The sequence below is a fragment of the Lampetra planeri genome, chromosome 10, assembly GCF_965212315.1.
Source record: "Lampetra planeri chromosome 10, kcLamPlan1.2.h2, whole genome shotgun sequence".
NCBI classification, from domain to species: Eukaryota; Metazoa; Chordata; class Hyperoartia; order Petromyzontiformes; family Petromyzontidae; genus Lampetra; species Lampetra planeri.
Window position 1 is genome coordinate 9,876,129 of NC_136116.1, and position 116,123 is coordinate 9,992,251.

At 49.7% G+C, this 116,123-nt stretch overlaps 5 protein-coding genes and 1 long non-coding RNA gene across 9 annotated transcripts; 1 reads left to right on the forward strand and 5 right to left on the reverse strand.

The window, feature by feature from the left end:
• Positions 1 to 6,595: 6,595 nt before the first annotated feature.
• LOC144720995 (cyclin-dependent kinase 5 activator 1-like) lies at positions 6,596 to 14,481 on the reverse strand. The gene is made up of 2 exons (XM_078598254.1): positions 13,672 to 14,481; positions 6,596 to 7,837 (listed from the first exon to the last, which is right to left on the reverse strand). The coding sequence occupies exons 1-2, from the start codon at positions 13,972 to 13,974 to the stop codon at positions 7,214 to 7,216; spliced, it is 927 nt and encodes a 308-aa protein (XP_078454380.1). The 5' UTR covers positions 13,975 to 14,481; the 3' UTR covers positions 6,596 to 7,213.
• Positions 14,482 to 19,861: 5,380 nt separating this feature from the next.
• PSMD11 (proteasome 26S subunit, non-ATPase 11) lies at positions 19,862 to 31,130 on the reverse strand. Of its 2 annotated transcripts, none has more exons than XM_078598255.1 (14): positions 31,022 to 31,130; positions 28,923 to 29,024; positions 28,040 to 28,164; positions 27,385 to 27,456; positions 27,019 to 27,076; positions 26,419 to 26,613; positions 25,488 to 25,632; positions 25,002 to 25,062; positions 24,820 to 24,882; positions 23,777 to 23,902; positions 23,085 to 23,120; positions 22,687 to 22,738; positions 22,284 to 22,426; positions 19,862 to 21,288 (listed from the first exon to the last, which is right to left on the reverse strand). In XM_078598255.1, exons 1-13 carry the CDS (start codon positions 31,107 to 31,109, stop codon positions 22,284 to 22,286), a joined length of 1,266 nt encoding a protein of 421 aa, XP_078454381.1. In that variant the 5' UTR covers positions 31,110 to 31,130; the 3' UTR covers positions 19,862 to 21,288. The 2 variants fall into 2 exon arrangements, with proteins under 2 accessions (XP_078454381.1, XP_078454382.1); XM_078598256.1 differs by lacking the exon at positions 31,022 to 31,130 and adding an exon at positions 30,676 to 30,842.
• A 1,100-nt stretch (positions 31,131 to 32,230) lies between these two features.
• On the forward strand, positions 32,231 to 37,578 carry C10H1orf35 (chromosome 10 C1orf35 homolog). Of its 3 annotated transcripts, XM_078598257.1 has the most exons (9): positions 33,482 to 33,581; positions 33,720 to 33,877; positions 35,686 to 35,839; positions 36,087 to 36,132; positions 36,250 to 36,332; positions 36,421 to 36,484; positions 36,578 to 36,633; positions 36,735 to 36,860; positions 37,051 to 37,578. In XM_078598257.1, the coding sequence occupies exons 2-9, from the start codon at positions 33,784 to 33,786 to the stop codon at positions 37,463 to 37,465; spliced, it is 1,038 nt and encodes a 345-aa protein (XP_078454383.1). In that variant the 5' UTR covers positions 33,482 to 33,581; positions 33,720 to 33,783; the 3' UTR covers positions 37,466 to 37,578. The 3 variants fall into 3 exon arrangements, with proteins under 3 accessions (XP_078454385.1, XP_078454383.1, XP_078454384.1); XM_078598259.1 differs by lacking the exons at positions 33,482 to 33,581; positions 35,686 to 35,839 and adding an exon at positions 32,231 to 32,284; XM_078598258.1 differs by lacking the exon at positions 33,482 to 33,581.
• A 75-nt stretch (positions 37,579 to 37,653) lies between these two features.
• LOC144720998 (ADP-ribosylation factor 3-like) lies at positions 37,654 to 42,596 on the reverse strand. The gene is made up of 5 exons (XM_078598260.1): positions 42,329 to 42,596; positions 40,228 to 40,394; positions 39,739 to 39,849; positions 39,427 to 39,551; positions 37,654 to 38,836 (listed from the first exon to the last, which is right to left on the reverse strand). The coding sequence occupies exons 1-5, from the start codon at positions 42,568 to 42,570 to the stop codon at positions 38,675 to 38,677; spliced, it is 807 nt and encodes a 268-aa protein (XP_078454386.1). The 5' UTR covers positions 42,571 to 42,596; the 3' UTR covers positions 37,654 to 38,674.
• A 3,096-nt stretch (positions 42,597 to 45,692) lies between these two features.
• LOC144720999 (uncharacterized) lies at positions 45,693 to 55,509 on the reverse strand. Its single transcript, XR_013585829.1, has 2 exons — positions 55,174 to 55,509; positions 45,693 to 51,334 (listed from the first exon to the last, which is right to left on the reverse strand). It is a non-coding gene; the product is annotated as an uncharacterized LOC144720999 (long non-coding RNA).
• Positions 55,510 to 59,125: 3,616 nt separating this feature from the next.
• Positions 59,126 to 99,038, reverse strand: LOC144721000 (uncharacterized). The gene is made up of 12 exons (XM_078598262.1): positions 94,003 to 99,038; positions 70,233 to 93,587; positions 69,507 to 69,643; positions 68,174 to 68,278; positions 67,576 to 67,668; positions 66,378 to 66,549; positions 65,301 to 65,402; positions 64,470 to 64,574; positions 63,545 to 63,579; positions 62,967 to 63,092; positions 61,567 to 61,615; positions 59,126 to 61,262 (listed from the first exon to the last, which is right to left on the reverse strand). The coding sequence occupies exons 1-12, from the start codon at positions 98,999 to 99,001 to the stop codon at positions 60,952 to 60,954; spliced, it is 29,589 nt and encodes a 9,862-aa protein (XP_078454388.1). The 5' UTR covers positions 99,002 to 99,038; the 3' UTR covers positions 59,126 to 60,951.
• Positions 99,039 to 116,123: the final 17,085 nt, after the last annotated feature.

Below are 116,123 nucleotides of genomic sequence, written 5' to 3' on the forward strand. Positions count from 1 at the left end.
TAAACCAAAACCAACAGCCACCATTCGCCACTAAGTTACGGTGACGTCACAACAGCGCCTGTGCCAGGCCAGGTGCACCTTGAGGCCACGTGAAGTGTCGAAGGCTCGCTAACAGGTCACGGGACAGACCCACGTGCCATGGGTCGGCTAACTGAGATGACTGGTAGATGCACCAGCTATACCCCCTACTGTGCCAACTTGCAGCATTTTAGCTGCCCGGTGCTCCGCTCATTGTTGTGAGCGTCGCTCCTCTTGCCGTCAGTTGTTGTTGGAGGGCGACTGCCTCCAACTGCCCAGTGACGTCCTTCACGAGCCTCCTCCATCATAAGCAGGCACACACACGAACACACACACGCGCGCGCGAATCACCCATACACAAGTGGAGCAAGGTCAGACGGATTTGTCGCGGTGGGACAACAGCGTCGCGAACAACCCTGGGTTGTTGTTGTTGTCGTTGTTGTTACCAACACGCGGAAGAGCTGACCAATCGCAGCCCCCCGCCCTGGAGGCTCATCGCGTCGCGTTGGCACCGAGCAACACAGAAACGCGACCTTCCAAGGTCGTCGCTCTTTCGTGTTGTGCTCCCGTCCACGTGCGATGGACATAGCACGAGGCATCGGGGTGGGGGGGGGTGTTGATTTCCACCCCTTGCTAAAGGCTCAGTCACCCCCTCTTCGTCTAATACGGGATGGGCACGACAAAACGTGAGGTTCGGTGCAATGAAGAGACGGGCGTCGCAGTCTTGTCTCCTGTCAGTCGCGTGAGCAAAGCAATTGCAGTCCTGCGCCTCTGCCTTTTGTGACCATTTACGGAGACGAGAGCAATTGCCCAAAGAACGATCGACAACTCGGATAGAATCATCGTCACCAGTCCTGTTTGTGGCGGTACGCCTGTCTCTACCGTTTGTTTGACTTTGACTCTGCCGTGCCTCCCTCCCCTGAGTTTGTGTATCCCCCCCCACCACCCCCCTTAAACGGGGTCACGCTACGGGACTGGCCGGCACAAGGCAAGCGCGTGGCGGCGAGCTGTGCGTGGACACAGCCTCGTGTTCACGACCCCCCATCGAGCGGCTCCGCTCAACAGATGGCGCGCGGGATTAGCAGCGACGCCGCCTCTCGCGACCCTGGAGCCCGCGGGGCCGACCGCACTCGGCTCCGACTGTCACGAGGGGAGCCACCGCGCCGGGATCAACGCGTGGGGTTGGTTCTCGACGACGCGGCCCACCGCACCTCCACGCTCGACGCGAACGCGCGTGGCGCCGTGTTCCTGCTCGCCCGCCACTCGACACGTTCGCCAACGAGGTCCGATGCAACCCGGTTTACATTGACGGTGGCAATCGCGTTATTGCGGCCGCCCTGTTTCACATTGATGCGTTTGAGATTTGACACCGTTCACCGAATTAGAAATTACGCGCAAAATGCTCAGTTGGGATTATACACAGCAACAATCACTCCGCCCCCCCCACCTCCCACCTTGCCCGATCATACTTGGCACACTAATACCAGTTTTGCAGGCCAGGTGGTGAGACACCTCTGTTCCCACAGGGCCAGCTGCCCCAGGGGGTGCCACTTCAAATGTTTGAGATGGGCTGCCCCAGCATCGAGGGCACGATACATCAAAGTAAATGATTCTCACGATCATTAAGATCGTCGTGTTGTGTTTTTTATCGCATGCGCGTGTATGTTAATTATTATTTACACGCACTAATAAATAAAGTGATGGTCAGTATGCTGCTGCTGATTGACACGACTGCGCGATCGAGACGTGACCGCATGTATAAACGCACAAGCTAAGTACCGTGTTAAATAATAAAGTGACGAGATGCTGATGATGTCTGTTATCGCTACAAACATTAGTCGATTTAACAGGATAACGTTGGGAGCAGTGGCCATTCTTCAGAGTGATTGGGTGGCCTTGAGAGTATTTAATGACGAACGTAGTGAGTGTTCTATTCATTTGTTTTTCTGAGCCCCACTGCCAAAACGAGTTCCTTTGTTTAACATTTCCAAATGTTGTTTTTTGTTGTTGTAATAACTACGTTTGCTATTTTTTTAATCCCTTTCCTTCCTAACAAAAGTCGGACGTAATATTCGAATTCATTCTTATTATCGACAAAACGGGCGTGGTTTGAGCATAGCTGCTGAAACGTGTTCACGTTCTCAAAACAGCTATCGATTTCTTGGCGGTGCAATTCTCTCTATTCCGCATCGTGTTGTGTTGCTTCAACTTTGAACCGTTAAGTCTACACCGTACCGGTTGCCACTCTGCTGACCCACATATCCTGGCAGCTCAGTTTGAGTGGTGGCGCAGCGGTTGTGGCCCCTCACTGCACAAAGAACTCGCCCAACCCGATTTCGATTCCAGGCCACGGCTAACCATCGTCAGTGACGAGTGATATCTGAACCGGTGCCTAGCTCCAACCCACATTTCACGAACACTCACCAACCCAGCATGGTCAAACAGGCCCCCGTGACTGGCACACAACGTGGGCAGCAGAGATATCTTCGCCCAGCAGTGGATTAACACAGGAGGGGCGGGGTGTAAATAAAAGAGTGTCTTGTCCATCGACGATTCATCACCCGGACACCAAAGTGACCTCCAGCAAACAGCTCAACAACCACCACCACCAACAACAACAAATTAGATACAACAACACAGGCGCCTTCTCATCAGAGCAGGCAGTTGTCGACGGGATGTGTCGTCCATCCATACAATCGAGTAAGTCGCCCTTGGATCAAGTCCTTCGTCCGAAGTATTCGCCGCTTCACATCGAGATTCGTACATATTTCAGGTTCCCCCCCCCGCCCTCTCTCATGTGTATCTTGAGCGCGGAGAGGAAGCGATGGGATCGGCTCGCCTGCCAGATGGATTGTTCCATCGCAGGGCCGTGAGAGATGGCGACCGAGTGCTTGGAGAGGGCCGTCGTCCGGCAGTGGATTGATCGTGACAGATGACGATAGAGTCGTTAATAGGCTCGCAGCCACGTGTGGGCCATCATCGGGCATTGGTTGAGTTGATGGAAATTAGGTCGATGGGGGGCTGGGGGGGTACGGCGGCGGGGGGGGGGGTGGAGGAGGTTGAGGGGAGGGGCTGGGGGGAGCACACATTTTCTTTCCCTCTCCCCCACGTCCTCCACCCCCCACCCCCCTCCAGACATACACCCCCAGACCCCACTTCCCTCCCGTGAGAATGATAGGAAGTGAATTTACAAAGTGACTTGACCGAGTTTCCTTTGCTGCCGTTTCACGATCCTCAAACTCGCAATGCTGCGTTTCATTTCCCTCGGCGTTCGTCCTTTGGGGTTCCGCATCTCGCGAAATCATAACTTGTCGGCGCTCCCGTACCCTCTAGCCAGCCGAAGCCTTGCTGACGTCAAGTTATTTCAGTCGTTCGCACTCGCGCAGCCAACGCGCACTGCGTGAGATACCCGGGCTCGAGGGAGTCGGTGCATGGGCATTTGATCCGCAGAGGGGACATCAGCTGGACAGTTATTGTCGCATTGTTCTGTATGACCTCACCGAGGGGCAGCCGTGGGGTCAGAGTGGGCGGGACAGTGTGGAGAGGGAGGGGGTGTGTCATTGTATAATGCGTGACCGTGTGTATTGTATGTATGGGGCTGTGTGTGTGCGTGTGAGACTGTGTGTATTGTGTACGGGACTGTGTCCGCGTGTGTGTGCGTGTGTATGGGGCTGTGTGCGCGCGTGTGTGTGTGACCGTGTGTATTGTGTGTATGGGGCTGTGTGTGTGTGACCGTGTGTATTGTGTGTATGGGGCTGTGTGTGTGTGACCGTGTATATTGTGTGTATGGGGCTGTGTGTGTGTGACCGTGTATATTGTGTGTATGGGGCTGTGTGTGTGTGCGTGTGTATTGTGTGTATGGGGCTGTGTGTGTGTGACCGTGTATATTGTGTGTATGGGGCTGTGTGTGTGTGACCGTGTATATTGTGTGTATGGGGCTGTGTGTGTGTGACCGTGTATATTGTGTGTATGGGGCTGTGTGTGTGTGACCGTGTATATTGTGTGTATGGGGCTGTGTGTGTGTGCGTGTGTATTGTGTGTATGGGGCTGTGTGTGTGTGACCGTGTATATTGTGTGTATGGGGCTGTGAGTGTGTGACCGTGTATATTGTGTGTATGGGGCTGTGAGTGTGTGACCGTGTGTATTGTGTGTATGGGGCTGTGTGTGTGTGCGTGTGTATTGTGTGTATGGGGCTGTGTGTGTGTGACCGTGTATATTGTGTGTATGGGGCTGTGTGTGTGTGCGTGTATATTGTGTGTATGGGGCTGTGAGTGTGTGACCGTGTGTATTGTGTGTATGGGGCTGTGTGTGTGTGCGTGTGTATTGTGTGTATGGGGCTGTGTGTGTGTGCGTGTATATTGTGTGTATGGGGCTGTGAGTGTGTGACCGTGTGTATTGTGTGTATGGGGCTGTGTGTGTGTGCGTGTGTATTGTGTGTATGGGGCTGTGTGTGTGTGCGTGTATATTGTGTGTATGGGGCTGTGAGTGTGTGACCGTGTATATTGTGTGTATGGGGCTGTGTGTGTGTGCGTGTATATTGTGTATATGGGGCTGTGTGTGTGTGACCGTGTGTATTGTGTGTATGGGGCTGTGTGTGTGTGACCGTGTATATTGTGTGTATGGGGCTGTGTGTGTGTGACCGTGTATATTGTGTGTATGGGGCTGTGTGTGTGTGCGTGTATATTGTGTGTATGGGGCTGTGAGTGTGTGACCGTGTATATTGTGTGTATGGGGCTGTGTGTGTGTGCGTGTATATTGTGTATATGGGGCTGTGTGTGTGTGACCGTGTATATTGTGTGTATGGGGCTGTGTGTGTGTGACCGTGTGTATTGTGTGTATGGGGCTGTGTGTGTGTGACCGTGTATATTGTGTGTATGGGGCTGTGTGTGTGTGACCGTGTATATTGTGTGTATGGGGCTGTGTGTGTGTGACCGTGTGTATTGTGTGTATGGGGCTGTGTGTGTGCGTGTGTATTGTGTGTATGGGGCTGTGTGTGTGTGACCGTGTATATTGTGTGTATGGGGCTGTGTGTGTGTGACCGTGTATATTGTGTGTATGGGGCTGTGTGTGTGCGTGTGTATTGTGTGTATGGGGCTGTGTGTGTGTGACCGTGTATATTGTGTGTATGGGGCTGTGTGTGTGTGCGTGTGTATTGTGTGTATGGTGCTGTGTGTGTGTGCGTGTATATTGTGTGTATGGGGCTGTGTGTGTGTGACCGTGTATATTGTGTGTATGGGGCTGTGTGTGTGTGCGTGTATATTGTGTGTATGGGGCTGTGTGTGTGTGCGTGTGTATTGTGTGTATGGGGCTGTGTGTGTGTGCGTGTGTATTGTGTGTATGGTGCTGTGTGTGTGTGCGTGTGTATTGTGTGTATGGGGCTGTGTGTGTGTGACCGTGTATATTGTGTGTATGGGGCTGTGTGTGTGTGCGTGTGTATTGTGTGTATGGTGCTGTGTGTGTGTGCGTGTATATTGTGTGTATGGGGCTGTGTGTGTGTGACCGTGTATATTGTGTGTATGGGGCTGTGTGTGTGTGCGTGTATATTGTGTGTATGGGGCTGTGTGTGTGTGCGTGTGTATTGTGTGTATGGGGCTGTGTGTGTGTGCGTGTATATTGTGTGTATGGGGCTGTGTGTGTGTGCGTGTGTATTGTGTGTATGGGGCTGTGTGTGTGTGCGTGTGTATTGTGTGTATGGGGCTGTGTGTGTGTGCGTGTATATTGTGTGTATGGGGCTGTGTGTGTGTGCGTGTGTATTGTGTGTATGGGGCTGTGTGTGTGTGACCGTGTATATTGTGTGTATGGGGCTGTGTGTGTGTGCGTGTATATTGTGTGTATGGGGCTGTGTGTGTGTGCGTGTGTATTGTGTGTATGGGGCTGTGTGTGTGTGCGTGTGTATTGTGTGTATGGGGCTGTGTGTGTGTGACCGTGTATATTGTGTGTATGGGGCTGTGTGTGTGTGCGTGTGTATTGTGTGTATGGGGCTGTGTGTGTGTGACCGTGTATATTGTGTGTATGGGGCTGTGTGTGTGTGCGTGTATATTGTGTGTATGGTGCTGTGTGTGTGTGCGTGTGTATTGTGTGTATGGGGCTGTGTGTGTGTGACCGTGTATATTGTGTGTATGGGGCTGTGTGTGTGTGACTGTGTATATTGTGTGTATGGGGCTGTGTGTGTGTGCGTGTGTATTGTGTGTATGGGGCTGTGTGTGTGTGACCGTGTATATTGTGTGTATGGGGCTGTGTGTGTGTGCGTGTATATTGTGTGTATGGGGCTGTGTGTGTGTGCGTGTGTATTGTGTGTATGGGGCTGTGTGTGTGTGCGTGTGTATTGTGTGTATGGGGCTGTGTGTGTGTGACCGTGTATATTGTGTGTATGGGGCTGTGTGTGTGTGCGTGTGTATTGTGTGTATGGGGCTGTGTGTGTGTGACCGTGTATATTGTGTGTATGGGGCTGTGTGTGTGTGACCGTGTATATTGTGTGTATGGGGCTGTGTGTGTGTGACCGTGTATATTGTGTGTATGGGGCTGTGTGTGTGTGCGTGTGTATTGTGTGTATGGGGCTGTGTGTGTGTGCGTGTGTATTGTGTGTATGGGGCTGTGTGTGTGTGAGTGGAACAGTGTTTATGTCTTTGGGGCTTTGACTACTGTTTGTGTGTTTATGAGTAAGGGTCTGTATTGAGCAGTGTGTACGTATATTGAGAGATGATGTGCGTGTGCACGTAAAGGACTGTACGTATGGAAATTATGAGTGTGCGGTGGGGGGGTGAGTGTGTGGCGGGGTGTATATATGGTAAAATGTGTGTGTGTTGAACAATGTATGTGGCTGTATGTGTGTTTGTTTCAGCAGTGTGTGTGGACGTGTTTGTAACGGTGTGTTAATGAATATGGTACACCTGTGTATGTATGTGTATGCATATTTACAATAGAAACGGGACTGTGAGCGTGGGGCTCTGCGAGTGAGTGACATCTACAGCACGGCGACTCATAGCTCCTTCAATCCCATCTCCTATCGGGACGCGACCTCCTAAATCCACTCACTTTCCTCGACTCGCATCACCACTTAAGCGACAATCTACGCCCGTAACGCACCTCAACCCCCTCCCCCCCGAATCAAGTATGAATCTCTTGTATCCATCATCGCCGTATTTTTCATCTTCTTCTTCAAATCCTCGCACACAGTAGGACACAGCGAGCGCGGCTACCGGTCGAGCGTGAACGTCCACCGAGGCTGCAGGTCGCGAGCTCCCTCCTCCTTGAGCTCGGCGAACACCTGCGTGAAGTAGTGCGGGTCGGCGTTGATGCGCAGCATGTGCGCGCTCATGAGGTCGATGATGCGCAGGCATCGCTCCCAGAAGGCGTCCCGGCTGCTCTCCACGAGGAACGGCTTGAGCGGGTACGAGATCTCGTTGCCCATGTAGGAGTAGGACAGGTAGAGGCAGGTGAGCAGCGCCGCTCGCAGCTCGTGCTCGCTGCCCGTGTGCGCGCTCACCGCCTCGCGGCACAGCAGGTAGACGAAGACCACGTTGACGGGCGTCACGAACGCCTGGTCCTGCCAGCCCTGCAGCAGCAGGGACCGGTCGACGGCGCGCAGCCACAGGCCCGGCTCCGACGGGGACAGGTGGCGCAGGCGGGAGCAGCGGCGGCACAGGAACTCGCCCAGGCACTTGAGCAGCTCCGAGGTGGAGGCCTGAACGACGACGCGGCGCGGTGGGCTCCGCAGCAGCGAGGTGCCCGACCCCGGCTTCTTGGACGATACCTGCTGCAGCTGTTGCTGCTGCTGGTACGAGGGAGGTGGGGCCGCCTTCCCGCCACCCGGTAACACCTGTGTGTGTGTGTGTGAGTGTGAGCGCGCGCACACACACGCACGCCACCACCACCACGACGACAAGCGGGTCAGAGAGAAGTACGAAGTGCAGGGGACAGATGTGCAGTCACGACGTGCTTGGGGGTGTTATTGACCCTGCAGGCGAGAAGTTTTCAATGCAACCTCTCCTCCTTCCAACCCTGCCAAATTCCCCCCCCCCCCCCCCACTTTGTATACCGGCACCTGTGCCCCTGGGGCAGTTGGCACCGTCTGCCCAGACAATCGCTGCCCCGGTGGGCAGAGTTTGGCGAGCGGTGGAACGGCGGCGCGATGAATCCCGCGCAATTATATTCAACTCCCGAACGTGGCCAACACGAGTGGCGCGTAAGCATCTGAACAGATCCCGGCCCACCTTCGTCACAAACACGGACTGACCAATGTGTTGGAGTATGGTTACACACCCCCCCTCCCCTCCCCCGCCGCTCCACCGCGCCATGACCTGCACGGCGTGGGGATGCCTTCATCCAGCAGTAGAATCACAATACACCGCGAATGTTGCTGGAGATGGAATTGCCTAGAGGTGGCGTGAGATGAAGCAGAGGGAGTAGTCGTGAAGATCACGTGACTCCCCCCCCGCCGCCGCCGCCCCCGTAATTTGGCTGATGAATAAAGATTCGACGAATCATCACGATTCAGGCTCGCGATTCAATTGAAGAACCGATTGAACCATTTGTGTTGCGGCGAATGTAGCGGCCTCTGGCGGCTGCAGGGGGCCAAACTAATCATTTTAATCTTGATTTGAAGCTTTCGTGACTGCATGAATCCATACTCTTTGGTACTTTCGGTAAAGCCACGTAGGTAGAAAAATAAAAAAATCATATTTCACGACGTTTTGATCGCAACGCAATCATTTTAACCTACACCGTCTACTACTCGAAACCCCTCGATTCGTCCACACGCGCGATTCGATTGATGTGTTGCGAATCTCGAACAAAGAGAGATATTTTGCGCGGTCGGTGCTTCGTGGTAACGTGAGGTTCTGTGTCTGTGTGGCTTCAAGGAACGGGCGATCGGATTCGACTCGAACACGAGTCGACTTGGATTCGCGTCAAAGTGGTGGAGAGGCGTTCTGCCTCCCCTTTCACAGCCCCTTGTTGGCTCGTGGGGGAAATTCCACATTCCTCTGACGGAGTGAGTCCATGTATTGACGAGAGCTGGTGAAAAATTGCGTATTGGCTCAATTGGGCTTAACCGAAATAAACTGACTGACGTCCTACAAATTAGTCCTCGTTTTGTTTATCGACCTTAGCAGGGAGGGGGTGATATGCGGAGTCGATTTGAAACTTGGGATTTGAACGAGGGTGGGAAACCCACCAATTGCAATGATAACGGTGGCGGTCATTTATGCGTGCGTCTGAATGATTGTGGTAACTGAGCGATGATGTGAGTGAAACCAGTCAACATGCGCACCATGATGTTTGGGGTTCTAAAGTCGCTATTTTGGTCCTCGGATGTTTTCTACTTAACATTGATATTGTTCCAAATGTTAAGATTTCTAGCCCTTACAGCACGTTACGATGTACACCCAACGACTCATGTGTTGGATAATGGTATTGCAACGCAGACCAGCACCTACACATAATCCTCAGCCATGCTCAATCCACCGCTGGATGAAAGCCTCCCTAACGAATGCATCGTCGTTTCTCACGTTCGTGCCATGCCACGAATCCACGCCGTTCGTGATTGATTTAATCACATTAGGATAATGGAATATTCATATTATAATTGGGTTTGTTTCCGTTCCACACCACGAGACGTTCCCGGCGCATACACACAGCTCGAGTCAGCCTGCGTCCCTGGCATGGCACTGTCGATAGGCTGGTTTCACCATGCAGCACGACTTTTGTCCCTGGGTAGTCAGTGTTCTTTTCTAATTGCTGATGCCTCAGAAGTAGACAACATGGATATTATTCCCCACAAACTTTGCTTTTGTGACCAGGACTTTACGTGAAGGAATGACACAAATGCACACCACGTTTTCTCATTGAAAATAGGTCAATTTCAAAATGTCACTGTCCTGGTCACAAAAGCAAAGTTTGTAGAGAATAATAGCCATTTTCTGTACTTTTGAGGCATAAGCAATTAGAAAAGAACACTTCCTACTCATATTTTTTTTTATTACACAGTGTTCTGAGCGATAACGACCCGGTCGCATCGACATAACCACAGATCGAGTGTGCATTCGCAAGTTAAGCCCTGACAATCCGACGCGTCACGTGCATTTCGTATAATGAATACTCGTGAAAAAATACAACCCTTTACCAAGCCCCCGGCTGGTCGATGTCTCCCCCATAGTGGCGTTGGTCATTCAGGGTTGTTTGACCATACTTCACCACGCTGGTCAGTGCGGGGTTGGTGAACGGGCAAGGCTCCCAGAAGCACCGATTTCAGACTCGCCGCTGATGCTAAACCCGTGCTTGCGGGCAAAATCGAACTCGGGTCGCACTATTAATAGCGCAGTGCGGTAACCGTTGCACCTCCGCTCCACCACGACCACGCATTCCGTGCACTCGTGCGTACTGATACGAGTAACTGTACATATATGTACACGGATAAGACGATCTCGGCGCTATGCGCTATGCCGGTCAGCGCAATCTGCAGGGAATCTATCAGTCGATAGGAATTGTTCGCCCGTCTCGTGGTGGCAGTTAGCGCCCGTTGACTCGCGGTATTGATCGGGCGGAATTTTCCGCCACTCGTCGAGCCAGATTAAGGCACAATGGCGAGACGCAGTCGGGGGGCGGAGTGGTGGTGGGGGGGTGATGAGAATGGAGGGAGACACGGTATTGGGTAGGCTCGTGGTTCTGCATTGGATTCTCTCAGTGGTTCCATGTTTTGACAAAACAGTGGTTGTGTATTGGATGGGTCATTGGGCCTGTGTCGCGTCACACGAGAGATCTAGATTCATCCAACGGTTATGCATCGTGTGAATTAAGCATTCTGTTACTGATACATTTTTCTGTGTATGATGAATGCATTATTCTGCATTTTATGTATCAAGGCTCTCCATTGGATGAACCAGTTGTTCTGTATTGAATGGGTCGAGACTCTATAATGTAAGGGTCCTGTATTAGATCATCCAATGGTTCTACATTGGTTAGGTCGCTGTCGCTGGTATTGACCTAAGCTGTAACCCGAATTCCCTATCATCAACTATAATCGACAATTGTAAAATATTTTTTTAAATAAAAACTCTCCGCGACTGTGGTCATCCAGAACAGACCGTACAGCATATAACGACGCAATCTCCCGGTCCACAAATACGAAGGAGACGTCGCAGCGATTCACTCCGCTGCTCCTGACTCGGCTATGCAGCTCGACCACCTGAATGTGAAAATGTAGTTGTTGCTCTGCATCGACATCAGCCATACGAAAGAAGATCGACAATTTCCTACTAATCATTTTTTAAAACCACGAATCACCAAGCGTACACATCCACAGCAACGGCAGACAGAGCGAGCTTGAGCGATAGCAGGCGACGCGACTTTGCACCGCGTAAGATTGTGTCGTGACCGGCGGTGAGACTGAATCGCGCGTGATACGGCACGAATACACATCCTATAGCCTGGCTGCTGAATGTGCAGTCGGTATGAGGAGAGGGAGAGCGAGAGCAGTGACGCAGTGGGATAATCACCAAATCTGGCCACCTGAGTTCGATTCCCGGCCACGGCTTATATCAGAAGCGAGTAATATCTGAACCGAATCTGGCTCCAACCCACCACTTCTCTTCACCGACAACCCACACTGCCCAGCATGGTGAAGTATGTTCAAACGAACCCCACGACCGACGCAGCGTGGGGAGACCTTCACCCAACAAAGGATTGACAAAGGGTGGTATCGTGCATTATTAATGTTAACCGCGTATCGCTCGGAGCTCTCTTTAAAAGGGGGGGAAGGGGGTTGTTCAGGTGGTAAGTGGGGGGGGGCAATGCATTGGCTCGCATTTATTGGAATTGAAACTGTAAACTTATTTAAATTTAAATTCTAGATTTGAAGCTTTCGTGACTGCAAGGATTCATACTCTTAGTTTTTTCGGTAAAGTCACGTAGGTAAAAATTTAAATTCAAATTAATAAAAATAAAATAATAAAATTCACAATAATTATTTTATTTTTATTATTTTTTATTTCATTTTTTACTTACGTGACTTTACCGAAAAAACGAAGAGTATAATTTAAATTTTACCAGGTAAGGCCCACTGAGCTGTGTAGCTCTTTTTTCAGAAGCGACCTGGCCTCAAATCATAGCTGGACGAAGGGGCTCATCGTGTGGACATTTACAGCAACCAAAAACTCTAAAAGGCGTGATGTTGATTCGAAACGGGGAGGGAAAAACCGGAGAACCTGGAAAAAAATCCATCCGACCTCCCGTAGAACAGGCGAGGTAGTTAACATTTCGCCACCGCGGAGCCCAATATACATGCCGTGCGGGTAGAGCCCTAATCTGTGCTTAAATACTTAAATCCATGATCTGTCTCTAGTACAGATCTGCATCATACAGACGACGATCGTGACTGGGCAATGCAAATTCGAATTCTCTAGGACTAGAGAGCTGAGCGACTGGGGTGAATTCTGATGGTGTTCTAGAAGGGCTACAAACCCGAATGACTGGTGTAAATTGTGATGATGCTGTAGAAGGGCGAGAGAGCCGACATTGAGCACAGGTAATAAAGTCAAGCCTGTGCCTCTACTGCAACTAGAAACATGCACCCGAAAGTCCACATTTTAGATTTATAGGCCTCCCAAGAATTAGGACCTCGGAAATGTATTGATTTCTCTTAACCTGATCTGGACCTTTCTTAAATAGACTCAAGCTTAAAATAAATAAATACACATCGGTCTTGACAATGGTTTGCGAGTAAAACAATGACACATTCACGAATGGTGGTGCGAGGGGTGGTGATTGCGGTCGGGGTGGAGGTCGAGTGGTTTGATGGAACGTGGTTGTTGCGTGGTTCTTGCGGAGTATTGGATTTGTGGTTGAGGGGTTTGGCGGGGGGTATTGGATGATTTGTGGGGTGGTTTTGGGGTGGCTTGATTTGGGGGTGGGGAGCGGTGGGGCAATGGCGAGCCCGCTGCGCTACAAACCTATCGACCCGAGCTCGATTCCCACTCACGAACGATATCAGTAGTGGGTATTTGAACCGGTACTGTGCCTCCCCTAGGTCAACTCAGCCTCAAATTAGTACCTGATGCGGTGCGTAAAGATCGCTACGAGGGAGACAAAGGGGGGAGGGGATAAATGTGGCAAGTCGTGGTGCTGGCCACGCACCCCCTCGTGTGCTGTGCCAGGCTTCATAGGTGCTCGCGAACAGAACTTGCGCCAAAAAGTATGTTAGGACTGTCCTGGAGATCGTTGTCTTTTAGTGGTTTAGTGGTTGAGGATTCCAGGTGTTGGGTGGGTGGGTGGTAGCAGGTTGAGTGGTTGAGAATGTCAGTTGATGGGTGGGTGGGTGGGTGTTAGCAGCTTGAGTGGTTGAGGATGTCAGTTGTTGGGTGGGTGGGTGGGAGCAGGTTGAGTGGTTGAGGATGTCAGTTGTTGGGTGGGTGGGTGGTAGCAGCTTGAGTGGTTGAGGATGTCAGTTGGTGGGTGGGTGTTAGCAGCTTGAGTGGTTGAGGATGTCAGTTGTTGGGTGGGTGGGTGGGAGCAGGTTGAGTGGTTGAGGATGTCAGTTGATGGGTGGAAGCAGCCTGAGTGGTTAAGGATGTCAGTTGTTGGGTGGGTGGGTGGTAGCAGCTTGAGTGGCTGAGGGCTGTCCAGTTGTTTCGAGTAACCCATCTGCGTGCGTCTCACCGGTGCGGGAGGCTGGCAGTAGGCGCTGAGGTTGGCGCACGAGAGCGACTTGCGGAGGACGCCGCCGCAGTTCCCCTGCGCCAGGGCAGGGCTCGCCTTCTTCGCGCTCTTCTTGCGCGTGGAGGCGGCCACGAGGCGCTTCCACGTGAGCGCAGAGATGAGCATCGAGTGGCGCTTGAGGCCCTTCTCCTTGGCGTTCTTGCTGTTCTGCACCGCCGTGTAGCGCGCTAGCGACGCGGGGCCATCGTCCGCCACGGAGCGGACCTTGCGCGAGGACGGGGACAGGGACAGGACGGTGCCCATGGCTCCGGCCGGCTCACGTGGGCAGCAGAAGTGCTGCCCGGGCGTCGTCGGATGAAGAGTGGGGCGCAGCGCGGAGGCGAAACGAATTAATGAATAATATAAGTGATAATTTGTGCGATTGTTACCAAAAATAAAAGCATGGATTTGAATGAAATACAGTCCGCACGGACGCGCGCTCTGAATGCTGCGAACGACGAACTGTCAAGCGGGTGAGACGGGAGCGTGAAACGAATGTCTCGCGGAGAGCAGGGGTCTCGCAGCGCGATATGGGGTGAGTCTGAAAGGCATGGAGAGGGGGGTGGGGGTGTGGAGGGAGACGGACGGTACGAAGAGGCGACGTGGCGATACCGTTAAGAGCGAGGCAGAGACGTCGAGAGCGAGAGATCGGACCGCGCGAGACGGAGGTGGCGTGCGGCGTGCGCCGTGCGTGAGTGGCGCGCGCGGCGCGGCACCGCTCACAAGGGATGCGCGCCTTCCCACTCCCTCTCTCCGTGGCCCTCGCTCGCACTCTCTCCCCTCTCTGAGCCGTCTCCTCCGTCTCCCGCTGCAACTCTCGGCCCTTCCCCCCCACCCCCCCCCTTTTCGCCGGCAACGCGATTCTATTGGCGGATTCCCACGTCTCTTCCATCCCTCCCCAACCGGCACCGCCACGCTCCCTCATACCCGCCCACCCATCACGTGTCGCCCGTATTACAATTGATGCGGTTGTTTTCGCGACTTCCAGCGAAATTTTTTTTTGGGTAGAAATAGAACATTTATTTAATTATTTGTATTTCACGCTTTTCCTCTTTATATTTCTGCCTTCTCTTTTACGTAATCGACCGGGGCAATGTGTGACTCGGATACGTATATGGATGTTAGCTGGAGGTTGGATTGAATTTCTACACTGAAAGAAACGATGTACATTTTTTCAGAAAACGTATGATATTATTTAACCAAATAAATCCATTCATTTCATGTATCTGTAAGCATAAACACATATACACATGGGTATGTGTAGATAATGCATATGACCAATGGATATCGTGTATGCCCCTATGCATTTGTATGCATGCGTCCATACATACAAATGCATAGGGGCATACACAGATGGATAGGTGTGCAGATAATACGTGTGACCTCAAGAAGTAGTAGGCCATGCTTAGAGACCACAGCCGTGGATCACACATATGTTATCTACACATATTCATGCGTGTGCACGCACGCATGCACGAACGCGTACGCCGATAAGCACGTGGGCGCGTGTAGGCAGTGCGTATGACGCTCGTGCGACGCGGCGGTGTTGGCGGCGAGAGGGAGACGCGGGCGAAGTGGAAGGTCCCGGTGGCTGTTGTGTTGCGGCTCGCCCATTGAGGAGGCGAGGCACGTGCGCACAGATAAACAAGTACATAAATAAATAAACAACGGCCCTTTTCAACTTATGGAGATTATAGTGACCTCACCAGCGGTTCGCCTGGCAGAAGGATTCCCATTATTGTAATGCAATTTGGCGCATAGCGAGGGATGGGGGGGTTGAGGGTGGAACGTGCTTGGAATGTGCGGGCTACCAAAGAATGCGCTTTTAAAGAATGATGCTGATTAGCATGATGATGATGATGGTTGTGCTGCTGATGGTATAGTGGACGAGGAGAGTGTGAGTGCGTGGGTAAGTGAGTGTGAGTGAGATGGCCGACACCATTGTGAGTGGGAGAGTGGAGGCATTGCGTCGGTGAATGGGCGTGTGAGTGAGGCCAGTGAGTGAGGAGAGTGTGAGTGAGTGAGTCAGGACAGTGACTGAGCGACGAGAGAGCGATTAAGTGTGTGAGCGTGTGTCATTGGTTGAGTGAATGAGGCCAGTGTGTGTGCGGATCGGTGTGTGTGTGTGAGCGAGTGAGTGGAAGGGTGTGTGGGTGAATGAGTGTGTCGGTGATGTCACTGGTTGATGTCAGGAGCTGAATGAGCCAATTGTGCATCTGTCTGTCGTGGTCCAATTTTGAGATCGGGACACTTTGACTTCATGGCAAAGCAGGGATTAATACGTATGGATAATTACATAGAGACATGTGAACATAATGCGGTACAGTTGTGGTGAGCGCACTGCACTACGAATCCGGCGACCCGAGTTCAATTGCCAGCATCGGTAACAAATATCTGAATTGGTCCGAGGGCCTCTCCTAGGTGGTGTTCACCACCCACGACCTCGTGTGCCGTAGCAGCCTTCAAAGGTGCTCGCTAACATCACTTGCCTCAGCAATCTGTTAAAGGGTACATGGAGTGGGGGGGGGGGAGAGGAATCGTTGTATTTGTGTTAATCTTATAGTTTGACTTCCTGTGATGCAAGTTGATGTTAAATTTTTATTTAAAGCTTTCGTGACTGCAGGGATTCATATTCTTGGTTCTTTCGGTAAAGTCAAGAATAAGTTGATGTTAGTTACTGACCTGCCGTCCCGTCATGCAGTTGTGCAACCTCAAAATAATGCATAAACACATCTAAATCAGTTTTTTTCGCTGAGCCTGGCGACCCTGAGTTCGACTCTTGACCACAGCCTACATCATTGCGGAGTGATGTCTGATGTGATGTTCGACATCTTCACCAAGCCACAATGACAGACCAACGTGACGTATGAAGAAACAGCTCCCTTGTTGACCGAAACGGCACATGAATGCCTTCATCCAGCGGTGGAGTGATAAAAGGCCAATTATTATATTTAATAATGGTTTGAGCTGGCAATTCCACGTTGCTCAAATCAACTTTCTCCAGTTTTAATTTGTTTTCAAGCTCCCACCCACAGCGCGATCTCCAACTACAAGCCGGTCAATCTCTCTGCCCTCTCTCTCCACTCTGAATAAGGACCATTGCCAGACACGTCTATTTCAGAACAAATCTATGACCCGTTGTGGAGCACTGTTGGTAAATCATGCATAAACAGACCTCCGTTCTGCGTCTGAGCGTATACAATAATCATCTTCGTTTTAGTCATCGACCTATTATTATAATTGGCTTGCAGACAAAATCGCAGGGAAATTTTAATGACATCGGTGGCAAGTGAGGTTTATTTTCGATGTAACAAGTAGCCCGCGTGTCCTTGGGACGTCACAATCCGTCCTTCCCTCTCTCTCGCCAGCCAGGCAGCGAACAAAACTTTTTTTTCAAATGTAGTACATGTGCACTCCTACATGTAAACACACACACAGGAAAAATCATACAAATATTTTAAAGGTCACACACGGAAGTCTACTAGAGCGGCAAACTCATATCCTTTGGGTTGACAGCCAGCAGTGAGCGTTTGTGAAGAATATAAAGGACATCCTAGTGGAGAGATGTAAAGTGGTTAGCCGCTGGGCGATGTATGTTGAACTTCTTTCGCGCCGTACGTAGCCAACCGTACTATGAACCCGGCGACCCGAGTTCGATTCACGCTCACGGCCAACATCGGTGACGAATATCTGAGCCTATAGTGGACCTCCCCTATGTCGACTCAGCCTTAAATGAGTGCGACGTCTAAAAATCAGTACTGGCGAGACAAAACGCGACCGGGCGTTGTGCCGGCCACGCAACTCCCGCGTGTGTTGTGCTGGCCTTAATAGGTGCTCACTAACAGCAATTGCCGCAACGGCCTGTTAAAGGCTACGTGGAGGAGGTGGTGGTGGGGGGGATCTTTTGTCTTGTTTCGACTTCCTGACCGCAACGACAGGTCGCGGCGGGGTTCTCCACGAGACAGACGCCGACTTGTCGAACTCACGCCCCCTGCTGCCTCCGCCGAATCGCCCTCGCGCGCTGTTGCACGCGGGCAGGGAGGAGGAGCGGCAACTTCAAAGCGCGTGCGGGCCTCGTGAACAGAGACACTTCTCAATTAGCACAAGCGGCCAGTGTTCCTGCGGGGGCTGGGCACGCGGATGATTCAAAAGGGTGATTGTTTTTTAAATATCACTTCAAAGCATGCACGCAGAGATTTGGGAAACACACTGGAGTGTCCGTTGCAGCGCACCCACGGGACGGATGGGAAAATCGATTACCAGAGGTGATGCACAGATTCGTGCGGGTGATTTATCGGCATCAGCCATGACCAATGCACTGCTAGATGAAGGCCTCCCCTCGAAGCTGTTCCCTCTCGCATAGTCCTGTGCTGTAATACTCCAAACGAGCACGTTCACACGAACTCGGGCGCGTTAAAGATCCCTTGGCCGTCACTCCGGCGTCAATATTCGTGACAATAGGCCATGCAAACGATATTCGAGTGTTACTCTAACGTGGTGCCGCAAACACCAAACGAGACCGATAAAAAATTAACCCGTAAAAACAAAGTTTTTCACTATAAATCCTTTAGATGCGTGGCATCGGTTTTATTTTATTATTCATTTCTGTTTTTGAGTAAGTTTCATTTTTATCACATTGGTATTTTAAATTAAATATGCAAAAAAAATTTCCTAAAAAGTGGAAAATTTTTGAAAAAAAATTTCACGAAAATAAATTGTCACGGACAACGAGTCTGTGTGCAAAATGTCAGCTCGATTGGATCACAGGAAGTGTGTTAAAAAACGACCGAAAGATTTGCACGGTCGTAAGCGCGCACGCAAGTGAACTTAATATAAAGGATTTAAATTAAAAAAACAATAGACGACACGATGAAAGAAAATGCGGATGTGAATCACAAATGATAAAACGATTGAAAGAGGTGGGGAGGTATAGTTGTACACCGGATGAAAGTTGAGGCACTCCCGCTTGAGATTTTAAATTTTTTTTTTTGGGGGGGGGGGGGGGGAGGTATCTTCAAATGGATTCCAGCTATCGAAGCAAAAAGCCAACACGAGATTATGGGACACCGTCACGGTAGATATTGGAGGGTGCATGCCGATAGTGCGCGGCAGCTGCGGGATCTGAGCGAGGGTAGAACGCGTTGGCAAAGAGGCGTGGTGGCTGGCATCAACAGCTTTGGCCACGATAACGTCTCAATATTGTCAACTGGGTGAACGCGGGCCGGATTTGCCCTGCGCAGACCATTTGGCTTGGCCCGTTGAGAAGAGAAGTACAAGTCGGTGACATTACGTAAAGTTACCCGCCATCAAACGCGAGTGTCGACCGGAAGAATATGGCTGGTGACCTCTGGACTACCGCAAGGTTATCATCGGCAACATTAGTTAGAAATTTCCCAACTGCTGCAGGTAGTCTTAATTTGGCACCGAACCTATTGAGGGATGGGTGCGATGTCAGGGTGTATGTACAACCCTGTCAATCCACTGCTGGATGAAGGCCTCCCCATGCTGTCAGTCATGGTGGTTGTTTGACCATACTACAACCACGATGGTCTATGCGGGTTGAAGAGGGGGGCCCAGGACCGGCTAGCTGCCACTCGTCTCAAAACTCAGACCAGGGTCGTGTGCTACCTGAAGCCTCATGGTAAGAGATCACATGCATCGATTCGTGCAAGCCCTGCAATGTATGCATACTATACTTCCACGTATCTCCGATTAGCACGGTTGGTGCGAAACAAGTTCAATATACATGCTCACGGTTTCCTGTTACTTTCACAAATTGAACACGATGTATAAAGGAGCCAAAAACGAAACTCCGATGGGACAAAAGCTAAAACCTTTTTCAAATCGCACCCTAAATGTATGCCAATTGAATTCCCAAGGGTGTTGTCTACCGAATTAAGTTTCATAACGTGTGTGCATCTTGGCCAGTGCTTGGTGTGGTTTAGAATGGGCCCTGCCTGATGAAAGGAATTAAATGGGGCCTCCTGCCCAACTTCCGCCCTCTCTGGAAACACAGCAACAGGACCCATCCGGCCCATTGGCCCCGGTACAGCTGCACTGATTGTACTCTCGAAAGCTAACATAGCTCATCTTGACACCGTGAGAATTTAAGACTGCGTCTCACCCAGACGTCAAACACATGTCGACACTCTTGGAAAACGTCGGATTTTATTGAGGAATAGACCAGAGGTTATCCTCTCGGCACGCCCTCCCCAGCCGGCGCGACGAGTCGCTCTGTGCAGACGAGGTCATTGAAGGGGTTAGGGGTGCGGTGGTGGGGGAGGGCGGGTTTTGGACGAGATACGGCTTGGAGGCTTCCCTCGTTATAACCACAGGTCCACCGCGCTTCAAACAATAACGTAAACCAGAAGAAATCGACATGACTGCAGACGCGCATCATTGGCCTTAAAAATAACAGCAGGGCAGGTCTTCCCATGCAATCAAGTGTCCTTTATTTCATCAGGTGAAATCCCGTTGGAGATTTGTTTTCTCGCTTCAAAAATATCAGATAAACCTTGGCAATTTTTTTTTCCTATCAATAATCTTTTAAATTTTAAATTTGGATTCTAAGTCTGGCACACCACGACTTGGATTTGCAAAAACAGATCCTGTGATATCCACATTCACTTTCTGCACAGTTGGTGATTTTTTTCATTTCCCTGCAGAAATATCAGCTGAAAATGCACTGCTGCTTTACTTTTGCTGCGCTACCAATGCTGCATTACTCAGTGCAGCACAACAAAAGCTACCAGACACGTGCCAACCAAGTTGTTATAAAAGCAATGCAAGTTCTGAACGAACTTCAATAGACAGAGCCAACCTACTGAAAAGATGACCGTAATAAAAAAAATTGGGACTTAACACAAAAAAAATAGTGCACACAGTTGCCAACCAGAAGTAGTGCCACAAGTAACATAGGTACCCAAATGTGCCTTGAATGACATTCGTTAACACTCGTACTCATGTGCGACAAATCCCACTGCAGCACTTGTGACACTGCTCCTGAAAACATGTGTTTCCTTGCAGCTTTGTCCGTAGATATTTAGCCGTCAATCGCACTATCGTCGGTTGTACAAAAATCAGACAGAGCTTACTTATTGTACTGAAGTATTACGTGGTATTTGAAGTGGACCCCGTACAAACGTGAGCCCCTACTCTTGGATTGTGAAGCCCAGAGCGCCTCCTGAGTGCCTCCCGCAGCACAAACCCACGAACTCCACGGAACACCTTCGTGTGGGGGCCACTCGTGTGTTTCACCAGCGACCGAGGTTTGTGGCCGACGCCTGTGGCGAATCCTTTATAAAACTGTTGCGTGCATAAAACACAAAACCGGGTTGAACGCTCTTTTACAGAGGGGACTAGAGCACTAGTGGTCGCACAAAGTACACTCAGCAACCGCACGTGCAGCGTCCCTCTCTTCAACTCACTCCCACTGGGCAGGGACTGAGGGGTTGGCCTTGGTGTGAGTGGTGAAGGTGGGGGGGGGGGGGAGATGGGGGAGTGGAGGGGAAGAAGGTGGAGAAGAATTTGGGGATGTTTGGGGGGCAGGGGGGGAAAGGGGTCGAATAACAGTTGATTCTGTGGGGGAACACAGGTAAAATAGGAAACAATTAGACAAGTAAACTAAACTATCTCGTGCAGAATGATTAACATGGGTCTTATTTACTACATACGAGTAATCTCACATTTTGGTCCATTAAGCCAAACTTCTGTAAACAGCATGCTGCAAGAAAACAAATGGTCTGGAAGTCTCACTGGCTGATGGACCAAAATCTGATTTTCTTTTAACACGATGAAAAAGATAATTATTCAGTATATTTTACCCACAATAAACAATGCCAGCACAAACATTTAATAAATGTGAATAGATTGTTGTAAGTGTTATAATATAAAGTGTTTTGTGTGGGCGTTGAGGTGGATCATCGTAAATTCTAAATCCCAAGGGATAATCAGCCACCTGAGAGTAAAGGCCATTATGCAATGGGGCAATCTTGGCTCGAACTTGTCACGAGGAACACATTTACTGTGGGCAGGTACGACAACTTGGTACAGCATTGGCCTATAGTGACAGGTATTCAGTATAGCCTATGAAAGCAGAGTTTGTCGAAAATAATTACGTGAATATTGGTCTGCAGAGAACAAAACCTTCGTTAGTCATGTTGACCTCTGATTTAAAGTTTATATCCCAGTTGCTCACTTAGGGGGAGCATCCGTTAAATTTGTCCAAATTGGGCATTGACAACTGAGGTGGCCTTGAAAAAACCTGAAAACCAACAAAGCGATTATGTTTCAATAACCCACACCAACTCCATTGGAACACTTAACAACCCACTTTTGGCTTCACGATAAACGTAATAATTAATTACCTAATGTGAACAAAATTCATAATTGGTAGGCAATGAGTATGTGTGGGTAATGCATTTTTACCTGGACACCTCTCAATTTTTACAAAAGAAATACGCAGTAACCGTTCCTAGCAACGTCTGCCACAAACACGCCCGAGTGCATAGAGGCCCCTTCAAAGTAAAACCTTTGCCAGAGCCATCGCCCTGTGTAGTCTGCAGCATACGCACCTATGTGAGCTTCTTTGCCTTGTTGTATAGCGCATCCACCACCTTGCTCATGCTCTGTATTGTCTCCAGCGCCGACTCGTACGTCTTGTCCACGGGCGGCTCCTCCCACACGATCAGGACGCCCTCGCCCTGGTCAAGGATGCCTGGACATGCGCACGCATGCATGGATGTTAATGAGAAGCTCCAAGACACACATCCGCTCCGTATGTGTGCTGAACTTCTTTCACACCGTACGTAGCCAACCATGCTAATCGGAGGTGCAGGAAAATTCAAGCATATGCATCAGTGGGAAGAACGGAACTGCAATGGTAGTGAGAGTTAAGAAGCGTTGTGTACAGGTGCACATTGAGGCGTTGATTGCCTTTGCTCATCACCGAATTTGCATTGTGCTGAAATAACCTACCGTAGAACTTCTTGTCCAAAATCATTTGTGAAAGCTTCTTTTCCACCAAGTTCTAAAAATAATGCAATAACTGTTAAGAAACATACGAGATGAAATAAAAACATTCCCTAAAATTTTAATGAGGTAAACAAGCACAAATCACCCCTCCCTTCACAATCCAGTCAATTGTTATGATTTTGCATCAGGACAGATTCAAGAATGAATGAAAATGTTAACATTGTGAATGCAGGACCTATATAGTGACTGTAGGATTATACAAACCAATCACAAAGAGGAATTATAAATTATTTGTCTTCCAAGACCATTATGATGCATGTATAATGCATGATAATAACGGATGAATATATGCACAATTTACTTAATCCTGCGATTTAATAAAAACACAAGTAGGTACTTACTTTCTTTAGCTTGATGAGTGTTGCCACATGGTCAATCTAAAAGTAAACATATAGCAACGTGTTAAAGCTGAAGAAATGGATGGCAATTGAGACTTATATGGATTTTTTTTATTTTAATAAAAGTGCCGCATGAAGTTTAAATACTTTTTCAGGAGGCTCTTACATTGGAATGTTTGACTAATTCCATTTTAAGCAGCGTTTTTCATATGTCCTGGAAAAAGTCCATGCATTGCACGGAATATGACTCAAAAGCTCCTCAACGGTATGTATTGAGAACTTTTGGAACACCGTACGTAGCCAACCGTGCTAATCGGAGGTGCGGGGGAAGGACAACAAACTTCCTGGCCACCTCGCCACCCAAGCCTACAACACCTTGTATTCTCAAATAACCAGAATCAACCCTGTAAATATCAAAGATCCAACGACATTGGGCACATTTAGGTTGTCACAATGAGAACATGAGCAGAGAGAGATGGTAGCGGGAGGACGGCGCAGGATGGTTATTAATTTGTTTTACTGCCATCTATTGGCTACTTTGCAGCCCAGCAGGTCTGGGAGTTTTGCACATCTCTACAGGAGCCACCAAGCTAAGCTCCTGAAACACGATCACAGGTATATGATATCATTACCACCACGCTCGGCTCTCAGACTTCCTTTGTTACAGTAGCGGGAGAAAATCTGAGAGCTCGTACCTGTACCCTCGAGAAGGGTTCAATGACGCGGATGAGGTTCTTCTCAAGGAGGTTCTGATAGAGCTTCTCCAGATGCGTCGCGATGATGGGGTCGTTCTGCAACTCCTCCTTGTACTCGCACAGTGCCTGGACAGAATGCGGCAAAGGAAACCCGCATCACTGCCCGCCTGACCATACCTCCACCAAGGAGGTATAAGCGAGTATATCGACTGATGTGCAGGTGCTGAGTGGTTTTTCGCACTGCAGGAGCATGAAGGAGGGTGAAGGCATGGCGAAGCCTTCATCCATAAGCGAACTGGTCGATGATGATGAGCTTAAGTCAAGCAATGTGACATCTCATGTAGCAACACTGGCTTTGCAACAACAGTGGGATCAAGCAGAAGGAAGCATGGCAAGGTACAATAATACATGCATATCCCATTGTTAATCAACTGCTGGATGAAGGCCTCCGCAAGCCATGTCGGTCAACGGCTGCCCGGCTGGCATGAGGCTCTTCATCTCAGGGTCGTAGGTTCCAGCCCCATGCTGGACACAGCTTTTACCCTGCCTGCTCGTCTAGTCATTAGGATTTGGTGCTCTCAGTAGTAAGGTATGGTGGCATCAATAGAATCAACATCGTGGATTGGCCTCGACTGCCTTTAGGTAACGGATACATTAATTCACAAGAGACTTGCATACAGGTATTTAAAATACGACAGAACTCTTTATACTAATACCCCAGTTTGCATTTTGGGGCTTTCCGAAATAGGTTGGATTTTTTATTCAAGAGAAATTAGAATTTAAAGCTACGGTCATGTGACCAATTGTAAAACTTGAGTCATGTCACTGTGATTTTACTCTTCATCATCACCATCAGCGATGATCTATCCACTGCAGGTTGAAGGTCACACTGAAGCCTCAAAACTGTGCTGGAACACCTGGGACATACAGCCTGTGTAGGTTTTGAAATAGATAAGAGCTGTTGTTTTGTGGATTGTATATTTTTATAAGCAAATATCAAGAACACGTGCAAGGAAATGAATGACACCTAGTGGGGATCTCACCTTGTTGAAATCTGACAGGGAGCGGTCTTTGCTTGCTTGCGCTATACTTTTCATGGCGTCTGTCTGCAAAACAGCAAACAGAGAAGACACGTGTCAGCAAGAGGCTATAGCTACATTAAAATTGTCTTTTTTTGCCAACGGTCAGTATTTGGGGCTGTTAAACAGCTCAAAATAAGTCTCACCTTCCTGCCGGCGTAGCGGAGGGCAAGCTTTCCACTCACTATGTTCTGAACATCTTCAGGCCTGTGACACATTCAAGAAAGGCAGCAATTATCCAATATCAAATCACCCCGAATGTGCAAAAACTCAAATATCAGAAGCCGAGTAGGATTGAACATGGTTAATAATACAGTAGGATTGTGAACCGCTTTAGGAATACAAAGTGCTGAAGGCTTTATGAACCCCTCAAACATTTTGGGCTTTCATCCCACAAAACAGAATCCCATTAATGAAATTGCCAAAACATTTCAATACAGTACCCTCCTGAAAGTTATTCTGGTTAAAATTTTGTTTTTAATGTTTGCATTTCTACTGCAAATGCCTTCTCTAAATGGCCAAGCTGCACAGTCACATTCCTAGACCTGATCACTGCAATCAGCATGGAAACCCCCTAAATCTGCAAGGGCGCACGTCAAAAAAATATCCAGCAGATGGGTGGAAATACTTACGTGTTGAGCATGATCTTGCACAGCAGCATGTATTTGAGGGCAGTGATGGCCCTTGGGCTGTCGATGGAGTCGTATCCCTCGAAGGCTTCGTAGAAGTAGGAGTAGGCCGTCTTCCAATCCTTCTCCTCAGCCGCATGGATTATTCCTTAGGGTACAAAAATTACAATGCTGACAATCTGCTCATGTAAAGTGATCGGTGCCCACGTGTCAATTACTCTCACCTCAGACTAGCGCGGTTGGCCACGTGCAAAATAAGTTAAACATACATGCACTCAATGCAGAATTGTGAATACGCACCATCCATTCTGATCCAGGAACAGATCATACGGCTATGGCAGAGTTATGAAGGACTAACACAAGCTTGCATTATTAAAACAAAAATAGCATTATAACGCATAATATCCAGAGGCGTAATGATGCATCAATTCATTAATATCGATTATTATCCTCATAATACTTGCATTGAATTGTGTTAATTATTTATATATGTACTCTATGCAAGTCGTTTACATGTCCCCTCCTGCCAGAGGTAATGCAATGCACCAAACACGAGTCAGAATTCATCGATTTGTGGGCCTACTAATCTCAACTCCACATGACATGCTGACTCTTTTAGCCAATAGCATTGCAGTTTGGGAATTGACAATATGCTCATTTATCCAGGAAAGTCTTACCGAGCCTTAAGAATCTTTTTCAGGATAGTCCTGTCAAGTTTTTTCAGAAGGGGTGATGTCACTTTGTGCAATCCCAACTGAGTAATTTTCAGGTAACTTTTCAGCATTTGGGAATTTTGCCAACACCAGTTACAGATTCTTCTTACTGAGGCACAGGGTATTGCCACTGCGCCACCCTGCTGCCAAAATATACAAATTAACTTGCACAATTCTCACACTAATGGCATGGCCACAGCACGGCATGCACACACACACACCTGACTGCATGTCAAGAGCCGCCTGCATCTTGGGGGGGCAGTAGATGCCGTTGGCCGTGGTGCGTGCGGACGTGAGGGCGGCACGCGCCCGCGGGAGGTTGCTGAGTGCGTGGTAGGTCTTGCTCTCCATGAGTTGCACCTCCACCAGCAGCGCCTTGTCATCCAACTTCTTCAGCTCCCGCAGCAGCTGGGAGCCTGCAGTAGCAGCAGGGGGAGAAGCAGCACAATCAACAGCAGTACATGTAGTGGAATAAACAGCAGAAGCAGCAGAAGCAAAATCAGCAGATGGAACAGAATCAGAAACAGGATTAATATCAGAAAGAATAGCGGGAGCAACATCAGAAAAAGCACCAAGACAAAATATATTAGAAGTACAGTATTGCCAATTAGCAAAACAGCAGCTGGAGCAACAGAAATTGGCAAAGGGATGGTGTTAAACAGCAAGAGCATATGGAAGACACTGAAAGCGTAATGGGGGAAACACTGAGGACCACCAATGAAAATAAGAATGAACGCAGGAAAACTATTGGGGAGAATGAGGTTGATAAGTTGAATCAAAGTACGATGAGGTGAAAGCAAGAGGCAGGCTTGACAACTCACCGAGCTGCAGGGCTTCTGGGTACCGCTTGGTGTCAAAATAAAGCGCCACGAGCCGAGCCTGTGGTGACACGCCACAATCAGAGTGAAACATGAGTGCTCCAGTGAAGCCTACAATTACATCAACTTCAGCGTGACAACACGTTGTTCCTTCCCCTCTGCTGGAGCACTCATGTACCTTTGGAAAGGGCCTTTGCCCGATTACAAATTGTATTATCTTTTCTTAGCTTTAATAAAAAAACATTTAGTCTTTGTTCACCTTACGTTCCAATTATTAATACGCGTTTCAGCAAAAGTCTGCTTAATGCCAACATCGCTCCCATGCAGTGAATACAACACATTTGTCATGACAATATTTTATTTCTATACCTCAAGTGCCTGCCTCAGAAATGTCCTCTTCTCTGCTTTGGCCCATTCAATGCACTCCAAGCACAGGTCAACCTAGGAAGCAGACAAACTCGGCATTACCGATACATCGCAAATGTGCAACAAATACACAATCCAAGGTCATCGCATGGTAAATCATATGAAACGTATTATTGGACAAGGGAATTCAATAAATCACGAATAGAACTTAAATAATACTATAACCTAAGTCAGTATGATTTAAGAAAAACAATTGTTGTGAATGGGGTATAACTCGCATAAGAGTTTTTACCATATTAAACGTTTATATATTTTTTTATTGTGATACAGCTGCCATCTTGCAGAACATCGGAGGAAATTTTTCACCACACGAGAACAAGGGTCATTCCCCATCTACTACTCGATATATACCAAAATAGCTCCGATATAAGTTACACAATTATTGTCTCTTTACTTATAAAGGACGTGGTACAACGAAAGAAAATGGATAGTAGTTGTGACTGGAGTAAATAAAAAATGAAAATATGAGCAGCGGACCCCATTGAATAACCTGACTTTGGGCTTAGCATTATTTAAGATGCATTCCGAGCTTTGTCACTCTTGGGGGTGAACAGGAGACGGCAAGCGTGTGGTTACATGGGAAGAGAGTGTGACGCACCTCCTGTCCCGTGGCCGCCTCCATGTCCAGGAACATGTCGAGCAGCGAGCGCACCAGGCGCGCCGCCTTCGCCTTGCTCACAGAGTTCAGGAACGGCCGCACAAACTTGAGAAGCCCTCCCAGCTCTGAGGCACAGGACGTGCAAGGACAGAGCGGAGCGTGAAATCAGCGGAGGAGTTCCATACATTTCAGTTCAGTACATGTTCTAACCACAACCACACTGCTACGTCTACTTTAAGAATGCAAAACCTATTCTTGTACATCTCCATTGTAGAAGCGGCTTCTTGTATCAATGGGATGTTATTTGGCTTCCAATTATAATTTTAGAACACAAACATTGTCACTATTTGTGTTACTAGATTTCCTGTGGCTATAACAAACTGGGCACCAGAATTCAGCATTTTAACATCAATGTTGAACTCCTAAAGATAACTTAATCTGTGGGCCCCATGTAATAACAATGAATCATAAGAATCCTAAAAGTGCCTTTGACCATGTGTTTATGAACTGTGTATATGTGGTAACTGCTCAAATGCGCACTAAAGTACACGTTTAGGATATACATTTTCATCAATAGACATGAAGGTGTAATCACATCTCCCTGATGTTGCGACATGAGCTGTGACGTAACAATATTTTGTGTGGCAAGACTTTCCAATAAATGCAACTTATAAAAGTACGAATTGGCATATGGGCGATGTCATCAGCACTCAAAGACTTTTGCAGAGATAAGACTTGTTCAATGTCAATGTAACAGCAAATGTCCTGCACATGCATATTAGTAAGAGTGTGCATAGCAATAAAAGGCAAAAAAACGAGTTATGCATGATTAGACGTAAGTTGTTAGGAGTAGAATAGTGTGGTTGGAGAGGGTTATTTATACCGGCGGCCTGGCCAGTCTTGGCCAAAAGCCCCCCCAGCTCCAGGATGCTCTGCTCCTTCACCCGAATGGCTTCTTCATCCTCGTCTTCCACATCTCGTTTGACTGCAGAGATGACGTTAATCAAACGTTACTTCAAGTCGCACTTTATTTTAGAAAATAAATATCCTATATTTTTGCACAGGAATTGGTAAAATTTCGATTTTGCAAAAGAATGTGCACGAGTTCACATCCAGAAGAGCATCAAGATGACCATCAACATATTTTCAATAACAATAAAAGATACCTTCTCCAAAATACAATATTATTTTCATATCAACATGGGGATATGGAGCTGCGTTGAGGATGACTGGTAAAATTTGGCTACAGCAAAATAGCGTCCTCTAGATTTCAAAGTCAGAACAACATTCAGTTGAACACTTAAAAATCATTAAAATGAAAAAATATAACGCATATACAGACAATATTATAATACAAATATACGCTTTACAATTACATTGCAACACAATTAAAGAAACGAACACACATTTTCCATAAAAAATAAACACATTACAGTATTTGCAATGACCATAACAGCAAAATCACCGACTTTAGTAATAAATAAACGCTTCATAAAAATAACACTAATAACGCTCATCATGAATGAACCATGGAGAGACTTTTTAAAGTTCATTCCTAATTAACTGCCAGCTCTTTTATCTTGGGTTCTCATTCATTAACTGCGTCTCTCAATGTCCCATTCGTCGTTCCAAAACAGCCGTGCACCAACCATCAGAATTGTAGCTGAAAAGGACTACGCTTTGAAAACTGTTATTGCTAAAGTTGTTTTAATCATCATTATACTCACCTAAAATAACAGTCACATGCGTGAACCAGCCTACGAACAACTTTTTTTCACCACAGCATCAAACATTGTTTTGTGAATCTCAGCCCATTCCGAATCTGTATGGATGAAAAATAGATGCGATAATCCACATGCTTATGTGTAATGTCTTCGTAATGCTATACCACCCGTCTGGTATACAAGGTAAAAACTGTAATGGAATTCGTGCAAACGAGGCTGGTGAGAGGACAACAAGCATGACTCATTGAAGTTAAAAGGCCGGCATTGTGGGTACATTTTTTGGCATCCGTTTCCTTTCCAATTGGCATTGTACACCTGTGAGCTTGTGTAAATTACAAGTCGGTTCAGAAAGGCAAACGTGTGCAGTCAAAGTAATAATATAGTTTCTCTCTGAACCAGTTTAATTTTACTTAAGATCATAGTCCTCACCTACAATTCTAATGGGTTGTTGGCACGGTTGCTGTGGAACAGGAACGGCGGGTGGGTGAAACCGTAGTTTATGACGATGATAGTAAAACGTGTCCGAATGAGAAGACGAGATTTATAAGAGTTGCCGCCACAAAGAAGCATAACAGGGAGAATATGAACACTTAAACAAGGCTACCGCATTAAACACTAACAGCACGGATACCACTCATGCCAGTATTACAGATACAGTAATATTAACATTAATATTAAAAACTCCCAAACTGACACAACCAATAAATTAAACATTACTAATAACAGCCATTATACTATATTGACAATAGAACTACCAACTACAAAGCAACAATACTTATCAATGAAAAGAACATTCCCAAATATAGGTTTTACAACACTACTAATTATGAATCATGTTTAAAACAATAACCCTACCAACCACACCACTAATTATAACACTATTCACGCGGACACTTCTCTACTAACACTTACCCACTGAAACAATTCCACCAACAGAAGCCATTTACACCTAGGGCACGAACACCTCCAGACACAGCTGCGCTACTACTGCTAACACAACAACCACTACTACTAGCGTGTATAAATGCTAACAATCGCTACAAATGACTGCGAGAAACCCCGTGAAGTCGACCACAACACTCCTCTTGAGGCGCATGTGCCGCGCGGCCTGGCTTCTAGGCGAGGCGTGACTCAGCCGAATTGAACACCGGCCCCGCGCCGCGCGCCTTGGTCTCCCTCGTCCCCGTTTCGTGTGGCCGTCTCTCCTTTTTATGGTCCCTTCCTGTCCCCGTCACCGCTCCGTCACACCCGCGCTCACCGAGCTGGTGGAGGATGTCTATGGAGGTTTTCTGATCGCAGTGCAGGAGCGACTGCGCGCGATTCAACTCCACCGCGGCGGCCGCCATCTTCAAACTCGCGTCAGTAAGCCCCGCCCCTCTCCAACTGACCCCGCCCCCTCCCCGCGACCCCAGCCCCGCCCCTCTCCAACTGACCCCGCCCCCTCCCCGCGACCCCAGCCCCGCCCCAACTGACCCCGCCCCCTCCCCGCGACCCCAGCCCCGCCCCTCTCCAACTGACTCCGCCCCCTCCCCGCGACCCCAGCCCCGCCCCTCTCCAACTGACTCCGCCCCCGACGACCCCCGCCCCTCTCCAACTGACCCCGCCCCCTCCCCGCGACCCCAGCCCCGCCCCTCTCCAACTGACCCCGCCCCCTCCCCGCGACCCCAGCCCCGCCCCTCTCCAACTGACTCCGCCCCCGACGACCCCAGCCCCGCCCCTCTCCAACTGACCCCGCCCCCTCCCCGCGACCCCAGCCCCGCTCCTCTCCAAGTGACCCCGCCCCCTCCCCGCGACCCCAGCCCCGCCCCTCTCCAACTGACTCCGCCCCCCACGACCCCAGCCCCGCCCCTCTCCAACTGACCCCGCCCCCTCCCCGCGACCCCAGCCCCGCCCCTCTCCAAGTGACCCCGCCCCCTCCCCGCGACCCCAGCCCCGCCCCTCTCCAACTGACTCCGCCCCCCACGACCCCAGCCCCGCCCCTCTCCAACTGACCCCGCCCCCTCCCCGCGACCCCAGCCCCGCCCCTCTCCAACTGAGGGTGGGGAGGGGCTGAGTGGGGAGGGTGGGGAGGGTGGGGCTGGGTGGGGCTGGAATGTGTTTAAGTAATACGTACATCTTACAATTTCTCATAGAGGAAACACATGCTAATTAACTGATTACTAATCGATCATATAATTACAATACCCCCTCCTCCGCCTATGATGTCTGCACCTGATGGGTTCAGTGATGACGTCGTCCTGCTGCTCTATTTAAGACTGGAAGCAGGTGGATTGATTGCTTCACTATTCTGGCAAATCACCCGATGATGCTGGATGGAAGGAGGGGGTATTGTAATTATATGATAGATTAGTAATCAGTTAATTGGCATGCGTTTCCTCTATTAGGAATTGTACTTGCAAGATGTATTACTTAATAACACGCTTCCGGGCCACACTAAGCCTGTAGCTGGTCAGAGTAGTTCAAATTATTTGTATTTCTCTTAATGTTGTGGATTTACTCTCCAACACACCGGTGGGCTGAGGTAGGAAACTAATTGGCGCGTTGTCTACGTGACAAACCTTACTGGCTGTGTCGGGTGGTGGAGAGTTACGACACAGTTATACTGGTAGGAACCTCCTGGTTACATCAGCCCACAGGGGATTATTGTGTCCGTCCGTCCGTCGTGAATCCAAAAATGGGAGGGGTGGGGCTGGGTGGAGAGGGGAGGAAGGGTGGGGAGGGGCTGGGTGTGGAGGGGAGGGTGGAAATGGGAGGGTGGGGAGGGTGGGGCTGGGTGGGGAGGGTGGGGCTGAGTGGGGAGGGTGGGGGGGTGGGGAGGGGCTGGGTGGGGAGGGTGGGGCTGGGTGGGGAGTGGAAGGGGTGGGGCTGGGTGGGGAGGGGCTGGTCACCCCGTGGTGCCCTTATAAAACTCAACGTTGAGTTTTTTAAAACCCCCCACCCTCCCCACCCAGCTCCACCTCTTCCACCCCCACCCAGCCCCACCCTCCCAAACCCTCCCCACCCTCCCTCCCCTCCCCAACCCCCCCTCCCCACCCAGCCCCTCCCCACCCTCCCTCCCCTCTCCACCCAGCCCGACCCCTCCCATTTTTGGATTCACGACGGACGGACGGACGGACACAATAATCCCCTGTGGGCTGATGGAACCAGGTGGTTCCTACCAGTAAAACAGCAAAACTCGAGACTCGACGCGCAATGCTTATGGACCGTATCTGTTCTGAGGCAGCTACTAACGGATGTTTTAATCGTTTGTTAAACTGGCCACCGACACGTCATCGTTGTTTAAACTGTAAAGTAATATATTTACGTGGTTAATTGCTATTTACAATTTATAGTTTTTTATACTCTTAGGTTTTTTCGGTAAAGTCAGGTAGGTAAAAATAAATGATAAAAATTATAGAAATAATAATAGAAATTACATTATTAATATTCTTTTATTTCTATTATGTTTCTATTATTTTTAATAAAAATAATAGAAACATAATAGATTTTTTTAAATTATAATTTTATTTACATTATTATTTCTATTATTTTTATTATTTATTTTTACCTACGTGACTTTACCGAAAAAACCTACGAGTATGAATCCTTGCAGTCACGAAAGCTTCAAATCTAGAATTTATAGTTTTGTCCACGCCCACGATCTGACGACTGACCCGGCATTAAACGTTCTGCCTACCCATTGGTTCTTCGTAAATCACGTGGTTAGCGCAGCAGACCAATGGGGACGCGAGAGGGCATCTTGTAGCGCGACCTTTGCCCTCTGTACAGAAGGACGGGGTCTTCACCCAAAACGTCGGCTGTTCTATTTCCGTATCATTGTACGTCCAAGGCAGTGGTTGTGTTGATATTTATATGTATACAATCGTGTACATCACTGCTGGTGTAAGGACATAACAGTGTTTGCAGTGGCCTTGAAGCCGCCGCCTTTGCTGTTGTTGTTCGGTGGTGGTGCCAAGGGCCGAGGCCGCCGGTGTCTCAGCGCCGCTTCGTTGCTGTCGACGATTCGTCGCCAGGAGCGAGATGCACCACCCGACACGGGCAGGCGTGCGGGGCGGCCAGGACCAGTTCAACTGGGACGACGTGAAGACGGACAAGTACAGGGAGAACTACCTGGGTGAGACGCGGTGGCGGCCTGGCCTGGCCTGGCCACAGCCTGAAGCAGGCCGCGCTCTTTATGCACTTTTCGTCAGAGCCACGCGGCCCACTCAGAGTGAATCATTCCGGCGGCTTTGGAATAGATTGTAGACCGGCTCGGGCATCAGTGTCTCATCAGCAGAGTCGGGGTTTGCTTGGCCAGTGCCGGTGAACTGTCAGATCGTTACATATACAAGCGCTCGCTGATAGATGCGAGTTTATTTGCTACACGGATTATCCTGTTGCCCGGATATTTCACAAGGGAGAAACGAGCACAGCAACAAAGACCAAACATCAATATTTTACATCGCTCCCAGAATGTCGTGCCGCTAATTGATATGGGTTTTAGTTCCACGCAAAACGATGTAATACATAACACGAAATAAGCAGCGTCGTTGTGGGGAAAGTAACCAAATAAGCTAATGAAACGACATTTGAAAAACGTGGTTTGCTTATTTTATCTTCTTGGTTCTTTCGGTAAAGTAACGTAGACAGGAAATAATAAAAATAAAACATAAAATAAAATTCTCACGACGTTTCGGCCACAACGCAAGCTGACGCTGTCATTCCGACAGCCCTGTTCTTCACCTGAGGACGGCTGCTTGCGTTGTGGCCGAAACGTCGTGAGAATTTTATTTTATGTTTTTTTTCTTATTTCCCTTCTACCTGACTTTACCGAAAGAACCAAGAAGATGAATCCCTGCAGTCACGAAAGCTTTCAATCGAAATTTGCTTATTTTACTTATACCGTACAGGCATTCTTCACAACGACGCTAATGGTAATTCTATGTTGTTGATACAGCACTCATAAAAAAGCGCTCAATAATAAAATTGTGTTAACTAAAATAGGCTACGCATCGTTCCCATATTTGCCGCGTCACGTAAAACTATAAAAGCCTAGTAGTTAAGCATTGGTTTAGCAAAGCTGATTGCTGATGAGATACTGAAGGTCGAAACCGGTCCAGCGTTTCCTTTGTGTTAAACCAATGCTGCTGACAAACGTCACGATAGCAGGTGGAAAGATACTTTTAACGTGGAGACGCATGGGAAGTCGTATTTTCTGGAGCTATGGCATCGGGAAAACTCTCCATGGAGCTCACATACCATACGGATTGTGCTTTTTTTGCACGGCCCGAAACGTTTTAACACTAGTTTGTTTGCATTTAAATGTGTTCAAAATTGCCGTCACTGTCTTCAGGACCCTCCAAGGAGTTTCCCGTTTGTCCTCCGGTCAACTATATTCCACGACCCTTCAATTGTCCTCCGCTCCAGCAACCAAGGCCGTCTGTCCAAACTCAAAACCCTCAATCAACATTCGCTGAAGTAGTGGATGCTCCTCTGTTGTCAGCCCCATTGTGTGATATTCCCATTACCTGACCATCTTCCCTGCACACCCTTCCCCTGTTCAAGTTCAGGCTCAATACCTTTTTTGTCTGTTGTGTCATAATCTGGAGTCTTAACTGCCTCTGGCCTGTAACTTTTTGCCTCTCCGTTTAAAGAAATCCTCAACACTCCACTCTTCGTTAAACTCTAGGATGTGCATGTTTCACACATTTTGCAGTCTTGAGGAAGTCATCCAAGTAGCATTGTAATACTTTAAAAAGTGGCCCTTCATGCACCATTAGTTAAATAGCAACATTGATGTTTAATAAAGTGGACTTTCAACTCCAAATTAGTGGTTTTTTAGCCTTAGGTTACTTTTACTGTACCTTTGATTGGGACCTTTGTAGCACGTTACTACACCAATACAAATAATCATTTGGTTACTGTGATGTCGCGTTGGTGCAGGAAATTCACTGATGGCACCCGTGGGCCGTTGGCAGAAGGGCAAGGACCTATCATGGTTCGCAAAGGATAAAGATGGGACCAATCGGGCGCTGTCTCGGCAAGAAGAGCTGGCGGCTGTGAAGCAAGCTGAAGAGGAGGCACTTATGACTGCACTGTGAGACAAACCGCCCAGTGGCATTATATTAAGTCACGCAAAGTGTTTAACTTAGAGTGCAGTTTAAGTTGGGAACCATAACAAGTTCAGAACTGTATAGTCTTATTGAAAACATGAGCTGGGTTTGCCAATCATTTTTTAAGCAAATGGTGAACAGTTTGAGCACATGCCATCATTTACTGTGCAGATATGGTTCCTGATAATAAAAGCTACGACTTGACATTCTCATGTTTTGAAAACGTTCCAGAGGATACAAGAATGTGAAGAAACAGCCCACTGGACTGACACGTGAGGTGAGTGTGACGATTAGGTTTTTAACATGTACATGCATCCTAAAATAGGCATACGACTAGGCAAGAGTACATTTATACATGCTCATAATTTCAGTGTTCAATGTATTATCTTGTCAGGAATTTGCGGACATCTGCAAGCGAGGGACATTGGAAAGGGATGAAAAGGACATCGAGCGAGTTTCTGGTTTCGGCTCTTCACGGTGAGGATTATCTTGATAACAGAATTTAAGAATAATTGGTGCATTTTAAGATTATTTTTAATGTGGCTTTGTCCTTATGTTTTTGCAGCCCTTCCCATATGCTGTCAAAGGAAGACAAAGAGGCTCAAAAGCAAGGATTGGCTGTCTTCACGGTGGGACTTATTGCTTGTATTTTGGGTTTGTCAGATTGAGCTTTCAAGGATAATTGGCCAACACACTCCATTAATCTTTTTATAATTTTGCAGCATCATCAGGCTGACAAGAAAGTGACTACCGAGAACACAGACAAAGAACAAAAGAGGTACCATAAAAACACCATCTGAAGATGTTTACGTTAATTATGAAATTGCAGATTGTAAAATTAACAAGTTATATTTAAATGCAAATTGTTTTCAATTGCAGGAATAAGAAAAAGAAATCTAAGAAAGAAAAACGTAAGAAAGAAAAGAAAAAAAAGCACTCCAAAAATACAAATATCAGTGGCTGCTCGTCCTCTGACTCAGAAGATGGAAAACGGTTCTCCAGCACGTAAGTCTAGCCCAGATTTTCACATCGATATTTTCACAGATTTTTTGGTAAGCACAGGCCCAAAGTGTCAGGTTGGTCACCTGCAGTATTGTGACTGAACACTATGGATTAGAAGATAGCATTGGTGGTAGTGACATTGGTGTTAATGGCATTTCTGAAACCATTACAGTAACTTTATATTTGTCCGCAGTAAACAGAGCCAATCTCCACGTCCATCGGAACTGGACACAAAGTCAAGATACGATGGCAGAAAGGAGCACGAGAGAATCCCTGGGCCTCGGCACAGGAGCAACTCGGATTGCTCCATGGAGAGAGATGGGCCTGGTGGCAGCCACAAGCGCCCACGCCGCACATCGCCACCGCCGAGGCAGCAGAGAGGCGTTTCCATCAGAGACCAACACACATCAAGGCACAGACACGACTCTGACAGCTCGCAGGAGGGCAGGGAGAGGAGGGATTGCAGGCGCACCCGAGACTCATCACCACACAAGTCCAGACATGGACGCCCCTCCCACAGCCCTGGGGGCCCCAGCTTGCATGGCAGACGCTCACCCCCATCCACACGCCCATCACAGCAACGTCGACGCAGACACGACTCGGACTGAATATTCAAAAATCTGCTGTCCACTGAATACTGCAGATTTTTGTTCACTGCTTTGTATTTTTATGTAATGAATGAAAACGTGTGATGTCTGTCAATAAACCAGTTACTTTATAATGGTGTTGATTTGAGTTTAAACATATTTACATGCTCATCATTTAACTGTTTACAGCACTGTCAAACACCAACATGTATTTTTGTCCTTTACTTTATTACAATAGTTTTGATTTCTCCATCATATAAAACAAAGACCCAACTACCACAAAAACACATAGCAAAGCAATCAACGTCTGAATGTTTCCAACTACTAATATAACCTAGTCTATTTAAAAGGGCCAGACCATCTTTACAGGATATATAAATTCAACAACTTGCAATTTACTGCAATAACTCAAGGAATGGTAATGGTAACAAAACCCAAAGACAAAAAAATTCATCCCATACATTTGCACATAATGCAATGGATGTGAAACAACAACTTGCATTTGCTTCCAAACATATAACCCAGATGGCCTGCACTACGTTGGGGGAGGCCCTAATTTACCAGTGGATTGAAACACTTGACAAAAGCAGCGCATTTGGAAATCAATGCCATTCTAGATGAACAGTTTTAAATGCAAACTTGCCCTTCACAGGTTTTGCAGTCAGGCAAATAAATGTGTGATCTTGAATGTTTGGAATATAATTGTTTTAAAGCCAGGTTTATGCACGACAAATGGCTGTGGTTATATCCACTGCACTTGCTCTCATCTCATTGTCAATTGAAGCCAAACTTGAGCCCACCCCAGCACACCGACCTGATAACCTGCTCAACAGTAGTTTGCACTTCAGCCCTATGTTTTTTGTATTGAAAAAGGCATAAATAAATATGGAAATCAAAAACACACCTTACAGCTTTACCTGCAATCACAAACCCCCCCCCCAGTGTTTCTATGATCCTCCATGAGCATCTGGATTCACAATGCAGCCAAATTGAGTAAGCATAGATTGGAAGGTTAAAAGCAACATTTGCAGTAACTTCTGTTTTTATGCACCTAATTGTAAGGAACACCTCTGCTCTGCACCACCACCATTACACACACAAGCAAAAGTTCCATGCCTCGCTGGGATTGGGAATTGGGGAGTTTAAGGTGGATGGGGTGAGAGGACAGTGAAGGAGGGATGGGGGTGGCTCTCAGGACTGATGCTGGTTGCCAGGCAACAGCTGCGTGCATCACTTCCGGTTCTTGAGCTGGTTGGACAGCCAGTCAAGGCCCTCGTAGAGGCCATCACCACTGGTGGCGCACGTCGCCTGGATGTACCAGTTCCTGTGGCGCAGCGAGTGCAGGCCCAGCTTGTCTGTGATCTCGGCTGCATTCATCGCGTTGGGCAGATCCTGTCGAGGGAGGAAATGAGCGTTTATGTGGATGCTTATGACCAGGGCTTGATTTTCCATGGAATATTTTCTGGGTTACTGGTAGGCATGTTGTGACTCGGGAGCCACAGCCATAGTGGAACGTATACACGGGATGTGTACTGGGCGTATCATTATTTCTGGGTCACCGACGCAGACCGATCGAGCTGAAATTAATAGCTGCCAATTACCACATCACCCAGCATACATCTCATCCCCATTATATTTTGAAAACTAAGTAAATTTGAGCCTGGATAGTGCTTGGATAGGTGACCATGCATTAAAACAGCTGTTGTACGCTGTTGCGAGGATACATTGTTAGCAGAGGGGAGTGCAGTAAGGAATAATTAACGATGCTACAACATCTATGTTCCCCGTCTTCACCAACCCTCACTGACCAGCATGTGCAGTAGTCAAATAACCCAGATGGCCTGCACTGCATAGGGAAGGCCCTCATTTACCAGTGAATGGACAAGATTCCAACTTTCCACAAAAATAAGCGTTTCAGTGAGGGAGCACATGTTAGCGACTGGCAGCAAAACTATATGACACAAAATAAATATTCAAGTTACCTGTTTGTTCGCGAACACCAGTAAAACAGCATCTCGGAGTTCATCTTCAGCAAGCATTCTCATCAGCTCCTCCCTTGCCTCGTTCACACGTTCCCGATCATTACTGTCCACCACAAATATCAGCCCTGCAGAAACAGTTGTTTACGTCAACCTCTCAGCACTGCGACATGAAACCACTTTGCTTTATCTCAAGTAAATGGACACTCGACTTACGAATAGCATCTCAAACTCAGCCAATTATTCTTTCAGTGGCAACATCACTGACAACTTTAATGTTTATGTATCCTTCAAAAAAATGCAATAAACACATACCTTGCGTGTTCTGGAAGTAGTGGCGCCAAAGTGGACGAATTTTGTCTTGACCACCCACGTCCCACACCGTGAAGCTGATGTTTTTGTATTCCACAGTCTCCACGTTAAACCCTAAACACAGAAAACTGCTCATTAGATGGGTGGAGCATGTACTGTATAGCTCGGCACCTGTCATAGTCACCTGGCACCAACCACAAATCGACAATGGGATCAGCACTATAGTTGAACGTTTATGGCGGGTGTCAACAATGAGCTGGTTATTCATCTGTGGCGAGGGCAACCTGTGGATTGCCCATTGTTAGCCACTCCTACAAAGGTACATAGCCAGAATTAAAACTTTGATGAAGTATTGCTGCAATGACCCCCAAACCACCATATTCTCTCTACAATATAATATTTCACTCATCTGCCTCTAGCCCTGAACACTGCCTAGCAGGAACCATGCCAAGACAATAAAAACAATGATAAATTAACTTCGTGGTGTGGTACCTATAGTGGGGATGGTCGTGACGATTTCTCCCAACTTAAGCTTGTACAGGATTGTAGTCTTTCCAGCTGCATCAAGTCCCACCATCAAGATGCGCATTTCCTTCTTGCCCAGCAAGTCTTTAAACACACTAAAAAGGCTCCCCATGGCTGCAGAGATGAAGGCACAACTGTAAAATTCCAAACAAAAAACAGTGTTATCTCCATGTCCTGTTGCGTCACAGAAAATACAATTACAGTACAATTGATGTTTTATAACTGACATTAATAGCAATGTACAGGGTAAATGTTCACTTGAGATATATAAGTGGCTCATTTCATAAAACTTAATTCCACTGAGTTTGCAATTTAAAGACAACGAAAAAACGTAAACTTTTATACGACCAGTCACACATGTGCCCACTTTACAATGTGCATGTATATCCTGTCCTTGTATACAGTTGGAAGATTTCTGAATACGTATCTGTTTTTATATAACTACTGATGACAAAATAACTGCATTGGCAGTGGTACACAGGTACGAATAAAACTCGTCATATTCATTAAAAGCTGTCTTATGCCAGAACTGACGCTTTAGGCAACGTCCCTTCACACAGGGAACCGAGATGTGCTACAGCTGAGTTATAAAGTTCTTTACACTGTGCCTTAATAAAAAGTTAAACTTGAAGTAGACAAATGAAGTTAAAAACGGTCAAAAACGGTTCATATCAACTTAGCATTTTCGGTTTTATTCAGGGAACCAATGTAAATGTTGATTTACAAATTATACAATATTCATATTTCAAGAATCTGGTCTGCAGCGTAACTCTCCGAAACGTCGGCCTATTTGATATTGCTCTGTTAGCAGGCGGTAATAATGATGAATCGGAAGATTTTTGCTTTATTTACTTTAATTAAACCATCCAGTACTGTACAGCACAGTACGCGTTTGGCGACATTTACTTCCTGGATTGGGAGATTCCACGTCGCAGTCAAACTCAAGTTAGTCGACGAGGCAAAATATAAACGGAACTTGATTTAAGAAAAAAGGGGCAAAACAGATTACACAGCTTTATGATGCCAATATAAGTAAAACATGTAAGAACCAGTGGCTATAAACAAATATGGGGAAAAAACAGTTGCCACATTAAGTGGTTCCGGCAAATGAGACAGGGTATATCCACTGTATAGTATTAATAATGTAGCCCTTTGCCAATACACTGCTGAATTAAGAGCTTCTCAAACCGCGTCTTTCATAGAGATTGTTTGGCCAAAAGTCACCACACTGGTGAGTGTCGGATGGTGAAGAGGGCCTGGGGCTCAGGACTGCAGTTCAAATATCACCCGGCACTGATGTTAGCCATGCCGATTCATAAACGCAGGGCGCTAACCACACTGTTGCACCCAACTCTGAACTACGGATTAAATAGCCAATGTCATCAACTAACCACGGATATCGTTTTTAATCAGAGCAGCCCAAATCAATCAGATTACAAGTTATTGTTGTCCTTCCACGGCAGCGTCGAATTAGCACGGTTGGCTACGTACGGTGCTAAAGAAGTTCAACATACATACAGTTTACTCAGGATGACTCAGAACATTACCACTCATCCTCCCGAGGTCGCTGAAAACAATTAGGTGCCACTATGGAGATTGTTGCCTGTCATGGGAATGTTTAATTTCCACCACGGTCTCCGCGATACCAGCGGAAATGAGCGCCGCCTCCAACACTAACAACCCTGATACTAACCACGTAATTACTATGTTTAATCAGAGTAAAACTACTAGTGAGGGGGGGGGGGTGATCCCTAGCCCACTGAACTATGAACACGTCGAGCTGCGTTCGACTCCCACCACCCACGACCAACACGAGTAGCGAGTGACATCTGAACCGGCCCTTGAACCCCCCCCCCTCCTCTCGCCGCCCTCTTCACACATCCGCACTGGTGAAGTATGGTCAACAACCTCCATTACCGACATGGCCTGGGGTGGGCGACTTCCCCCAGCAGTTGACTGGCAAGCAGCCGCACATTATTAATGTGATTATAATTATCATTCCCATTGCAGTCGTCTCGCAACGAGACTGCCGCACTAGGCCGGAGGCTTCGCCCCCCCCCTTCCTTACCGACTTCCAATGACAACGAATCGCTCCCTTTGGTCCCCTCCTCGAGTCGCACCAGACCGAGTGTCGCGCTGACTGGAGCGCGGCGGGTTATTCTCGAAGCGCCCGTAATTCGCTCGCCGACAGCGCAGGGAGGAGGAGGAGGATGAGAAGAAGTCGAGAGGAAAAAAAACTTCACCGCTCGCCGTCAAATACGTCGCGTTTAAAGGCCGGCTCCTCCACGTCGCCGCGCCGCGCATGCGCATTGGCGGGGGGCGGCGCGGGCGATTGCGCAATGCGCTCGCGTCACCGCGGCCACGCCAAGCCCCGCCCCATCCCGCCCGTCGCGAGCGTCCCATTGGTGGGATCGGTCGGACGTCATCACGAGCCCCCGTCCACGCCACCGCCCCCACGGGCCTCTCTTCCCCCCCTCCCCCCCCCAACAACCCGCCCCGCGCGCTGCTGGAGACGAACGCGTGGCGGGAGTGACGTCACGTGCCCCGGGGGCCTAGTTCCCGCCCCTACTCGCAAGCGCGCGCTCTGATTGGTTTACTCTCCGCGTCGCCGCCTCCAGCTCGTCGCACGCGCGCGCGCGCGCGCTCTGATTGGTCGTTGTAACGTCACACGCCACGCGGGCCGCGCTCGCGCGTGCTGGTTGCGCGTCGGCGAGAAACGCGTGGAGGTGGTGACGTCACCAGCCACCGCCTCGCACTTTCGCCTCGCGCGCGCATGCGCAGTCGGGTTGTGAGGGAGCCGGCGGGCGGGGTTTGACCCCCCCCCGCTCACGGCCGACACCCGTGGGGGCCATCCACCTCGTGCGCACGCATGGAGGGGGAAGGGGGGTTAACACAAATGCGTAGCATGCGTATGGGGGGGGGGGCTCTACTGACAATGTGTGGTGTGTACGCATAGGAAACGGTGGGGGGGGGGGTCAAGCCTCGATAATAATTTGTCTATATTGGGCTTCAAATGAGTTTGATATTCCGGCGGTGGACTACCTGTTTGCTTAAACACCTTAATATATTTATTAATCTTTGATCGTTTCTGCGTGGATTAAGTATCGGCCGTTCTATAGGATTCGCGGGGGGTGGGGTCAAGCGTACGTACCCAGGTAGGGGGGGGGGTCAAAAGTCCGCGTGCGTAGAGGGAGGGGAGGAGGAGGAGGGGTCAAGCTTTGACAGATTTTTGCGTACCTACTCAATGGATGGCCCCTTGACGATTATCCCAACCGGCCCCTGGGCCTCCCGCAGGTCGACTCAGCCTCAAATGAGTACCTGCTGCGGTGTTGTAGTAAAACATCGCAGCGGTGGGAGACAAAGGCGGTCGGGAGTGGAGTTGGCCACCCCCAAACCCCCCTCGCGGTGCATTTGGCATCCGCAAAGCGATTTCAGCCCCCACACTCCGAGTGGCTCGTGCAGCCAGCTATGGCTGCAGGGTTTTGGTGGTGCATGTTGTTTATGCCGTTTATTGTGAAGGTTCCGTCACAGTTCCTATGATCACTGTTTCATTGGTTTCATGGCTTTATTTTGGTGATTTCGAGAGGTGTATTGGTTTGGCCGTGTTTGTTTGTTGTGGTGCAGAGTTGGACTGATGGCCTTGGTCTGGGTTGTCTTGTGGTTATTGTTGGTTGTTTGGCTTGCATCCCACTGGGATTTTTGCACACAGCGTTGGTGTTCTAAAATTAAGATTGGTGTGCGGTGTTTTTTTTCTGCAGTGTTTTGCTGTATTTTCTTGGATTTTCTGTTTGCACTCAGTTACATATTCACTTTAAGATGTTTTTTGTACATGTTTTTTGTTTGTTGCGGTTGCACCCGATTCAAGAGCCGAATGGCTCACAGGGCTATACCTAATACATGAACTTGAAGGCGGCGGGGTTGGGATTGCATAATCGCGGTACAATCGCCACGTGGGGACCGCCAGCGTGGTCCGCACTGTCGCCCCGAGGCACGCGGTGCGATCGACCCAACAAGGCCGTGGGTGCCGCTGGGATGGTGAGATAAATACTTTTATTCTTCATTCGGAGAGACGTCTACGAGAGAGACGGTGATCTATTTCATCGATTACGCTCACGCTCGTCAAGATGGCAATCCTCTGCTGGATGAAGGCTTGCTTACCCATAGAGAGTCGGTGATAGTGGTTTGACCAGACTTTACGGTGGGCAGTGCAGGTTGGTGAAGTGGTTCAGATATTGCTTCGCCCTTCATATCTGTGGACGGGAATCAAACCGATGGACGGTTTCCGGCACAAGATGCCAACTACTGCGCCCACTGCTCCATGGAATATTTTAAATGAACATACATTGACAGCCCGTCCTTTTAAACGCTTCTGTATTAAAGCACTAAAACGTTCATTAAGAACCTGCACATTTCAGGGCAATGCATATCTCAATGGTTTTTCATGCTGTAATTCACTGGGCGAATAGCAGGCTCATTACCCTTGTTAACATGGATCTTTGGGCCAATGTTGGTACAATGGTTTCAAACAAATGCCAACGTTGGCCCAAAGTGTAATCTTTACTGGGTAATACGTTAACGTCCCCCTAATTAAAGGTCTATTAAATAAAGACGTCAACAAAACGGCTCACGTCTTCTTTCGCATGCCGGGAAAAGCTTATAATGGGATTGGCGATCCACTGAGTCGTCCACTGAGTCGTTTCCTGAGATCCTAAGTGGACAAATGAAGCGCCTTAGGCAACAGATCTCGGTGGGCAGGTTGATGCGATGCGCTCCATGGTCTGGGACTCATGGCCACAAATCGCGCTTTGGGGTCACATCCCTCGACTTTCACTCGTGAAGCAGAGGGTCGCTTCATCGCGGATCCGGTTGGGTGATGTTCACTGCCTTCGAGTGAGGTTGAGGCCAGGGACCTCTGCCGTTGGGTCAGTGATAACTTGTAGGTTCTATACGTGGCATGCGTCCTAGGATTCTGTACATCTGGATAATGGGCTGTGCCAGCTGCATGGATATTGGCTGCTGTTTCCTCGCATCTTGTAAACTACACGGTGCACGCCTAAGCTGTGCATGCCGGGCTGCTCGACGTACGTTTGAAGCTTGGTTTAAAACAAGAAACACTTTTAAAGTGACGCCACTCCAGTGATTGACAAGTCTGACCATGATTTTAAAGCAACGTTTCGGGCAATATGCCTTCCTAGTTGCACATAAAGAAGGGCAATGACCCGAAACAATCGTGTATATTTTTCCTCCCATTCACGGCCAGTGTCACCACTTTTTATTATTATTTTAAAGTCTAGTTTTTTAGCGAACACTTTATACCAGCGTACACGTGAGACCGCCCGGAGCACACAGTCTAGGCGTGGACAGTACATCGGTTGTACATGTAACAATAGTGATTTAGTTCCGTAGTCATGTTCAAACGAGAAGTCACGTGATTTTCAGTGTCATTTTAACATTTTATTTTTTGTCAACGTGAACAATGGATATTATGCTATATAATGCGTTGTACATTTATAATTCATTCAGTGCACCGATACAGTCCTTTATATAAATCGCCAGAAAAACGTATTTAGAATGTCAGCATATTTACACAATCGCAGTAGCCAGCGCATTGCACTCTTAATCTTTACCAACCCGCACTGACCAGTGTGGTGAAGTATGGTCAAACAACCCCCATGACCGACAGGGCATGGGATGCCTTCGTCCAACAGTGGTTTGGCTCGAACAAACGCTTTATAGCGCCTGGAGATTTTTTTTAAAGCGGCTATATAAGTTGCCATGATTTTTTTTATATGATTTGTAATACCGAATCTCCTAGTGTTTCTTTTAAATCATAAATCGATTGTTGTCCCCTCTTTACCCGCTGGATTGTATCGTTCAGTTGTATTGGAAGCATTTGCCCTGGTGTAACGATGGATACAATATTCGTAAATAATCATTTTTCCAAGCATGTGAGTTTAAATAATCGATTTAAATGTATTAATCTATATATCATATTCTTGGTTCTTTCGGTAAAGTCACGTAGAAGGAAAAAATATTATATTTTTATTTTATTATTTCCCTTCTACGTGACTTTACCGAAAGAACCAAGAATATGAATCCCTGCAGTCACGAAAGCTTTGAATCGAAATCTATAGATCGTGACATTCCTACAAACCACCCTTTCTGAACGTATCCCAACACATGTACGTGTCCACTCAATTACACTGCATTTACAATTATGTTCACAATTTTAGGGGAGCGGTGATTAGCATGCTGCACTATAAACTCGACAACCTCGGCTCGACTCCAAGCTACAGCGAACGACAGTGCTGAGTGATTATATGAACCATTGGAGCCCCACCACCCCCCCCCCCCTTAACCAACCCACGCTAACAACGCGGTGAAATATGGCCAAACAACCACAATGACCGACGTGGCGTGCGCTCATCCAGCAGTGGATTGACAAATGAGTGACATTTAACCACCGTGAACCACGGTCTATCCACTGCTAAACGAAGACCTCCGGGATCACGTCCAAAAATATCCTTATCGTACCCAGAACCACAACCGTACTGGCTGAGCAACGCTTCTCCGTAGCTGCACCAGCCAAATGGAACTCTCTCCCACTGCACATTCGCTGCATCTAAGCATCTTACACCTTCTAGAAGCAGCTCTGACCTCTCAGCTGTTCAGTCTGGCTTATGTTGGTCTTTGAGCTTTGGCTCAGCTCCTCTGAGTTCTCGATCGAACAACGCGCCCAATTTCGTGAAATATGCACGCGCTATAAACTGTGTTCATGAATATTAAACACACTACATTATTGTTATTATTATGTCATGCCAAACACTCTTTAATTGTATTGGCCAAACATCCCCGTGCAGTCCCTTCCTGGAACAAAAAGAGTATGGACCATCAGGCTTTCCTGGTTGAACAAAGCTAGGTGGAACCGTCACAGCACGATAGCTGTATCAAGTGAGAGAAATTCCAAGAACACAGTATTTGTATATATACTGGTTGAGGGTGGAAGGAGCCAAGGTAGGCCCTGAATATTATTTTTGTGAGGTTCGGTGCGGCTGGAACACGCTGTTAGGAACGCTGTTAGGAATGGGCCTTTATTAATTTTAATTTTTTACCTACGTGACTTTACCGAAAACACCTAAGAATATGAATCCTTGCAGTCACGAAAGCTTCAAATCGAGAATAAACAAAGCTAGTGTTAGTTAATTGAGCTGTTAAATGCAACCAGACCCCACTGGTCTTACAGCTATCCTGGAGATTTCCTCACTGCGCTTTGCACTGCCGACCCAGCTTCCTCCGCTTGCCGCTGCGCAGGGGCTTGGTTTTGGCAAACTTCTTCTCAATCTCTGCCCTGCATCCGTGGGCATCTGTCTTCGCGCCCGCTGCCTCGTCCCCACTCACCGACCCTGAACAGTCCGAAGAGAAGGAGCTGTCCTGGTCCTCCTGGCTCCATGTAGAAGAATCCTCAGGAGGAGCTGCGCACGGGACCTCCGCAGAGGATGGCTCTAGCTGCAGAGGCTCGTCGGGCTGACCTTGGTGGACATCTCCTGGCATCACCTTGCGCTTAGGAGGAGGATGAGGAGGAAGAGGAGGTGGCTCACTTTTAGCTGGTCTAGCATTGGCATATTGAGGCTCATTATTTGTCATTGCTGTTGCTGCTGCTGCTTCTTCTACTGCTACTTCCGTTTCTAATGCTGCTTCTGCTGACTCTGAATACACATCAGCAGCTGCTGAAGAAGTTTCATGACTGCTGACTTCTTCTCCCGACCTTGCCACGACGATGACGGTATCTGTCGAGCAGTCGGAACTGCTGCATGAAGCGACACAGTCTTCTTGCGGCGAGCTGGACCGTGCAGACTCTGACTGCTCCTCGAATTTTGAACCTGAGGACCCTCCTCCTTCTGCTCTTATACCTCCTGCTTCGCTATTCCCCCCTCCTCCATCATCATTCGTCTCAGCTGAGACGACGTGCAGCTCATGGTCATGCGTGGAGGAGATCTGCTCCACAGCAGCCGAGGTGTCCTCACAAGTTTGGATCAAGTCTGCATGCTCACTCGTGGGAGGATTTCCACTCACGCCATTACTTTTCTCGAGGTGTTTTCCGCAGATGTCAGAGTCTGGAACATCGAATCTTGGGGCCGCACCCGCTGACGTTTCTCCAGCTGGCGCGTTGTCCTCTCGAGATTGCGTCACCTCATTCACTCCGACCTCTGCAACTCCTTGACCCTCACCCTCGCCAGCTTTGGCGTGGCTGCTTTGAGAGCTGGTTGAGGCTCCAGCCAACATCTCTCTCCTGAGCACATTGAGAGTCTCCTCTGAGATGGAGATCCCCAGGATGCGTGATGTCCGCTCTGAAAGTGACTCTTTCAGAGAGCTCCTCTCAACCCGAAGTTCACTCAGGCTTGGACACTTCTCCAGCTCATTCTTCTCTTTCACCTTCATCTCTTTATCCTCCTTTACTCTTCCCTGGATCTCCCCAACCACTGCTTGCCACGGCAAGCCATTTGGAGGTTGACACACGGAGCTGATGGACATGCCTGGACGTCGTGCTGTATCTTGAAGTATTTCAACGTGATCTCTAGCTGTGTGATTTACGATTGGCATTCGGAACTCTGTGGAATCAGAATAAGGCACGGGCTGCTGGTGACGTTCCACGCAACCGCCGGAATTTTCCGCCGGCAAGTCGTACACGTAATCCTTCGAAGAAACATATGTGGCTGTGATTGCCTTATCACTGGCATCGATTATTGCAATATCGGGGTATGAGCTTGGCTGCGCAAACTCACGTCGGCTGCTGTGGTTCACTCTTTCAAAGGTGTCCGTCCATCGTGCGGGTGAATTTCCACCCCAGGGTGTAGATGCTTCGATTGGTGTTCGTCTGGCTGACTCTGACTGTTGCTGCTGCCGCTGCTGCTGTGCCAGAGGATGGGTGAAGCCCCCACGTCCTGGCTGGCGCAAAAAATCCTCCTGCTGCTGTCTCATGCCGGTGTCGTCGAGCTCACTGATTGCTTCTAGGTGGTGCCATTCTGTTGGTCTTAGCAAGTGCCTTCCGAACCCGTCCTCGTGTCGTGTGGAGCTGGGCCCAAACTCTGCTTGGGGTTTCTGCATGGCGACATTTGACCTGTACTCGCCGACCATTGCTGCATTTGTATTCTCCTCGCCGAGGCCGGGTAAGTAGTGGTCCCGATCGTACATTGTCCTGGAAAGTCCTTCTCTCGCCGAGTCACGTATCTCTCCTGTACGCCGCCAGTTACCTCCCTGATGATGCCCGTAAACTTCAGCGGATGAATGGTCATTGTCGTGGAAACCTTCTTGTCGCGAGTGATTGCCTCCATAGCGTTCATTTGAAATTGCACTGCTGCTTTCAGAGTACAAACCACCACTATGTTCGCGGGCCCAGTGGACATTAACGTGCGTAAAATCATGAGAGGATAACGCTTCTCGCGGGCGGTAATCATGTCCCGACCTGTCTTCTCTGCTGCAATGAATCTTCCTCCCATCGCTCTCGGACCAAGAACGTGCAGACCGCTTCTCCTGGTGGGACTCCTCTATCGGCGCCATTTCGTGGACTGCTCGGCCCGTGTCACTCATCGTCTTCTGTCCTCCTCCTCTGGCTCGCAGCGTCCTCTGCAGCTCACACACCAGAGGATACGAGGTGCTCCCCGAACGCGAGTCGAACTCCGCAGCGTTGTCGTCGAGGAGGGCCTTGATGAGGGGCGCGTCATCGCTCCGCTTGCCGTCGTGGAGAGACGTCGCGACGTTTGCCCGAGAAATCAAACAGAAAATCGCCTCGCCGCTGCGGCTGCTGCGGTGGACAATGGCCCGGGCAGGGCAAACGCCGGGGGGTGCACCGCATGGCTGATACTCCTCCACTTGCCCATGGTGTTGCTCGGGGGTCTGCTGCGAGTTGGGATAAATGGGAGGAATCTTGTAATGAGGGAGGCGGTTGGATTCAGCGCGGGCGGAGCGGGACTCGAGAGTTGTTTCTTGTAGCTCGCGTCCCTCGCGGAGTTCGTGCGACGTGGAGCTTGCAGGTTCATTGTCCGAACGGATCTGACCCCTGTTCTTCAGCTGCTGGAACGTTTCGTACGATGGGGGTTTCGCGTCCCTGATCGCCTCCAGGTCGTGCGTCGGATGCAGTTGTCCTTTCGCTTCTGCACGTCTCCCATCACCGTACACTTGGGTTGAATCGTAGGCAGGACCGTAGGCCTCTGTCCAGCGTGGCTGATGGTAGTTGGTCGGTTCTGTCGCTGCGTGTCTGCTGCTCTTCTCCCTGTTGTTCGCTCCTCGTGCACTCACCCGAGCGGTCTGATCACCAGTTGCGTTGTACAGATCTTCAGGCGCAAGGCCCCGGGTGTAGGAGCTGTAATACAGATCTTCGCCCGGGTAAACAACATCCATCTGTCTGGGTGACGTGGCTTCGACTGTTGTATACTTGTGCGGGTATTCCTGAATCGGCTCCACCCGATGTTTTACCTCCGCCTTCCACCTTTCAGTCCCGCGATCCTCCACATACCTCCTACCTTCAGACCTACTTCTGCCACCGTCGCCACGCGCTTTACACGTTTCCTTTTCTCTCCTACGGACTTTCTCACTGTCGTGTCTCCTGCCTTCTCGCTGATCGGCCGCGACGCTCTTGGAGATCTCGCGCACGTCAGCGCCTCTTGTCTGCCTGCCGCCGGGCTCCTTTGATCTCCTGTGCGGTTTCGCCGACCTCGTGTCCAGCACGAGTTGCTCCATCACGCGACCCTCGTTCCACCCCGGATCAAAGCCCAAGTTCCTGTGGCCACCGTGACCTGTGACCGACCTCGGCTGGTGACCGTCCCCCCGAGAGGAGACGGAGGCGTGAGTTTCTCTCCGCTTCTCCGTTGCCCGCGGTCGAGTGGCGAAGCCCTGTTGTTCAGATCTCCTGTTGGTGGCGGCTGCAGGCAGCGTCTGGTAGTACGAGCCGTCGTGTCCGTGCTTGCTGGCCATCGTGAACCGACCTTTCTCCTCGTCCGGGATCGGTAGGTCGTCCCGCGGGTGGCGTCGCCTGTTGGTCATTTTATTGTTTCCCCCGCGGTGACTTCGCGTTTGCCTGCGTTTGAAGGCGGTGAGTGTTTGTCAGCGAAAATGTGTTCAACATGGGCACAGACACGCGCGCAAAATGCGTATCAGGCTTGCCGTAAATTAATTTAAACATCTTATTCGTGGTCTGTTATCCCACACACACACCACAAAGATATACACCACCGAATTCTACCAGGCGTCAACACGCACACGCGACAAATAATACACCTCACAAAGACCAACCACATTTAGTCCGGTGGACTATTGGGACAAGCGCTGATAGTGAGCACACATCAAAGCTGGCACGGCATACGAGAGGGCGGTTTTGCCAGCAGCGTGCCTGACCGTCCTTGTGTCCCCAGTGCTGACGTTTACTCACCCTTCCATGCACTCATTTAAGGACGAGTTCACCCAAGGGCGAGCTCTGCACAAGCTCGAATGCCACTTGCCACTGATGTTGGCCATGGTCGGGTATTAAACTCAGGCGCCGTCGTGTAGTGATTCGCGCGCTGCGCTACGAACCCGGCGACCATAGTTCGATTCACGCTCACGGCCAACATCAGTGATAAACATCTGGACCGGTCCTGGGGCTCCCCTAGGTCGATTCAGCCTCAAATGAGTACCTGGTGCAGTGTATAAAACATCGCCACTAGGGAGACAAAGGCGGCCGGACGTGATGCTGGCCACCCACTGGCCCATGTGTTTTCATAGGTGCTCGCTTACAGCACTTGCCCCAAACATCTGTTCAGGCTATACGCGGAATCTTTGTCATTTTAAACGATCATCTCTCCTGTCAATGGTGGCTACATCCCAGCTCTAATAAATAAACACATCAGCTCTACTGGGATGGGAGAAACAATCTCGTCGCAGAGTGTGTGGGAAACTTCATCGTCGATTTTGTAACAAAAAAAGACCGCTTGATTTATTTTATGGAGAAGCCATCAAAACAAATCTTATCCGCAGCCTTTATTTTAATACATGTGACGCGCTGCTCTGTAAGAATTGTTTTTATTATGGATTCTTTATCTCATGACATGACCTCCGACAGCACCAGAAGAATGAACTGGATTGGAAAGACACCGAGCAAAAAATTTCATTTAAAAAACCCAACAGCTGTCAATTGAACATATGGAAACGTGCGTGCACCACCGCCAAGCCAAACGGGCGTGCGGGATGAACCCGTGCTGACCTGAACACACGACTGACTCTGCCAGCCATGATGTGTGATGATAATGTGACGGCGATGTGATCATCATAATGTGCGCCACCAAAGTTTACGGGCGCAGGCATTTTCCTTTAATCTTGCGCAAATCCCCCAACGGGGCTCGCGTCTGAACCCGCCTGTCAGTTTGGTTTCATCGCGCCTCTGAGTGAGCCACAATGGGACGCCTCACTCGCTATAACCCACTCACGGTAGCCCACGCCGCGTCACCACTCGCTAATTCACACCCGCGATCCATTCAGTGGCCTCGCCGCCACGGGAGATCAGCCGGGGCGCGCCGTGGCGAGTGGCGTTTGACCGTGAACAAGAATGGATCTCGTCTGAGCGAGCGAGCGAGCGACCAGGTCGCATTCTGTTGTCGCGCGCGGCGGTGGTTATGCACGCATATGATTCGGAGCTTTTGAGCAAAGGGTTTGTGGATCAAGCGCAGATTTGGAAAACTTCCATCTTTGTGCGTTAGAGGCAAATGTTTCCAAATCGTGCATAGATTTGTAAAATTGCTTTGCAGGCAGAGGTCGGTGGATCACGTATATATCTGTGACACCCCCAAGTTCACGCTTCTTCACATTATATGTCATTAAGAAGTGTTCATATACCTAAGAATGTTGGATAGGATGCAAAGTTTGATTCATGGCCTGTCGATTAAATCTATCTGTGCGGAAAGTTGAGTGTTATCTCCCCTCGTATGGGTGGTGGATTTTCTCAGGCTACTGCGGTTTCATCCCACATGAAGCCATCATTATTAAATTGACGCCCCCCGAAAAAGCCCAATTGTAGCAGGATCCTCCTGAAAATAAACCTCGAGACTCAGTGAGGCTTCGCATTATTAATATTATTGTTGCCACTTTCTCTGAATCATAACATTCCAAAAACACGTGGGGGGGGGGGGCACGCAAGTTAATTAAATCAACTCCCACGTCATTCTCTTCCCGTTCCTCGCTTGGTGTTTTCAATAACGCTCCTCAAGACTTCGTAGATATATCATACGCTGGATTGTGAAAATATACGCGTTTAACTTTGTTTTTTCTTTCTCAATTCATGGTCTGTGGATTGAATAAAAAAACACACGGTATGAATGAACAAACACAGTCATGTGCAATGTGATATCTAGAAAACGCATCCACGCTGTATAACACGGCGAGCACTGTTTAGAGATTAACTCTATTTTATTATTTTCGGTAAAGTCACGTAGATAAAAAATGAAATTAAAATTAATAAAACATAAAATAATGAAAATCACGACGTTTCGGAGGCAACACGAGTCTCCGTCATCAGGTGGGACCGTCACAGCCAGATTTGCTGCATCACTCCGAAACGTGATTTTCATTATTTTATTTTTTATTAATTTTAATTTAATTTTTTACCTACGTGACTTTACCGAAAGAACTAAGAGTATGAATCCTTGCAGTCACGAAAGCGTCAAATCTAGAATCTATTTTATTAGTTCTGAGTCCCCTTTTCACTGCAACCCATTTGATGACCGCGCTAAAATATTACCCCTCTCGTAAGCAGTTGCCGAGTTATGCCAAAACTGTATTTTGGCAATAGCATACATTAACTTAAAGGGTGTTTATAAATAAATCACGGACTGATTACGACCTTTATAAAATACTACTATAGCGTGCGCCATCATAAATAATCGATTAAAAGATCCCCCCGTATAGCCTTCCAGAGGCGGTTGATGAGACAAGTACTGTTAGCGATCACCGCTTGCCTGGCGTGGTTGTGTGTGTGTGTGCCACCCTTAATAACAGCGCGTGCGTATGCAACGTAACGGTGTTTTGAATGTATTAGCTACACGGGCAATGTCTACTTCATGTATCTGTCTCTCCACACAAACAAAAAAATAAAACTATTACTTACACAACCCATCGGCCCGACAGCCTTCCAGGAGCAAATACTTTCAACAGCATTGATTCAATTCTGGACAATACAATTCTGGATCGGTTTTGACATCAGCAGATTGAGGCTGACTTGAATCAATGCGAGATACCTTCCAGATGCTAAAGGCAATGGACCCTATCTCTAGGATATGGGCAATATCGTTCTCGACAAAAATTAGAGAGTTATACGTCACTCAAAATAATCATTCGCGTCGTTGTGGAGAATATACGTAACAAAGTCATCGCGAAGGCATTGGTGCATCCACCCCCCACGGACTCGCTCACCGACTCACCCAACTCACGCGCGCGTCCCCTCGGCTCACTCGGTCGCCCTCCGACTGCTGAGGGCAACCCACGGGCAGTTTTATCCGAACCGAAGCGCTGATGCACGCACTTCTAGCTCTGGGTGTCGCTCTTCTATTATTATTATTAATTATTTTTTTTACAAAAAACGAACGACACCCGCAGCAGCAGCTGTAGCAGCAGCAGCGAGCACCGTTGAGGAAGGCACCGCTGCGACGTTTTTCATGAACACTTTCGAGCAACTTCGAATAAGGTGTCACTTCCAGAAACGTTATTCCATTAGATAGCCGACGAAACAAACCAGTGGACATTTGCCTCACGTTATGTGTGTGTACGTCTGTGATTCTGTTTATGTGACTGGCGCACTGCGCTACAATTTCGGATCTGATGATTATATTTTTGTGCATGACAATATGATGATGGAATATCGGGACGCTCTATATATGATGAAATGATTACCTGCAGACAGCGTTGGTAGACGGTCACATGCCACGCACCACGAGCACGCACGGACGCTGCTTTTTAAACGCAGCGTTGTTATTGCTGCAGGGGATATTCATTAGACGTGACGAGGTGGTTGGGGAGGGTGAGGAGGTTGAGCGCGTCATGAACACTGCCGGTTCAATAGGATTCAGGGGCAATTTTAATGAGTGATGATGCCCAAACACGCCTGTCGCTTGCTCGAAGTCACTTCGCCTCCTTCACGGTTCCCTCCCACGCCGACGCAGCGAGCTCCCAGCGAGTTGGCGAGCGCACATCGCGGCCTGGGGCACACGATAGACGGGGCACATGCGCGGGCCCCTGTCGAGGTAGAGAGAGAAAGACAAGATGACCAACGCAGGCGCGGAGAGAGAGACACAACGGAGACCATCACAGAGACGGAGGCAGACGCAGAGACATTGAGACCAGGAGACAGAGCGAGAGACACAAATTGACATAAAACAGAGACACGCAGGGGAACGTGCACACGCAGATACATGAGACGAGAAGACACGAAGATAAAGATCCCCCATATAGCCTTGAACAGACTTGGGGCAAGTGCTGTTCTGCATTAAAGCCGAGGACACACGGGGATTAAGGAGACACACACAGACGCTAAGGAGACACGGGGACAGCCACAGAGACACCGTTAGGCAGAGACACACACGCACAGATATCGTGACACGTACGAAGCGAGACGTACCGAGAGACATGGAGACAGACGCAGACACGGAGGGAAACAAACTCGGAGACGGAGACGACGAGACACGATCGTAGAATTCGACGGATCTGCCGCACATTGCGTTGGTGGAAGCAGCCTTGCAAAATTCCACTATCCTATTGCAAAACTGTTAACGTCTCTCACCGTGGTACTCAATTGTAGCGAAAGTGACATCCCTCTGAAAATGAGTGAAGAACACTGCTCCACCCCATTCAGACCTCTGGGTGGGCAGGTGCCCATTGTTAAAACTGCCGAGCAACGAGATCGAACCGGTGACCACATCTTGACCGCAAGCTCTGTACGCTCACCATTACATTTCACCCACGGCATCATCACTATAGCAGTTCAGTTTCTAGAAATATATGCAGTATAAGCATGCCTCCTTGCTCACTATTTTATCTAAAACAATTGGGTTTGGTTGAAGTGTATGTTATGCGGTCAGCAAAACGCTTGGCGTTTACGATGATTTACATTTGTGTGGGTGGTGGATGTGCAGTCGTCTGTGTGGGTGGATATGGGACCGTCAATCCACTACTGCACGAAGGTTACCCTCACGCCGTGACACTCTAAGGTAGTTTGACCATACTTCTCCCCGTTGGTAAGTGAGGGTTGCTGCTGCTGCTGCTGCTGCTGCTTCTGTATTATGGCTTTGTTGTCCTTCCACACCTCCGACTAGCACGGTTGGCTACGTACGGTGCGAAAGAAGTTCAACATACATACACAACTGTCACTCAGGATCCCGGAATCATTCTCTGCGATATTGGCGTTTTTTGTTTCCTTCTTGCTGTGCTGTCGCATCACGGAAGCTGGTTAAACGGGACCATCGGTGCACAGTAACAAAGCGGTGTTGTTATTCAATTAAAATAAACACTTCATTTTAACAAAAACTCAACACGTGTGTTAATAACACTGCTTTAAAGGAACATATAAACCATATATAATCGGCGATGTTTCGGGCAGTGCTTTGAAGATCTATCGCTCGAAAAGTCGCCTATTAAAGAAATATTTTTTTAAGAGCCTTTTTGTTGTTGTATTTGTGCGTGTGCACCACTACCAACGCAAATTCTGTATCACCGAATAATTAGTTTTATTTAAAACGAGCACTGCCCGCGCACTTAAGCGGGATATACGGCCGGGTTGGAGGGCGGGGTGGGGGAGAGGCACGTGATGTCGGCACGCGCCAACACGATGCTCGTGACGTCTTAAGGCGTGCGTGCGCGGTGACGTCACCACCGCATGAGCCAGCAAAAGCCAAAACTTTATTTTTTATAGGACTGGATACGATTGAATACTTGTACAAGGCTGTGGGTGCTGTTGTATGGGCCCAAGTGCTGGGGCACAAGACAGAGGGGGGACCAAGCTATGGCAGTCACAGAGATGAGGATGTTGCGGTGGATGTTGGGTTTAACAAGGAAGGGACAGGGGGTGAGAAATGAAGAAGTGAGAGGAAGATTCAAGGTGGTAGAAATCACAGAGAAGATGAGAGAGAAAGGGCTGGTGTGGTGCGGTCATGCGGAGAGACAACAGGAAAATGATGTGGGTCAGATGGTGCAAGTGATGCAAGTGGAATGAAAGAGATCAAGAGGAAGGCAGCAGAAGAGGTGGAGGGAGTGATGTGGTGCGATGGGACACGGTGGCCCGAGGAGCGGAAAGAGAGATGGCGCAGGACAGGGCAGCGTGGAGAAGGTTGGCAAGGACAGCGGACCCCCCCTCCCCCGTGAGCAGGACAAACGCGTGGAAGAAGAAGATACATGAAGAATACTTGTTGATCGTCATCGCTGAGCAATCAGAACGCTCCGCGGTGTCGGTTTGTCATCACGAGCAGGTCACGATTGGCCGGATTTTGAATGTCGAGCCAATCGCTACACCAATCAGCGTGAAGGGCTCGGGCACGTGGGCCGAGTGGCAATAAGGACACTTGTGTGAGTCAAGTGATCAATGCAACGTTTTGATTTGCGCAATGTCTTAAGTGGAGGAGGGAAAAAAAGAATAATTCGGTGGTTGTTGATATGAAGTGTGCTGATCGCGCAGCTGCTCACGTGGAGTGAGAAACTAATATGTTCAACTTGGCAGTCACTTGTGTTAAGTGGGAAATTATAATTGATTGATTCGACGCATTCCGAATACGCCCTCGTGGACTCTTCAGCTTGTCGTGCCCTCGTCTGGAAATCTTGTGTGAGTGCCGCTATTGTTGAAGGGCCATAGCGATGACCCATCTGTAACATGGCAGGTCTGTTCTCCTGTCGTCGTCAAAGTACATGGGAAGCTCCTGCAGAGCGGTTACTTTCAGTCGATCACGCTGACTTTAGCCACCTCGAATCGGCGTTGGGATTGGCCTCAGTCCATTATGACATAGTGACCGGCCCGGTGATGTGATGAGATGTTAACTACCTCTCCTGGTATACAGGAGGTCGTGTGTTCGACACCGACCCTGATGCCTGCTGCTGTGTTTGGAATTTGCATGTCTCTTTCTTCCTGTGGTCGCATGAGTTTTTCTCCGGGTCTTCCGGTTTTCCCCTTCACATTTAGAATCAACGTGCGTTTCGAGCAGGGGTGGGGAACCTTTTTTCTGCCAAGGGACATTTGGATATTTATAACATCATTCGCGGGCCATACTAAATTATCAACTTAAAAATTAGCCTGTTATATTTGGTCAAACATTTGATTAACTCACTCCTAATGTGATGGCTGGAACTGCTTCTCTTTGGTGAGGCATGTGATGTTAGCTGGTATTGATGATGTTGCTACTCGCAAACTGCTTTTCCAGGTTTGCTCCTAGATTTATTGAATTTCGAGTCCCGCCTGCGGTTGCCTTGGCAGGGTCAGACCAAATTATTTTGCTGGCCATACACGGCCTGCGGGCCGGACGTTGCCCACCGCTGGTTTAGAGTAGTTGGCTGCAATACATTTCCACGTGATAAGCCACTTTGTTGAGCTATTATTTGTGTCCAGGTCGCTTCTGAAAAAGAGCTATATAGCTCAATGGGCCTTACCTGGTAAAATAAAATAAAAAATTGTTTCGTTTGTGTTTTACTCTACACTGTTGTCAAAGAACCTTCATAACCCACTCGGCGTGCGGTGGTTCTCATCCAGCAATAAATTGACGAGGGCTGTACATTCGCACGAAGTGTTTGTGTTTGCTATAACCACTTGGAAATACAAATTGGGTTTTCGACACCAAGGAAAAAAAGTAAAACCAAACGTCAAAGCTTGCATAAGATACAATTTATTATTAATCAACCTTGTCTACAAAGGAGACATTTCAAATGTTCACCACATTGTCATGAAAACAATCATTTCCAAGCCATGAACTATAAGTACACGTGTATATTATTATATTGTGGACAGTCGGACGTGATTTGTACAGGCGTGACTTCATTTGCTGCAATACATCCTAATTCAATTTCAATGAGGCATGTATAACAGACGCCCTCAGTCATTGCGCACACATGTTAACTCGGATCCAGTAAAAGTTACATTGACACCAGCTGCAGCCTCGCTACTCTTTCGTATGACTCAATGCCAGTAAGATGGATGTCGTGTTAGGTCTCGGCAGTGGTGAATATATGGTTGGGTGAGGTGGGGGGAGGGGGGTCTTAGGGGGACCATTCACTCAAATAAACAAGTGTCCCCCGCTCTGCCACGTGCCAGATGCTGCCAACTATTCAGAGGCAGCTTCTTGTGGTGGCTGGAAAGGCGCTCAAGTTCAACATACATCTGTACACTTTTTTATTTTATCAGGTAAGGCCCACTGAGCTGTATAGCTTTTTTTAAGAAGCGCCCTGGTCATCGCAAACGATAGCCCAACGCAGTGGCTTATCATCACGTGGAAATGTATTAGCAGCCAAATATTCCATTAACGTGACACACTTTCCATTGCTTATTTCGGCCAGATGCCATAAGCAGTTGCACAGACGACATCCCACGATCTAAGGTGTGCTCTTACAATCTCATTCCACTCATAGAGTTTTACATTGAGGACATGGCTATAAATGCCCCCCCCCCCACTCCTATATTAGTTGGTGCCTACCCTTATCGCGCCCTATTTACTGTGTCCTAGAATCTCCACTCGATGTAAGGTTCAAATTGTTTACTGGCAGCAGTTACACAACAAAAGTTACGTTTGGCGCAGTGTCAGTAGAATCTCCTTACTGAAGCCATCTTTGTAACAATTCGCAAGAATCATAAACAAACGAAAATAAGAGAACTAATAAGTACTACGCGACCAATCATGCCGCCTCTTTGTCGAGTCGATTTGCTTGTTGGTTTTTTAGGCACACGTTCCCGAAAAACACGGACGCAGATCACTGCCGGACCTCAAAACGCTTGCAGCACCTGGAGGAATGAATTCCATCGTGTACACACCGTGCCATACACCTCGTAATGGTGCAAATTATTTACCCAAGAAAGCCTCACCGAGTCACCCGCATCTTCTTTGGAGTCCTGCATTGTGCCACCCATGACATTGTGATACCTACAGCATTGTGATACCTACATCATTGTGATACCTACAGCATTGTGATGCCTGTAACATTCAATGACATGCTGGGAGGTGGCCAGGTGGCACAGAGTTCAGGGCAACCCGGCTGCCTACTCTGAGATCCTGGGTTTGAATCCGGATTTCAGCTCGCCGGGGAAGTTCTCAAATGTGATGAGATAACGATCGCAGCACGGTCACCAGTAACTGCCAAAATCCCAGCAGTGGACTGACAAAGTAGCTTTTCGATATCCCTTTCCAAAGGACCATTCTCTGATACGGGGCGATGGACTGTTTTACGAGCGTTCCAATTGGACCCCCTTCATCTCACGCCATGATACCGATAGAACGGTTCACTCGCTCAAAATCAAATTTGCGCCGCTGCCTTCCTAAACATTCCCTGACATTGAATTCCTTACATTCATTTTTGCAATCAAATCATTCCACGCAGGCGCAGCTTGTCCACCACGCGCTGAGATCCGGAAGGTTTGTAACAAAATGCGCATCTGCGTGTTCTCCATGCTTTTCGGGAGGAGGTGTGTGTGGGGTGTGGGGGGTTTTACAGCAACGCGATCGAGTGCACTGGGCTTTCGGGCCCGCACTGCGAGGACATGCAGGCGCAGCGCGTCACCGCCTCGTACGCGTGCAGCACCCGCGAGCCGTCGGGACACAGCAGCGTGGCCGTCAGCGTCACCGTCTCGAGGGCCGAGCAGCAGCTGCACTCCTTCTGGTAGGCGTTGGACGCCGCGCTGTACACGGACTGCGACGAGCACTGCCCGTCACACTGGGTCATGTTCACGGGAGTCTCCGACACGCAGCCGTTCGCTTCCAGGAACTGCGGTGCCGAGCTGACGCTGCAGCCGACCGCTTCTGCAGGGTGCACAAAGGGGTGACGGGGTCGGGGTGAGGTCAGGGTTGGGTCGGGGGAGAAACGGGCTTTTGCAAAGGCAAGCCGTTGCGTGGTTTGCGCGTAACCGCTTAAGTGCATGTGTGCGGGGCTTTGTGAAGACGGTGCCTGCCCATGACCGTTTCATGTGTTGCTCGTTAATGATGTTAGCCATGGCTCAGAATCAAAGTCAGGTTTTGCTGGTCTCATGGTACATTGCATCAACCACCGCTCCACACTTGCTAATGTGCGCTTCAGGTTCAATGACTGACGGCTGCCATCACTTACTGTAGTCGCAGTACTTGCAGCAGCCGTCAGCGGTCGTCTTCACTGCATTCTGCACACGACAACAGCACGACACGAGACGGATGAGAAGACGGGTTTCAAGTAACGAGTAACGCTTCACATCCAACATCATATCCCAACGTTATCTTCCTCGTCTGGCACGAAGGAGGTCGTGAGTTCGATCGCGACCCTGACAATGCCTGCATATTTGGAGTTCGCGTGTTCTCTCTCTCTCTCCCGTGATCGCGTGGATTTTACTCCGGTTTCTCCAGTTTTACCTTCCGCATTTAGCATCATGCAATTAGATGACTGTATTTGGCTGCTGTTAATGATACATTCCCACGTGTGTTGATTATATAAGTCACTTCGGTGAGCTATCACGTGTTGCCAGGTCACCTCTGAAAAAAGCAAATAGCTCAGTGGGATTTTCCTGATTTTAAAAAAGGAAATAGTAACTAGTATGAAGCTGATGTGAATAGCCATGCTATAATCGTTCCTGCCACCTGAAAAATGTGTTCAGGCATAATATCAGCATATTCAGACTGGTGACTGGAGCAGGATGCTGCCACTATTCGCTACGTTCTATTTGTATATTTAATGTATGCACACTTGAACAGAGCTTGAGAGGTATTTCGGGGGAATCTCATGGGGTCGCGCCACTTAAATATATTTCCCCTTGACATGTAGAGTTTTACAAGAACACAACGATCATTTCACATCGCGTACGGTTACATTATCCCCGGGATCACGCATGCAGAGTTTGCTCGGAGATTGTTCAAAGGTGTGTAGAGTATTTTCCTTTAAAGACACAAGGACAAACAGATATACAGCCAGACAAACAGACATCGAGGAAAATACATGAACATGGACAGACGGTCCAATGGACAGATGGACAAATAGACAGATGGAGAGTCTGAAAGTCCAACATGGAAAGACACAAAGACAAGCTGAAAGACGGATGACTGAACAGACAGACAAATGGACAAAAGGGGAGACCGATTCAGAGACAGAAAGGCAAACAAACGGACAGTTTGACACAAAAAGACATTGACAAAGATCCCCCCTATAGCCTTAACAGACTGTTGGGACAAGTGCTGTTAGTGAGCACCTATGAAGTCCGGCACAGCATACGAGGGGGGGGGGGTGGGTGGCCAGCACCACGCCCGACCATCTTTGTCTCCCCAGTGGCGATGTTAAGTACACACCGCACTAGGTACTCACTTGAGGTTGAGTCGACCTAGGGGAGGCCCAGGACCGGTTCAGATAACCGAATCGAACTCGAGTTCATAGCACAGCACGCTAACCTCTACACTGCCGCTCCCCAATGTTTGACACACACACACAGAGAGAGAGAGAGAGACAAGCAGATGGACAAAGAGACGCACAGGCAGATGAGCACTCACCAGTGGGCAGCCTGGGTCCACTTCGGGGCACTGTGTGGCCGTGCAGAACTCGTAGACACTCACGCCGTCACAGCGACACTCACACACGACGCACACGTCCTGGTTGGGCGACCACTTCTCTCCGACCTGCAAACCACCCGAGGGATCACGGAGCGATGCAAGGACGAAGCACACACACACAAACACACACAAACACACACACACACACGTGTGTTATACAGAGTCCAAAAATTGTGTTCGTTAAGCGGTGGATATAGTGTACGGCTAGATGTGTTCATTTTGGACGGAATGGGCCACCCTCGTAAGAGATGCAATGAATTGTCGTGATTAGGGGTCGTGATTTGTGGAATAATCGAAGTGTGTTTTGGTCACATTGTGGTGAATGGTAGCCGTCCAGTGCTGGATAATGAGAAGAATGGGAATGCGTATCGCTGAATGAATGAAGGGCAAGATCGGACAGGATGGAGGGAACCTGAGCCAGGAACTTGCTGTCATGATGGAAAACTCGAGAAGAAGGCAGTTTGGTACAATTGTTGTTACTGTGATTGAGTAAAATAGAATTCAATGCGTGCACCCACCTGATAGGTCAGTCCAGCGCTCACGCAAGCTGGGGCTGTAACGAGCACAGGGAGTAAATGTTAGCGTGGTTGGGTCAGTGAAAAACACAACGTGTGGTCTTCTTAAGGGTATCATAATAATAACTCGCAAGAACCCCCATTACCAACCCCTTCCACTGCTCAAGAATCGATTCCATTTCGTCTCATTTTTACCATTGACTTTGCATTATTTCACATATTACTCTTTCTCGTTTGTACAATTTTGTTCACCGCATTAGTATAATTGTGCCATGGGCAAATCGTCATTCTATATATATTTTATCGAAAAACAGATTATTGCAAAAGTGATTCGATGCACATATCAGGATCCTGAAGGCTTGCTGCTAATCTTCGTGCCGCTGCACCCCAAGCTCCATGTAATGTTGTAGGCGGGTTGAGAATTGCAGTGGCTGAACTTATCAGTCGAGTTCGTGGGCCGTGTGGCATCGCTATCGAGTGTACAGGCGGTGCAATTGCATCGGGACCCGTGGGCTGGATGGGCCCAGGCATCAGGCTATAATACACCACGGTAGCGAGATGTTAACTACCTCGCCTGGTATAGAGAAGGTCCTGGGTTTGATCCCGACCCTGACGCCTGTATATTTGCAGTTTGCATGTTCTCCCCGTGGTCACGTGGATTTCCCTCCGGGTCGCCCGGGTTTTCCCTCCACATTCAAAAACATGCGTTTAAAGTATTTGGCCGACATAAATGTCCACGTGATAAGCCACTCCGTTGAGCTATCATTACGTGCCGACAGGTCACTTCTGACAAAATATAAAAAATATATTAAATAGTTTAGTTTATAAATAGGGGGGGTGGGATAATGCATTGCGCCAGGGGGCCCCCACGTCAACCACGCTCCGCCACGGCTGCCGGGTGAATGCGGGTGAAGGACGCTGCTCTTACACTCGCACTTGTAGACAGCGCAGCACTCCGTGTCGTTGTTGACGCGCACGCGACGCTGGTTCAGCGCGCACACGGCGGGCAGGGGGCACTTGTTGGGATTGCAGCCTGCGGATGCGAGCGCGCACCAACAAAAAGAACAACAGATAGCCACCGCAAAGCGTCAACGGCTTGGTGGGGCAACACAGCAGAAACGAGTGAACTCACGCTGAGCCGAGCTTCGCACGGTACGAGCAGGCATTGCAATCGCTTCATTGCGTGCAAGGCTTACCGGACTGTTTGGGATGCTTTATTGAGGTACACGGCGAGCTGCTATAGCTGCTCCATCCATAGCCATGTCCACTCAATCAAAGTCCATACAGCGAAAGGCGGTGCTCTTTTTGACGCTGTTTCTATCTACTGCTAATCGACCCTGCCAAATGCTTTACCAACCCATCCCACTACTAAGATAGGCATGGCCTTGTTGCGCATTCGGCCAGAAAATGTCAAACCGGGTCAAAATCACTCGTTTTTTTTTATCTCTCATTCTTCAGAACACACCAGGGCAGCCTCAAAGAAAGCGGAACTGCCCCAGTCAAACCCTAAGATAAGTGGTAGCATTAATTACGCGTCTGTGCGTGCGTCTGTGTGTGCGTGTGTGTCTTCTCAGTCAGTCGACCCGTGGCACCTGGGTCTGCCCCGTGACCTCCTGCCAGCGGGCGTTCGACACTTCACGTGGCCTCAAGGTGCACATGGCCTGGCACAAGCGTCGTGGTAACGTCACCGCCACTAAGTGGCGAATGGAAGTTGTTGTTGTTGCGTGTGTGTGTGTGCGCGTGTCCATGTGTCACTCACGGCAGGCGAATTCCTCGCAGCAGGCGCCAGGGTTGGTCACGACGAGGTCTTCGTAGTCGTTGCACGCGGGTCTCACCTCAGAGCAGGAGCTCTTGTTACACACTGCACAGTCAGCAAGTGAGTGCCGTGTTAGACGAATGCAAACATGCCCCGGCATAGCCTGAACAGACTGGAGAGTCACGTGCCGTTTAGCGAACACCTATGAAGGCCGGCATGGCACACGACCTGGTGGGTGGCCACAGCACCACTCCCGACCGCCTTTGTCTCTCCAGTGGCGATGTTTTACACACCGCATCAGGTACTCATTTGAGACTGAGTCGACCTAGGGGAGGCCCCAGACGAGTTCAGATAATGGTCACTGGTGTTAGCCATGAGCGGGAATCGAACTCGGGTCGTCGGGTTTGTAGTGCAGCGCGCTAACCGCTGCACTGCCGCTCAGAGACCCATGGAGTTATCTTGTCTCTACCAACTTCACTCTGAACTCAATTCTTGATTAATGAAGTGACCGACTCCTGAATGCTCGATGTATGCATATTTTATTCATATGATCAATTGTTGTGATTTAGCATTGCAAATCAATTCAATAACTACATTGTGATGAATGGAGCGATCCCAGTATGGTTCACATTAACTCATTACATACCACATATATTAATCGCTTAACCGCTGGTCATTGCGGGGTAGTGAAAGAGAGACCCAAAACTGGTTAAGATTTCACTCGACACTGATAACAGCCATGGCCGGGAATAAAATCAAAGTGATATATTCATAGCGCAATGTGCAAACCCATGCACCACCACTCCGTGGAGAGAATCATTCAGGGCCAATTATATATTTGCCTGCTGCATCGTCTGAAGTGAGGGCCAATGCTCTCAATGTGAAATCTAGTATCCATTATTTAAGTACTATACTTTTTTTTAACAAGGAGATGAAAATAAAAGCCCATTGAGACCTCTTTTGCGACGATGACCCGAGTTGCATCGAGTCGATTGTAATGAAACAAAATGTAACGAACAAAAAACCCCGCTATTTTGCATTTCCATGAAATAAAGTTCGCGACAAAAGATGTGGCCGTACCGCACTCGTAGACGGGGCAGCATGCCCCCACGTTGACCTGCACGAGCATCTCGTTGGGCCCACAGCAAGGCCTGCTGGTGTCGGCGCAGACAACGATCGAGCAAGAGAGGCCGGCCTCCGTGCAGGTGCACTGCTGGCACGCGTCATACGGGAGCGCGAACACCTCGCCCAGCTGCGTGACACGGCATTCAGACGGGAGACGGCACAGCGGGGTCACGAGCAACTCGGGTTGTTTACGTCACTTATTGTGAAAATTCGGTTAGTTCCTATGATCACCGTTTCATTGCTTTGATGGCTTTATTTTGGTGATTTTCGAAAAGTTTTTTTGGTTTGGCCATGTTTGTTTGTTGTAGTACACAGTTAGACTGATGGCCTTAATCTAAGTTGTCTTGTGGTTGTTGTTGTTGTTGTTTGACTTGCATCCCACTGGGATTTTTGCACACAGTGTTGGTGTACGGTGCTTTTTCTGCAATATTTTGCTGTCTTTTCTTGGATTTTCTGTTTGCACATAGTCACTATAAGACGTTTTCTTGTTCATGTTTTTGTTTTCTGTTTGTTGCGGTTGCACCCGATTCAAGAGCCGAATGGCTCACAGGACTATACCTAATAAATTAACTTGAACTTGAACCGGGGGGGGGGGGGGGCAGGAGCAGCCATTCGTTAATTCGTTGGTCCGCATGAACGCGCGCACATGTACAGCCCCTTTGAGTCTATTCACCTTTGGATCAGGGCCTACCCACGGCCGGGCGGGTCGTTGCGGTTCGTCGACCATATTTCGCCACGCTGGCCGATGTGTGCTGGTGAAGGCGGTTGGCATAGACGTCGGAGCGTAGTACAGTACAACAATTGATTTTTGCTGCACTGCCCACTGGTGATAACGTTGCCCCGCATTGTAATTGGATGTTTAACAAAAATAGATTCCACCATTGTGACTATTAAATTTAAATAATTGTATCACAAAATTATAATTTTAAAATAATTAGATGGCGCTTTAATCATGACACCTGGCTTGCTGGTTAGATTCTAGCAATGTTTGGCATCGCAATGAATTTCACTCGTTGCGTGATGGTTTCTGCTCACTGTGATTGGCCTCCTCTATCCACATCGAGCACTCAGACAAGAGAAGGGCATGGTCTTTACCAATGTGATGAATGCGTCATGGTGAACAAACGAAAAAACCACGTGTCGAGCAGCTCACCCTGTATTCATTTCCACGCTGGTCCCTGCATGCGTACGGCATAGGCACGCACACTGGGCAGCATTCGCCCTCTGGAACCACCGGGTGCTCACCCTAATGTGAACAGAAGACGCGGACAGACAACCAGACAGTCAGTTAGAGAGACAGGTAGACAGACAGACAAGCAAGAAGAAAAACAGATATTCAGACAGGCAGACAGACAATGCAGACAGGCAAGCAGAGCAATGTATGTACATTTAGAGTATTTGAGTGCTATGAATTTCCAAGTAATAAGCCACTTCTTTGGGCAATCTTTGTGACCAGGTCGCATCTGAAAAAGAGCTATGTAGCTCAGTGGACTGACCTGCGAAAATAAAAAAATATGTTTATAGTAAAAAAAATAGTTCATGTATGTTGAACTTCTTTTGCACCGTATGTAGTCAACTGTGCTAATCGGAGGTGCGGGGAAGAACACCAAATGAATACACACAAAACAGGTAGGCAGACAGGTAGGTAGGCAGCCAGGCAGACCGAGATACAGACAATGCCATCACTGAATTGCTGTCGTAGTTTCTGACAGCAGAAGCGAGTTGAGCTGTGTGAGCCGCCGCGCACGAACCTCAGCACAGGAGCAGATGCTGCACTGCTCATCCACGCACTGCGTCTGCCCAGCCACGCACATGCACGTGGTGCAGCCAGCATTCTCCTTCCAGATGTAACCGCTCTGCATTCGGGAAACACGAAACAGAACAGAACAACGATGTCATTGCGTTTGAGTAGTGCCTGATTGGGCGAAGGCCTCGTGAAATGGGATTGAACGACATTGCACACCCGTCCTATTTCTTTTTTACCTCTCCAGTGCGAATGTCAACACAGTGAAGAAGGTACAGTATTCGTTGAAGGCAAAGCCAGCCTACAGAAGGTCCAGGACAGGCTGACATTCCACTTGTCACTGATGTCGGGTTTCGATAGGGTCAATATCGAGTGACGTAATGTCTACTAGAGGCTTAGCTCAATAATCCATCAGTACTTATATTCTTACTGAAGCCCTAATTTGCTGGCCATGTGTTTTGTGTACTACTTTTTAGATTATACTGTAATATTACAGTAGAATTAAAGGGAATGTAGTCAGACTTCAACTTAATACGATCTGTGGATTGAATCATTGCCTTGATCAATCAAGGCACAGCTGTTGAAAGTGAAACAGCATCATCACAGTCCCTCTAAATGTATTTGATCAAACGTCCCAATGCAGGACCCTCCTTAAATAAGAGTATTGAGACTTATTGAGGCTTTCCTGTGTAAATGTCATTATACTCATTATTCCTCTTTCTGAATTTACTAAATAAGGAATTAATGCATGCTTATATATACAGAGCATAAGAACACATTGTTAACTCCACTATGGACCAAATTAAAACCTTTACTAAACTGCGAAAACACATCACCATGGTTACCCAACAAATGTTCACGGAGAATTCAAGAAATTTCTCAAGAATTCGGACGTAAATTTACCAAACATTCGCCCGTGCATGAACGTTATGGATGCCACCACCTCTGCGGTGCGAAACACCCCAGCACATACGGCAATAATAATATCTCGTAATATCAGAAGAAGGAGAAAAAAACTCCTACACGCTCGCATTGTGCATTATTACATCGCTGACCAAAAGCGGGACATCTACTATCCCGGAAAAGGTTTACAGATACCGTTACGTCAAGAAGAGGAAGAAATAAAAAAAAACCGGAACAAGGTGAGACAGATTTAAAGCTTTCGTGACTGCAGGGATTCATCTTCTTGGTTCTTTCGGTAAAGTTACGTAGAAGGGAAATAATAAAATAATATGTAATAATGTTTTATTTTTATTATTTTATTATTTCCCTTCTACGTGACTTTACCGAAAGAACCAAGAACAAGGTGAGACAGGCCGAGTGAAGGCGCCGTTGGTCACCTTGCGAGCGATGCCTCTGACGAAGCAGGGGCAGTCTGCCGGGTCCACGCACTTGAGGCCATCGCACACGGTGCCAGCGGGGCACGGCGCGGGACAGTGGGACGTGTCGCAGAGTCCCGGGCACGCTCCGGGCAGCGCTGCGCCGCCATGCACGGGGAAACATAGCATTGCGTCGATCACAATTGTAGGGCAATTTTTTCAATCGACTTTTACGTAAAGGCCTCACTCAGCACACTGTTGCAGTTCGGGCGTCTGCATTAACCACAATATGTGTGGTCAGAATGCAAACAAAAAACATTCTCTGATAAGGTATGCATTGTCTTTGAAACGGATTGGTCCACACCAGAGACAGCTTTCTTTTGAGCCTCGTCTCAAACGGTGTTAGACCAGAGGACGCCAAAAGGCGATTTGTTGCCAGATAAAAGGGGAAAAACCTATTCTCATGTTTTGTTACTGGCAAAGGAGGTCCCATGATGAAGCTGTAAATACTTTGATTCGCATGTTGTCCTGATTATTACTGGATCGAGGGTTTACGTCAACAAATCACAATGCATAATAACTGATCCTAACACAAGTGCTCATGACACATGCACCGTGAGCATAAGTGTTACACCTAACTGTTGAATCGACAATGTGTGAGCTGCTTAAGTAGTTAGTATGCATTTCCAACGAATACAAGTCGTATAGCTTCGGTAAGGAGGATGGTCAATTTGTGGGTGAACTCACCCACTGCCTCGGGCTTCAGCTTGGAGACGATGGACGCCACGAGTTTGGGAGACTTCTGTTCGGCGGGGCTGCACGTGGTCGTGCAGGGAGCATCCGGCAATTGATTCACCACCGCCTTCACGGAGGAGACATCGACGGGGCTACATGGAGCAGAACTGCTTGACGATGAGCACACAGCGGGCGTTGTTTGCGCCGGCGAAGACGAGGGACCGCTCTCGCTGACGGAGCCGGACGTCGGACCAGTCGTAGCCACGGGGCCTGACCCTGCTGAGCACGGAGCCGCGGCGTCTGTTGAAATTTTGGTGACCGGCGGTGGCGTTAAGGTCGTCTTGGTGAAAGGCGTCGTGGTGCTGCAGGCAGAGCTGGCTTGTCCGGATGTGGTCGGACCGCATGGCGCGGAGGACCCGCTCGAAGAAGGTGTCGTCTCGCTCACAACAGCAGCGCTCGACGGAGTTGTGCAGGCTGCGTCCGCCGTGTCTTTGTTCGCCGGCGGGAGCGTTGTCTTGGTCAGCGGCGACGTTGTCTCCAGAGGGCTGCAAGCTACGGTCGTGATTGAAACTTCCTTCGTGGTCGGCAGCGGTGTCGGTGAAGATGTCGTTGCGCTGCACGCCCTGGACGAATCGCCCGGCGGGACTGCGTCTGGGGCGAAGGCAACTTTGGTGGGCGCCGTCGATTCGGCGACGCTGCAAGTTGGCGTGACCGAGCCAGGCGGCAGGGTTGAACCACTGGGACTTGTCGAACCACATGGAGGTGCTGTTTCGACAGATGGGCTGACCTTTGTGCTTGGCGGTGGTGTGAGAGGTGTAGTGACAGATGCCGTCACACCTGTGTCTGGTGAGGTCGCTGGAAGACTGCATGTTACAATGCCAGTAATTGGGTTCACTTTTGTCGTTGGTGGTGGAGTAACCGGTGATGTCGTACTGCATGGAATGTTGGAACCACATGGGGTTGTTACAACGGGAGGGATTTCCTTAGTGACTGGAGGTGGTGTCAGAGTGGTCTTGGTGATAGGTGTTGTGGTGCTGCACAGAGATGAATATGCCCCAGCTGAAGTTGGACCATATGGACCCGTTGAGCCACTTTGAGGGAGAATCTCGCTTCCACATGGCACTGTGGTAGAGATGACGTTTGTGCCTTGTGGTATTATATTTGATCCTGAGCCCGGTGATGACTCTGTAACACTGCAAGTTACAACGCCGTCAACTGGAACAATGTTTACGGTTGGTGGTGGCAAGGGTGGTGATGTAGAACCGCATGGGATTGCAGAGCTAAACGATGGCGTTTCTCCTGAAATGACAGTGCCTTTGGTAGTTGGCGGTGGGGTAGATGTTGAAACGCCACAAGGTGTCGAGTTCGGCCCAACCACTGTGGAACTGCATGGACTTACACTTGTTTCAGCTGGAGGGACGACAGCTTTGATTGCGGATGGCACCACTGTTGTCTTGCTAACGGCTGTTGACGATTCACAGGGGACACCAGAGGCAGGAGTTGTAGAGGCACATGGAGGGATTGTTACAATGACGCCCGTTGTGATGTCAACTTTCGTTGTCGGTGGTTCCGTTTTCGTGATGGGCACCGTGGTGCTGCTCACCGTTGTGACGGACACAGGTGTTGTCGGACTGCAAGGGCCCGAGGATCCACCTGGCGCAGGTGTGGACACAACATCAATGATTGACGGTGATGTCAGGATGTCTTGTCCCGGTGTTGTGGGGCCACACGCAGAGATTACTTCACCCCCACTTATCGGCGCTGTGCTGGATGCAATGTTAGCGCTCGGTGCTGTCGTGAGCGTCGTCTGGGTAAACGGCGTTTCAGCATTGCAAGTCGTGACGTCTATCCCCGATGTAGCAATAGGACTGAATGAACTCACAGACCCACACGGAGCGGTGGTTGGCTCAGGGCCAGGGACAACTTTGGTGGTCGGTATTGTTGACAGAGTTGTTTTGGTGATCGGGGTTGATGAGCTGGAACTACTATCTGGTCCCGGAGTCGTGGAAACACATGCATAGGTTGTTGATTGAATTGAACCTGTTGATTCTGGAATGATGTTTTTGGTGGTCGGTTGTGGTGTCAGAGTTGTCTTAGATGATGGGACTGTAGTGCTGCACAAAGAGACATCAGATCCAGACGTTGGCGATTGGCTGCATGGGCCTGTAGACCCACTTGCAGGAGCTGTTGTTATTGGCACACTCGTTACCTCTGTAATGGGCACTTGCTTTGTGCTTGGTGGAGGAGTTAGAGTTGTCTTGGTGGAAGGTGGTGGCGTTGAGCAAGGTGTTAATCCTGATCCAGGTGAAGTTCCGGGGCTGCAGGTAACACTATCGGTAACTGGGATTACTTTCGTTGTCGGTGCAGGGGTCTGTTCAGAAACTGGAGAACTGCATGGACTGCTCGAACCACATGGTGGAACTGTTGTCTCTATGGGAATGATTTTGGTTGTAGGTGAAGGTGTTGGAGCTATGGAACTGCTGCAGGGAGCTCCTGGTTGACCTGTAGAAGAACCACCACATGGAGGAGGTGTTTCTGGAGGTGGAGGGTTCTTACTGCTTGGTGGTGGTGTCACGGTTGTAACAACAGAAGGAGTTGTGTCTGGGACAACGTTTGTTGTGGGGCTGCATGGGACAGTAGATCCAGATGATGGAGGTGTTGTTTGAGGTGCACACGTTTCTGTGATAGGAACGTTTTTCGTTGTTGGTGGTGGCGTCAGCGTTGTCTTGGTGAAAGGTGTTGTGACTGACCCAGGTGTTGTCTCTGGAATGCTACACGTCACAATTTCACTCACTGTAATTTGTTTTGTGGTGGGTGATGGTGTAGGTCCAGATGCAGAACTGCAAGGAACGGTTGATCCAGATGGAGCTGGTACTTCTGAGATGACAGCAACAGACTTAGTGGAAGATGGAGGTGTTAATGTGGTCTTCGTGAAGGATGTGTTGTCACCACATGGAGTTGTTTCTTGTGCAGGTGTGGATGACGAACCTGCAGTGGTTTGACATGAAGGAGCAGTTGTTTGTGGTATTCCCTTTGCTTCTGTAACAACAATTGCTTTTGTGGTTGGTGGTGGTGTGAGGGTTCCGCAGGGAATTGCATTAGACTGTGATGTTGGTTGACTGCTTGGAACAGTAGATCCGCAGGAAGGAGCTGTCGTTTCTGACGCTTTGGTGACAGGGGGTGGTGTCAGTGTAGTCTTTGTGAAAGGCGTTTCAGTATTGCATTGGGGGGAATCGGATGCAGGCGGTGGTGCTGTGCTATACGGTCCAGAAGATCCACACGGGGGAGGTGTGGTCTGTGGTAAACCTGTGATTTCCGTGATAGGGATTTCTTTAGTGGTTGGTGCTATGGTTGATGCTGAGCAAGGTGTGTCTATTCCTGGAGTCGATTCCGAAATACTGCAAGTTGGCAGACTGGTGCTAATTGCTTTTGTGGTTGGTGCAGGAGTCTGTTCAGAAGCTGTAGGACTGCATGGGCTGCTTGAACCAGATGATGGAACCGTTGTCCCTACGGGAGTGATTTTGGTTGTAGGTGGAGGTGTAGAAGCTGCTGTACTACATGGAGTTCCTGGTTGTGATGATGTAGAGCCACATGGTGGAGGTGTTACCTCGGATATGGTTGTTTGTGAAGGAATTACTTTCGTGGTTGGTGGTGGTGTCACGGTTGAAACAACGCCAGGAGTTGTGTCTGGGACAACGTTTGTTGTTGGACTGCATGGGACAGTAGATCCGGATGATGGTGGTGTTGTTTGAGGCGCGCACGTTTCTGTGACAGGAACGTTTTTCGTCGTTGGTGGTGGCGTCAGAGTTGTCTTGGTGAATGGAGTTGTGACTGGCCCGGGTGTTGTTTCTGGAATGCTACACGTGACAATAACAGTTGTTTGGACCTGTTTTGTTGTGAGAACAGGGGTGATCTCAGAGGAGGGACTGCAGGGAACAGTCGAAGTTGGTATTTCTGTGACTGGGACGGATTTAGTAGTCGGTGGTGGTGTCAGCGTGGTCTTTGTAAAAGGTGTAGTTGAGTCAGGGCCCCCAGTTGTCGTTAAACTGCAAGGAACTGTTGAACCACAAGGTGGAGGTGTTGATGGTGGTATACTTGTTATTTCTGTGAAAGTGACTGCCTTTGTAGTCGGGGGAGGTGTAAGGGTGCTACAAGGTCCGGTGCTCGATCCGGGCGTCGTTGAAGGACTGCATGTCACTGTTGAGCCAGGTGGAGCAGTCGTGGTTGGGGGCGGTGCTGTAGTCGTGTCAACTTTGGTCGAAGGTGGCGGTGTAAGTTTGGTTGTTGTGAAAGGAGTTTCTGGATTGCACTGGGTTGTGCCAGTCACGGGTGCAGATGTTGGACTACAAGGTACTGAAGATCCACTTGGAGGAGCCGTTGTGGGTGGTGAGCTTGTTATACCCGTGGTAATTATGACCTTCGTTGGTGGTGGTGGAGTCAGAGTTGGTTTCGTTGGAGGTGATGGTGTTGTGCATGGAGCTGTTGTATCTGATACTGGAGGTGTCACCGGACTGCTGCAAATTGGAATACCAGTGGTTGAGACCAGCTTGGTTGTTGGTGTAACTGCAGATGTGGAACTGCATGAAGGAGAAGAACTGCATGGAGGTGGTTCAACGGTAGTTGGGATTACTTTAGTGGTTGGTGATGTGGCAGGTGTTGTGCCAGAACAAGGTGTCGTGTCAGGTCCGGATTGTGTTGTTGGGCTGCATGGAGCTGTAGGGCCACTTCCAGGTGTTGTTGATACAGGCGAACAAGTTGTCACAACAGGAGGGATTTCTTTAGTGACCGGAGGTGGAGTCAGTGTTGTCTTTGTGAATGGTGTTGTGGGGCTGGATGGTGGAGGTGTTGAACCACATGGACCTGTAGATCCACATGATGGAATTGTTGTTTCGCACACGGGCGGTAGGGCTATTTCAGTGATGACCTTTGTGGTTGGTACTGGCGTCGGTGCCGTTGAGATTGATTGTGTCGAACAGGCGGGCGTCAAGTCCTTTATGAGTGGCGTAACCTCTGGATTGCTGCACGTGACTACGCTTGGACTAGAAGGTTTTTTTGTAGTTGGTGGTGGAGCCTGCGAACTGCACGGAATCGTAGAGCCAGATGGTGGAACGGTTTCACTCACGAGACTAATTTTAGTGGCTGGCTCCGTCGTCAGCGTTGTCTTCGTGACCGCTGTTGTGGAACTGCACGAACCGTCTGGTCCGGGTGTGGTCAAGCCACATGATGGGGTTGTTATCGGTGCAAGAGACAGCTCCGTGACAGCGGATACTTTTGTACTTGGCGAAGTCGTCTTTGTGAAAGGTGTTGTTTCTGCTCCTGGTGAAGTTCCCGGGACATTGCAGGAAACCGCACTGGTGCCCTCAGTCACCTTTGTGGTTGGGGCGGGGGTCTGTTCAGAAGCTGTGGGACTGCATGGGCTGCTGGCACCACAAGGTGGAACCGTTGTATCAATGGGAGTGATTTTGGTTGTTGGGGGAGGTGTTGGGGCTTGTGAAGTACTACATGAAACACCTGGTTGAGTTGGGGTAGGACTGCACGGAATTGGTGTTACACTTGTTTCAGGCACATTCTTAGTGCTAGGTGGTGGTGTCAAAGTTGTCTTGGTAGCAGGTGTCGTAACAACGCAAGGAGTTGTATCTGGAACAACGTTTGTTGTGGGGCTGCATGGGACAGTTGATCCAGATGATGGTGGTGTTGTTTGAGGTGCACACGTTTCTGTGATAGGAACGTTTTTCGTTGTTGGCGGTGGTGTCAGCGTTGTCTTGGTGAATGGTGTTGTGACTGAACCAGGTGTTGTCTCTGGAATGCTACACGTCACAATTTCGGTCACTGGAATTTGTTTTGTGGTGGGTGATGGCGTAGGTCCAGATACAGGACTGCAAGGAACAGTTGATCCAGATGGTGCTGGTGTTTCTGATATTATGGACTTAGTGGTAGGTGGTGGCGTTAGCGTTGTCTTGGTAAATGATGTGTCACCACCGCAAGGCGTTGTGTCTTGTCCAGGTGTTGATATGGAACTGCAAGGTCCTGTGGATCCACCTGGAGGAGGCGTTGTCTCTTGTATGCTTGTTACAGCTTTGGTTGTTGTTGGTGGCGTTGTACCAGGTCCAGATGTTGTTGGACTACAGGGTATCGTAGATCCAGGTGAAGGAACTGGTGATCCAGGTGCACATGTTATGTCAGTAGGAGGGATGACTTTTGTAGATGGAGGTGGGGTGACTTTGGTCGTTGTGAAAGGGGTTTCCGTATTGCATGGAGTTGAGCCTGGCACAGGCGTTGGTGTTGGACTGCAAGGCCCTGAAGGCCCACATGGTGGAGGTGTTGTTGGTAAGGAGCTTGTAACACCAGTGGTAGCTTTACTGTCTGGTGGTGGAGTCAGAGTTGACTTCGTGGGAGGTGGTGAGGTGAATCCAGTTGTTGTGTCTGATACTGGAGGTGGTACGGGTGTGCTGCAGATTGGTACAGCCGTAGTAGAATCTAACTTTGTAGTTGGTGTAATGGAGGATGTTGGACTGCACGAAATGGTCGAGCCAGATGGAGTTGGTACAACGGTGGTCGGAATCTCTTTTGTGACAGGCGGCGGCGTGAGGGTGCTCTTCGTTATTGGCGTTGTACACGCCGTTGTTGTATCTGACACTGGAGGTGTTGCAGGAGTGCTGCAAATTGGAACGCCAGTAGTTGAGACTAATTTAGTGGTTGGCTCGGCTGGAGATGCAGTACTGCATGAAATGGTAGAACCGCATGGAGGTATGATTGTCGTGGTAAATATGACCGAAGTAATTGGTGTCGTGACAGGTCCTGCTGTTCCGCAAGGTGTCGTATCGGGTCCAGATGGTGTTGTTGGACTGCACGGAGGTGTGGCGCCACTCCCAGGCGTTGTAGATTCAGGTGGAGAGGTTGTTACAACAGGAGGAATTTCTTTAGTGACTGGAGGTGGTGTCAGTGTTGACTTGGACACAGGCGTTGAGGTGCTGATCGTAGTTATGCTTGTACCAGGTGGAGGTGTTGAACCGCATGGACCTGTAGATCCACATGGTGGGGGTGTCGTTTCACTCCCACTTGGCGGTGCCGTTTCAGTGATGATCTTTGTGGTTGGAATTGGGGTTGCATTTGTTGATATTGAAGGAGTAGAACAGGCAGGTGTCAAGCCTTTGATTAGTGGCGTAACATCTGGATTGCTGCAAGGCACAACTGTTGAAGGTGGAGATATCTTTGTAGTAGGAGGTGGAGTAAGTGGACTGCATGGGCTTGTAGAGCCAGATGGTGCTGGTGATTCACTGACCGTGCTAATTTTAGACACTGGAGCAGTTGTCAGGGTTGTCTTGGTAACGGGCGTTGTAGAACTGCATGGAACCTCTGGTGCAGGTGTAACGGAACCGCATGGTGTAACACCAGGTGCACATGTTTCTGCAGATGGGACAACCTTTGTGCTTGGTGGAGGAGAAAGAGTTGTCACGGTGGAAAGTGGTGGCGTTGAACAAGGTATTGGTCCTGATCCAGGTGAAGTCCCTGGGCTGCAGGTAACACCATCAGGAACTGGGATTACTTTCGTTGTCGGTGCAGGGGTCTGTTCAGAGACTGGAGGACTACATGGACTGCTCGAAGCACATGGTGGAACTGTTGTCTCTATGGGAACGATTTTGGTTGTAGGTGAAGGTGTTGGAGCTGTAGAACTACTGCAGGGAGCTCCTGGTTGACCTGTAGAAGAGACACCACATGGAGGAGGTGTTTCTGGAGGTGGAGGGTTCTTACTGCTTGGTGGTGGTGTCACGGTTGTAACAACGCAAAGAGTTGTGTCTGGGATAACGTTTGTTGTTGGACTGCATGGGACAGTAGATCCGGATGATGGTGGTGTTGGTTGAGGTGCACACGTTTCTGTGATAGGAACATTTTTAGTTGTTGGTGGTGGCGTCAGAGTTGTCTTGGTGAAAGGTGTTGTGATAGACCCAGGTGTTGTCTCTGGAATGCTACACGTCACAATTTCGGTGACTGGAATTTGTTTTGTGGTGGGTGATGGCGTCGGTCCAGATGCAGAACTGCAAGGAACAGTTGATCCAGATGGTGCTGGTGTTTCTGATATTATGGACTTGGTGGTAGGTGGTGGCGTTAGTGTAGTCTTAGTCAGTGACGTGTCACTGCTGCAAGGAGTTGTGTCAGATCCACATGTCGGTCCTGTATTACACGAAACCAATGGTGACACTGTTGTCTGTGGTGAATCTGTAATTTTGCTGATAACTCCCTTCGTGGTTGGTGGTGCAGTCAAAGTTGTGTCAGGCACTGATCCTGTTGATGGACTGCATGGAACTGTAGATCCAGAAGGTGGAACTGTTCCTGATGGACTTGTCACTGATTTGGTGGTCGGTGAAGGTGACAGAGTCGCGTCAGAACCTGGTGGATTTAATTGACTACATGGACTGGTGGCTCCACTGGGAGGAAGTGTTGTTTGTTTTCCAATCGGTGGTTGGCCAGTCAAGATTGATTTAGTAGTTGGTGGTGGAGCAAGAGTTGACTGAGCAACAGGGACATTGGTGCCACAAACACTTGAGTCTGGTCCACATATTACTTGCTGACTGGATGAACTTATAGACTGACTAGAAACAATGGAAGTGCTTGATTCACTTACTACATTATTGGAGATAATAATATTAGAATTAGGTGATTGTTTAGGGGTGGATTTGGTTGAAGGAGTTGTGTCTGATACAGGAGCAGATGTTGGACTGCAAGGTCCTGAGGTTCCAGATGGTGGAGGTGTTGGTGGTGGTGCACTTGTTATTCCGGTGGCAGTTATGACTTTCGTTGTTGGTGGTGGAGTCAGATTTGACGTTGGGGAAGGTGGTGGTGTTGAGGATGCAGTTGTTGCATCTGATACTGGTGGTGTCACTGGACTGCTGCAAATTGGAATACCAGTGGATGAGACCAACTTGGTTGTTGGTGTTACTGAAGATGTGGAACTGCATGAAGGAGAAGAATCGCATGGAGGTGATTCAACGGTGGTAGAGATTACTTTAGTAGTTGGTGTCGTGGCAGGTGTTGTGCTAGAACAAGGTGTGGAGTCTGATCCGGGTTGTGTTGTTGGGCTGCATGGGGCTGTGGGGCCACTTCCAGGTGTTGTTAATCCAGGTGCACAAGTTGTCACAACAGGAGGGATTTCTTTAGTGACTGGAGGTGGAGTCAGTGTTGTCTTTGTGAATGGTGTTGTGGGGCTGGATGGTGGAGGTGTTGGACCACATGGACCTGTAGATCCACATGGGGCAACTGTGGATTCAGACACACTTGGCGATGTTGTTTCAGTGATGACCTTCGTCGTTGGAACTGGATTTGCAGTTGTTGAGATTGAAGGTGTGGAACAGGCAGGTGTCAAGTCTTTGATTAGTGGAGTAACATCTGGATTACTGCAGGGCACAACTGTTGAAAGTGGAGATATCTTTGTAGTAGGAGGTGGAGTAAGTGGACTGCATGGGCTTGTAGAGCCACATGGTGCTGGTGATTCACTGACCGTGCTAATTTTAGACACTGGAGCAGTGGTCAGGGTCGTCTTGGTAACGGGCGTTGTGGAACTGCAGGGAACTTCTGGTGCAGGTGTAACGGAGCCGCATGGTGTAACTCCAGGTGTACATGTTTCTGCGCTTGTGACAACCTTTGTGCTTGGTGGAGGAGTAAGAGTTGTCACGGTGGAAGGTGGTGGCGTTGAGCAAGGTATTGGTCCTGATCCAGGTGAAGTCCCCGGGCTGCAGGTCACAACATCGGGAACTGGGATTACTTTCGTTGTTGGTGCAGGCGTCTGTTCAGAAACTGGAAGACTGCATGGACTGCTCGAACCACATGGTGGAACTGTTGTCTCTATGGGAATGATTTTGGTTGTAGGTGGAGGTGTTGGAGCTGTAGAACTGCTGCAGGGAGCTCCTGGTTGACAAGTAGTAGAACCACCACATGGAGGAGGTGTTTCCGGAGGTGGAGGGTTCTTACTGCTTGGTGGTGGTGTCACGGTTGTAACAACGGAAGGAGTTGTATCTGGGACAACGTTTGTTGTTGGACTACATGGAACTGTAGATGCAGATGATGGTGGTGTTGATTGAGGTGCACACGTTTCCGTGATAGGAACGTTTTTCGTTGTTGGTGGTGGTGTCAGAGTTGTCTTGGTGAATGGTGTTGTGACTGACCCAGGTGTTGTCTCTGGAATGCTACACGTCACAATTTCAGTCACTGGAATTTGTTTTGTGGTTGGTGATGGCGTAGGTCCAGATGCAGAACTGCAAGGAACGGTTGATTCGCATGGAGCTGGTGTTTCTGATATTATGGACTTAGTGGTAGGTGGTGGCGTTAGCGTGGTCTTGGTAAATGATGTGTCACCACCGCATGGAGTTGTTTCTTGTGCAGCTGTTGATATGGAGCTGCAAGGGCCTGTAGATCCACATGGAGGAGGCGTTGTCTCTTGTATGCTTGTTACAGCTTTGGTTGTTGGTGGTGGTGTTGTCGGGCCAGGTCCAGATGTTGATGGACTACAGGGTACCGTCGAACCAGGTGAAGGAACTGGTGATCCTGGTGCACATGTTGTTTCAGTTGGAGGGATGACTTTTGTGGATGGGGGTGGGGTGACTTTGGTCGTTGTGAACGGGGTTTCCGTATTGCATGGAGTTGAGCCTGGCACAGGCGTTTGTGTTGGAAAGATAGGCCCTGAAGGTCCACATGGTGGAGGTGTTGTTGGTAAGGAGCTTGTAACACCAGTGGTAGCTTTACTGTCTGGTGGTGGAGTCAGAGTTGACTTCGCTGGAGGTGGTGGTGCTGTGCTTACAGTTGTATCTGATACAGGAGGCGAAGCTGGAGTGCTGCAAATTGGAATACCAGTGGTTGAGACCAACTTGGTTGTTGGTGTAACTGAAGATGTGGAACTGCATGAAGGAGAAGAATCGCATGGAGGAGGTTCAACAGTGGTTGGGATGACTTTAGTGGTCGGTGTCGTGGCAGGTGTTGTGCCAGAAGAAGGTGTCGAGCCTGATCCGGGTTGTGTTGTTGGGCTGCATGGAGCTGTGGGGCCACTTCCAGGTGTTGTTGATCCAGGTGCACATGTTGTCACAACAGGAGGGATTTCTTTAGTGACTGGAGGTGGAGTCAGTGTTGTCTTTGTGAATGGTGTTGTGGGGCTGGATGGTGGTGGTGTTGGACCACAGGGACCTGTAGATCCACATGGAGGAACTGGGGATTCAGACACACTTGGTGGTGGTGGTGTTTCGGTGATGATCTTTGTAGTTGGAACTGGGCATCCAGTTGTTGAGATTGAAGGTGTGGAAAATGCAGGTGTAAAGTCTTTGATTAGTGGAGTAACATCAGGATTATTGCAAGGCACAACTGTTGAAAGTGGAGATATCTTTGTAGTAGGTGGTGCAGTAAGTGGACTGCATGGGCTTGTAGAGTCACATGGAGCTGATGAATCAATGGCCGTGCTTATTTTAGACACTGGAGCAGTTGTCAGGGTCGTCTTGGTAACGGGCGTTGTGGAACTGCAGGGAACTTCTTGTGCAGGTGTAACAGAGCCGCATGGTGTAACTCCAGGTGCACATGTTTCTACGCTTGTGACGACCTTTGTGCTTGGTGGAGGAGTAAGAGTTGTCACGGTGGAAGGTGGTGGCGTTGAGCAAGGTACTGGTCCTGATCCAGGTGATGTCCCTGGGCTGCAGGTCACACCATCAGGAACTGGGATTACTTTCGTTGTCGGTGCAGGGGTCTGTTCAGAGACTGGAGGACTGCATGGACTGCTCGAACCACATGGTGGAACTGTTGTCTCTATGGGAATGATTTTGGTTGTAGGTGGAGGTGTTGGAGCTGTAGAACTGCTGCAGGGAGCTCCTGGTTGACAAGTCGTAGAACCACCACATGGAGGAGGTGTTTCCGGAGGTGGAGGGTTCTTACTGCTTGGTGGTGGTGTCACGGTTGTAACAACGGAAGGAGTTGTATCTGGGACAACATTTGTTGTTGGACTACATGGAACTGTAGATCCAGAAAATGGTGGTGTTGGTTGAGGTCCACATGTTTCTGTGATAGGAACAGTTTTCGTTGTTGGAGGTGGTGTTAGAGTTGTCTTGGTAAAAGGTGTTGTGGCTGACCCAGGTGTTGTCTCTGGAATGCTACATGTCACAATTTCAGTGATGGGAATTTGTTTCGTGGTGGGTGATGGCGTAGGTCCAGATGCAGAACTGCAAGGAACGGTTGATCCGCATGGAGCTGGTGTTTCTGATATTATGGACTTAGTGGCAGGTGGTGGCGTTAGTGTGGTCTTTGTGAATGATGTGTCACCACCACATGGAGTTGTTTCTTGCGCAGCTGTGGATATGGAACTGCAAGGGCCTGTAGATCCACATGGTGGAGGTGTTGTCTCTTGTATGCCTGTCACAGCTTTGCTTGTTGGTGATGGTGCTACCGTGGAACAAGGGATAGTTGCAGATTCGGATATCGTTGGCCCAAGTGGTGTTGCAGATCCACATGGAAGGACTGTTGATCCTGGCGCATTTGTTAATTCAGTAACAGGGATGACTTTTGTGGTTGGGGGTGGCGTCAATGTGGTCTTTGTGAAAGGTGTTTCTGGGTTGCATGGTGGTGTGTTTGATGCAGTGGAAGGACCTGTATATGGCTCTGATGATCCACATGGAGGAGCTGTTGATAGTGGTAAACCTTTTATTTCTGAAACAATGACTCCCTTTGTTGGTGGTGCAGTGAAAGTTGTGTCAGGCACTGATCCTGTTGATGGACTGCATGGAACTGTAGATCCAGAAGGTGGAACTGTTCCTGATGGACTTGTCACTGATTTGGTGGTCGGTGGAGGTGACAGAGTCACATCTGAACCTGGTGGAGTTACTTGACTACATGGACTGGTGGCTCCACAGGGAGGAAGTGTTGTTTGTATTCCAATCGGTGGTTCTCCAGTTAAGACTGATTTAGTAGTTGGTGGTGGAGCAAGAGTTGTCTGAGCAACAGGAACAGTGGTGCCACAGACACTTGAGTCTGGTCCACATATTACTTGCTGACTGGATGAACTTATAGACTGACTAGAAACAATGGACGTGCTTGAGTCACTTACTACGTTATTCGAAATAATATTCGAATTAGGTGATTGTTTCGGTGTGGATTTGGTTGAGGGAGTTGTGTCGGATACAGGGGCAGATGTTGGACTGCAAGGTCCTGAGGGTCCACATGGTGGAGATGTTGGTGGTGGTGAGCTTGTTATACCGGTGATAGTTACGACTATCGATGGTGGTGGTGGAGTCAGATTTGATGTTGTGGGAGGCGGTGGTGGTGTTGTGCATGCAGTTGTTGCATCTGATACTGGCGGTGTAACTGGACTGCTGCAAATTGGAATACCAGTGGTGGAGATCAACTTCGTTGTTGGAGTGACTGAAGACGTGGAACTGCATGAAGGAGAAGAACTGCATGGAGGTGGTTCAATGGTGGTTGGGATTACTTTAGTGGTTGGTGTCGTGGCAGGTGTTGTGCCAGAAGAAGGTGTTGAGCCTGATCCGGGTTGTGTTGTTGGGCTGCATGGAGCTGTGGGGCCACTTCCAGGTGTTGTTGATCCAGGTGCACAAGTTGTCACAACAGGAGGGATTTCTTTAGTGACTGGAGGTGGAGTCAGCGTTGTCTTCGTGAATGGTGTTGTGGGGCTGGATGGTGGAGGTGTTGAACCACATGGACCTGTAGATCCACATGGAGGGACTGTGGATTCAGACACACTTGGCGGTGCTGTTTCAGTAACAATCTTTGTGGTTGGAATTGGGGTTGCAATTGTTGAGATTGAAGGAGGAGAACAGGCAGATGTCTCAGGCGTAACATCTGGATTGCTGCAAGGCACAACTGTTGAAGGGGGAGATATCTTTGTAGTGGGTGGTGGAGTAAGTGGACTGCATGGGCTTGAAGAGCCACATGGTGCTGGTGATTCACTGACCGTGCTAATTTTAGACACTGGAGCAGTTGTCAGGGTTGTCTTGGTAACGGGCGTTGTAGAACTGCACGGAACCTCTGGTGCAGGTGTAACGGAGCCGCATGGCGTAACACCAGGTGCACATGTTTCTGCAGATGGGACGACCTTTGTGCTTGGTGGAGGAGAAAGAGTTGTTACGGTGGAAGGTGGTGGCGTTGAGCAAGGTATTGGCCCAGTTCCAGGTGAAGTCCCTGGGCTGCAGGTAACACCATCGGGAACTGGGATTACTTTCGTTGTTGGTGCAGGAGTTTGTTCAGAGACTGGAGGACTGCCTGGACTGCTCGAACCACATGGTGGAACTGTTGTATCTATGGGAACGATTTTGGTTGTAGGTGGAGGTGTTGGAGCTGTAGAACTGCTGCAGGGAACTCCTGGTTGACAAGTAGTAGAACTACCATATGGAGGAAGTGTTTCTGGAGGTGGAGGGTTCTTACTGCTTGGTGGTGGTGTCACAGTTGTAACAACGCAAGGAGTTGTGTCTGGGACAACTTTTGTTGTTGGACTACATGGAACTGTAGATCCAGATGATGGTGGTGTTGATTGAGGTGCACACGTGTCTGTGATAGGAACGTTTTTCGTTGTTGGTGGTGGCGTTAGAGTTGTTTTGGTGAAAGGTGTTGTGACTGACCCAGGTGTTGTCTCTGGAATGCTACACGTCACAATTTCAGTCACTGGAATTTGTTTTGTGGTTGGTGATGGCGTAGGTCCAGATGCAGAACTGCAAGGAACGGTTGATCCGCATGGAGCTGGTGTTTCTGATATTATGGACTTAGTGGTAGGTGGTGGCGTTAGTGTGGTCTTGGTAAATGATGTGTCACCACCGCTAGGCGTTGTTTCTTGTCCAGGTGTTGATATGGAACTGCAAGGGCCTGTAGATCCACATGGAGGAGGCGTTGTCTCTTGTATGCTTGTTACAGCTTTGGTTGTTGGTGGTGGTGTTGTACCAGGTCCAGATGTTGTTGGACTACATGGTGCTGTAGATCCAGATGAAGGGACTGTTGATCCTGGTGAGCATGTTATTTCAGTCGAAGGGATGACTTTTGTCGTTGGGGGTGGGGTAAGTGTGGTTTCCGTGAAAGGTGTTTCTGTACTGCCTGGAGTAGAACCAGGTACAGGTGTGGATATTGGACTGCAAGGCTCCGTCGACCCACTTGGTGGAGTTGTTGTTGGTAAAGAGCTCGTAATACCAGTGGTCAATTTACTGTCTGGTGGTGGAGTCAGAGTTGATTTTGGGGGAGGTGGATTTGTGGAGTAAGGTGTGTCTGATACTGGAGGAGATACTGGAGTGCTACGAATTGGAATACTTGTTGTTAAGTCTAACTTGGTGGTTGGTACAACTGATGATGTGGGACTGCATGAAATTGCAGAGCCACATGGAGACGTAATTCCTGCAGTGGAAATTACTTTAGGAATTGGAGTCGTAAGTGGTGGCTTGGTGGCAGGTGTTGTGCTGCCAGAACAAGGTGTGGAGTCTGATCCGGGTTGTGTTGTTGGGCTGCATGGAGCTGTAGGACCACTTCCAGGTGTTGTTGATCCAGGTGCACAAGTTGTTACAACAGGAGGGATTTCTTTAGTGACTGGAGGTGGAGTCAGCGTTGTCTTAGTGAATGGTGTTGTGGGACTGGATGGTGGAGGTGTTGGACCACATGGACCTGTAGATGCACATGGGGGAACTGTGGATTCAGACACACTTGGCGGTGTTGTTTCAGTAATGACCTTCGTGGTTGGAACTGGATTTGTAGTTGTTGAGATTGAAGGTGTGGAACAGGGAGGTGTCAAGTCTTTGATTAGTGGAGTAACATCTGGATTACTGCAAGGCACAACTGTTGAAGGTGGAGATATCTTTGTAGTAGGAGGTGGAGTAAGTGGACTGCATGGGCTTGTAGAGCCAGATGGTGCTGGTGATTCACTGACCGTGCTAATTTTAGACACTGGAGCAGTTGTCAGGGTCGTCTTGGTAACGGGCGTTGTGGAACTGCAGGGAACCTCTGGTGCAGGTGTAACAGAGCCGCATGGTGTAACTCCAGGTGCACATGTTTCTACGCTTGTGACGACCTTTGTGCTTGGTGGAGGAGTAAGAGTTGTCACGGTGGAAGGTGGTGGCGTTGAGCAAGGTATTGGTCCTGATCCAGGTGAAGTCCCTTGGCTGCAGGTCACAACATTGGGAACGGGGATTACTTTCGTTGTTGGTGCAGGCGTCTGTTCAGAAACTGGAGGACTGCATGGACTGCTCGAACCACATGGTGGAACTGTTGTCTCTATGGGAATGATTTTGGTTGTAGGTGGAGGTGTTGGAGCTGTAGAACTGCTGCAGGGAGCTCCTGGTTGACAAGTAGTAGAACCACCACATGGAGGAGGTGTTTCCGGAGGTGGAGGGTTCTTACTGCTTGGTGGTGGTGTCACGGTTGTAACAACGGAAGGACTTGTATCTGGGACAACGTTTGTTGTTGGACTACATGGAACTGTAGATACAGATGATGGTGGTGTTGATTGAGGTGCACACGTTTCTGTGATAGGAACGTTTTTAGTTATTGGTGGTGGTGTCAGAGTTGTCTTGGTGAATGGTGTTGTGACTGACCCAGGTGTTGTCTCTGGAATGCTACACGTCACAATTTCGGTCACTGGAATTTGTTTTGTGGTTGGTGATGGTGTAGGTCCAGATGCAGAACTGCAAGGAACGGTTGATCCGCATGGAGCTGGTGTTTCTGATATTATGGACTTAGTGGAAGGTGGTGGCGTTAGTGTGGTCTTGGTGAATGATGTGTCACCACCGCATGGGGTTGTTTCTTGTGCAGGTGTTGATATGGAACTGCAAGGGCCTGTAGATCCACATGGAGGAGGCGTTGTCTCTTGTATGCTTGATACAGCTTTGGTTGTTGGTGGTGGTGGTGTTGCCGTGCCAGGTCCAGATGTTGTTGGACTACATGGTACCGTAGATCCAGGTGAAGGAACTGGTGATCCAGGTGCAGATGTTATTTCACTGATAGGGATGACTTTTGTGGATGGTGGCGGAGTGAGTGTGGTCTTCGTGAAAGGTGATTCCGTATTGCACAGTGGTGAGTTCGATGCACTTGAAGGACCTGTGCTACTTGAATCAGATGATCCACATGGAGGAGCTGTTGATGGTGGCAAACTTGCACATTCTGAAATAATTACTCCCTTCGAGGTAGGTGGTGCAGTGAAAGTTGTGTCAGGCACTGATCCTGTTGATGGACTGCATGGAACTGTAGATCCAGAAGGTGGAACTGTTCCTGATGGACTTGTCACTGATTTGGTGGTCGGTGGAGGTGACAGAGTCACATCTGAACCTGGTGGAGTTACTTGACTACTTGGACTGGTGGCTCCACAGGGAGGAAGTGTTGTTTGTTTTCCAATCGGTGGTTCTCCAGTTAAGACTGATTTAGTAGTTGGTGGTGGAGCAAGAGTTGTCTGAGCAACAGGAACAGTGGTGCCACAGACACTTGAGTCTGGTCCACATATTACTTGCTGACTGGATGAACTTATAGACTGACTAGAAACAATGGACGTGCTTGAGTCACTTACAACGTTATTCGAAATAATATTCGAATTAGGTGATTGTTTCGGTGTGGATTTGGTTGAGGGAGTTGTGTCGGATACAGGGGCAGATGTTGGACTGCAAGGTCCTGAGGGTCCACATGGTGGAGATGTTGGTGGTGGTGAGCTCGTTATACCGGTGATAGTTACGACTATCGATGGTGGTGGTGGAGTCAGATTTGATGTTGTGGGAGGCGGTGGTGGTGTTGTGCATGCAGTTGTTGCATCTGATACTGGCGGTGTAACTGGACTGCTGCAAATTGGAATACCAGTGGTGGAAATCAACTTGGTTGTTGGAGTGCCTGAAGACGTGGAACTGCATGAAGGAGAAGAATCGCATGGAGGTGGTGTGCTTGTGGTAATTATGACTTTCGTTGGTGGTGGTGGAGTCAGAGTTGGTTTCGTTGGAGGTGGTGTTGTGCATGCAGTTGTTGCGTCTGGTGCTGGTGGGGTCACCGGACTACTGCAAATAGGAATACCAGTGGTTGAGGCCAACTTGGTTGTTGGTGTAACTGTAGATGTGGAACTGCATGAAGGAGAAGATCCACATGGAGGTGGTTCAACTATGGTAGAGAGTATTTGAGGGATTGGTGTCACGCCAGGTGTTGTGCTGCCAGGACAAGGTGTGGAGTCTGATCCGGGTTGTATTGTTGAGCTGCATGGAGCTGTAGGACCACTTCCAGGTGTTGTTGATCCAGGTGCACAAGTTGTTACAACAGGAGGGATTTCTTTAGTGACTGGAGGTGGAGTCAGCGTTGTCTTAGTGAATGGTGTTGTGGGGCTAGATGGTGGAGGTGTTGGACCACATGGACCTGTAGATCCACATGGGGGAACTGTGGATTCAGACACAATTGGCGGTGTTGGTTCAGTGATGACTTTCGTGGTTGGAACTAGATTTGCAGGTGTTGAGATTGAAGGTGTGGAACAGGCAGGTGTCAAGTCTTTGATTAATGGCGTAACATCTGGATTGTTGCAAGGCACAACTGTTGAAGGTGGAGATATCTTTGTCGTGGGAGGTGGAGTAAGTGGACTGCATGGGTGTGTAGAGCCACATGGTGCTGGTGATTCACTGACTGTGCTAATTTTAGACACGGGAGCAGTTGTCAGGGTCGTCTTGGTAATGGGTGTTGTAGAACTGCAAGGGACCTCTGGTCCAGGTGTACCGGACCCACATGTCGTCACTCCAGGTGCGAATGGTTCTGGAGTTGAGACGATCTTTGTGCTTGGTGGAGGAGTCAGAGTCGTTGAAGGTGGTGGCGTTGAACAAGGTATTGGCCCAGTTCCAGGTGAAGTTCCTGGACTGCAGGTCACAACATCGGGAACTGGGATTACTTTCGTTGTTGGTGCAGGGGTCTGTTCAGAAACTGGAGGACTGCATGGACTGCTCGATCCACATGATGGAACTGTTGTTTCAATGGGAGTAATTTTTGTTGTAGGTGGAGGTATTGGAGCTGTAGAACTGCTGGAGGGAACTCCTGGTTGACAAGTAGTAGAACCACCACATGGAGGAGGTGTTTCTGGAGGTGGAGGGTTCTTACTGCTTGGTGGTGGTGTCACAATTGTAACAATGCAAGGAGTTGTGTCTGGGACAACGTTTGTTGTTGGACTACATGGAACTGTAGACCCAGATGATGGTGGTGTTGATTGAGGTGCACACGTTTCTGTGATAGGAACGTTTTTCGTTGTTGGTGGTGGTGTCAGAGTTGTCTTGGTGAATGGTGTTGTGACTGACCCAGGTGTTGTCTCTGGAATGCTACACGTCACAATTTCGGTCACTGGAATTTGTTTTGTGGTTGGTGATGGTGTAGGTCCAGATGCAGAACTGCAAGGAACAGTTGATCCAGATGGTTCTGGTGTTTCTGATATTATGGACTTAGTGGTAGGTGGTGGCGTTAGCGTGGTCTTGGTAAATGATGTGTCACCACCGCTAGGCGTTGTGTCTTGTCCCGGTGTTGATATGGAACTGCAAGGGCCTGTAGATCCACATGGAGGAAGCGTTGTCTCTTGTATGCTTGTTACAGCTTTGGTTGTTGGTGGTGGTGTTGTACCAGGTCCAGATGTTGTTGGACTACAGGGTATCGTAGATCCAGGTGAAGGAACTGGTGATCCAGGTGCACATGTTATTTCACTGATAGGGATGACTTTTGTGGATGGAGGTGGGGTGACTTTGGTCGTTGTGAACGGGGTTTCCGTATTGCATGGAGTTGAGCCTGGCAAAGGCGTTGGTGTTGGACTGCAAGGCCCTGAAGGCCCACATGGTGGAGGTGTTGTTGGTAAGGAGCTGGTAACACCAGTGGTAGCTTTACTGTCTGGTGGTGGCGTCAGAGTTGACTTCGTGGGAGGTGGTGAGGTGAATCCAGTTGTTGTGTCTGATACAGGAGGTGGTACGGGTGTGCTGCAGATTGGAATACCTGTAGATGAGTCAACTTTTGTGGTTGGAATAATTGATGAAGTAGCACTGCATGGACTTGAAGGACTGGATGGAGATATGGTGGTAATTTCTTTCGTAATAGCTGTAGAAACTGGTGGTTTAGGGACAGGTGTTGTGCCACTGGACGGTGTTATATCAGGTCCAGATGTTGTTGTTGGGCTGCACGGAGCTGTAGATCCACTCACAGGAGTTGTAGATGCAGGTGAACAAGTTGTCACGATAGGAGGGATTTCTTTTGTGACTGGAGGTGGTGTCAATGTTGACTTGGAGACAGGTGTTGAGGTGATGATTGTGGTTATGTCAGTACCAGGTGGAATTGTTGAACCACATGGACCTGTAGACCCACATGGGGGAAACGTTGCTTCACTTCCACTTGGCGGTGCCGTTCCTGTGATGATCTTTGTGGTTGGAATTGGGGTTGCAGTTGTTGAGATTGAAGGAGCAGAACAGACAGGTGTCTCTGGCGTAACATCTGGATTGCTGCAAGGCACAACTGTTGCAGGGAGAGATACTTTTGTAGTTGGAGGTGGAGTAAGTGGACTTGTAAAGCCACATGGTGCTGGTGAATCACTGGCCGTGCTAATTTTAGACACTGGAGCAGTTGTCAGGGTCGTCTTGGTATCGGGAATTGTGGAACTGCATGGAACCGCTGGTGCAGATGTAACAGAGCCACTTGGTGTAACTCCAGGTACGAATGGTTCTGGAGTTGAGACGATCTTTGTGCTTGGTGGAGGAGTCAGAGTCGTTGAAGGTGGTGGCGTTGAGCAAGGTATTGGCCCTGTTCCAGGTGAAGTCCCTGGACTGCAGGTCACAACATCGGGAACTGGGATTACTTTCGTTGTTGGTGCAGGGGTCTGTTCAGAAACTGGAGGACTGCACGGACTGCTCGATCCACATGGTGGAACTGTTGTCTCTATGGGAATGATTTTGGTTGTAGGTGGAGGTATTGGAGCTAAGGAACTGCTGCAGGGAGCTCCTGGTTGACAAGTAGTAGAACCAACATATGGAGGAGGTGTTTCTGGAGGTGGAGGGTTCTTACTGCTTGGTGGTGGTGTCACGGTTGTAACAACGCCAGGAGTTGTATCTGGGACAACGTTTGTTGTTGGACTACATGGAACTGTAGATCCAGATGATGGTGGTGTTGGTTGAGGTGCACATGTTTCTGTGATAGGAACGTTTTTCGTTGTTGGTGGTGGTGTTAGAGTTGTCTTGGTGAATGGTGTTGTGACTGACCCAGGTGTTGTCTCTGGAATGCTACATGTCACAATTTCACTCACTGGAATTTGTTTTGTGGTGGGTGATGGCGTAGGTCCAGATGCAGAACTGCAAGGAACGGTTGATCCGCATGGAGCTGGTGTTTCTGATATTATGAACTTAGTGGAAGGTGGTGGCGTTAGCGTGGTCTTGGTGAATGATGTGTCACCACCGCAAGGCGTTGTTTCTTGTGCAGCTGTTGATATGGAACTGCAAGGGCCTGTAGATCCACATGGAGGAAGCGTTGTCTGTTGTATGCTTGTTACACCTTTGGTTGTTGGTGGTGGTGTTGTCGGGCCAGGTCCAGATGTTGATGGACTACAGGGTACCGTAGATCCAGGTGAAGGAACTGGTGATCCCGGTGAACATGTTATTTCGGTCGTAGGGATTACTTTTGTGGATGGAGGTGGGGTCACTTTCGTCGTAGTGAAAGGCATTTCCGTACTGCATGGAGTTGAGCCTGGCACAGGCGTTGGTGTTGGACTGCAAGGCCCTGTAGGCCCACATGGTGGAGGTGTTGTTGGTAAGGAGCTTGTAACACCAGTGGTAGCTTTACTGTCTGGTGGTGGAGTCAGAGTTGATTTTGTGAGAGGTGGATTTGTGGAGCAAGGTGTTACGTCTGTTACTGGGGGTGTAACAGGCGTGCTGCAAATTGGGATCCCAGTAGTTGACACCAACTTTGTTGTTGGTACAACTGGAGATGTGGGACTGCAAGAAATTGTAGAACCACCAGGAGGCGTCGTGGAAATGATGTTAGTAATTGGTGTTGTGACCAGTGTTGTGCTACCACAAGGTGTTGTCTCAGGTCCAGATGTTGTTGTTGGGCTGCATGGAGCAGTCGGGCCAGTCACAGGCGTTGTAGATGCAGGTGGGCTGGTTGTCACAACAGGAGGTATCTCTTTAGTGACTGGAGGTGGTGTCAGTGTTGACTTGGACACAGGCGTTGAGGTGCTAATTGTGGTTATGCCTGTACCAGGTGGAGGTGTTGAACCGCATGGACCTGTAGATCCACATGGTGGGGGTGTCGTTTCACTCCCACTTGGCGGCGCTGTTTCAGTGATGATCTTTGTGGTTGGAATTGGGGTTGCAGTTGATGATATTGAAGGAGTAGAACAGGCAGGTGTCAAGTCTGTGATTAGTGACGTAACATCTGGATTGCTGCAAGGCACAACTGTTGAAGGTGGAGATATCTTTGTAGTAGGAGGTGGAGTAAGTGGACTGCATGGGCTTGTAGAGCCAGATGGTGCTGGTGATTCACTGACCGTGCTAATTTTAGACACTGGAGCAGTTGTCAGGGTTGTCTTGGTAACTGGTGTTGTAGAACTGCACGGAACCTCTGGTGCAGGTGTAACGGAGCCGCATGGCGTAACACCAGGTGCACATGTTTCTGCAGATGAGACAACCTTTGTGCTTGGTGGAGGAGTAAGAGTTGTCACGGTGGAAGGTGGTGGCGTTGAGCAAGGTATTGGTCCTGATCCAGGTGAAGTCGCTGGGCTGCAGGTAACACCATCGGGAACTGGGATTACTTTCGTTGTTGGTGCAGGGGTCTGTTCAGAAACTGGAGAACTGCATGGAATGCTCGAACCACATGGTGGAACTGTTGTCTCTATGGGAATGATTTTGGTTGTAGGTGGAGGTGTTGAAGCTGTAGAACTGCTGCAGGGAGCTCCTGGTTGACTTGTAGAAGAACCACCACATGGAGGAGGTGTTTCTGGAGGTGGAGGGTTCTTACTGCTTGGTGGTGGTGTCACGGTTGTAACAACAGAAGGAGTTGTGTCTGGGACAACGTTTGTTGTTAGACTGCATGGGACAGTAGATCCAGATGATGGTGGTGTTGACTGAGGTGCACACGTTTCTGTGATAGGAACATTTTTCGTTGTTGGTGGTGGTGTCAGAGTTGTCTTGGTGAAAGGCGTTGTGACGGACCCAGGTGTTGTCTCTGGAATGCTACACGTCACGATATCAGTGACTGGAATTTGTTTTGTGGTGGGTGACGGTGTAGGTCCAGATGCGGAACTGCATGGAACGGTTGGTCCACATGATGGTATCGTTGGCTCGGCTCCAGATGGTGAGGCACTTTCACTGATCACCTTTGTCGTTGGTGGTTCAGTCAGCGTCGTCTCAGGGAATGGTGTTGTAGCACCGCAAGGAGTTACGTCTGATGAAAAAAAAATGACAGTCATTAACGATTGATCTCATCAAATGTCCTGCACCATTAAAACATAATAAACAATGGAACCACATTGCTAACTTGTCCTTTGTGCCACACATCATCATCCTCCCGTCTTGTCCATTTATGACGTACAAGCCTCATATTTGCTACTCACAGTCTGCTAGTATTTAATTAATTCATAGGCCACGTTAATCTCTTCAATTCCCAGTTTTCTCCATTTACCCAATGCCAGTGTTAACGTGTGTTTTTACACCAGTTGAAACCACTTTCAACTCATCGTCATATATATTTTTTGCATAACCTGCTTACTCTGCATTTCTCAACTGACGCTGACTCATACAAACTCCTGACAATGAAACGATGCAGCTAAAGGCTGGGAGTGGAGCCCCGAGGGCCTTACCTTTCACAACACTCGACGCACCACTCGCAGGTCCACAGGGAGCAGGTGTTGGTCCTTCCGGAGACACGACTTTCGTCGTAGGAGACGGTGCAGATGTTGTTGTGGGGCCGCATGGAGTTCCTTCTTGTGCCGGTTGTGTACCACCGGATGGGCTGTTGCAGGCGGGTGGCGCGATTGCCTCTACCCCATTGCTCTGAGCCGCTTGAGTCACCGCTGGTGGCGTCAGAATAGTGTCGGTGACCACTGGTGCGGATCCACACGGTGTACTCAAGGGGGCTGCGTCTTTTACAGGCGTCGTCTCTGGAGCATTGCAGGTCACAATACCCGCAGTGGAGCTTATTTTTGTGGTTGGCGGTATTGGGGAAGATTCTGTAGAGCACTGTGGCCCAGCAGTGGTGATGATATTGATGGATATTGGTGCAGAGCTTGTGATGGTTGCTGCCGTAGGACTGCAAGGTATGTCTGGCCCAGGTGTTGGAGATCCACGCGATGGTGTTGTTTCAGGAACACCTGTTACACACGTGCTTGGGATGACTTTAGTAATTGGTGTAGTTGACGGTGTTGTCTTCGTAAAAGGTGTTGTAGTTATAACATCAGATGGAGTTGTTCCTGTTGGACCACTAGGACTAGTATTGCTACACAAAGGTAAAGCGGTGTCAACCACTTCAAGTTGAGCGGATGTGATAGCTTTAGTTACTGGTGGAGGTGTCAGAGTTGGCTTAGTTGTAAAGGTCGTTGAGCTACAGGGGATATCTTGCGTTGGCCCAGATGGTGCAGCGGTAGTAAAGATGTCTTTATTGATAGGTACGACCGGCACTGTTGTTTTTGTATCAGGTATCGTGCTGGAAACGGTGGTTCCTGGTGCAGGTGCTGTGGATCCACAGGATGGGGATGTTACGTCTGGCACACTCGGTGCACAGGTAGTAATGATGTCTTTGTTAACTGGTGCGACTGGCACTGTCGTCTTTGAGCTTGGCAGTGTGGTTGAAACAGCGGCGCCTGGTCCAGGTGTTGTGGACTCATATGAAGAAGCCGTATCACTTCCGGCTGGGACTTCTGGACCAACGATGGTCTGTGCGGTCGTTATTACAGCGCTGCAAGTGGTCACCGCCCTCCCAGGTGCTTGCGTGGTAGCACACGGGCCCGCAGACTCACTCAGTGGCACATTGATTGCATTCGTTGGCTCCGTTGCGCATGCGACTGTGGAGATGGCGGAAATCTTAGCAGACGGTGGCGGCGTCAGCGTTGTCTTAGTGACTGGAGTTGTAGTACTGCAGAGAGACGAATCGGGTCCTGTTGTAGGGCCACAGGGGGGAACTGTTTCAAATACACCGGGTGGTTCTACAACGTTGGATCCTGAAACTGGACGAATAGAGCCACTTGGGGGAATATTTTCATTAGAACCGGCATATGCGAGCACTGTTGAACATGGGACAGGCACATCGGGCACGACTGTTGAAACCTTATTAGACGGTGGTGGTGTGAGTGTTGTTTTCGACGATGGAGGTGTAGTGGAGCAGACAGGCAACGTTGTCCCTGGAACGGCACAAGTCGTCAGACTTTCCTTTACAGCTGGTGATGATGATGACGTAGAACCACATGGAACAATGGAATCGGATGGGGGTGATATCAAATCTGAAACTACGCCAGCGTTGGTGCCCTCTGATGGTACATTGATAATAACTGATGGTGTTGTTTCTGGATTGTTGCACGTCCCGATATCTACCACTTGGCTTAGCTTTGTGGTTGATGGTGGTGCCAGTGTGGTTGGACCACATGGACTAGAAGACTCGGACGAAGGGACAGATTCACCTGCCTGAGATGATCCTCCAGAGCATGGCACAGCTGGTCCTGAAACTTTCGTTGTTGGTGCAGGTGTCAGAGTTGTAGTTGAGCTACAAACCGAGCTCTGCACAGGTAATGTGGAATCACTTGGGAGTGATGATGTCCCGGATGCACTTGGTATCTCGCCGGCAACGATCAATTTGTTGCTGGGTGAGGACACGAGTGTTGTCTTTGTGGCAGGTGGGGTCTCTGTAGATCCAGCACTTGGCCCGCACGTGGTAGGGCCACATGGAATGGTCGCGTCCAGTGAACCAGAGGAGCCACTTGGGCTGCCAGAGTTGATTGGAGGGGAAATTACTTCTATTCCACTGACAATATTGTCTTGTGGGATAATTACTTTGGTGACTGGTGGTGGCGTTAGAGTTGTCTTTGAGATAGGGGTTGTAGTGCTGCATGTAGTCACAATGTCTTGTATAGATGATCCTGAACTGCACGGGACTGTGTTTCCACAAACTGGCTCAGTGACTAAATTTTTAGAAATCAAATTGTTAATCGTGGCTGGGGGTAACGACGTCGTCGCACAAGCGGGTGGCGTTTCTGCGACAGATGCCGCATCACTGCCCGGTACTGTCTGTGGATTACTGTAAACCACGTCAACAAAATTCGGATTAAGTTTTGTGGTCGGTGCTGGCGTCTGGGAAGACACTGTGGAACTGCAGACACCAGTGGGACTACAAGGAACGGTAGATATTACGTCCAATGGAATCTCATTATTTGCCGGTGGTGGCGTCAATGTCGTCTTGGTGAAGCCCGTTATTGGACTGCAAGTTGATTCTTGTTGCGCAGGTGATGCTAACCCACATGGAGCAACTGTCGTTTCCGAAATTACTGATACAACTGGAGGAATGATGTTGGAGGCTGGTGGTTGTGCTGGAGGAGGAGCACCTTCCACAGGTGTCGTCGAGCCGCATGGAATGCTGGCATCGCAAGGCAGAACAGATTGTCTGCCTCCATCAGAACCTGGTGCAACGATGTCTTTTGAGGGCGCCAGTGTTGTTTGACTGGCGGGCGTTGTAACGCTGCAAATGGTTCCATCAGCTGCAGGAACGCCACCCTGTTGGCTGTCATATGTTCCTGGAACGTTGTTCTGGCCCGATGGGTACTTATTCTGACTGACAACATTACTCGTTAGTTTAGATGTTGAACTGGATAAGATATCTGTAGAAATTTGTACATTTACAATGTCTGTGTCACAAATCACGGCACAAGGACTGCTCGAAGAATCCGGGTTTGTTGGCGAGGTATTCGTTCCCGGTTGGTTACTTGGAAGTCCAGAATCCGGTGTTTTCCCACTTACACTTGAGTCACCTGCCGGGCTACCCGGTGCTGCAGACGAACAGCTGGCAGTCGGAGCTTGAGATATTTTAGTCGTTGGAGCGGGGGGCGTCAATGTTTCTTTGGAAACCGTTGTTATACCACTGCAAGGAGTTGTGTCCAACCTTGCTATTATAGGGCCACCTGGAGTAGTAGAACCGCATGGAGTGGAGGAGCCGCACGGAATAAGTGTGGTTTCCGGAATGGCAGTAGCTTCAGAAGTTGGTGGGGGGAGATGACTTGTGGACAATGAGATGACAAAAGGAGGAACTGTTGTCTTACAAGCAACGTCGTTATTGGCTGGTGGAGGTATAAAATTGGACGTTGGTGATGGGATATCCAGGCCCTGAACTGCAGAGCCGCACGGGATAGAGGAGCCGCAAGATGGATTTGTTTCAGATCCGGGTACAAATGTGTCTGGAATCACAATGTTGATAGCCGGTGTCGTCTTGGTTAAGGGGCTTGTAGTGGTAGAGCAAACAGTTGTCCCTGGTGCTGGTGCTGGTGTAACATCACGTGCGGAAGTCGAGACGCATGGAGGACTTGTTTCAATCACATTTTTATCAGATACTGGCACGTCCACAAAGGACGGAGGCACCAGAGTCGTCTTGCTGGAGGGTGCTGCACTGCTGAAAGCAGATTCGCCAGGAGCAGGTGTTACGCTAGAACCACATGGTGGTATCGTTTCAACGAGGTTGTTTTGAGGAACTGGTGGAGGTGTCAGAGTTGTCTTGGTGAATGGTGTAACGGTGCTGCAAGTCGTCACATCTGACCCAGGTACTGTTCCTGAGTTGCACGGCGCAGGTGTTACCGCTGCCCTGCTCTCTGGTGGGTAAACAACTTCAGTCGCCACCTCACCGCCCGGCACTGCTGAGCTGCCAGAAGCTGTCGTGCCACAGGGCGCAGCGGGTCCACACGGGGCCACAGCGTCGGTTCCAGTTGGCGGTGCGTTGCTGAAGGTTTGTATTGTGCTGGGTGTTGATTTTGTTGCCGGTGTCGTCGCGGTCGAAACACCGGGTTGGCACGTGGATCCGCCACAGGGCACCGTGGTGCTGCATGGGCCAGGCGAGCTACTCGGGGGATTCGTTTCTATCCTATTTGGTGCACAGGTGGTGACTACCTTCGTAACAGGCGGCGGCGTCAGAGTCGTCTTGCTGGTTATTGGTGCAGTGCTACAAACAGACTGTTGGCCAGGGGGTGTGGAACTGCATGGACCTGTGGAACCGCATGGAGGAGCTGGTTCTACGGTAGTGACCACCTTCGGAGGCGGCTCAGTTGTCTTTGTGATCCCAGTTGTGGCACTGCATGGGGTATCTGGTACTGGCACCGTGGAACCGCTTGGACCGGTAGAACTACATGGAGGTGCTGCCGTACCAGTGGGCGGTACGATTGTGGTGACAATTTTCGTCACTGCCGGAGTTGTCTTTGTGGCAGGTGACTCCGTGCTGCATGTGCTAACTGTTCCAGGAGGTGTGGTGGAACTGCACGGTCCTCCAGAGGCACATGGCGTGGTCGACTCCGATCCCGGGGTTGTGATCTTGGTGGCGGGCGTAGTTCCGGACGTGTCCTTCGTGCTTGACGTCGTGACGCCGCTGACGGTCGTGCCGCATGGGACCGTGCTTCCGCACGGGGGCGCGGTCGTTTGCACGCTGGTGACTGTTGTCGAGATCTTGCTGACGGGTGGTGCTGTCGTGAAACCTGAGCAAGGAGGCAGGGTGCTGCGGGGAGGTGCTGGGGGAGCGGAGGTGCTGCAGGGCGTCGCAGGTGTTGTGGTCGACGTGCAAGGTGGTGGAGTGGTTGTCTCCGGCTTGCAGTTGGGTATCTCCTGCTGCTGCAGCATGTTGTTCCAGCAGTAGTATCTCAAGCATTCGGGGACGTTTTCCCACATTCCTCCGGGCTGAAAATGAACAGATCACCTCTAAGACACATTGATTTGAAGTACTAACTCTAATAAATACAGCAGTCGCATCTCATGGACACGATTTCAGTAATTTGGTGAAATATGCATTATTCCTTTTGAGATTTATTTTTCTAAAGAATTTCCTAGGTGTCAAAGACTGCTGTTGCATTATGGGCAGTTTTAAAAATTATTATTAGAGGCATATAATGATTGGTCAATAAAATAGATTGTTAGGCATCCTGGCGTGACAAATTAAAGTATAACAAGATAGCAAAATCTTACACATGAATGTCTTCAAAATCATGCCTTTGTGCTTGGAAGTATTTTTTATCCATGAATAAATGCATATCGCATGCCATGGCATGCACATCACAACACGGCCATTAATGAATAAAATAGAAAGTGTGCACAGAAGGGGAAGATGTTAAAAACAGCTTAGAGAGGTGTTCACACGGAGAATTACCCTGAGATACAGAGAGAGGAACACGCAATGAAGCCTTCGACGAACGACCGATTGGTGTGAAAGCGAGAGGCAGAAAGCGCGCGCGCGCGGGCTCACCGGGATGACGGTGCCGCAGGGCAGCGAGCACGTGCACTCGGTGACGCGCACGCACGTCTCAGGGTCTCGCACGAGGTACCCCTCGGCGCAGCGCGGGTATTCGCCGCACACGTCGATGCAGGACTCGTCGTGGCCCGCCTGGCACTCGAGCAGCGAGTAGCGGTACGCGTGGCACGTCGCCTCGCACGTGTACGCGCACTTGTGCAGGTCCTCGGGCGGGCAGTCCTCTGTGACGGCGGCACAAGGCAAAGATCCCCCAACCACCGTGTAGCATTAACAGACGTTTTGGGGCGAGTGCGGTTAGCGAGCACACGCCCACGCACAAAGGGAAAGAGCCCCCCGTATACCATTGGAATCTCATTTGCCAGTAAAAAATATGATAATTGGTTTTGTACCCTTCTATCTGACGCCTTTTGGCGTCATCTGGTCCAACTCACGTGAGACTAGGCTCTAAGGAAAGCTGTCTCGGGTGTGGACCAATCAACTTCAAGGACAGTGCACATTATCAGAGTTATGTTTTTTTTGTTTGCATTATGACTGCAGGTATTGTGGTCTATATAAACATGACTCCTTGTAAAAAATGTGTCAGTTTTGTTGCCAGATAGAAGGGTAAAAAACCAATTATCAGCCCCCCGTATAACCTAAACAGACTTTTGGGGCAAGTGCTGTTACTGAACACACACGCACGCACAAAGGGAAAGATCCACCGGAAAGCCTTAACAGAGTTTTGGGGCAAGTGCTGTCAGCGAGCACACACACCCACGCACAAAGGCAAAGAGTATCTGTATAGGCTTAACAGATGTTTAGGGCAAGCAAGCACCTATGAAGGCCGCGATGGCACACAAAGGGGTGGGTGGCCGGCACCACACACGGCCGCCTTTGTCTCCCTAGTGGCGATGTTTACACACCGCACCAGGTACTCGGCCTAGGAGAGGCCCAGGATCGGTTCAGATAATCGTCACTGGTGTTGGCCATGAGCAGAAATTGAACTGGGTCACGGGGTTCATAGCACATTGCACTAATTGCAACACCACCGCTCCCCACGCACACACACATGCACATGCGTAGTGTTGTAGATTGTTTTTGGTTAACACATGCAGGTATGCATGCATGCATATACACAGTTTGTATAATTTTGGTTCAACGTAATCACTATTCATCGTTATAACGGGGCACAAGACAGACGGGAGATGGAGTGACGCGATTGGAGCAACGTGGACTGTGGTTGAAGTCACACTATTACGAGTAAGGTGAATCTGTGACGTTATAGTGACAATGAATTAAATATATAAGCTGCGCTCTCACCTGGGAGTGAATGAATCGATGAAGGAATGCGTGAACGACGAGGACATGAAACTCACCCGGTGGAATGAATCGACAGGTGGCTGTGGTGGAATCGACATTGCAAGGTGGTGAGGTCGCGTCTGTGGAATAAAAATAAATGCACACCAGACACGCACGGTATCTGTAAGAAATGTTGGCAAGCAAACTTTACCGACTGAAAAAGAACATCTTTAAAGAAAACTCAGGCTCAGAAATTGATAGCAGCTATTTTTTGTTATTATTATAATAAAATGTCATTCTTTCATGCACGAGGCTATCAAGAATCATTGCACCCTCGGTTAAAAGTGTCCCGTCATCGCACCGCGTGTGCGACCTTCATCGTACGTCGGCAAACTTTCTCGTTACGTCAGTTCGCTGAACGCGTCTTTCACTTAGTGCGGCGCAAATCCTCCTACCGCTCGCCGCGTTCACCGACAACACGCCGCGTTCGGCTACACGAACGCGAACGCCTTCCCACCCCGGGGGTGCCAAGAGCTCACGGCGGCACCCACCAGCAGGATCCCACGGCGGAGACGTGACCGTTTTGGGGCACGGCAGACCGATGCATTGGATGTCGTGGTCCATGCAGTAGCTGCGGAGAGATCGCGCGAGACGGTGAGCGCTCGCCGAACGTCGCCGCACCGTCCGTGCGCACGCTGCGCGCGCGCACAGAGAGGCCCCTTTCGTCGATCCATCGCTGGACTCAGGCCACCCGACGTGTCGCGGGTCATGGGGGTTATCTGGCCGTACTTCACCGCGCCGGGTACGCGCGTGTTGGTGGCGGTACGAAGCATCGTTGCGGGAGAGCAGACCAGCAGTAAAACAATGCACTGTGCTGCGATGCCCTCTGCTAACCACAACAGAGCCCCGCAGCCAGCCCGTGACACCCGTTTCAATCTGAGTTGGGCACCCGTCCTCGCACTACCAAGGCTCCATCCTGCTTTGCTTCCCAAGATCTCAAGATCTCCGTTGCACTCTGCGCTGTTCAGCCACGGGAAAAACCTTTCTCACAATGAGGAATTTAAGATGAGCTTAAAGATGTCCCGGTTGACTTAACTTCGACGTTCCACGTGAACGGGTGTCACGATCCGCTGAGTGCGACACGTGGACCTACCGTGTGGAGAGGTGGAATTTGTCACCCGTGACAGTTGATCTAAGACTCCCCAACCCACCGTGTCGATAGGAACTTGATGCCATGACCACATTGCTGGCTGTGTAACGATGCGTTGGTTCGTTGAGTTTGTTTGATTTGTTACAGGGTTGTCCCCGTTTAGCGAGTTGCCCGGACAGAGATCCGCGATGCGTGAGCACAGCAACAACAAAACCAAACAAAATATCGATTTTGCAGAGAACGAGTACAGAGCCCTTATGTAACATTAGTTACATCCCCTTGGTTCTGCTCGCCATACATGGTATGGAACCACGCACAAAGGGAATGGATTCATGACGATTTCAGAATCAGAATATGTATTTATCCTGGAGAAATCCCATGAGCTGTAAAGCTACTTTTCAAAGATGTCCAGTAGGGGCGGGTCAGAAGGTTACAACAACAAACAGTACAAAACACATCAGGAGTGCAAAGTATAGGAAAGGTAAACAAATAACTTTAAAAATATAAATCAAACTAAACAATTGTTTATGTTGCCAGGTGAAGCCCACTGAGCTATTCGATTATATTTCAGAAACGAGCGTGCCACAAATAGCTCGACAAAGTGGCTTATGGTGTGGAAAATCCTCGCAACAAAAAATAATATTTATTTATGAAAATAACATGCAAATTAGAAGAAGTGAGAGGAAGACTCAAGGTGGTAGAAATCACAGAGAAGATGAGAGAGAAAGGGCTGGTGTGGTGCGGTCATGCGGAGAGACAACAGGAAAATAATGTGGGTCAGATGGTGCAAGTGATGCAAGTGGAATGAAAGAGATCAAGAGGAAGGCAGCAGAAGACGAGGTGGGGCGATGGGACACGGTGGCCCGAGGAGTGGAAAGAGAGATGGCGCAGGACAGGGCAGCGTGGAGAAGGTTGGCAAAGACAGCGGACCCCACCACGTGAGTGGGACAAATGCGTGGAAGAAGACGAAGCAGACAGACTAATTGAACGAAAACAAATCTGTGCAAGAGACAAAGGTGAAGGGGGGGAGATGTGTAACAATACAAACGAGACGGGGACAAAAAAACCACCGAGACAAAAATAATCAACGCTTGATTCGAACCGCACCCACGGAAGTGCGCGTCGCGCACCCTGTCACAAAACGAACGTCCGAAGGTGGACAACGCCCTCGAGGGAGAAGGAGGATGAGGGGGAGGAGGATGAGGAGGAGGAGGACGCGTGCTTTCTCGATCACTCACCAGCTCCTGCACTCGTCTGACAGGGAGTCGATCTTCTGGCCGTCGTAGATGAGGACTCCGTCGATCACCTTGCAGACGCACTCCTCCAGTCGCATGCATTTGGTCGTGAGCTCGTTGAACACCTGCAGCGAACGGCACAATTGGTCACCACCGAGGCAAGCAACGGCCACTTGTACTCACCATGGCACCGTCTTTTGAGATTATTTCGCAACGTACGTAGCCGACCGTGCTAATCGGAGGTGCGGGGGAAGCAGCAAACCGAACACCAAAAGCGGTTCTAAAATAAATTAGTTTGTCAATATGGATGATTGAAAAGTGTACAGCTCCAGTGGCTTCCTAATATCGGTAGGAAGGGCGTTCCAGACGGCCGCAGAAGCGCGCGATGCGTTGACCGTCTTTGTTATCGTCAGTGAGTCGTCGATCTAAACGTTGATTCTTTCCCACGTGATACACACATCGCATTGCGTGCGTAAGAATCGATGCTTTCAATGTGACGCCAATAGAGGCCGCTACATACACTCGATTATTCATTTGAAACACAATCGAGGTGAATCATCACGTGCACGTTACCTTTGACACATCGCACGTGCACATGGACACGCGCGTGCGTACACGGCCATGTAGGTGTGCACGTGGATCGTACGCAATATGAGGAATGGTTAAAGCGTCGGAGATGTGACGGAGAGCAACGAGTGACTGTGATGACGCTGCGGCAATACGCTACGCCGCTCACTTGAGTTGCATTATATTTTGTCCACCATCACCTTGATCAGTGTTCTGCACTAATTTTCGAGACGGGGGGGGGGGGGGGAGTTGGCTGGCACTGTCGCCGATAAGACATGATCAGTGTGAGGGCCAGCCACACATTTGAAACCATTGGGGTCTGTGACAGCACGACGGGGTGTTTGTCACGTGTCATTGAGTATTGTCGGGGGCCGCACTAAAGGCCACCAGGGGGCCGCCAGTGACCCGCGGGCCTTGCACTGAAGAACGCCGCTCTTGATCATCGTGGTAGATGTCCCAAGGCGTTAATACGCACTCGGGAGAAGGCGTCTTTGTCTCTCTGCTCAAACCACTAAATTCACAGCTCACGTCGCTTCATCGCCACGAGAAAACTCACTTTGCCCGCGAGTGATCTCGAAACTTGGGGATGCGTGGACGGAACTTGGAGCCAGGTCAAGTGTGGAGTGGATTTTGTCAGCATAAAAATATTACTCTGGAATTTCTCCTATTTTCCAAATATTTCTCTGTGCTCTTCTCATCTATCCATATTTCCATTAACAGACAAACAGTATTTGAAATGCCGATAGAAAATTATACACTTTATTTATTGCTTTCAGTCATATATAAGGACATTTGTCAATCATATGAAAAATATAAAAATGCACTTTTAACCCAGCATTAATTCTTTGTTCCATCACCACTCCCTCTAAATCTGGCCAGAGACTTTCCACCCACCAGCAAAACATTCAGGGCTCAAGTTCAACTGGGTGTGTACAGGCCAGCGATTTGGAAAATATTCCCGCACCCGGCACACCACACCCAGTATGCATCTCACGATAGCGATGTCTCATAGCCACGCAACCAACTGCAACCTACCAGCGATCCGGATAATATTCAGTGATAAGTTAAGTCCCGGCATCCATCCATACAAACAGAAGAAGAGAGAGACTGACTAAGAGAAACTGCCTGACTGACTGATTAGATCAAATTCATGAATGGACAGGACGAGACTTCGACGGAGCCACCACAAACCTCATTGTCGTGCACGCATCGGCAGCCCTCCACGCACACGTCCGGGCAGCTCGCGTACACCTCCTCGTAGCGCTCGTAGTTCTCGCACGTCTTGGGGCAGGCGGGCACGCACGGGTCGTAGCGCATGCAGCCGTCGCACTGCATCGCTGTGGGAGGCAGTGGCACGCACCGGGAGCGGTCGGTCGGTTTCCGAGGCTGCCTAAGCGCCACGATCGCTGTGCGCGTGGTGGGTTTCGGGGTTCGATGCCCTGCTACACCAACAGTCGGTGTAATCGGCAAGCAGGGTTTCCAGGCTTGTCCTTTTGGATGGAGTCATCTGGTTTGGCTAAACTCGCAGTTAAATTTCGATTTAAAGCTTTCCTGACTGCAGGGATTCATCTTCTTGGTTCTTTCGGTAAAGTCACGTAGAAGGGAAGTAATAAAATAATAAAAATAAAACATAATAAAATAATTCTCACGACGTTTCGGCCACAACGCAAGCAGCCGTCCTCAGGTGAAGACCGTAATTATTTTATCATGTTTTATTTTTATTATTTTATTACTTCCCTTCTACGTGACGTTACCGAAAGAACCAAGAAGATAAACTCGCAGTGTTAATAGTAATTTAATGCCACGCTTTGGACGAGAGGCTCGCTCCGCCACCGTTTGCTATTGGCACGGTGAACAATGCTGGTCACAGTGATTCCTTTACGTAGGTCACAGGTAACGGGTTGTATTTAAATATAAAAGTCATCTCACTACGGCTGTCGCTACGAGCCACGTGCCACCTTCTTCCCATCTACCTGCAATCCTTCGTGAGAAATGAATCCCGGATGATGACAATGACGACAATGACGACGATGACGACGACGACAATTTAATAAAGTAGCGGCACGCGCCGCAACGAAAATTAAATGATGACCACTTCGACGATGATCACTGCGACGATTGAATCAAAGGTGTGTGGGGGGGGGGGGGTAGGAGGTGCGTAAGTCACTCGAGGAACAAATACTTACGGCAGAACTCGGGTGTGCGCCAGTAGACGTACACGCCGTAGCGGTTGCACTCCTGCGCGTAGGCGGCCACGGCCGTGCACAGGCACTCGCAGTCGGCGCCCGAGTCGCAGCCGCACGCGTCGTAGACGCAGCGCTCGAAGTAGACGTAGTAGGGCACCTCGGCGTGGCACGCGGCGAACGCCTCCGAGCGGATGATGCCGCACTTGCGCTTGGCCCAGGCCTCGCGTTGCGGGAAGAGCGCGCAAGTGTCCGTCACCAGCTTGGCGTCCAGGCAGTAGCTGCGTACCTGGTGGGGGGGGGGGGGGGGGGAGCGGAGTGGTGCAGAGTTCCGCGGTGGCGAGATGTTAATTCCTTCGCCTGGTATGCAGGAGGTCGTGAGTTCGATCCCGACCCTGACGCCTGTACATCTGGAGTTTGCGTGTCTCTCTCCCCGTGGTCGCGTGGATTTTTCTCCGGGTCTTCCGGTTTTTCCCTCCACATTTGGAAACGTGCGTTTAGAGCGTTTGGCTGCAATACAGTTCCACGCGATAAGCCACTTCGTTGAGCTATCGTCTGTGCCCAGGTCGCTTCTGACAAAAGAGCTATTTAGCTCAGTGGGCCTTAAGTGGTAAAAAAAAAAAGTTTAGTTGAGCAGTTTAGTGTGAGATTGAGCGAGCGAACTGCCCAGCGCTCGGCACCTTCCAGGAGTCTGCGAACGCGTCCTCCTGTATGACCACGATGCCCTGAGGAGTGGTGAAGTCGTTGAGCTGGTTCCCGTCATAGTCGCCGCACAGCCCCATCACCTGGACAAACGTTTCGAGGTTTGCAAATGAGAAAGAGAGAGAAAAAAACATCACAATCAGGACAGGACGGAATCTTAAAAGAGTATTGCGTTGTTATTGGGAGGTGAAGCACATTCGCCAATAAAACATTCACACGACACCAACCCCAACAAAGCAGCCAGGCACGAGTTCCAGCCCTCCCACTCATCCTCACTAACCAGCCAGTCACTAGTGCCAGCCCTCCCACTCATCCTCACTAACCAGCCAGTCACTAATACCAGCACTCCTACTCATCCTCACTAAGCAGCCAGTCACTAGTGCCAGCCCTCCCACTCATCCTCACTAACCAGCCAGTCACTAATACCAGCACTCCTACTCATCCTCACTAAGCAGCCAGTCACTAGTGCCAGCCCTCCCACTCATCCTCACTAACCAGCCAGTCACTAATACCAGCACTCCTACTCATCCTCACTAAGCAGCCAGTCACGAGTTCCAGCCCTCCCACTCATCCTCACTAAGCAGCCAGTCACGAGTTCCAGCCCTCCCACTCATCCTCACTAACCAGCCAGTCACTAATACCAGCACTCCTACTCATCCTCACTAAGCAGCCAGTCACTAGTGCCAGCCCTCCCACTCATCCTCACTAACCAGCCAGTCACTAATACCAGCACTCCTACTCATCCTCACTAACCAGCCAGTCACGAGTTCCAGCCCTCCCACTCATCCTCACTAAGCAGCCAGTCACGAGTTCCAGCCCTCCCACTCATCCTCACTAACCAGCCAGTCACTAGTACCAGCACTCCTACTCATCCCAACCATTAGCAACCAGCCAGCCAGTCACGAGTACCAGCCCTCCCACTGATTCCTAACCCGAACCAACCAACCCACGACACTACAACTCGCTCGGCACTGAACCAATTCCACAACCGGCAATCCCCCACACCAACCATGACCATGACCCATCGTCCCACTTAGCCCGGCCTCCTCTCCCCTCTCCCGTCAGGTTGGGCCGTCAGCGGCACCAACCCCCGTGCTTTGCTCTCTCCCTCCCTCTGCCACCCGCCCCCCGATCGCTGGATATTCCCCGCACTCGCAGCCTCCCCCACCCCCGGGGTTACTCACGCCCTTGCTGAAGCCCTGGTCCAGCTTGATCTGCAGGTGAGTGCCGCGGTCCCAGCTGAGCGTGACGCCCATGTCGGTGCGCACGAACACCCAGCGGCCCACGTAGGAGACGTGGAAGAGGAGGGCGCTGTCGGCCGCCACGGGCTCGCCGCGCACCAGGCGCAGGCGGTGCGTAACGCCGGCGCGCGTCACCGCCAGCGTCACGGCCTTGGTGCACGTGGTGCCGCTGGTGCCGCACGGAACGTTCTCGGCCGACACGGCGAAGGAGCCGAGGGGTCCGTCGACGATGCTCTGCGCGTAGACGTACTCGCACGAGCCCTGGAACTGGTAGAGCTTGCCGTCGAACGACTTGATGTGCGACGAGCCGTACGCCGTGCACAGACCTGCGGGCGGGGGGTAGGCGAGGGCGGGCGGGCGGGTCATGGAAGGTCACGGAGGGTCACGGAGAGGGGGTCACCAAGGTGGTGATTGTTGTTATGGTGGTGGTGGTAGTTGGGAGGTTCGTGGGGGTGGTTGGGATAGTGGTGGTGGTGGTGGTGGTGATGATGACGGTGGTGGTAGCCGTAGTTGTGAGCGTAGTGGAGGTGTTCATAATTACCCGAGCACAGCTTAGTTTCGCACTGCCACTGCTGGTTTATGCAGACACTGTGGAGACACGGGGCGGGATTGAACAAAAACACGATAAAGTAAATATCACGGACATGGCTAGAGTGGTGACATCGCGCTTCGTGCTACCCGCGCACAACTGGATGTGGTGTGCCGCGCGCGGACAGCGCAGGCGGGACGACGCCCTCACCACAAGTTGCACTCGACCTTCATGCTCTCGCCCTCGCCGTAGCTCATGCCGCCGTGGTAGCAGGGGCACTCCTGGGGCAGCACGCAGGCTCCCGTCGCCGCGTCCCACACCGTCGTATTGTCGCACTGGCAGCCGCCGGCGCAGCGACCCGCCGAGGGCTGGGGCGTGTTGCGCGTCCGCGGCAGGTGCATGTTGTCGCAGGTGAGCGGCTCGGGGTCCTTGCAGCTCACGTACTCCTGGTGGGGGCCGCACAGGTCCTTGGTGCCGCAGTCGTTGGTGGTGCACAGCCACTTGCCGCGGTAGCACTCGCTGGGGGGTTGGGGTCAAGGAGGGGAGGGGGAGCGGGGGAGGGGGAGCGGGGGGGTTTGGTTGGGAGAGGATTGAGAGAGTCGCAGAGTGATGTATTGCTCAAAGCTCACAGCCACATCTTGCTATGAATTGTTTATTTTGTAACCGTGTATAATTGTTCATATCGATATTTAATGATGCGATGGCACTTTGGGTGGCAGAATTTTTTTAGTGGTGGTGGTATTGATGGGTATTGCTTTGGTATTGTTTGGTTGTATATATGACAATTGGTTGGTATCGGTGCTGGTGGTGGCGGTGATATTGGTGGGCATTGGCTGGCAAAGGTGGCTTTATCGGTGGCTATCACTTCGGAGTAGCCGTGACGGCGAGTCGTGAAGGGCAGCGGCTAGCGGGAGACATCAGTGGCGACAACAACATTCGGTGCCCGGGCATCCCTCGTCGTCCGCGACCGCGCGCACCAGATGTTGCAGTCCTGCATGCGCGCCTCTCCGCTGACGTAGTAGATGCCCTCCCACACGCAGGGGCAGTCCTCGGGCGGCACGCAGCGGCCCTCGTAGTCGAGCACGGAGCCCGGCGGGCAGCTGCAGCCCTGGACGCACTGCTCCGAGCAGTCGACGCGAGCCGACAGCTCCAGCGCCAGCGAGCCGCACGACGCGTCGCACGCGCTCCCGCACTCCAGGTACTGCATCCCCATGGGGCACAGCGCCACTGCGCGGCGGGGAGGGCGGTGGGGAGAGGTGTGGGGGGGCAGCCGAGAGGGGCACGGGGTGGGGAGGCCGAGAGGAGTGTGAACCATCGCGCGAACTGCGGTCAACCTTGCGAGCGACGGCTTTTGGCTGCTGCCCGTCGGTCACAGACGGCGGTCGCCGCATCGCGCACTTTAAGATGCGCTTCTGCGGCCGTCTGGAACGCTCTTCCTTCTGATATTAGGAAGCCTCTGTGCACTTTAAAATCATCTAGATTGAAAACGAATTTCTTTAGAACTGATTTTTGTATTTCGTTTGTTGTCCTTCGCCCTCACTATCCGATTCGCACGGTTGGCTGTGTACGGTGAGAAAAAGGTTCAACATACGAGGGGGGGGGGGGGTAAAGCGAAGGAAGACATGGGGGGGGGGCGTATCCAATCGGAGTGTGCATGTGCTTGGTGCGCCGTGTGTGTGTGGTGCGTTGCGTTGCCGTGCGAGCAGAGGGTGTGCTTTCAATCGAGGGTTACGAAAGGGCTCGAGGAGTAGGAGGAGGAGAGGGTCTGTCTCGTACCGCACTCGGGCACCGCGTCTCTCCACCCCGCGATCGCCACCCCGGCGCGCACGCACGCCAGCGAGTAGTCGGCCAGCGAGTCGCACTCGGGCCACGTGAGGTCGGTGGAGCAGAGGGTGTTCATGCACGAGTCGTAGTACGTGTGGTGGCTCACGACCTCGTGACACTCTGCACGCATCACGCATCACACACACAAAGACAAAGATCTCCCGTATAAGATTAATAATATCGGGGCAAGTTCTGTTAGCGAGTAGCACCTATGCAGGCCGGAACAGCACGCGAGGGGGTGGGTGGCCAGGCCCACGCCCGGCTGCATTTTTCTCCCCAGTGGCGATGTTTACACATCGCAACAGTTACTCATTTGAGGCTGAGTCGACCCAGGAGAGGCCCGGAACCGGTTCAGATAATCGTCACCAGTGTGTTGGCCGTGAGCGAGAATCTAATTCGGTTCATAGACGGGCTCGTAGCGCAGCGCGCTAACCGCTACACCACCGCCCCCCTAACACACGCTCACACACACACACACCCCCTCTCACGCTCACACACGCATTCCCACACTCGCGCACACACACACACAGACACACGTGGGTGTGACTCACGTGAGAAGGGTGCCTGCAGCAGCAGACCGCACACGCTCTGGGCGCGCAGACGCCGGTACTGGTTGATCTCGCACGGGTCGACCACCTCCACGGCGGCGCTGGCGCACGTGGCCAGCGCCTTCCACTTGTTGGCGAAGGCCCCTGGTGCGCTCTCGACGTCTCCGAGCGGCGTGCGGAAGTCGTTGAGCTGGTGGTTGTCGAAGTTGCCGCACAGCCCCTCCATGCTGCCCATGAGCGCCGGGTGAGCGGTCACGTACACGCGGTTGCGGCCGTCGAAGAGCAGCGTGAGGCCGTTTAGAAGGGTCAGCTGCGACAGGGTGGCGACCGCAGGTTAGGGCGCTGCTCGTGGTGCTGGTGGTGGTGAGTGTGTCGAAGGTTCCTCTGGCAGGAGGCCACGGAACAGACCCAGGTGCCTTGGGTTGTCCGACTGAGATGATTGGCAGGTTGCACCAAAGGCGGCCATGGCTGGGTGCTCGCTAACAGCATTTGCTCCAATAGTCTGCTCAGGCTATACGGGGGATCTTTGGTGAGTTTGGTGGTGGTGGTGATGGTGATAGTGGTTATAATCATGTTGATGTGGTCATAGTAATGATAGGAATGGTAATTGCGGTGGTTGTTGTGGTGTTGATCATGAGCGTGATTGCAGTTGTTGGTGGTGATAATAATAGTGGTTGTGCTGTGTGTCAACCATGATGATGGTCGTAGTGGTGGATATAATGACGGTGGTGCTGATGTTACGGTGATGGTGGTGGTAATGCTAATGGTGACAAAAATAATGATGCTAATGCTGCTGAATGTGGTTTTGATAACACTGTTGGCATTGACGTGTCATGATGATGATGCTGATGACCATATTTATTGTGGTGGCGGTGGTGATAATGATGGTGCTACTAATGCTGCTGTTACTTATTAGGCTCGTCCAGAGGTCGGCAACCAAAATAACAAGAGGAGTATTTTTTGTTCGAATTCGGTAAAAAAAAAACTCAATATTTCAATAGCCAAAATGCAATGCGAATAACGCCACGAATCAATCCTTAAAAACCCGCGTTCGACTCCGAAGCCGCCCCTGGACTGGTCGATGTTGCTGCTGCTGCTGCAGGGCTGTGTGCCCGACGACAGCCGCTTGGCAATATGTGGAGGAATACGCGAGGGAGAGCGGGGAGCAGCGGTTCCGCTGGGCGGATAAGCGGAGCGTGCTGTGAGAGCGTGGGGGAGGGAGGGGGGGAGGTACACCCACCTTGACGAACTCCTGTGACACCCGCTCCACCTGGAAGCCCTGCCCCGCATACGGGAGCCTCTCCTCGCTGTTGCTGACAAGCAGCTGCCCTGCCTCACCCAGCCGAGCGCTCTCTCCACTCACGGTCAAGATCACAGCCCTGGATGGGGCGCGGGAGGGAGGGCGGACGGGGGGGGGGTCCATTGCATTTATTTCACCAGAGCCCATGCCAAAGCTTCGCTCCGCCAATTGCAGCATTGGGTGTTGGCTTCGCACTTCCGATTAGCACGTTTGACTACGTACGTTGCGAAAGAAATTCAACATAAAATTTTTAAACTATGATTTTTGTTTGGGTCTTTCGGTAAAGTCACATAGATAGGTTGAAAGAAAATAACAAAAAACTACGACGTTTCGATCACAACACAAGCGATCGTCATCAGGAAACGTCGTAGTTTTTTGTTATTTTATATCAACCTATCTACGTGACTTTACCGAAAAACCCGAATAATATGAATTCCTTCAGTCACGAAAGCTTTAAGTCAAGATGCATGTTTTATTTTACCAGAAAAGACTCAATGAGCTAGAAATCTCTTTTTTTCAGAAGCGACCTGGCCCCATATGACAGCTAGACGAAGTGGCACATCGTTGAAGTATAAAGCAGCCAAAAAACTCTAAGCGCGTGTTTCTAAACGTGGAGGGAAACCCCGTAGGACCTGGAGAAAAATCCACGCGACCAGGGGAAGGCGTCACGTTCAAGATCGAATTCACGACATCCTGCGTACCAGGCGAGGTAGTTAACATCTCGCCAACGTGGCACCCCAATTCTGTCTCGCGCCTCTCACCTGCTGAAGCCGCCCTGGTTGCAGTCCTTGGTGAGCTGCACGTCAATCTGGTAGGAGAGCGACGTCGAGCAGCTGCTGACGCCACGCACCAGCGTGTACTGGCACTCGCCTTCGAACTCGTACGTGCGCCCGTCGAACGTCGTGTACGACACCTCGCCGATAACGGCGCACGTGGCTGAGAGCGTAAAGACAAAGCATCCCATTGGAACCTCATTTTGCCAGTAAAAAATATGATAATTGTTTTTTTACCCTTCTAGCTGGCAACAAAAAAAGTGTCAGTTGTGTTGCCAGATAGAAGGGTAAAAACCAATTATCACAAAGCATCCCGTCGTGTCGCCTTTTACAAACTGTTGGGGCAAGTGCCGTTAGCGAGCAACGATATCACACGAGGGGGTGGGTGGCCAGCATCACGCCCGGCTGCCTTTGTCTCCCCAGTGGCGATATTCACACACCGCACTAGTTACTGGGCCTATAGGAGGCCCATGATTGGTTCGAATAAGTGTCACTGGTGTCGACCCTGAGTGGGAATTTAACTGTGGTCGCTGGGTTTGTAACGCAGCGTGCAAACTGCTACTTTACTGCGGAGAGTACACACACACACACGTGTGCCCACATTTACATACACGTACGTGCACCAACGTGTACACGTATGTGATATAAATACATTCAGGTTCGCGTGCACATGTACACGTTCACATACAGAGATGCAGACACATACACATACGTATACACACACATCTTTATACGCTACGTGTACACCTCGATATGCACACACGTACTCATACTTACACGACACATACACTTGCAACAACGCGCATGCGTGCACACGCATATGCCCGCACACGTATGCACCGACACGATGGCCTTCCCAACCTACTTTCTGAACTGCATCTTACAGGTTCCATCTCGTTCTCTGTAGGCGGTTGTGGCTCAATCTGTGCGTGAGCCACCTACCCCACCGCTAAGCCACTAGGTTAGTGAGCTAGTTCCAATCACAGTCAGCATGTTGAAGTTCGTGTGGTATTTATGTAAATTATTATAATTGTAGTTATTATTGGGAGGCCAGACTCACCGTCACATTGGTTTTGTGAGCATGTCCATTTCCCGTACTGGCAGATGCTGCAAATACAACAAACAGTCGGGATCAGAGACAACACAGCCGGGCCCTGCGTACGCTGTGCAGTAGCATGTCGTGGAGCTAAGCAATCTGTGCAGAATTTACAGTATATAAGCAGGCATTAATGTGTTTGTCGAACAAAAGTGCGAGCGGGAAATCGTCACTGAGTCTCAAGACTCGTTTTTGCGAGGGTCCCACATTTGGTGAACTTGTACCATTACATCCATGGGTGTTGGTTTGCCCGTGCAAGAATACCGGAGCACCCAGAGAGAGGATAACACAACGAATACCCGCCACAGAAGGGTTCGTGAACCAACTTGCTGCGCTGTCGTCTGCTTCTTGACCACCTCGCAGCTCAGCGGGGTAAGGGAATTCAAATTTTCTACGTGATCGCCCACCGCGCTTCGGTGAGGCTGGAATGGGGGTATGTAGCAGCCATGCTTGTTTACAAATGCACTGAGCGCTGTCCACGGTACTGATCCCTCCCAGCTCGACACTGCGCTGTCCCTGGTACTGATTCTACTTCATGGCTCCCAATCACCCACTCGGGTCAAACACGCGGCAACGTTGCCTAACCAACAACTGTCGGTCGGACTGAAGATTCTGGCTCTGATACATTGTATCATTAGAAAACAGGAATTCAACGTTTCCGCTTCCGACCTTTAGAGGCAGTAATAGCAGCAGCAGCTGCAGCAGCAGCGTTTCAATGTCAGTGTCTATTGCAATGACAGCTGCGGTGGTAGCGGTATCAGAAATCCGTGGTATTAGCAACGATGGTAGGAACAGCGGCATCAATAATCGCGAGCAACAGGAATAGCAGCCGTGGTGGTATTACGTCCACAATAGAGACGCGATATCATCAGCAGCCATATCAATTATAGCGACCGCAATAGTAGCAGTGGTATGATTACCAATCACTCTGCCAATCAGCAGCGCTAGTAATATCAGCAGTCACATCAAAAATGTATTATAAGTCATCATTGGCCACCATGGTCAATCAGCTGCTGGATGAAGACTTTTCAAAGGTCACTATTATTAGTATCGGTAGCAACAGCAGGAGTGGCATTAATAGCAACAGTCGTATCGATTCAAACATGTGGCAAATAGCGTCAGTGGCTGTGGTAGCAGCCCTGGTACCAGGTGTTGCAGTCCTGCTGGATGCGCGTGCCGGGCGTGAACTCGCGGCGGATGTAGAGGCACGGGCACTCCTCGCGCTTGAGGCAAGTGCCGTTGTGCAGGTAGGTGCCCTCGGGGCAGTGACAGCCGTCGATGCAGAGGTCGTCTTCGCAGTCGTACGTGGCGTCGAAGCAGGTCTTGGGGCACGACGAGCCGCAGCTGTTGTACACCATGCCGCACGGGCACTGGATGGCTGCGTGTGTGGCACGCGCACACGAGGGAGGACGGAGGCTTGATCGAGCGAGAGATTTCAGGTGTGTCTTTGCGCGTGTGTGTGTGTCTTTGTGTGCGCGCGCTGGTGTCGTTGTGTGTGAATGTGTTATTCGTAGGTGCTACTCGCTGACAACGAGAGTCCGTTAAAGTCTCTACCGGGGGGGAGGGAGGGGGGGTATTTGTGAATGTGTTTGTTGCGCGCGCGTGTTTGTGTGCGTGAATGTTTATTTACGTGTACGCGTGCGTGTCAGTGTTTGCTTGTGTATGTGTGTTTAGCAATATGTCTGAACGCGTATTCTCGTGAGTACGCGTGTGTGGGTTTATGTGTGTGTGTGTCTGTGTACGTGTGTGCTATTGGCCACTCAACCCCCTCGTGTGCTCGCTAACAGCACTTGCTCCTACAATCTGTTGAGGCTATACGGGGGATCTTTGTGTTTGTGGGTGCGTGTGTATGGGGTGAGTAGGATTCTCCCCGGCCCATAGTGGCGCTGTAGTAGGAACCCTGCAGCAATGCAGCCAGGACGCGAACCATGTCCCTAACTCGAACCATGTCCCTAACTCGAACCATGTGCCTAACTCGAACCATATCCCTAACTCTAACCATGTCCCTAACTCGAACCATGTCCCTAACTCGAACCCACCGAGGCGAAATACACCTGCTCAGGAAAACAGT

Bases quoted from the DNA above. Each gene is read 5' to 3' on its own strand.
- LOC144720995 (XM_078598254.1), bottom strand. From the start codon at position 13,974: ATGGGCACCGTCCTGTCCCTGTCCCCGTCCTCGCGCAAGGTCCGCTCC. The intron at 7,838-13,671 runs GTGAGACGCACG...ACACACACACAG, and splicing joins ACTGCCAGCCTCCCGCACCG to GTGTTACCGGGTGGCGGGAA.
- PSMD11 (XM_078598255.1), bottom strand. From the start codon at position 31,109: ATGGCGGCCGCCGCGGTGGAGTTGAATCGCGCGCAGTCGCTCCTGCAC. The intron at 25,633-26,418 runs GTGTGTGTGTGT...TTGTACCCTAAG, and splicing joins GGCTCTTGACATGCAGTCAG to GAATAATCCATGCGGCTGAG. The intron at 24,883-25,001 runs GTGAGACTTATT...GCTGTTTTGCAG, and splicing joins TCCGCTACGCCGGCAGGAAG to ACAGACGCCATGAAAAGTAT.
- C10H1orf35 (XM_078598257.1), top strand. From the start codon at position 33,784: ATGCACCACCCGACACGGGCAGGCGTGCGGGGCGGCCAGGACCAGTTC. The intron at 35,840-36,086 runs GTGAGACAAACC...AAAACGTTCCAG, and splicing joins GAGGCACTTATGACTGCACT to AGGATACAAGAATGTGAAGA. The intron at 36,861-37,050 runs GTAAGTCTAGCC...ATTTGTCCGCAG, and splicing joins GGAAAACGGTTCTCCAGCAC to TAAACAGAGCCAATCTCCAC.
- LOC144720998 (XM_078598260.1), bottom strand. From the start codon at position 42,570: ATGCGCATGCGCGGCGCGGCGACGTGGAGGAGCCGGCCTTTAAACGCG. The intron at 40,395-42,328 runs GTAAGGAAGGGG...GGAATTTTACAG, and splicing joins TTCGTTGTCATTGGAAGTCG to TTGTGCCTTCATCTCTGCAG. The intron at 39,552-39,738 runs GTATGTGTTTAT...CTGTTTCTGCAG, and splicing joins CTACTTCCAGAACACGCAAG to GGCTGATATTTGTGGTGGAC.
- LOC144721000 (XM_078598262.1), bottom strand. From the start codon at position 99,001: ATGCTGCAGCAGCAGGAGATACCCAACTGCAAGCCGGAGACAACCACT. The intron at 68,279-69,506 runs GTGACCAACGGC...TCCCGAATGCAG, and splicing joins TCAGAGGCATCGCTCGCAAG to AGCGGTTACATCTGGAAGGA. The intron at 61,616-62,966 runs GTGAGTGCTCAT...TGTCGTGTGCAG, and splicing joins TGGACCCAGGCTGCCCACTG to AATGCAGTGAAGACGACCGC.